The 102,596-nt window shown below is 37.4% G+C and overlaps 2 protein-coding genes and 1 non-coding gene across 4 annotated transcripts; 1 reads left to right on the forward strand and 2 right to left on the reverse strand.

Moving 5' to 3' along the window:
- Positions 1–27,380: 27,380 nt before the first annotated feature.
- Ferry3 (FERRY endosomal RAB5 effector complex subunit 3) lies at positions 27,381–62,065 on the reverse strand. 2 transcript variants are annotated; one of them, XM_013145170.3, is made up of 15 exons: positions 61,943–62,009; positions 61,588–61,674; positions 60,163–60,357; positions 58,788–58,933; positions 55,531–55,712; positions 51,743–51,842; positions 51,525–51,646; positions 46,632–46,738; positions 45,958–46,155; positions 44,791–44,919; positions 41,249–41,317; positions 34,905–35,107; positions 29,207–29,264; positions 28,616–28,683; positions 27,381–28,010 (listed from the first exon to the last, which is right to left on the reverse strand). In XM_013145170.3, exons 3-15 carry the CDS (start codon positions 60,338–60,340, stop codon positions 27,918–27,920), a joined length of 1,653 nt encoding a protein of 550 aa, XP_013000624.1. In that variant the 5' UTR covers positions 60,341–60,357; positions 61,588–61,674; positions 61,943–62,009; the 3' UTR covers positions 27,381–27,917. The 2 variants fall into 2 exon arrangements, with proteins under 2 accessions (XP_013000624.1, XP_003463316.1); XM_003463268.5 differs by lacking the exon at positions 61,588–61,674 and having other exon boundaries at positions 61,943–62,065.
- Positions 62,066–62,317: 252 nt separating this feature from the next.
- Positions 62,318–91,366, forward strand: Rad51ap1 (RAD51 associated protein 1). Its single transcript, XM_013145171.3, has 9 exons — positions 62,318–62,493; positions 65,324–65,373; positions 66,806–66,947; positions 69,216–69,325; positions 71,477–71,563; positions 72,046–72,186; positions 85,428–85,592; positions 88,329–88,475; positions 90,023–91,366. Exons 1-9 carry the CDS (start codon positions 62,477–62,479, stop codon positions 90,166–90,168), a joined length of 1,005 nt encoding a protein of 334 aa, XP_013000625.1. The 5' UTR covers positions 62,318–62,476; the 3' UTR covers positions 90,169–91,366.
- Positions 83,705–83,829, reverse strand: LOC111755056 (small nucleolar RNA SNORA61). Its single transcript, XR_002789645.1, has one exon. It is a non-coding gene; the product is annotated as a small nucleolar RNA SNORA61 (small nucleolar RNA).
- Positions 91,367–102,596: the final 11,230 nt, after the last annotated feature.

The following is a 102,596-nucleotide window of genomic DNA, read 5'->3' on the forward strand; positions in this document are numbered from 1 at the left end:
CAAAACACAGTCCATGCCTAAGAGTTGCCAAAGGCTTCACAGTGGAATGTTGAAGTCCAAAGTCTCCTCTGAGATTTAAGGCTGTGAGAAAGTTAAACACTTTCAAAATAGAATGGCACAATATAAATATTCTCATTATAAAAGGTCCAAATAGGGTATAGAAAGGAATGGGACAAAAGCAAGACCAAAATACAGCAGAGCAAACATTTAAATCTCATTGTTCCATGTGCAGTACCCAGGGCAATCTGTGGCAAGTTGTGAATTCCAAAGGGCCTGGGGATCGCAGTCCTACAGCACTGCCAGGGGTTGTAGTTTCCAAGCTTCAGTCTTGGCTGACTTACTTCACTGCTTGCAGCTTTCCTCGGGTGACCCTCGCTCTGGCTTCTCTAACCTTCTAGGGTCTCCACTGCATTTTCAGCTTCACACTCATAACTTCACACACTAGCCTTTCACAGGGCATATTGCCTGGCCTCCCAGGTCTTCTTCAGAAATCTAAGTGGAAGCCTTTCTGATCCCATTGCTCTTGCATTCTACATGCACCTAAAACTGACATCGCGTGGATAATGCCAAGGTCTGCCACAAGCTGGAGCAGTAGCCGTGCTTCCTTTTCTCTTAGCTATAAGAATTTATTACCTAGATGGCTGAGCACTATGAACTCAATCCAGAAGAATGAGGCCTATAGGCCACCACTATTCTGGAACATGATACCCTATGGCTGTCTTTCCAAGGCAAAGTCCTTCACTTTTGCAATTTTGAAGGCGGAAAGGTGAAATCCTGTTGCTTCTTGACATGCTTTCAAGCCATCTTTTTCATTATCTTGGCTTTTTAATGCTAATCTTTTCTGGACCAAGGTCTCTTTTACCCCATCTTTGCAGGCTGCAAGTTTAGCAGAGCTTCCTTTCTGGAAGCTTCCTTTCAAAATTTTAAATCATTCTGCTCTTGATTCTCAAGATATAGGTGGTTAGAGGCCCCCAGCATAGTCATATCACCTCCTTAACATTAGGAGGTGGTATAATTTGAAATTTTTTCTGCCTGATTAATTAACTCACTGCCCTTAATTTCAGTCTCTTGCAATGTCTATGGACATGGGCAAAATGTAGGCAAATTTTCTGCTGAAGAATAACACACATGGCCTTGAGTGCAACTACAGTGGAGTCCTTCCCATCTAAAACCTCCTGAGCTTGGTCTTTACTGGGTGCATTGCTTTCAACATTCTGTTCTGAGGTTCCACCAGAATCTTACATGAAGCTCAGCTTACAGCATTATAGAGCTTGTTACTCAGCTGGCATGTCCAACACTTTACAAATATCTCCAGAAAGCCAGTTACAAAGGCTTCTGAACCACATGTTTAGATAGTCATAGCAAAGACCCCACAGGTGGTACCAAAATTGATCTTACCATCTTGGTATCAAAATTGATTTTCCCTGAAAGTAAGACATAACACCAAAATAAGCCCTAGCATAATTTTTTAGGATTCTCATAATATAAGCCCTTAGTCCAAAATAAGCCCCAGTTAAGATTGTTAGCCATATGAACACATTTAGTATATGTATTGTAACACACGATGGACATATTGAATTATAAAATAATAACATCATTATATAATTAAATATAAATAATATCAACATTATTACTTAAAATAATTACAATTGTTTGTCAATACTCAAACAGGCATCTTTGGATGAGAGGTAAATGCTGATGTAAACAGACAACCTTGGGACAATATTGCCAAATGATGAATTGGAATCAGACAAAATATGTAAATAACATGTGCAGTTGGTAACAAATGAATGTATTTGTGTCTAATATGAATCATAATTTAATATGTCATGTATTATAACGGATGTATTTAGTTCAATCACATGAAATAAAGACTTTCTGAATTTTGCTGCCTGCAATTTTTTTCTTGCTTTTGTGTGGACCGTCATTCTTAACTGCCATCATTTTGTTGCCACTCCTGCCTTGGAAGCTTTCAGTTAACACTTAATTTAATGGAAATTTTATGAAGCCTAGCCAGCCTGCAAGATGTTGTGACGTAAGTGAAGAGTTCATGGGATAAAATCACTGACAGCTGTGTTACCAGTGTACTATGAGCAGGTCAAATGGACAAGAAGGGCTCATTTAATGAGAGCTGTATTGCTGGACATGAAAGATTGGGACTAATGATTCCACAGGAAATGGAGTCACAAGAAATTCAAGCCAGAATTTGGGGTCTGGAGAGTTATGACGATGTACTAGAAGAAAATGATGCGACTGTATTTGAGTAAAGGTAGAGTTTGTGTATGAATAAATGTAGATTGTTGTACATAAAAAATAAGACACCCCCTGAAAATAAATCCTATTGTATCTTTGGAGCAAAAATTAATATAAGACCCCATCTTCTTTTCAGGAAAGTATGGTAGTTTTTCACTTCGGGACAAAATACCCAACATGTACAAATTACAGGAGGGAAAGTTTACTCCCAGTTTGTGGAGGTTTCAGTACATTGTTGGCTGTCTTCAAGGCAGGACAGCATGGCAGAGAGGAATGGCAAGGAAACTGGAAGCAGTGAAACTTCTTTCTTCTTTCTCTTTTTATTCCATCCAGACTATAAGTCAGTTAGGTGGTGCCACCTGCACCCCGGGTGGGTCTGGCCTCTCCAGTAAGCCCATTATCCACACCTAAAACTATGCTACCCCCATCAGTAGACTAATCTAGTGTCACTCACCATGATCTAGTATCACACGCTCATGATCCAGTTACTCCTAAAAGTTCCACCTATGACTACATGAGACTTTGGGAGAACACCTAAATAAAAACCATGACAGTCATACATATATGCATATATTCTTCAGTGGAAAGCACTTTAGCTGGGATAAGGAAATCTTGGACAAATGTTTCAGGAAAATGAGTACATAAAATATAAAGTAAAAAATAAATAATATGAACAAGTACTTTAAATATCAACAGATATTTCTTTCTTCTTTGTGCTTTTACATGCAAGTAAAACAGTCTGGCTGACTTCTGGCTGTACAAGAAACCATGAGCCAGACTACCTGGTGAAGTTCTGCTTGGATTTCTGATCCTGAAAATCTTTTATAGATAGTCACTACTTACTTATGAGTCATTAAACTTTGGGTTAATTTGCTACACAGAAACAGATAACTAATACAGTAGCAATTTCTTTTGTGGTGGGATGCAAATTTTACTCCTCAGTTCACAGTCACAGCTGCTTACCTGAAGTATACCAAAATCCTTACTTGAGGATTTGTAAATTCACCCACAAATTATGAAACTGGGATTTTTAGCTCTTTATACTGAGACCATGGCCCCAGATACTTGAAATTGTTCTTTTCTGTCTCTTTCTCCTCTTCTTTTTCTTCTCCATCCTTCTTGATTATTCATGTATTATGAATCAAGACTTCAAATCTAGGCCCTTTTATGATTAACTCCCTCAGGACAAGAGTTAAGTAAATTACGGTCTGTCCACCAAATCCTACTGCTGCTAGCTTTTTTATAATAAACTTTTATTGAAATATGGCCATTTATTTATTTACATATTGTCTATGTCTGCTTTTCTTGTACAAATGGCAGAGTTGGTGGAGGGAGGTGTATAACAGAAACCACACAGTTCACAATACCTAGAATATGTATTATTGGGCATTTATAGAAAAATTTTGCAACCCCAGACTTAAGTTTCTAATATCTTGTATTGTGCGCTGCTCTATCCAGGGCTTCTAAACAACTTCTTGGGAGAATCATACACAAGGTCTCTCCATAGGGCAGCACTCACTTTCATGATCCAGGGAGTCTATTACCTTAAGTTCTTTTCTCACGGCCCATGATAGCTATTAGTATGTCACACTGCAGCTCACTTCACTTTCCCTTCTTCATGCTGGAGGTTCCAACCCAACATGAAATTATGAGAGGGGGACACGGTTTTCTCTTTTTTCTCTCCTCCATCCCTTCTTTCCAAAAAGATGGGTAAAGTGACAAAATATTTAAATTCATCACCTATAAACTGAAAAGTAGGGTGAAGAGATGAGAATATTCTGGTCCTGGAAGCAGACAGGCACAAGCACAGGTACACACACACACACACACACACACACACACACACATATCTGCTTACAACACAAAGCCAGGCAAGTTTGGCATGGAAATGTCATCTACTAACACATAATCACAGAGCACTTCTCAATCTTGGCCCTTCAAAGAGGAAGAGGAACATGGGTAATTCCAGCTATTACAGGTTCCTGGGCACCAAATGAAACACTGTGCTGTAAATTGTATATAATCAGTGAGGAAGACTTTTATTTCTCTGTGGTCTGAATGGGACTTTTCCTTCCTCTTGTCTAGAAGGAAGAGAACTGGTTTAGATCAGTCTGGGGGAGTTGCATTTGGCTGAGACAACCAAGACTCTCTCTCTGGATCCCAGCAGGTCCTATAATCAGGACCTATGTGGTGGGTATTCTGTGTCTCTTTTCTACCAAAATCACCTTTTCCCTTTACCACACAATTCTGCTCTCAGAGCCAAGCACATCAATTACAAGATGATGGAAATTTTCACATGGTCGGAAGTGTTGCATACAGAATGTAAGCTTTTGGGGGAGACCAATTATTTACAGGAAAATGCAGAGTTGCAGGGGTCTGAGCTCTTTAGAAGCACAGAAGGGGAGGGACCATTAGATATTGCATATTCGGCACTTCAGGGAGGGCTAAGGCAAGCTGGAGAAGCTCCCTCTAGGTTATGATTTCTTTTCTTTTTTTGTCTTTTTGAGACAGGGTCTTGCTATGCAATTTAGACTGGCCTTGAACTCACTCTGTAACCCAGACTGGTCTCAAACTCTCAAAGATCCTCCTGCCTCCGCTTCCTAAGTGCTGGGATTACAGATGTGTGCCACCACCCCCAGCTTGGTTATGCTTTTAAATATGACCCTTCTAGAACTGTTTGTCGATGTCCTACAGTTTGGTAAGAGTGGCAGCTGAAGATTGGAATGTTCCTGCCACTCCAGCTTCTACATCATTTGCTTCTTGATACATTTTCTCTTAGCCCACACTGGTGGAATACTGTGAGTATAGTGGTTGACCCCGGGAACAGTCTTCTGGGAAGGAAATGTAAATTCCATACAGAAACAACTACAAAAGCAGACAGGAGAAAACAAATTTCTAAACTGTTGAGAACAGAACAGGGAGTTCCTGAGTGGAGGAAGTGAGAAACATGGTCTGGAAATCAGAGGAGATGGAGCTGAGCCATGTGGGAGTGATGTGGGCAGGCAGAAGGCAGAGTTAGAATAGCATCTCCTCCTCCCTGGACCAGGTCAATCAGTCCTGCCTCCTGACCCAGTTCTTTCCCATTCCTTCCCTCTTGTCTTCCCTTTATTTTTCTCATTTAGCATCTAATGCTATTTTAATATTTCGTTCTGAGTTTATGTCTGTCTCCATCAGTCGACTCCTCTCACTTACACAGTTTTTGGTTAATTTGTCATTATTTTAATATATGTTTCCACTGTGCAATCTATTTACTTCTTATTCTCCTTTTACCCTCTATTCATCTATTTATGTCATTGTCAAATCATCTATTTTTCTATTGTAGTTTATCGTCATCTGTTTTATTTCCCTAGTCTAGTTTTTTTCTTCTTTTTTAAAAATCTAAATCTGAACTGTCTCCGTTTGCAGATGACATGATCCTACATACAACCCCTGAAAGATTCTACCAAAAAAAAAAATGTTACAACTAATCACTAAATTTAGTAAAGTTGCAGGACATAAAACCAGCACATAAACATTTATAATGGCTTTTCTGTAAACTAGGAATTGACGATTCAAAAACATCATAGAGAAAATAATCTCATTTATAATAATATCAAAAATTAAATACCTAGGAATAACTGTAACCAAAAAGTTGAAAAATCTGTATACTGAAAACTATAATGTATTGTTGAAAGAAAGATAGCTTGTGTTCATGAACTGGAAGAATTTCCGTGATTATTGTTCATACTAACCCAGATGACCTATAAATTCAAGGCAATTGTTATTGAAATTCCAGTGACATTCTTCACAGAGATACAAAAAAGAATCCTAAAATTTGTATGAACCTACAAATGGACACAGCCATTGGGAACAAAACAAAACTGGAGACATTGACAATGCTTGATCTAAATCTATAATAAAGCTTTAGTGATCACACTAGCATGGTACTGCCACACACACACACACACACACATACACACACACACACACACACACACACACACATCTAGACATTGGCTAGATATGGTGGTGCATGCCTGTAACCCCAGTATTCTGAAAGGTTGAGGCAGGAAAATCACAACTTTGAGCCCCAGGCTGGGAAATTTAACAAGACCCTGTCTCAAAATGAGAAATAAAAGGGCTGGGGATATAGTTCAGTGTGAGGCCTTGCATTCAATCTACAGTACTGAAAAAGAAATATAGAAAACAGAACAGACTACAGAATCTCAAATGAATCCACATGTTTGTTATTAATTGATCTTTGACAAAGAACATGAAATAAGGAAAGGTCAGTCTCTTCATGGATACCCACGAAAAGGAAAGAAATTGGGCCCTTACCACACCCCACATAAAAAATAACTCAAAATGGGTTAAAGCCTTAAATGTAATACTTGAAAACACAAAACTACTAAAGAAAACAGGGATTCTTGACATTAATCTAGGCATATATTTTTTCATTATGACCCTAACAGCAAAGGTAAGAAAAACAAAAATAGATAAATGGAATTACATCAAACTAAAAAGCTTATGCACGGGACAGGAATCAGCGAAGAGAGCTAAGAGGCACCAAATGCATAGAAGAAAATGCCGGAACCATGCATGTGACAAGGGCTTACTATCCAAAATAGATAAAGGGCTCAACTCCATAGCAAGAAAAAAAGTGATTTAAGACGGTGAAGAACCTAAATAGACATTTCTCCAAAGAAGACATGCATGTGGCAAGGAGTGCTGTACATACAAAAAATGTTTAGCCTCACTAGGGAAATAGAAATTAGAAGCACAGTGATATGCCACCTCACGCCTGTTAAAATGACCATAATAAAAAAGACAAAAGGTAAGAAGTGCCGGTGAGAATGTAGAGAAAAGAAACCCTCTGTATACTATCGTTTTTGATAATGTAAATTGTTACAGCCAATATGGAAAACATAGGAAATGCTCACAATAGAACTATCACATGGTCAACAATTCTACTTCTGGATACATATTCAAAGGAAATAAAATCACTGTGTTGAAAAAAAACTCGTATGTTCATAACAGCATTATTCACAATGGGGATAAATTAAAATATTTTAAAAGTCTTTTATCCTTAATATTCAAATTAAATGTTTATTGACAGATACAAGATTTTAAAATGTGGTATAAGCACATAGTGGGTACCATGCAACCTAGAAAGAGAAGACATTCCTGCCATTTGAGACTATGTGAATGAACGTGGAGGACATTATTCTAAGTGGAATAAGCCAGACTCAGAAAGATAAACACTGCATCATGTTGTCCACATCTGAGCTCTAAACAATGTTGAAGTCTTAGAGACAGAGAGTAAAACGCTGGTTCTTTGGGACTGGAGAAGGGAGGAGGATTAGGATGAGACTGCAGAAAGGATATGAAATTTTAGTTAAACAGATGGAGTAAGTTCAGGAGAGCTGTAGGCCAACATAGTTCAATAAAAATGTGTCACTGGGCTGGACGTGTAGCTCAGTGGTACAGCACTTAGCATATACAAGGCCCTAGGTTCAATCTCCAGCACTATAAAAAGGAATGTATCATATACCTGAGAATTGCTAATAGACATTTTGAATATTCTCCTCGCAGAAAAGATAAACATATACAGTAATATTAATTAGTTTGATTTAGCTTTTCCACTACACATGCACGTACCAAAAGGAAATGTTGTACTCTGTAAGTATGTATGTTTTGTCAATTAAAATATTTTAAAAGTGTTTTATGCTTTATTTTTCTAGTTTTTCTTCATTTCCTCTACACTTTTCCCCATCCTTGGCTACATGATAGTTCTCCTTTCTTGTAGGGTGATACTGCACCACCTTCTCACTCTTTAATAATAACAAGCAACCACTCACATAGCACTTCTGCCTCACGTGGTGTTATTAGGGCTTCACACAAGGTTATTCGTTTAATCCTCAGAGCCAGGCTGTGAGATAGATGCTTCTCAGTTTGTCCATTTGGAGAAAACTCTGAGACCAGAGGTTAGGTACATACCCGAGGACCCGGTGCTAATAAATAGTACAGTCAAACCTTATTCCAGGTAGTCAGGCCCCAGAATCCATGCTATTAAACACTGTATTATGTATGCAGACTTTCCAGAACGTAAACAATACTCCAACTTCAAATATGACATTGTGCTCATCCTGTACAACTGAAGGCTAATATGGTCTCATATTAAGGGGCTCCCCCCCAGCCAATGATGGGGCAAAGCTCCGGGAAGTATAGAGAGAGCCATTTTCCGGTCTTCTGTGTACTTGGAATTACTATGTTTGCTGTCACTGTCCTTGACCTTGGATCCTCTGGTCTACAGGATATTTTCTGCCGTACCTGCATCCAGGAGCTGTTTTTGAGGCTTAGAGATCGGAAGCCCTGAGACCTGGGTTCAAGCCTCTAACAGTTAGCATGCTGTCACTCCCAGTGCTCCTACTACTCTCAGGACAAGAAAGTTCACAGAGTTCTGGGGACTCTTCCTTCTTCCTCTGTTTTCTCCCCCTCTCCAAGATAACCCCAATTTTGAGTTTGGAACTCCTGAAACAGAAGTCAGGAAAGGAGGTGGTTCTCAGGTGACTGATTCATAGCTAGCTTCCAAGTCTTCTTAGGCCCCAGGACACAAATATCTAGTCATGTTCTCAGAGTGAAGGAGGAAAGATGCTAGGAGGAAAAGATGTAAACTGTTACCACAAAAAATTATCTCAGCATCAGTCCCATTGTCGTGGGTGGGGTAAGAAGATGACAGAAAGCTGACGGCACTGTGACCTAGCCAGGTCCAGGTCGAGGCTCTAAGCCCACCACTTTGCCTCCGTGTTTGATGCTGAGTCCCCCTTCAGTCATTCCTGCTCCTGCTGTGAGGGTATCCTGCTTGGAATATTCAAGGATATTCAGAAGGATCTTACCTGTTCTGGAATTAGATTGCAGTCCTGTTTACATAACTTAGTGACCATGTGAATAACCACTGAGTCTCCTATTATAAAATGGTGCTGTATGGTGTGTGAATTACAGCTTGGTTGTTACTGAAAAAGAAGGAATGTATTATCAGTTATCTTCCTTGGAGTTAAGTTCTGGATCTTCAAGACACATTTAGTTTGAGCTTTCATTTGGTTGCTCCAGCCTTATCTTCCGCTGCTCAGCTGCGCTCACTAGCTGACACCCTCGGTCCTCCTCCATGCCCTGGTCCCATGCCACTCTCTCTCACTGGAACCCTTCTCTCCTTTCTTCCATTCCTGTCCCATATGCAAGACCAGTTCAAGTCCGGCTAGACAAAAACTCTGGCTTTTATTGAATTTTTTCACTCTAAATCCTCTCTGCATTTGTAATATTCCCACTCTGGCATGGTTTTGGTAGGCCAATAATCTTCTAAGAGAAGGGATGTTTTGTGTTTGTAACTCAGCACCTTGCATAGTGTCTGGCACTGAGTAAAGCACTTATGAACTGAGTACATAAATTAATAAATTACATGTTTATTACTCTCCAGAGTGTTCTTAGGGGCTTTTTCTTGTTTGTTTTTTCAACTGCAGTATAACCCTGAGAAGTCGTGGTTCAGAGTTCGTGGCCTCATTCACTCATGGAGTTTTGCTTAGAACCCAATTAATAATTGTTCTAAGAAACCCTGAAATTTCACAGAAACCAAAATTATACTCCACATTTTTTTATTGGAAGGTTTGCAAGTAGCCAATCTGAGAGCGTTATTCAGTCCTCTTGCTGCTGATTGACAGCTGCCCTGTAACCCATCTTCTAAGCATTATTGGTTTTATTCTTCATAAAGCCTTAAGATCACTAAAATGCCCAAACTCCCTCACCTCCTAAGGTTTTATTAATATAGTATTTTACTAAACTAAGTACATAACTATGGAATACATAGCATGTTTAGGGTTTAAACCATAAAATAGGCATTTATAGGCATTTTTCTTTCTGAAATTTGTGGGTTTTCACAATTTGTGGGTGCTCTAGAAACATAACTGCTGTGAATTTTGGGGGTCCACTTTAGATGGTAAAGTCCTGTAGGAAGAGTCCAGGTCTTTATAAAAAATTTAGAACTATTTGAGAACAGGACACTTACTGTATTTCTCCAAAAATAAGACATAACCAGAAAAAACTCCAGTATGATTTTTCAGGATACTCATAATGCAATCCCTATCCTGAACATAAGGCCTAGTTAAGATCATCAGCCAGATGGATGCATTTAGAATGTTTGTTACACGCATGACTGATATACTGTTATAAAATATTACTGTATAATTAAATATAAATGAATAATATAATCAACATTAATACTTAAAATATATGGTGATACAAAGTATAATTAAATATTTGTAAATATCCAAGCATAGAGGTAAAAACTTATGTAAATAGATAAACTCCAAACTTATTACCAAACGACCAATCAGAGTACAGACACGATGCATAAATAATGTGCTCACCTAATAACAAATAGACGTGACTGTGTCTAATATGAATTGTCATAAATCAACATGTCTTGTGCTGTAAGTGTGCTTTAAGAAGTGTTCATTAAGGACAGGAATATTGCTGGACATGAAAGACTGGCATCAAGTTTTCTATAAGAAATAGAGTTGCAGGAAATTCAGGCAGGAATTTAGGTTTAAAGGGCTATGGCTATGCCCAGAAAAAGATGATGTAACTGTATTTGAAAAAAATGTAGATTTTTGTATATGAATAAATGAATACATGTAGGTTGTTGAATATGGAAAAATAAGACATTCTCTGAAAATATGTCCTTTGTGTCTTTGGGGGAAAAAACTAATATAAGACCCAATTTTACTTTCAGGAAAATATGGTAACTGGTCCTTCAGCTGCTTACGTATCTGATGGCTTGGCAAAGAAAGTTGCTGGTTTTACACATTATTGGTGACGAGCTGAAAAGGGAATACTCTGAATAGGCGGGAGAGTCCCCAGGATGCCTGGCTGAATGGTGGTTGCTCCACCCTTAACCACAAATGGTTCATTGTCTACCACTTTTGGCACTCACAGCAGCATTTGGAAAGAGATGTAGCAATTTCCCCCGGGGATTATTTTTAAAGTCAGTGGCTGAGAGTACTTGCCGGAAGTAGGGTCAGGCAGAGCTGAGAGCTCTGAGCTGGTGCTACCCAAGAAGAGATGCAGGAGTTGGTCCTTAATTTTGGACCACTCCTGCTTTGGGAGAAGTCAGACCAAAAAGATGGGATGATTTGTTCCTAAACATATCACAACTTCCATGGAGATATAATGACCTAATCACATAGTGTATTCCTAGCTCTCAAGTTTCAAAGTTAGGGCTGGGCCAGCCAGAGATTCACTGGTCTTCTGCTAACTCAAAGGAAAAGAGAAAAGTTTTATTGAGGGTGATATGTGTCCAGTCCTAGGAACTGCCAGGTGCTGGGGATCAAAGTGTGGATGGGATAGTTTTCTGCCTTTCAAAAGTTTGCACATAAATGAGGAGTCGGACAAGTTGACAGGAAGATCTATGCATGTGGAAGTGTAGCAGTGATAGAGACAAAGCGAGGCCAGGAAAAGAATCTTTCTGTTTGTGACTAAATTGAGAGCTCAGCACAAATTGAGGGTACGCAGACAGAAAGAGGAAGGCATTGCATAGAGCAGACTGCAATACTCCAGAGATGGAAGAAGATAAGGGTCACCGAATAACGGCCCATGACCCAAATCCAGCTAACCTCCTCTTTTTGGAATTAAAGTTTTATTTGCCTTACTCTTTTATTTCCACATGGTCTAAGGCTGCTTTCCACCATGATGGCAGAGTTGGGTGGCTGCCACGAAGAACATCTGGCCCCCAAAGCCAAGAGCGTTTACTATGATGATCTAGAGAACAGAGTTTGAGGGAGGCCAGGAGGAATCAGGAGCCTATTAAAAGCTTTTTAAATCAGTTGAAAGTGTTCAGCATCGTTTTAAAAACAATGAGGGAGCAGGAACACAGTGTGATATTTGAATTTTAGACCATTATAGTGAGATTTAAAAAGAAAAGAAAGAACTGGAGTTGGGGAGAGCAGTAGGGAGGATATCTTTGATTTCAAAGCACGAACAGGATGCAGAGAAATGAATAGATGTTTGGTGATATGCACAAATGAGGATGTAGGAGAGGCATGGCCCCAGGAGGTAAACTTTCCAGTTGGAATTTTCCTAAAATGACAACTAAGAAACATTAGTTACCGGACAGTCCTTTGATATTATTTGATTTCTTTCCTTTACTTGAGTACATTAAAGTCTTTCTTGTCTCATGATTTGTTTGTTATTCTCCAAGGTCTATTTAAAAATCAGTATTACTTCGGTGGAATGTAGGAAACTTAATACCATATAGAGTCTTCTTTATTGCAGTTGTTTTAGGCATTATATCTCTTTTGGTTGCAAAATCTCATTATCATGTTACAATGCTTGGTTTCAACCCCTAAATATACCTTGAAGAACTCCAGATGAAAGTAGGATATTATAATTACCCATTTAATTGGAAGTCTCATTTAACCTAGCTATTCCACTTCTAGACATGTTCCCAGAAGAAGTGAAAGCATCATAGCCCCGTGATATATGTGCACCCATGTTTATAGCAGCACAATTTGTAACAGCCAGGTCTTGGAAACAACCTAAGTGTCCATCAACTGAGGAATTGGTAAAAAAGTTGTGGTATTTTTATGCAAAGGAGTACTACTCAACTATAAAGAAGGATCACACTGAAAGTTGTATAGGTAAATGGATGTGACTTGAGACCTAACTTATAAGTGAAATACATCAAACTCACATGTGTAAATACCATATTGTCTCCCTAGTGTAAGAAACTGAAAGGGTAAATAAGATATCAAATCTTCAGCAAATATTGTGAAAGAGCAAGAAAACTGCTCAAAAGGGAAAAATAACTCAGGGGAAAGGAGAAAAGAAGAAAGGGAAAAGAAAAAAGATACAGATTTGTATGTATACACTTAAGATAGCTAAGATGATTGTACTACTAACTCTATTAGTTCTTGGAACAAAACAGTTAACATGCACAGGATTAGATCCATTTGGCATGTTTAGATCTGGTAACCTGAGGAACTCTTTTGAAGGTAACTATGCCAAATAACAACCTTAGTTACGTGCCTACCACTTTGTTTTGAAAGCTTATATAGTTATTTTTTTTGGGCTCTTTGTTATTGTTATTTATTTGTCCCTTTTGTTTCTTGTTTTTCTTGTATTTTATTTTGTTTTGTTTTTCCTTCTAATACAGAAAGTATAGATGCACATGTATAGGTTTATACATGCCTAGAACTTCTTCTAAAGAATTTACAAGAATTGATTTTATTAAATGGGATAGTATGAACAGCTACTTTGAAGAAAACGAGACATTAAGGTAGCCATTGCTGATATTCTATCATCTTGTTTTGAAGTCCAGTAATGTGTTTATTCTTTGTTTTGATTGGTTTTAGTCTGTTTCTTATTATTTGATTTCAATATGTATGAGAGTATGGAAAGCTATTTTAAGAGAACAAGCAACACTATGGTAGCCATTGTCTGGTTTTGAAGGCCTGTAATGCTTTCATCCTTTGTTTTGAACAGTTTTATACTATTTTGTCTTGTTTGAATTCATTGTGTGTGAAGATATGGACAACTATTTCAAAGAAAACAAGCGACTTAGTAGCTACTGTTGATTTCCCATTGTCTTGTTTTGAAATTCTGCATTGTTTTGTTCTGATCTATTTTGTTTTGTTTTATTCTCTTTAAAATAAAATTTTAAAAATTAATAATGACCTATTTACCATTTCTATGATTCTTCTTTCATTCCAAGTCTTCCTGAAAATTATGTTCTTATGGTTGAAAACTTTTAGCAATACTTTTTTTAACTATAAAAAACAAATTTTAATACCTTGTAAATTTGAACCAAGTACAAAGAGAGTCATCTAGAAGGAATACATGATTCTGTTAGATTGAGTGAGGGAGGAATTTAAGAATTTGCATGTTGCTAAGAAACCAGCAGAAAAGAAATCTGCTGAAGAAACGCGCTGCATGAATTGAAATCGCATACAGGTGACATAAATTTGAACAGCTATTTTGAATAAAGACCTGTTTAAAGAGGCAAAAAAAAAAAAAAGAATTTGCAAGTTTTGAGACTAAAAAAAGCTGGGTTCTCATCAAACTTTGACTCAACTACTGATTCACTATGAATTTGGAAAACTTATTTAATCTTTTTTCTTTTTGCTTAATGGCATTAACACCTACTTTAGCAGACTGTTAGGAGAATTAGAAGTAATTTCACTTAGGTCACTTGCCATAAAGCTCAGCAAGGAGTTGGAGCAGAGGATATAATTATTAACCAATATTTAGTGATCTAACTTAAACACATAATATGATCCTTCCCCATCTTTAGCAATACTTTCAAAGCAGAACATCTGGCCAAAAATTGTATGAGTTTTCCTTTTTTAGAGAATTTTTAATTTTACTTTTTTCCTTACGAGTATTATCTCTCACAGTATCCAGAACCCTGGTTGATAGTCTTTTTAAAAAATACCTTAAAAACATGGTTCCTTTTCTTCCTGCCTTCCATGGTGTCAGATGAAAAATCTACTGTTCTTCAAGTTGCTGAGTGCTGATAAGTAATTCATTGGTTTTCATTGTCGCCCTTAAGATGCTTTTCTTTGTTTTCAGTTTTCAACAGTTTTGTTTGATTATGATATTTACGGGTGTATATTTGTGTTTATCTTGTTAAGGATCAGGTGAACATTTTAAGTCTATAGTTTCTACTATTTACTAAATTTAAGAAGTTTCCAGCCAATATTTTTCTACAAAAAGATTTAGCTCACATTTTTTCTGTCCTTTGGAACTCCAATGATGTGAATTTAGACTCTTTGTATTTTCCCTTAGATCTTAGGGCCCAGATTATTTTACGTTTCCATATTTTTTCCTTCTATTGTTCAGTGTGAAGAAAGTATATTGGTCTACCTCCAAGTTCAGTGGCCATTGATTCTATTCTGTCATATTGATTCATTTTTTTTTTCTGAGACAAGGTCTTGCTACACAGTTCAGACTGGCCTTGAGCTCACTATGTAGCCCAGGCTGGCCTCAAACTCACAGCAGTCCTCCTGCCTCCGGCCTCCCAAATGCTGTAACTACAGATGTGCACCACCATGCCTGGCTTGTCATATCAATTCTGCTTCTGATCCTACCCAGTAAACTTATTTTGGAGATTGCATTTTTCAACTCTGAAATTTCCACTTAGGTCTTCTGTAGTTTTCCCATGAATTTCCTTTTATTCATTTTAAGTGACTTTGTACTTAAAGAATCATTTTATAATAGTTGTTTTAAAGTCTTTTTGTATAATCCCAGTATCTGTGGCATCCTAGAATTGGTATCTGGTGGTGGTCTTTTGCTTTAGATTTTTAGACTGTATACAGAATGTCTTTACATCTTTACTGTCATGTTATCAGACTCTAGGTTTTGTTCTATATAATAAAAAATACTTACTTTTTTCTCCTAGCAAGCAATCAACTTAGTTCATTTGAGGTCACACATTTAGATCAACATTAATTGGGGTTACACTTTCAAAGTTAGTTCTACTTTGAAGACTTCATATGTGAATTTGTCACATGTATGTTCCTCTCAGAGGAGACTGATTGAGTGGAATAGCCCATAGTTCAGGTCTCCAAGTCTTGGTAGGGTGTTTAGGATCAGATTCATGCTGGCACATCTTTGGGGTAAGGACTGGAGTTGCAGATGCCTCGTCCAGCTCCATTTTTCTGTAGTTGCCTGGTACTTTCTTTCTACACACGTCTTCCTTTCTTCTAGCCAGACACCTGGATCTTTAGTGCCCCCCATCATGTATATCGTACAACAGCTGGATTTTTTGTCGTGTTTGGCTTATTTTATGTTTTGTTATTGTTACTTTGTTTCCTCAGCTGGATGAAGTTGCTCCTTTCACTCTTCATCTACTACTAATTTTTCAGGTCTAAGATGAAATTATATTTTCTTCTAAACATTTCCCCTTATTTACATATAAGTTGTATTCTCCTTACTTTCTCAAAGAACACTTACAATTGATAACTACATATGTATCTATTTATTGAGAAATGTCTTTTCTACGAGGTAGGGTATGGAGTTATATCCATCAGCGTTTCTAGAGTCTGTTGTGTTCCTCATTATTAAGCAACGCTTCCAGCATGGCACACAATAGATAATGAATATTTGTCTAATGCTAAGTCTTCCTTCCTTCCTTGTGCATATGTGCCCATCCATGCCTTACCTCATCCTAAAAAAAAATTCTCATATTCAAATATATCTCTGTTCTCAGGACTGAAATTCAATCTTATATTTCTGTAATTTCATTCTCAATTTTTAAATGGTTTTTATGGAATAGAGAAGGAAAAAAGTACTAGTGATGCTTTATAGACAATTAAACAGGTTCAAAGAGATAAAATAGTATGTCCAAGCTTGCAGCTAGTTCACAATGGAGTTGATAGGTAGGGACTCAATCACAGTTTAGTTTGGTAAAATATTTTAAATTGGCATTTATTTTAACACTGATCATTTCTGCTGTTTCCTGAGAAAATGTTGCTGATGAGAAAGCTGTGTAGTCAAGGCAACTGTCATTAAATCTCTCTTGATTTAATAAAAATTTTTAGAGACCTGGTATTTTCTGTTTTAGGCATTCTGAAATTTTATCATAAAGGGTTTACTTGAAGATTTATTCTTGATTTTATGCTTAAATATCAACTTTCTTCATGAATCTGAAGATTCCTGTCATTAATTCTGGGAAACTTTCAGCCATAATGTCTCACCATCTTCTGCCTGTTTCTCTCTGTGCCCAAATAAAATGACATGCTTAGCCTCCAATACACACAGGTGAATATCAGATGGATTAAACTCTCAATCATAAAAAGAAAAATGTGAAGTCTTGTAGAAGGAAAAGCTTGAGTCTGTAGCTTTGATCCTGAGTATAAGAAAGGATATCTCAGATTTTTTTTTTTAATCGGTATCAGGGATCAAACTCACAACTGCCTGCTTGCAAGGCAGGTGCTTATCCCGCTGAGCTAAATCCCCAGTCCCAAAAGGATATCTCAGATGAGATACAAAAAGTTGAAACTGTAAGAGTCAATTATATTACATTAAAATTTAAAACCTCTGTGAAAAATAACATATAAAACAGTGTATACATAAACTGTAAAAGATATTTTTAAGAATAACTTAGAAAACTTTAATGTTTAGAATATAGGAAAAATCTGAATTATTAATATAAAATAAAACAGAAAAAATGGACAAAGGGTTGAAACAGGCCAGTAACAAGCAAGGAAATCCAAATAGCCAACCAATGCATGCTCTGCTAACTCAACACTGCCAGAGCCCAGGAATGCAAACCTAAATGCCAATGAGATATTGCTTTGTGCTTATCAGGATGACAAAATTAACATTCCTTCTAGTCTGCATGAAGACGTAAAGGAAAAGGAACCTCCACACTCTGCCAGCAGATAGCAGGTTTGTTAGTTTGGGATTAAATTTAGAAATGTGTATTAAATTGAAAGATATGCATACTCTACAATCCAGAAAATCTGTTCATAAACCTTGGAGAAATCCTGATATATGCATAAGGATGTGACTGTTACGCACAGGACAAAAATGGCACATGAATGGAGACGACCTCATTGCCGATAAATGGAATGAATCAATAAGTAAAATTGGGCTGTAGGTTTGTAATTCAGAGGATCCAAATATAATATGCTGCAACCAACATTAATAAAGTAGTTGTAAGTGGATCAACATGGTTAAATCTCAGAAGTACATATTAGAATTATTTAAAAAATAAAGTTTTTCAATGATGCATGTAGAATAAAGATTTCAGTACAGGACTGTATGCATTTTACAGCCACACTGTACACAAAGGCATTAGAGCTTTGGACAAATCCATGACACTGAGGGACAATAAAATCAAGATAGTGGTCACTGCTGAGGGGAAGGTAAGACTAATTGATAGTAGACATTCCCAGTGCTTGCTATCCTGTGTCTGCTGTCCTTTGCAAAATGGTTTATGTTGTAGTCAGGGGTTGTACACAGAGAACAATTAGGATCAAGACATGGAGTTTATAATATTATCTTTATAATGGTCTCCAGGAGTTAACACAGGAAAATGCAGGAAATCTATCCACAACACCAAAGACATAGATTATTTAGTCAAGAGCCTAAACCCCACGGCAATGTTCCACATGAGTCCAGATAAAAACCCACAGCTCAGGACAGTGCCTCCCACGAGTCCAACTGGAGGTTCAGAGCCCACAAGAAGGACTCACGCCAGTCACTTTTTTACGGATCCGTGCTGGGAAGACACAAGGGTCAGCGGTAGAAGCCAGAAAGTCTATGCCAGCAGGATGAAGGAGCTGTGCTAGTGGGATGAGGATTCTATGCTGGAGCCCAGAAGTCACACTCACAACAAAGACCAGGGCTATCCTGAAAGGCACCACAGCGGTCCTCAGCGACACGGAGGCCACGAGCTCCTCCAATGACAAACACAGTTGGGTACATGCCAGGAAGCAGCATGATGAGTTCATCCTGGAGACCAAGCAGCACATGTCTTCCCCTCTGGAGCCAGGAAGCAATGCTCGATGTGAGGACCAGAGCTTCTCCAGGAGAACCAACAATGCCACAATGCCTTAACACCTCAACCCTCAACACCTCCCTTCTCCCACACCTATTTATCCTGGCAACTTTCCTCAGGTGGAGCATCTTTGCTCAATGCCATGCTGATGTAATCCAGCTGGCGTTCACTACCGGCTCTTAATCCATAACAGTTTATGTAGCATTTCTCATCAAAGTGTGGGGTCTATTATGCCACGTTTTGTATCTCAGATGGTTTTGTGACTTGGTTTATTCCATACAGTAGAATTTGGTAGATGTGATGGGATGTGTCCAAGTACCATAAATCTTGTCAACTTGACTATCACTGTACAGACAAGTGTGGGTTTGGGCCTGGAGAATGAGACCCTGGGAAAGATGTCAACTATTCCAGCCTAAGTCAGATGACCCCCAAATAGATGTGAGTCCAGTCTAGATCATCAGAGCTGTATATTTGACCTGCAGCTGACTGAGGACTCATAAATGAGCCCAAGTGAAACTAGCACTGCTGAGAGGACCTATCGAGTCACACAGAATATATGTTTATTGTTTCAGCCACTAACTTTGGAGCGGTTTGTTACTTAGAAATAGCTGATATAAGGAGGTAAAAGAGAGCTGGGAGGAACAAAAGGAGAGTGGTTCAATCTGGATCTGTGCTGTTTTATACTTTTTTTCAAAGAGAGAGAGAGAGAGAGAGAGAGAGAGAGAGAGAGAGACAGAGAGAGAGAGAGACAGAGACAGAGAAACAGAGACAGAGACAGAGACAGAAGGCTGTAGCTGAGTGGTAGAGGTCTTGTGTAGCATGTGCAAGGCCCCGGGTTCAGTCTGCAGCACTGCAACACAAAATAAAAACCCTAAAGCAAAAGCCAATGTGGCAAAAATGTTAAGATTTACAAATCCAAGTAATAGGTACATGGGCGTTATCCCAACTTTTCTGCATATCTGAAGCATTTTAAAATAAAAAAAATTCAGATAGAAAATGTGCTACACTAACTGTGATAGACAAGGCAATGGTTTTCAAAAGAATAAAGAAAGGTATTTCCTTTTTCACCCCTCCCCACTCACCATGGTCATGCACACAAAGGACACTAAGTGGACTGGGGGTTTCTGTGTTGTAATCTCTTCTCTCATCCCAGGACATCCTCCTATTCCTCCCTAGCATTTAACATTCTTGCTCTAGTTGGTCATCTGTAAGACAGGAAACATCTCATCAGGTCACTGACAAGGGCTGTAAGATAATTAGGGAAGTATTACAGAGGCAACTCTTTCATTGTAGCTGCCATGTGGGTAGGAGCCTAAATTCCAAAGCTACTTCATTCTATTGTTATGTCTGAAATCTAGGCTCCCCTGGTACAAATGTTAGTGCTTCCTGTTCCACTCAAATGCAGAGTTAGCCACCTATCCTGTGACTTCCTCTGACATTCTAACCTGTACAGTCGTTTGTATCTGAAGTTGTTGCCACTATTGACATAGGTGGCATTCTGTGTGTCTGCCAGGAGGATTTGTGCTTGACTTACCGAGAGTGGCAAGAGCCCTTAGAGGATACACACTTAGTGCCAGTGAAGGCAGGATAAGCAGGCTGTGCCCAATGGACTCAACATCTCTTTTGGCCCAGTGCACACATATTCCTTATTTTGGCTTCCACAGCATCTGCATGCTCTTTATTCTCTGACTGTATACCGTTGGTATATGTTGGCTGTTACTTTGAGTTACCTTCTGTTCTTTTACCAACTCAATTAGGCCATGAGCTCCTTGAGGACATGGATTTTTAAGTGACTTAGCATCCCTACTAGGTAGTGAAAGGAAGGAAGCAAAGGAGAAAGGTTAGACAGGAAGGAAGAGAGGAAGGAAAGGGATACAGGAAGGAATGAAGTAAGGAGGGATAATAGCAACAAATATTTATAGAATGATGATATGCCAGGTAGTGTGTACTTTCTTATTTAATCCTTCCAACTACTCAGTGAGGTAGATACTATTATTAATTTTTTCCTAGCTTACAGATGAGAAAACATGCTTAGGAGGGTTAGGTAATATGACCAATGTAACAAACCACGGTGAACACACTGGCAAGCCAGCATTTGCACCAAGGTTTGTTGAACTCTAGGGCCTCTACTCCTGATTTCTGATTTTTCACTGCTGCTTACAGTAGACATTTTTTAAAGAAGATGAATCACAGCCGTCTTGCATGTATAAACACTAGACAGTACTGCAGCGCTCTGCGTGGGGGCTGCTGTTAACAGTGAACAACAGAAAGCACAAAACATGGTCCTACCTAGACATACTATGAACTGAGTATTTGGTTATGAGATCAGAAACTAGATGGAGGAGCATCACTTTGCTCCATGTGAACTGGGAATGCATGTACTGAGTAACTCACATTTTTTGCCCCTCTGGAAATATTCACTAATGACCCTGACAGGGTGCCAAGGGTTCTGCTTTCCATTCCACTAGATTTTACAACATGCACATGAGTTTTTCATGAAATTATTCCTTTTGTAAATGGATGTGTGCTCTGTAGAGACTTTTTTCATTTTGGAGCTTTAAATACATTTTCACAAGTAGGTGAATTCACGACTATGAAGTTTGTGGTTAATGAGCATGGAGTGTGTGTGGAATGAAGTTTAGCCAAACCTTAGATGTGGAAATAGCAGAAGCTGTTTCAGGAAGAAACAAGAAGAGATCTGAAGTGCTGTAATACTCTCAGCTGTGTATGCTTCCATAGCACACACTGGTCCTACAGGGAACCTTGAAAAGTAATCCATCCCCCCAGCCTCCAGATTTAGGTAGGGGTCCATTTTGACCATTAGATTGTCAGCAGCATAGAACAAAGAGAAGCCTGCCAGGCATTTCATTTCCAAGTTTTACACTCTTTATAATCTAGAGGCTGGTTGGGTCTTGCTTTGCATTCTGTTCTTGTGCATGGAAGAAACTCAGAACACACTTGCCATTTCTTGAACCTGAACGTGAGGGCCAGTGACCTACTTACACTGTCTTCCTCTCCTCTCACTTGGTAATATGCTCACGTGTAAATATTTCTGTCTAAAGTGGTTCCTGGATTTAGTGGTCCTTTGAGATGTCATTCAGCTAGTTAAATAATCTTTCAAAAATACATTTCACTTGGAAGATATCCAGGGGTTAAAACAAATGTCAAATTGTTTTTCTCTTTGCAAGTTTTCCTTGAATTACACAATGATAATAACATTATGACTATCTTGCTAACTAGAACTTTATCTGCACAGACATGTCTTTGATGAACAAAACTAGATTGTTCAACTAATTCAACTGTTTGTGAGGTTTTCAAAACATTTTATACAATATGGGGAAGCTGGTGGAAATGTTCCTGTTTTATTTAACGTCAGAAAAATCACTAAATAGTTCCAAAAATATGGTATTTTTGCAAATAGGTGTTGTAAAATATTTTAATTATGATAATTTTTATACTGCTTAATCCTTTTGAGCAAAGCAGTCTAATTCCACCAAAATAGTAAAACACAGTCGCAGAAAAGCAATCACTTTCATCTAAAAACTGAAAAATGGCCTTGAGGCTCCATCATGTAGGCTTTGTCTGGTCTTTTTACCCAGTTTTGTGGATTCTCCCTTTGGTCCTCTAGAACAGGAAGGTTTCGGTGAGGCCATCTGTCCTTGAATATTTTTCCTTCTTGCGAGCATAGCCAGGGTCCAGCTGAAATGACAAATGATGCTGTATCAACAAGAGCCCCACCAATTCCCAGGCAAGTGAGTCTCTTTCCACTGAAACACTTGTTCATGCATTTCTTCCATTTCAGTCACACTGTCATGCTGAGCACAGCTGGTCCTACACTTCTAGCACCATGACAAGGTGATAACCGTTCTTGGCAAAACAAGGGAAGGAAAGAGCAGTACAGAATGGCAGCTTAGATTCATCACTTCTTCCTGATTTCTAAAATATACCTTTTTTTTTCCTTTTCAAATCTATGTTATTTTGATGCACAGATTGGGGGGAGAGAGAACAAGGCTACACCAGCAAGCAGGCCATCTGGGAACTAGCACCATGTGTGGGCCGCTGATGGACTGGGAACAGCCAGACCCCATCCCCATCCCTTTCTGGTGTGCTGGCTGGCAAACAAGAAGTACCAATCCTCCTCTGCTTCCCAAAGTGACAGGCTTATCTAGAGGAACACATGCTGTGATGATGGCTATCAATTGGATGCCTATGGTGCTTTGGTGTTTCACTGACGTTGTAGATCTAGGGCCAGTGGTCTGATTATAGGTTCAGAGAATAGTGATATGCAGTGTGTCACCTAGGGGGAAATCTAAGGGTTGCAGCTATTGTTAATTCCCTACGATCTTGTTTTGAAGTCCTATATCATTTGCATTGTTTTGTTGGGTTGAGTTTTATTTCCTTTTGTTTTCCTTGATTATGTTAAATCCGATGGCAGGAGCAGCTATTTCAAAGATAGTAAGATATATTATGGTAGCAATTTTGGATTTACTATTGGCTTGTTTTGAAGTCTTTTATTTCATTCATTGTCTTGTTTTTATTGTTTCTATTCTATTCTGTTGTTTTTCACTCTATCTGAAGTTATCTGCAGCTATTTTGAAGACATAAAAAGGCATTATGGTTAACTATTCTTGATTTTGTAATGTTTTCAAGTCCTGTATCACTTACCCTGGTTTGTTTTGATTGGTTTTATTCTGTTTTATCCTCTTTAAACTAAAACTTAAAAATCTGTTATTTTAAAGAGAAAAAACCAAAATTTCAAAATACAATAATTAGGGGGTAACAATGGTATACACATTGCATACTGTTATCTAAAAATCAGTTACTCAGAGTTCAAAATATCTGCATTTAATTGTCTGAACAATACTAGCACAAACCTTTCTCTTCAATGAACTCAGAAATAAGTAGTATAACTATTTTATATATATATATACAATTTCTTTCAGCTTCTCACAGTAGTGAGACAATACAATGTTTACACATGGTGTATCTGATTTATTTCACGTAAGAATATGGTCTCAAGTTTATCTTTCCTTATGGCTGAGTAGAACTCCATTGTATAAAAGACCACATTTCTTTGTGCACTCGATGGGTATTTAGGTTGTTTCCAAGATATAGCTATTGCAGATTGTGCTACTATAAACACAGGTGCACATATATCACTGTGGTATGTTTTTAATTTCTCTGGGAAAATACCCAAATGGAGAATAGCTGAGTCAAATAGGACCTCCAATCCTAATTTTTTGAGGAATCACCACACTGATTTCCACAGTGGTTGCACCGGTCTACACTCCTACTAACAGTTGATAAGGGTTCCTTTTTTCCTATAACCCTCCAGCATTCGTTATTCGTTTATTTCTTGATAATAGCTATTCTTTCCAGGGTGAGGCGGAATCTCAGAGTTGTTTTAATTTACATCTCTTGAATGATCAGTGATGTTAAACATTTTTTCATATATTTATTTGCTGTTTGTATTTCTTCATCTGAGAAGTGTGTATTCATCTCAGGTGCCCATTTTTGGATTGGGTCTTAAATCTGGGAGGACTTTTTTGAGTTCTTTATATGTTCTCGATAATAATCCTTTGTCTGAGGAACAGATGGCAAACATTTTCTCCTATATTATGGGCTGTCTCTTCACCCTGTTAGTGTTTACTCTTGCTGTGAAAAAGCTTTTCAGTAAGATGAGATCCCAGTTGTTGATTCTTTGTGATAGTTTCTATGCAATTGGGATTTTGTTCATAAAGTCTTTGCCTACACCAATGTCTTCAAGAATTTTACGTCCTCTATCTTCTAACAGATTTAATGTTTAATGTTTAGATCTTTGATGCATTCCAAATTTAGTATAATGCATGGTAAAAGATACGGGTCAAACGTGAATCTCTGGCATGTGTAGAGACAGTTTCTCCAGCACTATTTATTAAAGAGACTGTCACAGTGAATGTGTTTGGCCCCTTTGTCAAAGATAGGGTGGCTTAGCGTGTCTGGAGTTGTGTCTGCATCTTCTAATCTGTTTCATTGATATTTGAGTCTGGTTTTTTTTTTTTTTTTTTTTTTTTTTTTTTTTTTTTTTCCAGTACCATGCTGTTTTTATCACAGTAACTTTATAATTTCAAGTCAGGGATTGTGATGCCCCATCTTGCCTTTGTTGCCCAGATTTGCCTTTGCTATTCTATGTCTCTTCTGGTTCCAGATGAATTTTAGGATTGTTTTCTACAATTCTGTGAGATAGGCCATTGGAATTTTGATTGGGATTGCATTACATCTGTATAATAGCCTTAAAAATACGGCCATTTTCACTATATTGGTTTTTCCTACCCAAAAGCACTGGATTTGTCTCTATTTTCTTCTTTTTCTTTTTTTTTTTTTTTTTTTGGCATCAGGGATCAAACTCATGACCTTGCACTTGCCAGACAGGCACTTACGCTGTTGAGCTAAATCCTCAACCTATTTTCTAATATCCTTTTCAATCTCCTTTTTCAGAGTACTGTACTTTTCAATGTAGAGGTCTTTTACATCCTTTGTTAGACTGATTCCTAGGTATTTCATTTTTTTGGGTGCTATCATGAAAGGTGCTGTTTCCCTGATTTTTCTCTCAGTGTTTGCTATTATGTACAGGAAGACTATTGATTTTTGAGTTTTGATTTGTATCTAGCCATGCTACTGAATTTGCCAAAGCATGCCTTTTTTTTGTAAAGCTTTGAGGATCTCATTATGGTGTTTTTGGGACACCCAGCTGTTTATATAAACTGAAAACTATGTTGACACATTCGTCATCAGTGTTGTGCTAAACAACACTGACATTCAGGACTCAGGAGTGAGCTTCTCTCAACTTACTGTTTGTCAATGCTCTTCGCTGCACCTTACACCCACAATGCTTCACTGCCCTTTATCTTCTTATACTGTTAAGGTGTCTTCTTTAGATCCGCCTGGCCTTGAACCTGGAATGGTTCCCAAGGCCAGTGGATTAAAGGCTTAACTGCCAGCCATATTGGAAGGTGGTGAAACCCTTAAGGGGGCAGGCTGTTGAGAGAAAATCAGATCACTGGGGATGTTGGGACGCCAGCTCCTGTCACTTTTTCCTGGGTGCCATGAGATGAATAAGCTTTCTCTGCCACACATTTCCACCACAGGATAATGCAATGCAACAGGCCTAAAGCAACAGGGTCAGGTGACCATGAAACACTAAGCCAAAATAAATTTTCCCTGTGATTATCATAGGTATTCTGTCACAGCAACAAAAAGCAAACACATTCTTCGTAACATGCCTGAAATCATACCATTGCAAGTAGTACCCTAAAACACTCAGCAGTCATCCTGCCTGGCCTAAATACAAAAACTGATTTCCTTAATTACTGAATGGTTAAAATCCTCACCATTTAAGTGGCTTATTTGTTAATCAGTTTGGTAGGGATTTTTGTTTTGTTTTGATCAGTGGTAACATCATAAGCATGCTTTTTCCAATCTTGCTGTTTCTGTATATCCAATAATACAGTACTTTGTGAAAACTGGATACTTGATAAACTTATCTTGCTTTCACAGGCCCATAGTACCTTCAACTACTCTTAAGGTAAAGCCATCAGTATGTAATTTACAAACAGTCTTGCAGTGGCAGAAGAGTCAGTCAGTGGCATTTTACCCAACTTCTGTGAACCTTTGCTCCTGCACTCTGAAACTGGGGTGTGCTCATCCAGCTCTTGATTGTATGTACCTTAGAAAAGTTGCAGAATTCCATGGAACGAATTTCAAGACTTCTTTTCTAGTGTTTTTATTAACCCCACTATACTCACTTCCACCCAGTTCTACACTGATCTGTGAATTTAAGAACTAAAACACTCTCTGACACTGATCTATCATTCCCTGTTTCTGCCTGTTTATCCTACTTTACATTAGAATTAATCTGAGAACAGTGGCACCCAGAAGATAATAAGGGCAAAATATCTACCTTACTGGTAGAACCACCAGACTCCCTGACAAAAAAACTTGGGAAGTTTTAGTGTCTAAGACGTCCTGGTAGAATGGGTGTCCTGCTTAGGGTTTTCCTTAGAGTTGGACATGTTTCTTACATTTAGGTACACTAGGAGTGCTATTGTTTCTTGTGATCATGACATAGAAGACCCTGCACTCTACTGGACAGCTGTAATATCCACACTTCTTGGATTTGATGAAATGATTGTCTTTGTAACAGTCAGTACTCATGGCAAAGATGCTATAGATGGGATAAATAAATGATGTGCCACATTGGGGAAAGATAATGGAAAAGGGTAACAGCAGAGAGAGAAATGGGGACGGAGTCATCTGTAGAGAAATACAAGGGGCAGAAGAACGGTTATGTAAGCCAAGAATGCAGGGAAGACTGAGAAATAAAAATGATCCGAATTGTGGGACTGCCACAACCATCAGCTACAGGTACAGGTTTAAAGTAACTTCACATCGGGCTCGCAAAAAAGCACACTATTTCCCAGACTGTGGAAGGTTATTAATAGACTAGGCAAGGTCATACAGGGAAGATGAGACAGAGGCAAAGAATTCAAAGCCTTTCCTGACTCTAACTTAAACAAGCTTAGAAAGAGTAGATGAAAAGCAAGGGCTTGAAGCAGAATTTGAAAGAATAAGCACATTTGTTTCATTTATTTGTTTCTACAAAAGGATTTTCATAAGAAACCCATACTTGCAAAGATTATTTCAGTGCTTTTTAATTTTGATTTGGCAAATAATCCTTTGGCAAACAAAGGAGTGGCAGATTTTATTATTTGTATGATTACAAAAGGTCCGTACCTGCTCTATGAGTCAAGTCTTTTGGAAAAGTTGACGGAAATATAGTAAACACTATCCTAGAGCAAGTGTCCACGAGGGATAAACAGGATGTTTTAGTTCACTGACATTCACTGATAGGAAAGGGAGAAAGAGAGAGACATTCAGAAAGAGCTTAAGAATAAACATTTCACTGGCTGATCACTACCATTCTGTTCCATGGATAATTTCTGGGATGTTTAACAGGCACGTATCATGATTTGAGTTGTGGCTTAGGTCGCAGATTCTCTTTCTGGATAACTTTTGCTTGACAGGACTCCAGCATAGTTGGAGTTCCTGGAGAGTTTAACGATCCTCTTCTGCCAGTGTGTCAGTCCATATGCATTTAGTGCTTGGACGTCAGAGTGAGTGTTGAAGATACTCGGAAAATCTGGGGAAGCATGTTACTAAGTTGATAAAACATTTCTTCAGAAATACTCTGTAAGAGATAGAAAAAATTGTACCTGTTAAACCATTCATTTGTTTTCAATTTTAGAAGGATTTTAAAATATAGATCTCATTCTAGATATGGGTTACAGTACATAAAATTTCCCTTTCATGACTAATTTGACTCTGTGGTTACTGGACTGGGTTATTTTCGGGCTTATTCCTCTGACTACTTATGCTTTTTATGCCAATCAATGTGATTACTAGAAAACTCTTAGCTAACATTAATGTAACTAATAATAAATACCATTAATTCTGCTAAACTCTATAGAGAATACAGAATCATTTCCAACAAATGCCCTTCTTATGAACACTTCATTAGCTATATATATATATATATATATAACATAAATGTGGAAACAAACCAAGGGAAGATGAATTATTTGTTGAGTTAAATAAAAGATCCCTTGAGTGGTAGATACTGATACTTCTCATAATTAAGTGCTTTTACAATGTTTAAATATTGCTCCCTATATAAAATACGAAGCCACTGACACTTTGTATGATATCTAGGCATTTACGGTAGCATGCCTAGCTACATCTATGAGGAATACTGTAAGAGATTCAACTGGGGTAAGATCTATTCAGGCAGCACACCTGTGGTACCAGGAATTGTACGGTCCTAGAAATTCCTCCATCCCACGAAGCCATTTCCATCATGAAACCTAAAACAGAACAACACACTTGCTGCAGGATGAGCTTTGGACTTCCAATTACCCAGTCACCTCTGATAGAAGCTGTATTTGTGTCATGGGGCCTTATGTACTGATTTTGAGGTAGCCACTTGCCTGAAGAAAAAGGCTGAGCCTAAAGGACACAAAATCTTATGATTCCTAGTTTTCCAGGCCCAAACTTTCACACAGTTTTATTAACACTCTCTTACTTATAATTTCTCAAGTCCGATAGGGTTGGTCTTCATACAACGAAGCTAAAACAAGTCATTGAATGTTAGTTGACTATGTCTCCATTTTCTATTTTCTAGTATAATAAAAAGCAAAGAGAACAATCAGAATGCCTTTCAGGAGGGCTGAAGACTTGTTTGTGACTGGATCGGATAAATTCAGTCTGTTATAAAATATCTGATTAACTGAGCACCAGATGACAGATGTATATTTATATTCTTCCTACTGGGTTATTCTGCTTTCAATATTGAGGAAGAAACATAGGTGGTGGTTGTTAAATACTCACCTTTGACACACTTGAACACGAGTTCAGCTCTTCTTAAGCACCAGGGTATAGTCATTTCCTAAAAGCAGAAACAAAACAAATCATAATTTTAACAGAATTTTGTAAAATTAAAAATATAGTCAGACCTATACTTGCCTATAGTGTTGACTATCCATGTTGTAAACATATTCAGACAATTATTTGCTAATGCAAACTGAATATCCTCTGGTTTTCAGATATACAACTTCTGACTCTTAAATTATACTTGATAAATGTAACTAAAGAAGACTATGAAACATAATTAAACCTAATAAAACATAATAAAATTGTACAACCTTTGCATCACTAATTTTAAAGACAACTATAGACTGCACAATATTTGCATAAGCAATGAAATAAAATGTTTCTATTGTATAACATGTTTAATGGGAATAAGCATTCCATCTCTACCACTTAAAAATTTCAAATGCTTTCATTTTACTACGTTCCCATCTAATCTTCAGCCAAATGGGCACACAGACATTATTCAGACCATGATAAACACTTCTCACAATTTTCCACAGTAGTATTAGTGAGTGTGCTGCTTTACATTGTTTCACTTTACTACTTCCAGCATTACCATTTCATATAGAAACTCCCCATAACTATATCATAAAGTATGATTATTATTTTATTATGATTTCCAGGTTTTTAGGTTTCAGAGTTTTGAGGACTCCAATGAGTTTTCATTTATGTGGACTGTTTTTTGTGGTATTTACTTCATCAAGTTAAAACTTAGAAAAATATTAATTTCTTTGAAAAACAAGGATTAGCCAGTCACATGGTAACGTAAGTAATTTAGCAAAAAATAACTGTTTCCAAACACGCAAAAAAATTTTTACTAAGAATAGTAACGCATTCTTTAAACATGGTAATCAACTACTTTATGGTCTGTGTCTCATAATTCTGTTACCTCAAGTCTTTGTGTAACTCTTTTTATGATTGGTTGTTTCTGCTGGTTCTCATTTCCTTATGGGCCTATCTATCTTTCACTCATGTAAAGTATTTTATTCAAGAATTACATGTAGGAATAAATACTAAAATATAACAGTAGTTAAAGTACTTTAAAATATTACTCTCAAACCTGTTTTTTGAAATACAACATTAATAACCAGAGTCAAACATTACTACAGTTTAATAAAGCATGCACAAATACACACACATTATATATATCATTATCTGATAGTAACCTGTGTTAAAAGGTATATAGTAATCCACTAATACCTTTGATTAGCCTTTTAGTTAATTCAGGGTAAGGTCAAGTCTAAGCATTACTACTTAAACAAGGACAACTAATGTAAATTATAAGCACGAGCTTTTGAAGGGCCAGCCTTGAACATATAAAATATATACTACCAAAAGCATTAAAATCAGGATAATGATATTAATAATGAAAGATTGCAGAACAAGCTAGAATGGAAGTGGTATATAGGAAAAATATAATCAAGTCCTTAGGTACAAGACTTGATTACTCCTCTAAGTAGATGGGAGAAACTAAGTACTTTGATTGTCCACTTATCCAGTGATCTTCACATTTTGTCCATTAATGCCATGGATTTTTGTATGTGAGTGGTTAACACAGCAATATCTGTGAGACAAATGAATTCACACTTGTCAGAAAGATGTGAGTTACTGACAAAGTTTCATTAATGCTATTTAGAGAATATACTGAAATACCAATTCATATCAGGAACCTAGCACAACTTTCAAGTGATAGATACTCCAAATATCAATTCAATTTTCAGATACATACTTTAATTCAATGCTGCTTTGCAACATACGAATCTGAAGGAAATGGTAGACAACTGCATGTATATGTACATGTCTGCCCTCATGGACACTCACATTTATTTTCAAATCTTTCATACACATATACAGAGACCAATCCCAAGACTAAGGTAGATGTTCATCAGTTTCTTTATTCTATCATTTTGTCTCTGATTAAAAACAGTATGTTAAAAAAAATAGTTCTGGGTATTTAGAAAAGGTAAACTAAGCTTTAGAAGTCAATAAATTACAGAAAGGATATGGCTAAGTAGCGACAAAGTGACTGTATCTTAATGATGTGTTTTCAAGAAGGTGCCATGAAAGATACCCATTAATAAAGAAACCAGCTGGGTCATATAAGATCCTTTGATTTTAGAACCGAGGCAGAAAATTGGGGCCCAGTGCTATATTTAGATGATACACAGGTGTAATGGTTGTGTGTCAACTTGAAAAGTTTAGAAGTTTAATGAAGCAACTCAGCAGGGGGGTAGGGCTCTCACTTTGTAAACATCCTCATCTGTGTAAGAGGAGGGCACAGAGACAGTGTGCTATACCCGCCATAGCGGATGGTGGCCTGCTTACAATATGAGGGAGGCAAAGAGGCTTTTTCTCCTTGTCTTTTGCTTGCTGCTTTTGCTGTCTCTGCTGCCTTGAAGTGTTGACCCTGTGCCATTCCACCCTGCTTTGGAGCCAGCTGATTATGGACTGAAATTTCCACAAACTGTGAGCTAAATAAATCTTTCTTAATTTTGGGTGTCAGGTATTTTATCTCAGCAACAAGAAAAAAGTAACCAAGACAATGGACACTGCACACAGTACAGACTTTAAAATGGAAAACTGAAATTAAAATCTCCATGATGATTACTAGTGACATGCTATGTTCTAGCTAAAATTAATGTGTGATTCTTCAAAATTATGTGAAGACTCTAGACTGTGCTAAGATTGAACTATGGCATTAGTAGGTATTTGTAAGTCTTCACTGCTATGTCTTAAATGTTAGGTATAAGAATTATTTTCTTTGTTTATGTACCAGAGGGGAAGACTGCAAAATTATTCTTTGCACCTCATGTATGAGCTTCTGAGGCATTTAAAACAGTATTAATAAGTTTCAAAGCCATTATCAGAAGGGAAGTCTAGATTTGTTTCTTATTTTTCACATTAAAAAACATGGTATTTTCAATCATTTTACAAAACAATTTGGCTGTCTTCATTAAAGCTACACATAAACCTATCCTGAGATCTAAGAATTTTATTCTTACATATATTGAAGCAGAAACATCAAAAATTATGTATGAGAATGTTCCTACTGATACTAGTCATAATAACCAAAATTTAGAAGCTATCAAAAGTCCATTAAATAGTAAAAAGGCCAAATTATTGTGGTTCAGTCACATGCTAGGATAAAACAAAGAGAATGAACAAGTCACAACTACAAATAACTACTTGGCTATATTTCACAAACAATACAAATGAAAGAAGACAGATATAGGATCATCTACAAAATGATGCTTTTGAGTCTAAATTCTGGGATACTCTTGTAGATGAAGTGATCTAAGTAACTGGAAGAGAGTATAAAGTGGGTTTTGTTTCATAATCTGGGTACTGGTGACACAGGTGTTCAGTGTGTGAAAATCTGAGCTGAATACTTATGTGTACTTTATCCTAGTATATTATATTTCAATGAAAAGCTAAAAGCAAACAATTTCATTAATAATAACTATAAAGCTAAAATAATTAAGCTTGAAGCTATTCCACAAATTAACAGTAAATATTTACAAATAAAGAACTAAGGATTCTTGACTGGCAGATGCATTTAAATGTTAAGTAAGATTGAGTTCAATACAACAATACCTTCAGATCATAAAGATCTATAGAGATAAGAAGGTGTGTCTTTCTCCTTGCTGACAGGTTATTTTGCCTTTTCTTCTTAAGCTACAAGTAATTCTACAGCTTTTTTACCTGTCATAGATAGATGTTGTACATTAACACATAGCAACTGTTAGAAACTCTGAGGAGAAAACAACACCTGCAAGTGCTCTGAGATTCTTGCACAAAGACTAAAACACACATTATCTCTACATCCTGTGTGATGTCATCTGAGTTTGTAGAATAAACTTCTTGACCTTGAGTGGATGTTAAAATACAACAAATGGGAGGATCATAGCTCAATATACTTTTGTGAATTAAAACGGACACTTCCAAAACAAACTTAATGTTCTGCAGCTGGCTGTCCCAATTTAAAACATGTAACTTTTGTGACACTGTGGGAGGACTACTAGTAGTATCAGGTGTCTGGAAGTAAATCCGAACCTGGTGACTTTTGGAAACACTGCTTTTGAGGTTGTTTTCCACCTACATACAACCATTTTTATAAACTGGTTAACCAGGAGTCCAGCTGCAGGAATGTCTGGATGTTTCCTTGAGGCAGGAATTCATCATAAATGTTATTCCTCAAGACCCTTTTATAGATGGACCAGTTGGTGACAATAACTTCACAACAGTTAAACATTTCTGACAGAATGAAAACAGTAAAGCTACAGTGGAAACAAAGAGAAAAAGATGTCTGTCCATCTCTCTTGATGCTCTTAGGTATGAGTGAGGTCATAGAAGCTAGTGGAGTAGAGAATGGGGAAAGGATGGTGCCAGAATTCTAACCCAAACAATAACGTGACTGGTGAATTCACCAGACCAGATCACAAGTAGGAAAAATTTTAAAATCAGCCCATCTCAGGTAGAACTGCTTGGGTACTGAATTGGGTACATTAGTAGTCTTGTAATATAGTAGATGTATGTTGGAACTTAGCTAAAATGTAATACATTAAATCTTTTATTCTGCCCTCTATGACATAGAATTTATATAGGGTTTACTTTGGTAAATACCTTAATAATCAAAGATCAAATTTCCTTTCTGCACTTAGCACAGTCTATACTCAGCAGTTGTCATTTTTTTTCTTTGAGACAGGTCTCACTATGGAGTCCAGGCTAGCTGGACTCCTGCCTCAGCCTCCTGAGTGCTGGGATTACAGGCATGTACCACCGTGCCCAGGAGTAGTCAATTTTGTTTTCTAAAACATGTCCTCAAAACAACCATGCCCAGAGGTGCCAGTAACCATGTCCATACTGGTAAGGGCCCCTCATCATCCAACTGACCAGAAGGACACATTTGCACCCATTTGAATTGAGGCTCCTTTGTTCTTCCAGGAGTGTTGAAGCTGAATTTTAGTCTCTGTATTATTTTTACAACTTATGCTCTCTAACCAGCTTTTATATGGCTGAGTGAAGAAAGGAAGGAAACAGTCACTAAAAGATATTTAAAATTAAAAATATCAAATAATCACAGTATATAACAAAATAATGAGTGATTAACCACATCTTAACTGTAGAAGTCAATTCTGTATTTCCATCACTAAATAATGCACACTCACAGATTGCAAACTCATTTTAATATTAGCCTAAGCTAAGTAGGAGTGTGGAGGTAAATGCTACATAAGCTGACAATGGAGAAGAAGGAAGAACTGGAGGGAGGCAGAAGATGACAAAGTCAGGTATGTCACCCAAAACTAAAACTAATTGGGCTTCTTGTGTACTTCATTATAGGATAATACTATAATTCTGTACACATGAGTAGTTAAGGATTATTCACTTTTTCATTGTCGTTGCTTTGTTTTTTAACACAGCACCTCTCTGTAGCTCAGGCTGGCCTCAAACTCCACAACAATCCCCCTGCCTCAGCTTCCTGAGTACTGAGATCACAGGTGTGTACCACCCAGCTGGCTATTCACTGTTTTATGTCACTCAATTCTATTAACCACTCAGGAGAAGCAAAGTTCATTAGTCTAAAAAAAGGGGAGAATTTAAAACATAAAGTAGATGATTAAATAACATATGCATAAAATGATCAGAATCTTCTCACCTCTGACATATCATGCACCAACAAGAGAGGGATACTGATTGTCGTGATGTCATGCGTGCAGCAGACTTTGAGAATGTTCCGGAGGCCCATGATGGCAGGGTCACGAGCAGTGATATTTCCTGATTTCACGTTGTCATCCACACAGAGATGGAAAGCAACATGGATTTCTGAGAGATTGGAATGCCGTGTTATATAGAATTCTCCTGTGAACAACAAATATCATCATGATTTTCAAATGCATAAATCACATTTGCCAGTGGGTTTAACGATAACACCAACAAGCAGTCAATGTGTTGGACTAGCAGGGGTGCATCAGGAATTTAGATGGAGCTCCGAAACACTGATTTCTGCTCCTTAATTCTTGGGAAGGAGGTAATAAAAACAACAAACAATAGAAAGTTTTCAAGAGGTCATAAATTGGCAGGAAGTAACCACCAACTAGCAGGTAAATCAAGCCAGCACAAATGGTTAAAACACCAAATTTACTATGCAAAAATATACTACTTGATTACTTGCTTTCTCTATATCCTAAATATGTTTTCCTTCATTTCGCTTTATGGGACTAATCTTGGTTCATTAGTTGCTCAGGTCAGGTCAGAAATACAGTGGGCCTTAATTTTTTCCTTTCCTTAGTGCCTATTCTGCAACCCACTACCAACTATTTTTAGTTCTATTTCTAAAACATATCTCAAATCTGAGCATCCCATACTTATTACTATTACTCTATTTCATGTTACTATTGTCCCTCACCCAGATTTTGCAATAGTCTCTTAACTTATCCCTTTGCTTCTAGTTTTGATCAACTATAAACAATTTCTTCACTGTGGGCCAAGATGATTTAAATGCAATTTAGGTTTTATCATTTCTCTATTAAAAATCATCCAACAAGCTCTCACTACATTCAGAAGAAAGCCCAGTTCTGTTTTGTGCCTCCCAGGCCTATCAGATCTGCCCTGACTGACCGAGCCTGTCTCTCCAGCATCTCCTTGTTCCACCCTCTCTTCTTTGCTCTAGCCACACAAGACTTTGTCAGCTCTTCAAACATATAGAGCTTGTTCCCAAATCAGGGATGCTGCCTGGAGGGTTTTTCTCCAAGATTCTCACATGGCTGACTTCATCAATCATGGCTCGGATCAAATGTCGCCTTCTCAGAATTCTTCCTTGGCCATCCTGTCTGACATAGGACCCTCTTCACTAACTTGCACCCTGTCTCTCTTTTACATCACTCTGCTGTATTTTACTCTTAGCACTAAAGTTCTTTTGTTTACATGAGGTGTGATTGAAAAATATCAAAATATATGGTGAATATTTACTTAAAAACGTATATAATAAAAAAACACATTGCCATGATTTCTCCTCAAAATACTTCTGTTGGATTTGAAGCAGTTATCCCTTGTCACTTTCTGAAGCAATTACAGAAGTCATTTTTGGAGTGTCTTAGGTTTGCTGCTTTAGCTGCCTACATGTATTGCATTGGCTCAAATTGTTTACCTTTTATGGTTACTTTCATTTTGGAGAAGAGCCAAAAGTTGCATGGTACCAGACCAAGTGAATACAGTGAATGAGGGGACATTATAATATTTTTATGAACCTACTTTTTACACAATGGTACTTAGCAAGACAACTCATCATTTTTTTTAAAAAAAATTGTATTTTGGTCTTTTTTTCTGAATGTCCATTTTGTATGCTTTAATTTTTTTATTATTATTTAAAGAGAAAGAAACAAAAAAATGGAGAAAAAAGAAAGGAAAAAAAAGGTAGAAATAATACAGAATTACAGAAAAATAAATAGTAAGAAATCACTAGTTGATAAGTTACATATTGTCATCTTAGAAATAGTTGTTCAGGTTACAAAATTAAAGCATATAAAGTGACATTCAAATAGTGACACTGCCAACAGTTCTGCTCAGTGATCCAACATTAGGGTCTCTCTATGTAGCTCAAGCTAGTTCTAAGCTCACTTTGTAACCCAGGCTGGTCACGAGCTTGCCACAATTCTCCTGCTTCAGTCTCCCAAGTGCTGGGACTGCAGGAGAGTGTCACCATGCCCTTATTCACCATATTTTTGATCATACTCAAGAAAAACACAAAGTATTTCTATAATTGTTTCAGAAAGTAGCATGAATAGTGGAGTAACTGTGTTTGAAGTGAGAGGAAGCATTTTGAAAGTGATTAATAGTCGTGTCTCACTGTAATACATTTTTAAAATTTAAACATTTACCATATATTTTGATCACACCACCACCTCACAGATAATCCTAAAGGGATTACACAAACATGATCTATTACTTTAGGAATTTTGTCTATTTTGTTTAATGTTCTGTTTTCAGCAAAAGGAGGCACTCAAATATTTGGTGAATGAATGAATAAATGTTTTAGACTAACTGCTGGAGGACTGTTTCTCAAACTGCAAAATCCATGCTTCTTACAATCTCTCTTTATTTGCCACTATAGCTAAGAAAAGCATCAACAGTTTTTATTTTCTGTAGTTTTTGTCAATATAAATAGATAAAGCATATAAAGAATATGCTTTTAGCTGTGAGTGTTTACATCAGAAAAATAGAGTTCAAATAACCTAAAGATACAATTCAAGAAAACAGACAAACAGAATAGTCTTCTCTGAAAGATCAGATAAATGAAACCCAAGCCTGATACAAGGAGAGAAATTATAAAGATTAGGGTAGAAATTAATGACACTGAAACTAAAAGAATAAATACAAAGTATCAGTGAATAGAAGTGCTCGTTCTTTGAAAGAATAAGCAAAACAGACAAATCCTTAGTCAAACTTAACCACTGGGAAGAAGCAGGCCCACATCAACATACATCAGAAGGAAGAGAGGCAACAATCTTGAAGAAATGGACAGTTTCCTAGACATATATGAATTACCAAAACTGAACCAGGAAGACAAAATAATCTGACCAATCCAATAATAGACAATGAAGTTGAGGTAGTAACAAACAGCATACCAATCTACAGAATGGGGAAAACATTTTTGTCAAAACTCCTCAGGAAAAGGACTAATATCTAGAAAATATCAAGAAATCAAAAACCAGATTCCCCTTCCCCAAGATAAAAGATCCACTCAGGAAATGTTCGACATCCCTTGCCATGAGAGAGATGCAAATGAAAATAACACTGAGATTCTACCTTACCACAGAAAGAAGGGCTATTATTCAGAAATCCAATAATAAAATGCTGGTGAGGCTGCTGGGAGAAAGGAACCCTTCTACATTGTTGTAAACTGGTACAACCACTATGGAAATCAGTGAAAACATTTCTCAAAAAACAAAAGATTGAAATCATTTGAGCCAACTATTCCCCTACTAGTATCTTCTTAAAAGAGGTAACGTTATCATACTACAGTGATACATGAATACTCATGTTTACAGCAGTACTGACTCCTAATAGCTTAATCTTGGGGGCAGCCTATATGTCCATCAACAGAGGGATGGATAAAGAAAGAAAATGTGCTATTAATACACAATGGAGTACTCTGCAATAAAGGATAAATTTGAGTGATTTGTAGGGAAAATGGGTACACCTTAAGATCATAATGTTAAATGAAACAAATCAGACACACAAGCTTAAATACTGTAGCTTCTGTTATATGAGAAACCCAAAATATAAATCAACAAAAGAGCCAAATAAAAAGCAGATAATAGAAAATAGGGAGATAGATCTTTTGCAAATGAGAAAGGAACTGAGAGAGGCAGGGGGAAGACAGGGAGAGAAAGGGGCAAAAAAAAGAATTGAAGTGTCATATACATGTACCAACTACCTGCTACGAATATACTCATTATGTATTACAAACATACTAAAAATATATCTTTTTACAAATGCATATGGATCACTGGAATGCCCCTTAGGAAAAGTTTATTCGTTCCCACTCTTTTACAGGAATCCTACCTTTACACGTTCTGTGAAAGCTTGCTTCGAAGGTATTATCTGGAAGTTTTAAACATGTGGTGTACTCATATTCAAAAGTACTTATATACACTGGCACTGTGCTTGACATTTCTAGTCACTCATATGTATTTGTAGCTGGATGGCTTTGAAAGGCCCTAAACAAAGGGTTTTTTGTTTTTTTAGTATCAGGATCAAACTTATGACCTTGCGCTTGCTAGGCAGGCACTTATGTCACTGAGCAAAATCCCTGCCTGACAAAGGTCTATTTTCCCCTACTCATTTTTTAAAATTTTAACATGATACAGGAGTTAGATAAACAGAAAGAGAAACTGAAGACTGAACAATGATAGAGATGCTAGAAAAAAAAAGAGAGAAAAACCTGGATAAAAAGAACATGAAAGGGCAACTGTGTGGTGAGGAACAGCTTTGCTGTATTTCTCAAGAAGGCAATGAAAGACACAGACTGCTTGTCAGGAAGATGGGACAGTATTCTTCAGGGCCCAGCAAGTGCTGTACCTTTGAAACTCCTCCCTGTAATGATGGAAGTCACAGTGTTAAGCATGGGCCATGGTCCAGCAATGAGGTAGGATGCCTTGGTGAGCCAGTCAGGTGCTCCTAATCCCCAACCTGGCACTGCTTTCTTCGACCTTAAATGACTCGTCTCTTGGTCTCACTTCACCCATTAATAAAATGGAAGCCAGTCCTGGAGCTGGCAGTAACTATTCAACTAGTATGACATAGTAGAAAAATGACTAGATTGGATGCTAAGGAAATCTGAGCTCTAGCACCTATTGGCTGAGTGATCTTAAGAAAATTGGTTCAACTTATTATTATGTTACTTTGTACATGAAATGGGAAAATAATGCCCGATTACTTCTCTTACAAGGCTGTTGTCAGAATTAGGTGAGAAAAAGTGTAAAAACTTAGACCACGAGCAAGTTGGCAAGCGAAAGGTCATGAGTCAATCCCCGGTACCAAAAAACAAGAAAGTAAATTACTATTGGCATAAAAATCTAAAAATAAAACTATTTTTCTTTACAACTTAAAAAATTTGTGATTTATATCTTTTTAAAGTCTACAAATATGTTCATTATAAAGGCATTCTTTAAACAGAACTTCAGATACTATTAGGATATATAACTGAATAATTTAATATTCCATTTCTAACTTGGACTTGTGATATTCTCCTGATTTGGCAGTACAAATGATACTAAACTATAGACTTTTTTGAAAAAAGAACAAGCAAGGAATTATAGTAGTAAAAATTAAGTTTAAAAACTACACAATGGGACATCCAGAGTAGCTATAAAATTGAACACTTATAAGAAAGCCAGAAAATATGGATAATTTAAATTATGACTCTGTGAAGAAGAGTATGATAAATCCTTCATTGAAAGTATTTTTAGGTGGAGAGAAGAACAGCTTCCTGTTCCAAAAAGTGCAGGAAACAGCATGTGGTGATTCTAACATTAGTCTCCAAGGTAAGCTCTCTCCGTGTGGGAGAACATTTGGAGGCTGATGACCTCAAACTGACTGACTGGGCACCACAAGACGAATACCAAGAATGGGTAGGATATTTGCTAAAGTAAACATAATGTGACTTAATATCAAATATCTGAGGAAGGAGAAGTGAGGAAGCTACCTTAAAGGAGCATAGAGCACTCCCAAGAGATGGCTATTTATGACACTAACGTTGACTACTTAGTTTAAAAGACAACATTCACCTTACATAAAGGGGCCCTGCTTGTTATGACCTGTCACACAAGTGGTACTAGGGGGTCATCAGAATGACTTCAATCAAAAAGGAGTTAGATGACTGAATTCCAGTTCTTAAACAACATATTCTGCAATGATAATGGAAATGAAAGAAATGGAAAGCAGGAAAATGTAAGGGAGAATGCAAACAAGATTCTATCAGATGATCCATTGTTTTATAGGTTCAGCTATTCACATTTCTATGTACTACTGCTTACATTTCAGAGTAAAAGTGATCCCTTGATTTATTTCGTATGACACTAAGAAACAACATACATGAGGATATGTGAAATAGCAAAAACCATAAATAACCATAAGTAATCATAAAACTTGCAACTTCTTCAGCAATTTTTCATGCATGAATCTAGAAGGCATGTCCACACATGAAAAATTACTCAAGAAGTTACTTATTTATATTGTAGGCTCTGTTGTTACTGTAAGATATAGTACAGTAAGATACTGTAAGATACAGATATAATTATTATTGTAGGATATGTTGCTTAAGAACTGTATAAAAATACTGACATTGGAAAAAACCGCAAAAGCATATTATACATATATACAAAATGTTGCAAAATTATATACTAGGAAACATTTCATAATGTACATCATAAGAATTTATGTTTCAAATCTATAGTTTAATGTATAAGAAAACAGTAATCTAAACAAAATTGTACTTACCAGGTAAAATGTTTAAATAGTTTCTCTCTGCAGTCTTTTCATCACTTGCTCCATTTTGGTTCCCAGAATCTATTCATAATTCACCAATAAAGAATATGATAATGTGAAAACACATCACCACTGCAATTTTCAAAACAAGCAAAAATTTACCAAAAGCCTATATATGCCAGGCATCCAGCTACATGCTTTAGATAAATGTTTTCATTTAATTCTCACAAAACTCCTATAACCAAAATCCATGGTTTTTTGTTTGTTTCTTGGTGTTGAGGATTGAACTCAGGGTTTTATGAATGCTAAGAATGTACTGTATAATTGAACTATACTCTGCCCAACATTCATTTTATATGTAAGGAAAGAAGCTTAGACAAGTTAAGTAATTTATTTTTATTTTTATCTTTTTGATTTTTTTAATTTTCATTTTTTTCTCTTTAAATTTGTTCTGATATTTAAATTTTTTTCAAATCCATTTTATTCAAACATAAAAAGAAAGAAAGAAGAAAAAGAAAAAAACCACAACAAAAATTTAAAGCATCCCAATCAGGGTAACAATAGTACATACACTGCACATTGTCATCACCAAATCATTCACCCAGAGCACAAGACATTTGCCTTCAATTGCCAAACAATACCGGTACAAATATTTCTCTTCAGCGAACTCGGAAATCAGTAGTATAACTACCTTAACTATTTTTAATATATGCATTCATACACTTATGCATGTTTTTTCTTTCAGCTTGTCACACTAATGAAACAATACGATGTTTATACACGTGTGTCTTATAAGTTAAGTAATTTAACCAAGAATGCACAGATAAGAGATGAAACCAGGTCTTGAACCACATACCCAGATTCTTAATCCCATGATCCTAACCATATTAGACTTGACAAAATGCTAGTTTTCAGCTGGGAGGGTCGGGGCACTAAGTTAACTATATATAAAATAACTTCATTAGATAACTACGGTAGCATCTGACACAGTGTAAGTTGTAGTTTACTTGTTCAGGACTACAAATAAATAGCAAGTAGCACAAGAATCACTATATTCAGCTTGTTCCTGGAATTTATTTTTTATATATTTAATTTCCAATGAGTATGTGAGACTCTGTTTCAAACAGAATTTTTTCAGATATTCAATAATTTTTTTGATGGCACAATTTTTAGAAAAATAAATGTTGATAAACTATAAATATTAGTATTGAATATACATTATGAAAGCCAAACATTTTTATATACATATGTTATAGAAGATAGAAATTTTATAAGAGTTCTGCCAAGTCACAAATGCAAAACGAACATTAGGTTTTCAAAGTAGCTCTCTTTAAGAAGCTGTCTTCTTATTCCAATTCAATTAAAAATATTTTAAATTTATTTTGCAATTACCTTTTGAATTAGAAAACAATTCCAAATAGTAAACTATAAATAAAAACTATGATTTAATGATCTAAATAAAAATAACTTTATTTTTGTCTAATGACTACTTTGATGAATTGATTTGTATCACAGTATGTTGTAAACATGTATTTTATAATTGAAGAGACAGATAAACACAAGAGATAGAAGCCTCTGTTGCTGGAATATATATGTAATATTTGTGTCTAATATACAGCCAGGTAATTGATAGGCTTTAAATAAATCTCTGATCATTGCACAGATTATAAAAAAACAACAAATGGAGATTCTAATTTTGCTCATATGGAATATAAACAAATAATTCCTATTAAGGAACTATGAAAGCAAGAGCATTTCCATTCTCATTTCCATGTTTTAATGGGTAATACTACATTTAGAAGATGGCTATTTTATTTTTTTAAATGAACACAAAAGCAGGTTTTGAACTTTCATTAAGGACTGTAGAAATATAGTAGTATAACCACAGAAAGAAAACAATAGGATATTTTAGAATAAACAGGTGCTGAGTAACAGGATGTGAATATGCAGAACAAATAATAGGCATCCACTGAAATGGATGAGTGGAAAAAGTATTTCCATAAAACTCTTCTATAACATGCAGGTTCATTTAGGAAAGTTTTCTTTTATAAACAACTTTCTTTACTGACTCATATAAAACCACAAAGTAGTTGCTTGAACAAGAACAAAATACCATGATACACATGCACTGCCCTAAGTGTATGTGGTTTAAAAGCTTCCTGTCATTTACAGCATACTTTCTATCTCACATGAATATACTTAGACTTTTTCACTTTCTCCTACACCTATCATGAACTCAATCTTTGTGCTTTTAGTAACTACTCCTAATAATACTAATATTAAAATGTTTGGATGAGATCAAGGAAGAAGATGCTAGAACAGTAAGAGGGTAATATTGAAATTTTCTGAAAGGTCTTTAGTTAAGATATAATGCTGTATGGATTTCCTAATACTCAGCCTGGCTCTGATGCATACATGCAGCAAAGCCCCAGTTGCCTTTGGAGGAAATATAATCTTGTAGAGTTGCTATAGACAGTAATTACTATCAAAATTATGAATGTGTGTGCCCTTAACCTAGGAGATTTTGAGGCATTTATTCCACATACATGTTTACTGTTCACACACACGCATCTCTTGGGTAAGGGAAGAATAGTGCACTGCATGGTATCACATATGGAATCTAAACCAGTTGCACTCACAGAAACAGGAGACTTATGGCTGACGAGGGCTGTCAGAAGAGGGAGACAAGGTGCTGGTCAAGGGGTACAAAGTTTCAGTTCTGCCAGTGGAATAATTTCTGGGTATCTAGTGTACAACCATAGGCTTTCACATGTATTCAATTTGTGAAGAGGATGTTTTTACCACAAAAAAAAGTAGTAACCATCTAAGGTGACAGATGTGATTAACTTGAGGGGGTTCTTTTACAATGTATACTGAATCATGAAACTGTATACATTAAATTCATATAATTTATAATTGTCAAATATATCTCAAAAATTTTTAAAAATTTCCCATAAATTTCAAGGTAGTTGGAAAGGATTTTACATTGCAGATAAATATAGAAAAAGCAGGAGCTTAAGGACACATAGTAATTTTTAAAAGAATGCAAAAAAAAATTAACTATGCTACTTAAATCAAAGATGGAACATATAAAAAGTATGTATTTTGTGCTTCCTTTTACTCTGTAATTTCAAGGCCTTCTTTAGTAATACTTATGGCATTTTGGAGACATACTACTGAAATTTATTTTGTTTTTCTTTTAGGTGCTGAGGATTGAATCCAGGACCTGGCATGCACTCTGCCACTGCATTATAACCCAGCCTATGCACTGAAATTTAGAAATGCTTTTCACATAGTCAGGGATGTGGCTCAAGGTAGTGCTTGCCTAGTATGTGTGAGTCCCTGGGTTAGATCCCCAACAACAACAAAAACAAAAAAGTAAAAAATTGGTTGTCTCTAAGGATCCTGAAAAAAACCATCCAAAAAGGGGAATTAAGAACAGAATTCAACCTTCTGAAGATCTTAAACTCAGCTCTTAATTTCCTTCTTTCAACTTGCACCAATGCAATCTTCACCCATATGCTACCGAGTGACTAGGGCCCAGCCATACTGACCTTGAGCTTCTTTCAACTTGCTGCCCCGCTGGGTTCTGGCGTACAGCGCCACCTGCTGAACGACTTCCAGTTGCTCTTCAATTCGGGGGAAATGGAAGTCCGTGCACTCTTGGCAAACAGTGGCAAAATCTAAGGGACCCAAAACATGGACAAACTTCTAAATGCAGACTAGTAAATACACAGAATCTATTTACAGACAATGAGATTAAGGAGAAACAGAAAAGAAAACAAGTTTGATTTCTTAGGATTTTCAATAATCACCCTTTAAGTTAGGGCACAGTAAATTTGTATTGGTCAGAAATTTTTATTTTTCAATCACTCAAAAGAGTAAACAAGGATATTTTATTTACTTATTTTATTTTCTATACTTCATTCTAACTTTACTCTGCAAATGTATTGCCAAGTAAACTAAACACGTAAGAAAAATTTATCATAAACCGTGATCTACTGTAAACTATCTGCATATAAAATATACCAAAACAAGGATATTTTAATATAATTCTAAGTCTTCACTAAATCATAGATGATTTGATCATAATGTACTCCCCAAAATGCTATACAAGAAGTTTCTTGGAGCTGAGGGTTTAGCTCAGCAGCATAAGCACCTGCCTTGCAAGTAGGCAGTCGTGAGTTCGATCCCTGGTACCGATAAAAATGAAAAAGACCAAAAAAAAGAGAAGTTTCTTACAGTTAGGAGGGGAAATTAATTCAATTTTCTTTCAAAAGGAATCATATATTTTAATACTTCTCATGTATTAAAAAATTTAGAAATAATCCTAAAAATTGAGCTCCTACTAAAAGGGAAGAAAGAACTTTACTGCATTTAAGAAGACTTAAAAGTGAAAGAACTAAAATTCACTGAGCCAGGATCTGCTCATAAACACATCTGTATTTTCATTATTTAAGTTTACCCTGAAATAAAGATCCTATAAGAACACTATATACAATGTAATTGAGTTTTAAGAAAAATTAAATTTCACGAAGTCATCTATCAATGTTACAACACACAAAAAATCTAAAATCACTATAGCTGGGCATGTTTATTGGTAGGTCTATCTGAATACTGGGGCGATTAAAGATAAGTACAGTTTTCCCATAATTTCTTTCTTTATAAAAGGTGTTACAAAGAGGAATTTAATGAAATAAGTATGTACAATGTCAACTCACCTCTCTTAATACCACTGTATGAATTAATTCGATTGTCTACTAGTAAAACCAGGCCACACAGCGATGTGGAATAAAGGGATAGTGCTGTTTGCAGCCGATGGAGTTTCACACCACTGCGATGATTTCTTTTATGCTTACAGAAGTCCAGCATATCTGCCCTGAGCAATCTCAAATTGTGCATGGTCTTCAACTGGGCTCCTGGAAGAAGAACCAACAGTTCCAGAAAGATTTGTAAATAGCTACCAAAATGCAGTATAACCAGATTCACATATCTCTGGCAATAGTCCCAGACAAATCTGTGACACAAATCATAATTTAAAATAGGCTTTACGGCTTTCCATTTTTTATCTTTTTTTTTTTTTTTTTATCGGTACCGGGGATCGAACTCATGACTGCATGCTTGCAAGGCAGGCGCTTATGCCGCTGAGCTAAGTCCCCAGCCCCATGGACTTCCATTTTAAAGAACCATTATATAATTTATTCTATTTTTAAAATAATAAAAGGTAAAGTAGTAAATGTATATCCAACCAACTATAAGGACAAAATTTGGAATGAAAAAAAATCTGTACGCACTATACATATTTTAGGTTTTTTTTTTTTTTTTTTTTTTTTATCTTACAGGGTCAGTATCAGAAGTTAGAATAAATTGTAAGTATAAAACCTGATATACTTACCTAAGTGAATAGTGAAACTTTCTTCTAACTTTCTTTGTTCCTCATAAATCCTTCCAATTGTTTCTACAGATTCTCTGAACATACTTGGCTGAACTTTAATCTCTTCACTGAAATTATTAAAATTGATACAACTTTCACTGTATATTTCTCAAAAACTTTTCTCAAAGGAAAGCAAACTTCATAATGAAATAAGAGAAAATAGAATAGCTGAAAGTAGTGCTTAACTTATTTCTAAATTCATCTTTAATCCATGATGATAAGTCAGATCACCAGCACTAACAAGTTCTAGGAGTCCCATTTCTTCTTTCATTTCCAAGTAATGCAGATTATCTTTTTCAATCATTACAATGTCAACATATTACCATTTAAAATTTCATAATGGTCTGAGAATGAGAAAATGAATTGACTTATTACTTTGTATAGTTAAAAATATATAATACATCCTGTATCAGGGCTAGCTCTAGGCAAAATTGGAAAACAGATGAAGTGATAGCAATAAAAATTAACAAGCCAAATAAAATAAATAACAAAAATATGAAGTTTATTTTAATGTATATATACTCTATTTTCTATCATTTCATGTTTTTTAACCTCCAACATTCTCTTCCCACTAAGTGATCTTCCTTTATTCTACTCCTTGTGTTTCCTAAAAAGGTCTCCAAAGTGGCGCTGTAATTGCATTCAATGTGAATTTCAGAGTATGCTGAAAATGGTTAAAGTCTGTAAGAGTCATCTACTCTATTGACTAAATTTTGGGGGATTAACCTAAAATGACTCATCTCACTGATTTCATTAGTAAATATGGGAAATTTAAATTGAAAATAAATATATATTAATATCCTCACCTTAGGATATAGAAAGCTACAAAAGAAAGTTATTCCCATTTTAAAAATGGGGAAAAGCCAGAAACTGCACAATTGTAACTTTTCTGGAGCCAACGTAGGACAACGTGGGCATGCTGCTTCTTGGGACAGACGGGACATATAAACAGTTTCATTTCTGTTACAACAACATGATTGAAATAGGTTTTATCAGTACAAGGGAGGAAAAAGAAATCTATTAAAATTTTAACAGATTTTTGAAGGCCAAGTTTGGGCTGGCCCACCAAATTAGCACAGTTCTTGTATTTGTAAACTCTACCTCATTAGCTCCTACCAAGTGCTCCCGAGATAAAACTAGGAGAGGAGACAGAAGCAGAAATGCCAAGAATGGCCCTCCAGTCCAGATATATGTGTTTTGCCCAAGACAGAAGCTAGACAAAGATGACAGACCTGGACACCAGGTGGACAAAGGAACTTTTCCCTGTGCCCCTGGGCCTTGCACCAAGTAACTCCCAGCAATATGTACTGCTAGGAGAGACAGCAAAGGCATGGAGAGAAGATCTACTCTGGCACAGACACACAGACTGCTGAAATCTGTCTGGAGAGAATCTCTGTAGAATCCCAATGGCCAACCCAGGCATAAAGTAGCACCACACTACTATTGTAGAAGTGAAATCTGTTGGGTTACTGAAGGTACTAATGGGTATAGAAACCAAATTCTGTCTTACTGTATATCTTTTTTCTTGAAATTCTGTATTACTTGTACCCTTTTACTGCTTTTTTATTTCCTTTCTTTTTTCTCTTTAAATTAAAAAAAAAAGCCAAATTCTGCTCAACTACTGATAGGATTTGCACCACCTTCACATTTATGGCCTGTTCATTTCTGTATATAATTACTATTTACTTTAGTCTCTCCTAATATTTATAATATCTAGCCTTCCGAAGAAAGGAAAAAAGCAGGAGAAAGAAGAGATGGGAAAGGCAGCCTGGAAAGGAAAAAACAACAACCAACATCGTTAAGAGATAAAGCAATTAACAGAAACAAATGTAGAGATGACTTAGATATTGAGTCTAAAAGGAAGAGACTTTCAAATAACTATGATTAGTATGTTAAAAGATCTAGTAGAGATGGCAGACAAATAGAAATACTAAAACAAAAAACCCCCATGGTATCAGATTGATGATTGCTAATCATATCACCCTGATACCAAAACCAAATGAAGATTTTGTAACAAAAACTAGAGACCAACATATGGATATATATCATATATATGAAATAATATACCATCATATACATGTAAAACCTAAGACTATCAAAGAGATTTCTAAAAGAAAACATAGAAATCTTTGTGATCATGAATTAAGCAAAGATGTCTTAGATAAGATACAACTGATTTAAAAATTGAAAAACTGGTATACTACAGAGGGTTTTTAGGGTACTGAAACTGCTATATGACACTGCTACGGTAGATACCTGTCATTATACATTTATCCAAACACACAGAATATACAACTACAAGAATGACCCCAAATGATCTTGGTTGAGCATAATGTGTTAATGTAGGTTCTCCCCACCACCCCACTGTTTTTTGAGACAAGTTTCACTATGTAGGTTCAAGATACTCACTATGCAGCCCAGAATGGCCCAGAAATGGAGATGATCTTCCTGTCAGAACTACAAGTGTGAGCCACCAAACCTGACTTACAATGTAGGTTCTCAGTTGTAAACAATGTACCACTCTGCTACATATATGTGGGCCAGGGGTAAATCTTTGTTCTTTCTTAATTTTGTGAACCAAAAACAACCTTGAAAAAAAGTCTTAATTTAAAAATTGTTAAGTTGCAACTAATTAAAACAAAAAACTTTGCTCTCTAAAATATAGTATTGAGAATGAAAATAAAAGCCAGAGCCAGATGAAAATAGTTTAAAAAGATATGTTTGATTAGACTTGTATCCATAATGCATAACAAATGCACACAACTCAATAATAAGAAACACAAAGGAGAGACACAGAAAATTAGCACATGAAAAAATGTTTAACATTATTAGCCATTAAGGAAATGCTAAGGAAAATGAAAATGAGCAATTAGTACAACCTACTGGGTTAATAGTGACACTAAGTGGTTACAAAGGTGTGGTACAGCCACAACTCATGCTCCGGTGGTGGGAACACAAAAACTGTACAACCACTCTGGAAAACTGCGTGGCAGCTTTTTATAAAATTAAAACTTACACCTACCATATGGCCTGGTATTAATATAAGAGCAACAAAACATATGTTTCTACAAAGATCTGCATATAATAGCTTTATTTGTAATTGCTCAAATCCAGAAATACCTGAAAAGTTCATCACCAAATAAATGGATAAATAAATGAGTAACAATATTACTGGATAATAAAAACAAAAGCAAACAAAAGCAAAACACTGATACTTAGAACAGTATGAATGAGTCCCAAATGTACTATGCCAAACAAAAGATGCAAGCTATTAACCATAACATACAGTTTGATTCCACTTATACGACCCTCTGGAAACATCAAAGTTATGAGGACAGAAATCAGGCAGAGACAGGGACTAGGAAGGGGTAAAGAGATGGTCTAGAAAGTGTAAAGCAAAATTCTGAGTCTTGATTATGATGATGATTTTATGACTAATTTTGTCAAAATTCATCAAAGTGAACACCTAAGTCAGATGAGTTTTATTTTGTGTAATTTATCCCGCCATGTATCTCACTTAGCCTGTAAAAAGTTTCGTGGAAAACAGGTTTCCACTCATCAAAGTAAACATCTATCAAAAAGGAAGGAAAACTAGGAAAGTCAAAGTAAAAACACTTTTCCATAGGAATACTGAGTTTTTAAAAACAGCAACAGATAGAGGCCAGTACTTCCACAATGGGATTGACCCTATCACTGGATTTCTAAAACTAAAGCAGCTGAGGCTAACTTTTGTAGCAAGAGGCTCTTGTAGGAAGAAGCTCAACTTTCCTACAGCAGTGGTTTTCAACTTTTTTTGTCTAAATATACTGTATGAACTTTAGATTTTGACTCAATATATAGTTCTATGCATAAGGTACTGTTTTTTTCTATTTGAGTCTACTTCTATTTTATTCTGCTATTTTGTCATTTTAAAAAGGCTGGTTGGGGAGTAAAGGATCTAGAATAGTTTCTACAAAACTGCAACCAAGGGTTTGAGGAAAATGTTAAACAAATAAGTTTATAATAGGTACATAAAAGGTGATTAAGGTGTCTGATAGAGAACTTAACAAAAACCTGTTCCTTCATCCCGTAAGTATTTACTTAGCACATCTTAATGTGCCAGTGTCAAGAGCTACATCCTTGGCAAGCAGATGGATATACAACTGTTGAAGAACCTAGAAATAATTCTTGCCTTCAAGGCAAAACAAGCAGGAGAAACGAACATTATATAAATAAGATGCATTTTAAAAAGCATATGGCACGTAATAGCATATTGTAAAAATAGTTATTATAGGGTTCTTAGTGCATTTTTGTTAACTATACTTTGCATTTGAAAGCAGAAATTCTCAAACATGAGGAAACAGCCAGGAAATATTATAGCCCTATCAAGTTCTAAGGCAATATATGAAATACAATGTACCACACAAGATAGGAATTATGAAAATCCTCCATATTATGTGTATCCATGCTTCTACTACACATCTCAATTTGTACATTATTATTTTATTTACAGATCAGACTTTTTAAAAAATATTAGTTCTACAATTTTTCTGCTTACAGAGTGGCTGGCATTCAACCAATTACAGTGAGCAGAAACTAAGAAAACAAAAGATAGTGTGCACCTTAGAAGATTTCTACAGCTAAAGTTCTAGGGGGAAAAAAATCATTATTTTAAACCAACCAGTCATTACCCTCTCCACCCTAAAACCATATACATATAGTGCACAATACAAAAGTTGCTAAAAGGAACATAAAATTACCTTGAATATCCAGTTGTACCTTAAACATATATACAGCAAGCCTTGAGTTTCTAGTAAACATAAACTGTTACTAAGAGTGGAATTTTAAATGAATCAGAAGAATAATGCTCAATACCTCAGGGAGCTGTTGTTTGGATTTTTTAAGTCTTGATGAAGTTTTATCACCCATTCTTGATATTCTTGTTTTTGGATGGCTGTGGATTGTTTTAATTCATTTGACCATTTATTCTCTAAGTCCTGAAAGATACAGTGGGCCAACTGCTTACTTTTTCTTTCAAAAATTAATAAGTAAAAGAAAATGTAACTACATAAAAATCACCGTATTTCACTTACTTGCTGCGATTCAAAATGCTGAGCAGCCAGTGAATTTACATCTTGGTCCGTGAGTGATTTTCCCAATTCCTGCATCACCTTTTCCATTTCAACACCTTGTCTAAAACATACACATTCATTCGTCAGACCTATTCATCAGACTTCTGATGCACTTCTGATGCACTGAGCAATTTGATTCAGTGAATAATCAGATTCACTAAACGAAGTGAAAATAAAATGTCTATTTTATAACTAGATATCCAAGAATGCTATTTTTAATAATGGAGAACACCTGAACCCTTGGAAATGGGAATGTGGAAATCACAGTAATGTCATCTAATAGCCACATCATTCATGCGGCTAACTGCAATAGTAATTTAATGGGTTTAACCAAGTCACCTTTAAGTTACCTCAGTAGTCCAGACACTTTCTCATCTGCAAATTTTCTAACAATTTTTCTGCAAGTCCACTTTACAAAGATTTTCTATTTGTCTAAATTTGTCCTATATTTGTGTAAGAATTGAAGGGAATTCAACTTCTGATAGCTACTAAATTACATGCAGAAGCTGACAATTAGGTTTTAAGAGCCACACTGCTTAGTCACAAAATTATCATTAGAGAATACATAGTGCAGACTTACCTTCTTCATTTGTTCAAATATAAAAAAAGAATGGATTTCCTTTCAGGAAAACCAACAGGTGATGTCAGAAGAATAGATAACACTTTTTTCTGGGAGAACAGTGGCAGTGACAAGGGTAGAAGATTTCTGCAGGACCAAAGAGACCCTGTTTCTTGATTATGATGATGAGAGTGTATTTGTAACATTTATTGAGCTGTAGTTTGTTGCTTTCTCTGTGCTACACTCTCTGCTCATTTTATTTATTTTGACAGGGCCTTCCTAATTTTCCCAGGCTGGCCTTTAACTAGCAATCTTCCTGTCTCTGCCTCTCAAGTTGTTGGGATTATAGGCATGCATCACTGTGTCTAGCTGTATGTATAGTTTAATAAACAAGGTCATTTAAAAACCCAAATTAAGAATTAGTTAGATATTAGAAGATTTGGTACAAATGCATAGGGGCTGGGGATTTAGCAAAGTGGCATAAACGCCTGCCTTGAAAGCATGCAGCCATGAGTTCAATCCCTGGTAACAAAAAAAAAAAAAAAAAAAAAAGCTACCCTAATACAAATGCATGCAAAAAGTTTGTCTAAAATATATTTCAAATATACCAAGAAAGAATAAAATACAGATATAAGCCAAGTTTTACTATTATTCTTGATTTAAGTAAATTGCTCTTAAAAATTGATGAATATTTAGTTACCATGATTAGGATACTATACTTATTATATATGTGATGAGTGAAAGTTGTTCATGTAATTCAGAAGCCCATCCATCTTTCCTTCCTCCTTCCCTCCCTCCTATCTTTTCATCCTTCAATCCTTCTTTCCTTATTTCCCTCTAGGGATTGTACCTAGGGTCTTGTGCACGGACATATCTGTATCTTCTGGTACTAAATATTCAGTATCATTGAATTACGACTTAGTTCTAATGCAAGTGACCTTATTAAAATTTTAATAACTACTACAGATCAGGTAAAGATTATGCTTGTAAATAAGACTTTTATTTAGAAACCAATAACTTAAGTATTTATAAATGTGAACTTAGATATAAATTCTATTACTACTTCACATTCCATGTGTTCCCTCTAGTGGATAAAAAATATCACTGCCACTTTTTTAAAGAACAGTTCAGGTCTGGTTTGCTAAAAAAATTTTCTTGTGAGGGGGAAAAAAACTCAACAAATAAAATTTTGTGCACATTTATTTCACTCTTTTATTTTATCCTAAATATGTCCAAAATGCAAGTAGTTAAAACTGTAGTTACTGATATATGGAGGACTCCCAGGCTCAAAGTATGACTGCGCTTACTACAAGCAAGGCAGGCCATATAGAGGCAGTGATTCTGGCCGAGGCTGTGTATGTGTCTTCATGATAGCAGGCAGGTGGTGTTGGGCTAGCACTGCTCTTCACCTGTGGCCACAGGAGAGCCCAGGGAGGTGGGCTGTGAGACTGTGGGGCTCAGATATGAGACAACACTTCTAGTGCTGAGGCCTGTGCGACTCCTGACAAAATTCTTTCCCAAAATTGCCACAAAGCAGGTTACTCATTAACTACAACCTGAATCTGGCTGTTCTGCCCTTTTGCAAGAATGCTTTGCTCCCTCTTTTACAAGCCTTGCCTCCCTAGCCTCTCCTCCCCATTTTTTAGCACATTCAGCTGCAATCTCCTATTTCCCTCAATGCGAACCTGATCGTTAAATACCTATGTCTGGCTGCCTTTTGTTCATGGAGAACAAAAGGCCACAAGGGGGATCCCAGATCCCCATTACAATGCCATTTTGTCTCTTGCTCTAACACCTTACAGGACAGTGGGGACTCACCATAGTGGTCCCCAATAGTGATACAATATATTTTCTATGATTAAGGTCAAGGGAAATCTTATACTTTTCAGATAAAATACTAAATATAGATTGGACCAGTATTTCAGGACTTACAATTCTGCACTCTACATAGTATCTTAAAGGCATTTAAAGAGAAAAGATCGCTATAACTGTACTGAAGTTGTGCTAAGAAAATATCTTTTAAAGACATAAAAGGGTAATAAAATGAAAAGAAAATGTGTCACTTCTGTTCATGAACTGGGTGACTTACGCACCAACATTTTTGATGAGCCTCCACAGACTCTAGTGAATCTGAATTTACTTTAAATCACACTGCTTTACTTTAAGTCATGCCTGTGTGATAAATATTGCATTACCAAGAAAGATAGCTTATTGTGTATCTAAACTAACAATTTGACAAAACTTTTTAAAATGCATGCACTGCAAGATTATTTACACATTTAGAAAGAAAAATAAAAGTCAAAGCCCTTTCCAGAAATTTGGCCAAAGAATATATCGAACCATAAAAAAAAAAAAAAAAAAATTCCTGCTGAGCAGAAAAACTATCAAGTACTAATAAAGTTAAATAATTAGTAAGTCAGTTCAGTTTCTGAAAAGGTGAAGAGTCATGTGGAATAGGAATCTTTTACTTAAAAAAAAAATTCAGAGTATCAATGGCCAGACACAGGATTTTCAGGGAGTTACAGCAAGCAGGTATCACAGTACACTGCAATTTAGGGTAATGCATCAGCTGAGTGAAAGTACTAGTAATGGGTGCACAGGGAGCCACGAGGGGAAATTATCAGCATATAGCTGTCCCTTGGATCTTTGGGGGCTGGGTTCCAGAACGATACCAGAACATTAAAGTTTCTTATATAAAATGGTGCAGTATTTACATACAACCAATGTACATCTTTATTCTTTTAAATCATCTGTAGGTTACTTATAATGCCTAATACAATGTAAACACTCTGTAAAAAAGCTGTACAGCAAGACAAAGTTTCCACCTCTGTAATATGAGAAAACTAATACTACTATTAATACTCTATAAGGGTTGGGGTGAAGACCAAAGGACACAGGGCCACCTTGCATCACGCCAGGAACACAGCAACCTTCCAGCAGAGATTATCTAGTTCTTACTAGATACATAAGATAGCATAAATTATTCAGGTTAAAAAGAAAAGTTCCATAATGCTATGAGGACTTTCACAGTTAAAATTATATACTTAGGCACACAAGAAAATTAGTTGCTAATATTGAATAATTTATTCTATTTTGTCCCCTAATTTTATAAAAACTGAAAAGTCAATCTCTAGGTCATTATACTTGACAATGTAACTCTCCATTATGATAATGCAAAAATATGAAATACCTCTCTCTTAGTTTTTTCAGCTCCACATCTCTTTCACCAATAAGTTCTGAGATACTAACGAAGTAATTATGTTCCAGATTTAGAAGAGTCTCTGAGGCAGGAGAATGGATTAGGTCATGGTACACATCTGCAAAGTCTTCATCCCAGCTAGGCTCTTCCGGCCTTGCATATTCTAATGTGGTCTATAAGATGATACAGACATTCTTACATCAGGACACAGTATCTTTATGATACAAAACCACTAGAGACGTATGAATAGTATGATCCCATTTTTGAGTGCCTTATAAGGACAGAAAAACCCTCTGCAGTACTTATACTTTGTGTATATAGCAATGCCTTGGTTCACGAATGTTTCTGTTTATAAACAATTTGGTTCACAAATCAAATTTGGCAAATTTTACTTCCATCTGCAAACTCTGGCCATTCTTCCCCACATAAACACAAATGCAGCCATCTTCCCAAAAATTGTAAAACAAATTAAGTTTGCAAACCTAATTACCACTGTATACATTATATAAGATTGGAGACAGAAAAAAATACAGAGAAATGTAAACTAAGTTGAGGTGAGAGATAGATATTAGTGTGGTAAAATGGACAGGAAATGTGCAAATTAAAAAATAAGTAAATGTATATGATTCTTTCCCACACAAAGGGATTATCAACAAAATATTAACGGTGGCTATTTCAGGACAGTGATGATTGATAGGCTGGACTTTCCAATGCATTATATGATAACAATAATATACATGTTTTAATTATTTTTTGTATGTTTTAATTATATAATCAGTAAAACTTCTATTTATTAAAAAGACTCTGAAAAGGTTTAATAAGCTTATGTATTTAGAATACTAAGGACCTATCTGCTTATCTAATAACACATTGACCTTGAAAATCCAATTCATTCATATTTACATTCAACATGTGCAATGTTCTTATTTTGACCTTTTCATATACATTTTCTTTTTAAAATATAAACTTTTAGCATATAAAATAATAGCAACAATGCAGTGATAAAGGGACGGATAAGTAATGCTAAACTAGAAAAGTAGAACCATGCTGAAGGGCTCTGCTGAATACACATAGATACAGTCAGGAAGGTGTAAGTGCCCACATCAAGAACAGTCACCTCAACTCTGCAGACAGGCACACTGTGAGGACAGACAGGCTGCAAAGTGCCTTGTCAATGATTACATGAATGGCAAAGGGAAAATAAAATGCAGATTTTGACAGATTTTTCCACTACTGATGTTTACAAATAGGTATCTAGGGAAAAAAGCTATCTAAATAAAGTCTTCCTTTTTTTTTTAACTGATGAAAGTAATAAAAACTTTCAGCATGAGATCTTACATAGAGTGAGAACTTACTTTAAATATACTACAGAAACAGTGATCTTGAATATGGCCAATCAAGAGGCAACCTCTTAGGGGCTGGGGATTTAGCTCAGCGGCATAAGCGCCTGCCTTGCAAGCAGGCAGTCGTGAGTTTAATCCCCGGTAGCGATAAAAAGGAAAAAGACAAAAAAAAAAAAAAGAGGCAACCTCTTTCTCATTAGTCAAATGCCACAGCAGGCAGGGGAAGTTTCAGGGTACTACGTTCCCCTAGAATTAGGATTTCTCTTTCCCATGTTCCTAGAGCACACTCAAAGAACTACCCTCCACTTTTGACCTGGCACTGCTTTAAGAATCATAACCTTCCCATGTGACCCAGCCCCTGGTCAAACCCACTGCAGGTTCAGGCTGAAACTGCAGGAAGGAGCTAGTGCAAGATGATGGGGCTCTCACTAGCCACATGTAACACCACAGGTCTGGTGACTACTAGCCAATCATCTAGCTATAACAACTTGCAGTGTTAATTTTAAACTTCGCGCCAAGTCAATGATCAGACAGAAGCCACTGCCCGAGAAACAAGCACTAAATGGAGGTTTCCTTGATCTAACTCACACCATTCCGTCAAGAGATCCAGTCCTGGAAGGGGTTACACATACCCCTTCTTCCTAATTCCACTTCCTTACGCATTCTTAAAGTTGCTGAAATCTAAATTCTGCTCCCATCAATCAACTGAAACTGATATTGCCAAAGACAGGATTACTTGAGGGACCTGATGATATTTTTGAGTCTTTTTTTACAAATTATACTCAGCGGCATCTTGGCATTCTGTCACAGCTTAATGGGTGGTGGTGTTTGTTCTTAGTTAATGAAATAACTAAGAACATGTGTGTTATAATTAATGGTATCTTAGGCTTATGAAATGTTGTGTTATTTAAATAAAAATGATGACACTATGTAACTCTATGATGTTAAGTGAGAGGACAAAGTAAATCAAAGCTTAAAACGAACTATTACTGGTGGTTTATAGTTGCCAATGAAATACAAACATTCACTTAAGTTAGAAGCAAATAATTTTTAGCAAAATATGCTTCCTACATGTGGGATATACTTACCCTAAAAAAATTATTCAGTTATCTGAAATTCCAAACTCACTGGTGCCCTGTAATTGTTTGTGGGTTATGTGAGGGTATCAAACCTAGAGCCTCACATGTGCTAAGCAAGTGCTCTACCACTGAGCTATATACCTAGTCCCTTCTCTTTCTCTCTGTGTTTTTGTTTTTTGAGTTCAAGCTGGCCAGAACTCTAGGCAATCTCCTATTTCAGCCTCCCAAACTCTGTAATTACAGGCATGTGCCACCATACCTTGCTTTTTTTTTTTAGGACAGCATCTTCTCTGTAGTCCAGGCTGATATCAACCTTAAGATCTTTCTGCATCAGTCTCTGGAGTTCTACAGGCTTACGGTGGACACCACCACAACTGGCAGTGTCCTGTAGTTTTAATTACTCAATCTGCGAGCTCATGCTGATTAGGTACATTTCAGCCACGTTTTGTAAAACATGTTTTGTCTTTTGTGTGTATGTGTGTGGTACTGGATTGAACCCAGGACCTTCACACTAAGGTATATCCCAGCCTTCAAAAAAAATATTTTATTTTGAAACAATGTCTTTCTAAGTTTTCTGAGGTGGGCTCAAACTTATAATCCATCTGTCTCAGCCTCCCAGAGTGTGGGGATTAGAAATGTATGCCATCATACCTGATCACATTTAGTTTATAGGCTCATGTTGATATAGGAATAAAGCACAAAAGCTGCAACATCTACTGTGCATTATTGGGATATGGAGAAAAAAATTCTATGAGCCATTTCAACATTCAGCAATTTAAAAATCCTCATCCCCATATACCTGAGACATACAATCTGACCTACTTACCTCAGCATAGGCTTTAGCCCATGTACTTGCCAGTTGATGTAAATCTACTTCACCTGATTTCACAGCTTCCAAGGCTGCTTCAGCATCTCCATCATAATCATGGAGGGATTCTTCTTCTATAAATTGGCTCAGAGATTCTTTTAAGTCTGAAAGAGCGACAAAATATACATCATTAGCAAAATCTAGACATAAAAAGGTGATATTTAACCTGGCTCTCAGGCATTCCAAATGAAGCTAAATCAATTAAAGTAAAATCATCTGAGGAGAACATTTAGCTAATTTCACAATTATTTTTCTTTAATTCATGTTATTACGTACAGATCAAAATTCTTAGCTGTGATATATCGACCTAAAGAAACACCTATAGATTTTAAGAGTCTGAAGGTTACTGTTCATCAATGAAAAACTTTAAAGTCCATAAATATGTCTTAAATTTGAAAAAGCAACTGATGATTTGAAACTGATTTAAAGAATCTGTGATTTCAGTTTTAGATACCATTCTCAGTGGAGAATGCACCAAGTGAGGACTCAGGTCACCAACAGGAGGTTCTGGTCTGGCTGCCAGTTTGTGACTTTAGACCAGTGATTCACTATCTCGGGTGTGCATCACTTCCTGGGACACCTTGCTGAAAGGACTGCCATAGCACCACTCTAGGGCTCCTGACTTGGAGGAATAGATAGGGGCAGATGCCTCATCTCTAACAAGCCACAACTGATGTGCTGAGCGCTGGTGAAGGACCATGTTTTCGTGCATTGTCACCTTTGGCAAATAACTGACCTGTTCAAGTCAGGTGTCCTTATGAATATAATGTGACAGTGCTAGGAAATTCCTGTGTTCTCTTATAGCTCCAACCTTCTGTGATCAACATTTTCTTGGTTAAAATTTTTTTCCCAGTATTTGAGTTAGAATACAGACCTTTTAGAATGGCTTAATACAAATCACTTTATGGAAACTAATTTAGGTAGATAAAGATTGTTAAAAGATTAGTACTCCTTTTGTTCCATTACTGCAAAAATTGAAAACTGGATCAGTAAAAAGGGTAACCAATTCAGCAATATAATTCTGTAATACCATAATTAGTGATACTTGAGATATCTTTATGAATCCATCTAACTTGGTTCCGAGGTTAGACATTGCAACTAATTTTTCACCACATATTTTAACTTTTATATGAAATTGCTTTATAAAAAATATAAAGGTTATAGGAAAATATTCAAGGAAACAATGTTCTGGGAAAACTTTTTTACTCAGAAGTGGTTATGTTTTATTTATTTTATGTTTCCAATGCCTTTTAGATTTTATGCTAACATAAAACTTTTAATGACAGCTCATATAAATATAAAGTGGTAGCAATTAAAAAAAATCAGTCCTCACCATTTTCTATGAAGCATGGCAAATTGTGCAGCAGCATCAAACGTCCATGCAAATGACTGGGGTTCTCTTGCACAGGAAATTTGAAGGGCACCCTCAGTTCAAAGCATTCTTTTCCTACTTTGAATGCATACACAAATTCTCTTTCTTTGTTGCAGAATCTTTCTCGATTTTTCTTCATCCTTTTTGGTGGAATTTCTACAGAACAAAAAAAGGTTAATTTATAAATCCACAAGAAACAAGATGTCTCATTATTCCTTCATCATTTTAAAAAATCAAGCCATCATTCAGATTTCATTTGTGTGACTCTAAGTCATCTCCTATGGTTTTTTTCCCTAGTGTTACTCCTGCTTCTATCTTCCTGATGTGAACAAAGTTGCCCCTTTTCAGTGAAAAGTTTCTGTTTAGTTCTGGGAGTGGTGGCTCACACCTGTAATCCCAGTACTCGGGAAGCTGGGGCAGGAGGATCCCTGCAAGTTCAAGGCCAGCTGGCACTATAAAATGAGTTCAAGGCCAGCCTGAACTGCATAGTGAAACCCTGTCTCAAAAAGACAAAGTTTCTCTTCAGAGTTCACCTAAGGGAAAGAAATGTGCTCATATGGAACTTTATACTCCTAGGAAAGGTTCTGAGTACTAGCAAAAGAATAGAGAGAAAAAAGCAAAAGGATTCTTAGGAAAGAATGCGTAAGTGCATAGGTATAGAGCTTATGAAACAGTCGGTGAAAACAAAATCAAAGAAATACAGTAGGGACCAAGTAGTCATCCTGGAAATAAGAGGCGGGCTCATAAAATCTCATAGGAGAGGGGGTTAAGAAAGTGTTAGGAGAGCTCCAATGTGAGAAAAAGGTATACAGAAAATAGAAAGTATAGGACATCCTCTGCAGGGAAAAATGGAAATTTCAAAAATGAGTCAAGAACAATTAAGGATTTATTCATCAATCTCTGAACTGAACTCCCTGTTGCTGGGCTTTCTCTCATGAAATCACTTCTCACACCATTCCAGACAATGAAGTTACAGTCATCTTTCTTTTGAAAGGAAATACACTTATTTGATCATATTGCTCATCTCTTTAAAGCCTTCCTATGTCAGCCATTGCTCTTGTGACAAAACGCAAACCCCTGAATTCAGCTGATATCCCCAGTATCTTCTGTAGGTACACTTGCACCCATCCTTATCAATAGACGTATAGACTAATTTAAATTTTTAACCATACTGGACACGAGTCAATACCAAATTTCTATTTCCACTTTTAAGCTTTAATGACTTTTCCTTTCCCCACAGCACTATTACTGGTCTTCATTTTGTTGGATAGCAACTCCCTTGTTCTTCCAGTCTCAATGTAGACAGCCTCTCAGAAAGCCAGCTCTAACTTTTTACTGGGACTCCCAACTGGATCCCCATTACAAGTTCTCATAGCCTGTACTTACCTGAATCAAGCGTGCCTCTCACGCTGTATTATTTGCTCTTATTAGAACAGTTCACTTGAAATGTAAAGGATTCTGAACTGTTGTATTCTATTCGCCAGGAAGGATGTTAGGAATATAAAGACAAGGATTAATAAGCAGTTTTTTAGTATCTGTGAAATCTGAGGTTTCTAACAACGACAACAACAAAAAGGGACAGGAGGAGGACAGGACTGAGTTCTACAGCCAACCGGGCCAGAGGCGTGAGGCTGACAGTGGCTAGGGAGGCGAAGGCAGACTGCGGGCTGATAAACCCAGTCAAGCCTTCATTAGAAGATTTCTGTTCGCAGGGATTCTTCGCTCCTGGGTACAGGCTCACCTTGCTAATTCAGCAGAGCTCGGAACACTCAGACCTGTCACAGACCGGAGCATCAAGAGAAACCAGCTGACTTGTTGACTTATTTTGCAGCCAGCTGATCCTCCGCAGCAGATTCGCTCACATATTTTAGTTTTCTTGAGCACCACGTAAAAACCTCCTCGCTCTAATTGCCTATCTGTTTCTGCCTACCTAAGTTTAATCATTTGGAAAGTTCAGTAAGGTGTATTTTTACTGTTGTTATACATTTCAGAGTCGGCGCCAAATCTGCTGCTTTGACGAAAGTGCAGTGGCAAGGCGTGAACTGAGTTTTGGACAAACTGGGTTCTGGGCCACCGGATGCGGAAAAGTGTGTCTTGCTAGGGGCGAGACTAAGCGCCCTCTTCTCAGAACGCATGCGCCTCCATAAGCTGGAGGGCAGCGATTGGAGGGCTGGCGACACCGGGGCGGGCGCGCCTTGTCTGTTTTTAGGCGGGAATTGAAACCACCGCTGGTGTAGACTAGACTTTGAGAGGCACAGAATCAGAGAAGAGAACCATGGTACGACCTGTGAGGTAAGGAATGAATGCATCCCTCAAAGAGGGGAGAAAAAGCAGGAGGACACTATAGGCAGCTCGCGCACGAGACTGGGCGCAAAGTGGAGTGGGAGGGCGGTTTTCAAGGCGTCTCTGGCGGGGCCTGTGGCTCTATTGAACCTAGTGTTTTGCTTCTACTCTTTGTCAGCTCTCTTCGTTTCTTTTACCCAGCTTCTAATAAGACCTTGCAATGCTAGCGTTTGAACACCGCTTTGCATTGTCCGCTTATTTAATATGTTTATCTCCCGATTCAGAAAGGGTAGATATTTCTGTTTTATCAATGTAAAGCTCCAAGATTTACTTGTGTCGCACAGCCTAAGTCATCTAATTCCAGATCCTAGGCTTTCAATTGTACTCTTGGAAGCCTGGACTTAATCACTGTTGAGTACGTTGCAAGCCTAGGGTGAGCTAATCAGGTAGTGAGACTATTGAATATGTTTACTTATCTACCGTACTGGGTGCTGGAGGTTACATTCTAGGAGAAGGTAAATGTAGGAAGGCTGAAAATGTATATCGTAGTTATGGTGGGAGAGAGGAAAGCCTTATCTTAAAGGGGCTAGTTAATTCAGGTAAGGGGAACAAGAGCCATTTCCTACATTTGACCGTGTTTTTTTATCAGTACCGGGGATCGAATTCACGACTGCCTGCTTGCAAGGCAGGCGCTTATGCCGCTGAGCTAAAGCCCCAGCCCCTCATCTGACTGTGTTTGAGAGGCAGGCTGAAGCTGTAGTATTAGCAAGCAGTGGAGAGAATTGCAGGGAATCAAGTCGGATAAATGGGCAGATACTAGAACAAGTAGGGCCTCCAAGGCCTTAGAAAGGGATTTGGGTTTTATTCTGGGTCCAGTGAGAAATCTGGTTTTGCTTTTATAAAGGTCACTTGCTGTTTGTAGAGACTGAATGGGAGATGGGGTGGCTACAATAGCAGAGGGAAACCACTGGGAGACTTTTATCACTGGGCTGTGCTGTGGGGTAGGTTATTAGTGCACATTGAATGGAACAAATGAGTTTGATGAGTATTTTAGAGGTTATGCTGAAAAGTGGATTTGTAGAAAAGGGAATAAAAGTAAAAATGACTATATTTTAGATCTGAGCTACTGGATTTTTGTATTAACCAAGAAAAGGACATCCAGGAACAAAAACAGATTTAGAAGATGTGAAAGGATGAGATTTCTGTTTCCAACATGTTAAGTTTGAAATCGATTTTAAAATCTCCAGATAGTGATAGTGACATAGTCCCTTTGGAACATCAGTTGTGAAAAGTATGGTCTGCAGACCTTAGGGTTTCTTGGAACCTCAGGAACTCCACAAAGCCAATAACGTTTTATTAGAATACTGACCCATTATTGGCTCTTTTCACCGTTCTGTCATCTGCACTGTAATGATGATGAAACCTCTGGTGCCCTAGTACAAATCATGGCAATGGCACCAAACTGCTAGTAGTCATTACATTCTTCACTGGCACATACTGAGTTTCAAAAAAAATCCTAATTTTACTTTAAAATGTTTGAATTAGAACTATTTATTGTAGCTTAATCCTTGAGTGTTATCTCTCTCCCCACTTCCCATTCCTCCTCCCTCTTCCTCTGTACTGAGGATTGAATGTAGGGCACTCTGCCACTGAGCTACATCCTCAACCTTTTAAAAAACTTTTTGAGTTTAAGAGTCTTTCCAAGTTTCTGTCTGAGACTCCAGCTTGCAGTTCTCCTGCCTTGGTCTCTTTCAGTCCTGAGATACTTCTCTATTTAATAGGCTACTGATTTTGATTTGCTATTTTTCTTGGTTTGGTTTTATTGAGACAGGGTCTTGCTGCGTAGTTCAGGCTGGCCTTGAATTCTCCTGCCTCATCCTCTTGAGTGCTGAGCTTGTAGGTGTGTACTACCATGCCTGGTGCTTTTTTGCTAAGAGATTTTGAATTTTACTCAGTTCTTAAATTCTTTAACTCCAGAGAACAGGAAAGTAACATAAGTGTGCTTTTTTTAGCGTCATGTACGTGGGTGTAAGAGGTACACATGAAACATTCTGAGTACTATAGTATGATTAACTTAGAGGACATGTGAGATTGACTTGGGGACTAAGCTAACATTCTTTTCACAGAACTTCACTTTTAGTTGAAAGAATGATCAACTGATAAACTAGGTGGTTCACACTTGAGCATTTGGCAAAAAACAAACAAAAATCAGAAAATGTTTTATTTAGTACTTGAGGAAAGGAGAAAATTTTTTTCACTTTGAGAGTCAAATTTTTCTGATGGCTTCTAAACTAATACAAAGATTCATTTCATGTGGCAGGAACAAAGGCACTCACTATTTTTTAAAATGTATATTGTATAAAAGCACATTATTTGGTAGTTTGGAGAAATTTTAAAGCATAGCTTTGAGCATCTGGACCAGTGACTGTACTGTCTGTAACCTTTTAGAGGTCAGTGATACAAACAGCTCTGAGGCATGTGTGTCATATGTTCACCACCACTGTTCTAAAAGTTTATAATTTAATAAGATAGAATGCAACATAGAACAACATATGTACAGCAGGAATTTATAGAACACAAGAGCAGATAAACAGTGTATCAATGGTAATTGTTAATTGTGTATATTATCCTTCATGAGTTACCTGAATTTTTGTGTCAGATATAGTTTAACTCTCAGCTAATGCCAAGTCCCTTCTGTAAAATCAAATCACGTTTAAGATTTAAATATTTTTAAGAGATTCTAACCATGTTTTCTTTGTTAAAGACTATTAATATCCTTAAGGAAAAAATGTAAGAAACTGATCTTTGTATTAATGAGAAATTTCTATGTTGGTCACAGAAATAAGAAACCAGTCAATTACTCACAGTTTGAGGATTCTGATAGTGATGGTAAGTAGACCTCTGATTTTTGCTTACAGGATTGGGAAACTTCTTTTCTTAGTATTTATGACATGTCTAGCTTCAATATTTTATACATGTTTCATATCTCACATGTGAGATAGGTCTGAAAGAATAAGAGCTTGCAGAAAAATGAGGTTTCAGCTATGCAGTATTTATTATATGGTTGTCTTTGCCATTAAAAGAACCTCGATCCAGAAGTTTCAGAAATAGAACATCAAGGGGCCAGGGATTTAGCTCAGTGACATAAACACCTGCCTGGCAAGTTCGAGGTCTTCAGGTTGATTCCCAGTACCAAAAAAGAAAAAGGAAGAAATAGAACATCAGATTACTTTGGTATACTTTGAAATAGCTTTTCCTTTTCTCTTTTTCTTTTTCTTTTCTTTTTTTTTTCCTTTCCGTGGTGCTGGTTGTGGAGCCCAGGACATCACACATCCATCAAGTGCATAAGTTAAATGCTTTAGTGATTCCTAGGTTCAAAAGAATGCTTTGCTTTGGGCTTAGCCTTAACTATTTTAGCAACTTGAGAGAAAGTAATGCAAAATACAATCTCTAGCTTTCTGTTACATTTACCAGCCTGTCATGAAGTATTTATAAATTGTCTCTTTGTGTTCTGGCTCTTGGGCAGAGTGTGAGGTGCACAGAGTTATGTTATTATATTCCTATGTAGGAAAGTACAAAAGAGAAAACATTAGTAAATGCTGAAGTATGTGATTAAGGTGACATGGGTCCAGAATGCATACATACCTATGTCAGATGTATGCTTAAAAGTCACAGTGGTGCTGTGAAAATTGCTATGAGTTTGAGGCCAACTTGAGCTACATAGCCAGACCCTGTCTCAACCCTACCATCACCCGCCCCCCCCCAAAAAAAACACAAGGCCACAGCACATTTTATTTTGAGTGTCATGAGACACTCAACAAGTTTTAAGAACTGGTAGGAGAGAAAAAACTTATAAGAAATAATAATAACTGGAAAAGGAGATCCAGAGATAAAGTTACTTTTATAGCCTTGCAGGAGGGTCCCTATAGGAATGGACAGACAAAATGGCACTGTTATTAAAAATGAAACTCTTCAGAAGGAGCCACTGTCTCTTTCCCTGTCATGCTTCTTATTTTGCTTAGCTTGATTAATGTATTAGAAATAGGTGATGTGCCATGAGGAAAAAGAAAAACTTGTTTCATTAAAAATCATTTCCTTCTGTTTCTGGCTGTGATAAAAATGGAGAATTGTTTCTTATGGCTTTATGGTTTTTCTTTTGTAAAAAGTTGAAATGATGAATGAGAATAAATAGCACCAGTAATGATTTTTAAATTGAAAATTGAAAAGTTTGCTAACTTCTAGAACATGAACATACTGTAGGAAATTTCAACTGCTAAGAAAATAGATTTATTTCTTTTATTTTTATTTCAAACATGAATAGATGATTTTATTTCTGCAACTATACCTTTAAGCAAGAAATCTAGAACAACAACAAAAGAGTTAAAACAAGACAAACCAAAACGTACCTTGAAGACTGTCCAGAAAGAAGACACGCTACTACAAGAGAAAACTCCTAAAAAAAGGTGAGAGGTAAGACACAGGCAATGTGACCTTAGCTGTGTTCATTTAAAAGAGATATTTTCAAACTTTTGGTTTGAATTAGAATTTAAGGTGAGTAATAGATTTTATTTTCTTTAGTACATGTCAGAGAACAGACATAGTATTAAACCCTTTCTGACTTGAAAAACTCACAAACAAGAAAGCAAATATTTATTTAAATATTAAAATAATAATTACAGACTCCATGTCTGTCTTCAGTCCTCAGATCCTACAAGACTATTTTGTTAAAAATTCCATTTGCAAGAATAGTTTTAAAAACTTAAAGTCTTATATTTTTTTCCCAGATTAAAGATAGTTTCTTATCTTGTGGTTTGCCCAGCAGAGAGAAGATCCTGTAGGGCATGGTCTAACCCTGGAGTCTCTAGTGCAGGAGGAAAGAGAGAGTCAGGGAAAGTCCTGAGAGAACCAAAACTTGTAGTATGGAGAGGAAATGGGTAGAATGGTAGCACAGAGCTCGGCCCATGTCATAGTCTTTAAATTTTTTGCACATTTTGTTTTTACAGTCCTTAGACTGGGACTGTATTTGCAAATCATATAATTTAAGAGACTTGAATCCAAAGTGTATGAAGAATTGTTAACAGTAAAAGGTAAACAGTAAAAAATGTGTCAAAGATTTGAATAAACATTTCTCCACAGATGCACAAATAACCAGTAAATATAAAAAGATGTGTAACATCATTAGCTGTCAGGGAAATACAAATTAAAACCATCGTGAAATAATACTTTCCACCTGCTCCATATCTATAATCAAAAAGACAATAACAAGGTCTAATGAAGGTATGGAAAAAATGCAGCTCTCATGCATTGCCAAAGAGTGCGGCTAAATTGAGAAACAGTTGAGCAGTTTCTCAGAGTGTAAAGTTATATATAAATAGGTGTATGCATAAGGGAACTAAAACATAGGTCCCCACAAAAACCTGTACGTGAATGTTCATAGTGTTATTCATAATAGCCAAAAATGGAAGCAATCCAAATGCCTATCAACTGATGAATGGATACGTTTTTTAAAACGTAGTATCTACAATGGGATATTATTTGATCACAAGAAGAAATGAATTACTGATATATGCTGCAACCTGGATGAATTTTCAAAACGTTATGCTAAGTAAAAGGAACCAGACACAAAAGGCCATGTATTTTATGATTCCATTTATTTGAAATGCCCAGAATAGACACATCCATACAAACAGAAATAATTTGACTGGTAGTTGGCTAGGAGCTGGGAGCTGGGTAAGTGGTAATGACTGTTAATGACTACGAAGTTTCTTCGGTGGGGAGGTAGTGAACATGGTATAAAAGTGGAGTGTGATGGCCCAGCAGGCATTGGGGTGCACGTCTGTAATCCTAGCACTCTGGATGCTGAGGCAGGATGGTCAGTGAATTTGGGGCCACCTTAGATTACACAGTCAGTTCAAGGCAGACCTGGATGACACAGTGAAACCTTATCTTAAAAAAAAAAAGGACTGATAATGGTTTCACAACTCTGAATTCAATAAAAACTGCTGGATTGTACATTTTTAAAAGGCAGACTTTAGGGTATATGAAATATATCTCAACAAAACTTACTTAAAAATAAATCCTTCAAGGTGAGTTTCAGTACTTCCTCTTTTACATAACCTTTTTCTTACGTGTCCTTTGGCTTTTCACTTTTTTGACAAACCTGAATAGTAGGAGATTATAATCTGACTTACATGGGATAATTACTAGTGTGTCTCCTTTCTCCACCGTCCTCATTATACTGCAGACTCTCTGAAGGTACTTTTTTAGTATTCAGCTAGTGCAGTTATCTTGTGCTCTGTAAATGTGATAAACTATTTGCTAAAATCTGGATTGGTAGGACCAGATTTTTCAAAAATTAACATAAGGGCTGTCATATCTGTAAGTATAGATGAGGTCAAGAAACACCTGTAAGTGGAACAGTGTTCAAAACAAGCCTATCTTAAGGGAGCAAGCGCTTCCTGGATGGAACTGGTAGTAGATATATTACAATTAAAGGGCGCAGTAAGGGCAGAGGCACACGCTGCTTCTGTAGCAAACCCGATATGCTGTGTAGTGTAACATGACATGTTTTAGGAGTTTCACCATACCTAGTCAGTTGATGATGATTATTGTTTTAAAACACTTCTCTGAGATGAACAACTCAAACAGTAATATAGGAAACTTCCAAGTTTTGCTGTTGACTTGAGATTGGTATTTTTAAAAATTCACTATTACTTGCTTGTGTGTTTTAGGGAGGCCTTAGATGACAAGATCTTCCAGAGGGGCTTAGAAGCTGCTCTAGCTTTATCAGTGAAGGAAACTCCCACAGCCACCAATGGCGTGCAGAAGTCTCAAGATAAAAGTAAGGTGTTTTCTATATGTTCTCATCTTTAAACCCTTTTGTAGTAATTTCTTTGAATGGCCCTTTGCAGAGGAAAGAATAAAAATGAATATTTTGAACTAATGGAACAAATTGCACAGAGTACAATTTGGTTCAGTTCTTTATTCATGCAAGTCAATCTCGAACAAATAGAGACTTGTGTGCCTAACACTCAAACTAAGCAGAGCTTAAGGACATGCAACGTGAGCTTGGATGCTCTTTCACGTCAGTGTATAGTGAATATTTAATTTCTTATTCAGATGATCTGATGACCCTAACAGTCTTTCTCCTTTTTCTCCAAATCCAAGTTAATGGAACATAACTTAATGATGGTAATTCTTATTGTTTTTGTAGGTTAAAGTTACTAATTAGGTTAGTAAGCAAATGGTTGTAAAAAATGACTTGTAGATTTCTCTGTGGTTTTCTCCTTTTTTTTTTTTTTTTTTTTTTTCCTGGCAGTCATAAGCAGATGGTAATACTGACATTCTGGAGAGACAGAAATTATTCCTAGAAAATATACTCAAATTGTTAAAATGATTCTTGGATTAAACTGCATTGTCCTACATTCTTTTATGTTAAATTGTGTTGCCCTAGATTCTGTTACTTAGGGAACTAAGTGGGATGTTTATTTTTCTAAGTCAGTATTTCCTGCTGTTTAAGAGGAAGAAATTTTCATTATCAGAAATCAAACTTCAGAAGAGAACTGCGGTATGTCCAAAATTGAAAGTGAAATTCATCTCTAAGATATTGCAGTTTGTAGCGAGAATAAGAATACTTCCTTATATTTCCTAAGAAGTATCACTTCTCATTGAATAATGCATCTTATAGCCTAAAGATTAAACTGATACCATGACCTACAAGCTAATTAAAATGGATTCATTTCGGGAGAGAAGGGCAGAAAAGGGCACATAAAAAGAATTAAGATTATCTACCAATTCCCCACAGTGAATGTAATCATATACTGCAAATATGTACTAATAAAAATAAAATTTTTTATAAAAGATCACTTTAAATTTATTGTAATGATTACAGAGAATTTAATGTCAATAAAAGAATGGATTTGTCTACAGAGAAGTGACAGTTAATATTTACTGACTTTGGGGCTGGGGATTTAGCTCAGCAGCATAAGCGCCTGCCTTGCAGGCAGTCGTGAGTTCGATCCCTGGTACCGATAAAAACGAAAAAAAAAAAAAAATTTACTGACTTTCCTCTGTGTTAGACAGCGTACTAAAGCAGTTTTCATGAGATTGGTATTTAATTTCCTGTAATAATCCTATATATGAGGAAACTACTCTTGGGTGAGTTAACTTTCCGTTGTTGTGAGAAAAATAGCTGACATACACAATTCAAAAGGAGGAAAGCTTTCTTTTGGGTCATGGTTTCAGAAATTTCAGTGTACAATTTGCTGACTGCGTTGCTGTGCACCTGAGGTGAAGCAGAGCATCATGGCTGAAAGGCTTGCAGAGGAAAATGCCTTACTTTATGGCAGCCAGGAAACAGGAAGACAGCCAGAGAAGGAAAATCTGGGGGCAAAGTACATGGAGCCACCCCCTCATCCCACCCCCAGTGACCTGCTGCTTTCAGTTAGCTCCCATCTACTGAACGCATTGAGCTATGAACTCAAAGGATTTCATTCACTGATGAAGTTAAAACCTTCCTCAAAGTCCCAGCTCTGAGCACTGCTGCAGTGCAGCCTAAGCCCACAGCACAGGAGCCCATCTAAACCGTAATGCGAGGACAGGACAGTTTGCATGGGCAGAGCCCGAAGGTGAATGTGAGTTTAGAGTCCAAGTCCCTAGCCTCTCCATAGAAGTCATCGTGATAGTTTGAGTTCAGGTCATCTGTCAGTGTCTAGATGCTATTCCATTTTATCTCTAATCTACTTTTGGCTACCAGTTGACTGAAGTACATTTGATGCCGGGTGTGACAGTTTAGGCCTATAATCCAAGCACTCTGGGAGCCTGAGACAGGAGGATCACAGGTTTGAGCCTAGCTTGGGCAATTTCATGATTTAGCAAGACCCTGTCTCAAAGTTTCAAAAATAAAAAGGACTAAGGCTGTGCTCAGTGTGAAGGCCTTGAGTTCAATCCCCAGTACTACGTTCATCTAAATTCTCTTCTTCCTTACATTTAGGCATTGCAAAACATGACAGAGGTAAACCAGAAACAATGAATAAGTCTCTGCATATATCAAATTGCAGTGTAGCTGGTAATTGTTTAGGTAAGTTTTTTATATTAATAATTTTATCCACGATACTGGTTTTTTAAATGTTTAAATTCCTGGAACCATAGCTAAACTGAGATTTTTAAGTATGTCAGGACTCTCTTCGTCACCTGGCCTTTGTTCCTTTTTGTCTTAGTCTGTTTCTTTCCGACCTCAAACCTAGTTTCTTAATCACCACCGCAGCTTCTAGTCTGCTGCAGCTGACCACTAAGACAGGGCCTTCATCTCCCACTTACGCTGTGAAAATTCTTGGGGAAAGATGCTCTGTGTCTGAGTCTTAGGCTTCTCCTTCCAAGCAGACAGTTGTCAGGGTGCCCATGTGTTGGGGCAGAACCAGCTTAGGCTGTGTAGTCCGGGACTGGAGCGGGGCGGGCGGCAGAGCTAAGCGAGGAGCAGCAGCAGATGCTGGCGAGTCTGCTATGCCTCTGGGAATATGGATTTCCACAGAAAGCTTTCACTGGGATTTGTGTCTCCTGAAGATTTGAACCAGATTACAGAGGAAGGCGATGCCCGTGATGTTCGAGGGGAAAGAAAAACACCTAGAGCTACAGCACAGCAGAGAAAGATGCTTTCGAAAGGCAGTGATGGGAACAGCACCAGTGACACTGAGCCAGACTATGGTGAGTTACGTCCTGCTTCAAAGCTACTTCTGCCAGAAGTCAGTGAAGTTCTCTTAGGCCATTGATGTGTGCAAAGCACCATGCTAATCCAGGGCATTTGGCACAACAGCTGCTAGGTGGAAGCTTTTAAGCCAAGCCTTGAAAATTGGATAGTATTAAAACGAGCTAAATAAAAAAACAGCGTTTCTGACTCATTGAAGGGTATAAACAGTGGTGTGGACTCATGTGTATTTGGCAAGGTTTGCTGGGGAAAAGACTTTAGAAGAGTCTGGAGAGGCAGGTTGGCCCCAGTGTGGCGTGTCTCAGATCCTCCAAGAAGGGTAGACTTTTCTATAGGTGGTAGAAACTCATGAAATATTTTGAGTTGGAAGTGATATGAACATACATTTTATTATGACTTGTTTTCAAACACATTCAGAAATTAGGACAAAAGGAAAACACCTCAACAGAGCACTGTAATATGTTAATTAAAAATTAAAATGCATAAATGCATAGATTCATAATAAATCAGACCCTGTGTTTTAAATTTTAACAAATATTTGAGGACGTATGATGTTTATTATATGCCAGGCTCTAGGCATACAGTCATGAACAAAACAGCTCCTGTCCTAATTGCGCTTAAATTCTAGTGAGGGAATGCACATAATAATCATGTGATATGTGAAGTACTATGATGAAAGAACTACAAAGAAGAGGAAGTCCAGTTAGAGGATGTAAGACAACTGTGGTGTTGGTGTATGTGTTGTTATTTTAAGTATAAGGGTCAGAGAAGACATTTCTCAAGGTGTTGATGTTGGGAGCTATATGTGGAAGTATGGAGAAGTGTCTTCCGTGGTGGGAGCAGCATATACGAAGGTCCTGAGGTAGGAACATTTTGTGTGAGGAGGAATAATAAGGCCATTGTGCCTGAAGCTGAGTAAATGGAAGGGGAAGCTGGTTAGAGATGAAATTAGAGAACAAACAAGATTAGGCAGGACCTGGTAGGTCTCTGGAATTATTTGGAAAGAAGTGCACATAATCTTACTTGAAATTTTAAAGGATCACTAAAGCTAGTAGGAGGTCTGTTGGTCTGCTGAAAGGCAGAAGAGTCTGAAGGAAAGCTGAAGAGTCTATGCCGGAAGGATAGAGGATTCGAGGTGGAAGCCAGAGAGTTTGTGCTGGCAGCCAGGAGATGACCTCCAGGCAGAAGGCGAGGACTGGTGCTCCTCTGAAGAGCAGAAGCAAGTCTGTCCTCATTTCCCTTTGGTACCATCCAGGCATGTGCCATTGCGGGTATAGAATTGCTGAGCTGACTTAGTTAAGCTTCTGAACTTCTCAAGTTGACACAGTGTGTCATCAAATTACATAGAGTAACACCTCAGTTTGTGAACAGAGGTGTTCAGCAAAATTTTGCTACCATTTGCCAGCTCTGCATTGTGTGACATTGAATGTAATGGGGAAATTGGATTCAGTTTGCATCCAAAATTGTAGAATGAATTGTTTATTCTGTTTTTCTAAGGTAGGCATTCACATGATGAATTTCATACCTAGAACTGCTTTCCTTATGTCTGGCAGATTCTGTTGTCATATTTCCAGTATCATTTGAGTCTAGAAATTTTAAATTGCCAAATTTCTTTTATTATCCATTGATCATTCAAGAAATATTCAATCTCTATGTGTTTGTATAGTCTGCATGGTTTTTGTTTTGTTTCTTGTTTTTTACTGTTGATGTTTAGTTATGTTTTATTGTGATCTGATAGTTGTAAGAGATTATTTAATTTCTTTTGTATTTAGTGAGACATGCTCTGTGGCTTGAAATATGGTCTATTTTGTATAAAGATCCATGGGCAACTGACTAGAATATATAATCTGCTGTAATAACAGATGAAGCACTCTGCAAATATCTGCTAAATTCATTTATTCTGCAGTGTCTTTTAACTCTTATATTTTTAAAATTTTTTTTGTCTTGTTGAGCTATTGTGACAGTGGAATATTAAAGCCCCCTGCTACAATTGTATTATAGTCATCTACCCTTGTGTATCAAGTAGTTTTTGTTTTATGAAATAATGTATGTCAGCATTCGCTGTATATATATTTATAGCCATTACCTCTTCTGGTGAATTGTTCCCATTATCAGTATGTCTTTGTTACAAATTTATCAGTTTTGGTTTGAAATCAACCTTATGAGATATTAGAATAGCTACTCCTACATGTTTCTGGGCCCTGGCTATATAAGAGTATTGTTTTCTGTAGGATAACTACTTTTAAAACAAAACAAATTCTGAGGATGATGTGGAAATATTAGTACCCTGGTACACTTTTGGTGATGAGATTGTTACAATGGTACAGTGTTGCTATGGAGAATATTGTGATAGTTCCTCACAAAATTAGAACTGTCATGTGATTCTGTTGTTGGATCCTTGTCCAAAAGAATTGAAAACATGTTCTTGAAGAGATTTGTGCCCACATGTTGTTATGGTTTAGTTCCAAAATGTTCCCTAAGAGTTTCATGCATTCAGAGATTGCATGGTAGGAACGCCAGACTTCCCTGTGGATTAATGTGTTGAAGACTTCAGAGCTCACTGTGCAGTTAGGTGGTGGGACCTGACAGAACAGGTGGTCACTGAGGGCGTGACCTGAAAGGGGATTCGTGTCTCCAGCTCCTCCCTTCGCTCTGCTGCTTAGCTGCCATGGGACGGGCAGCTTTCCTTTGTCATGCCCTTCTCCCTGCCATTTCTGCCTTGGAGCCAGCCAACCATGGACTGAAACTGAGGAATAAAATACACTTCACCTCCCTTAGGTTACATCAGATGTATTTCTGCCCACTGGAAACTAGCATACATGTTCACCAGCATCATTGTTCATACAGCAATTGAGTGGAAAGAACCCAAAACTAATATTTCAAGAGTTTCCCACCTTGGTTACTTTTCCCTTGATGAGAAAAAAAAAAGATCATTTGATTCCTTCATTGGAGAGAACAAAGAGAAAATTAAAGAGAAGTCAGGACATTTCTTAAGGGCTTTTCCAACTATTCTCTCTCTCTCTTTCTTTTGGTACCAGGGATCGAACTCATGAACTCGCACTTAGCAGACAAGCGCTTGAGCCACTGAGCTAAATCGCAAGTCTCTTCTAACTATTCTTAAAAGCCGTAATTCAGTGTTTGGCCTTTCACATTTTCCACTATGGGCTGCTAATGATTTGAGATTCCTGGAACTCCCTATTTCATATTTACTTAAATAGCTTATCAATTGACTGGTAAAGATTACTTGACCCCATCTAGATAACTTGTTAAGTAGCATTTTAGCCAGCTTCCAGCATTTATCCTCTTCAGGATTCCTTAAAATTTCTAAGTTACTGAACCTTGGATAGATAGAAACTTTTGTACTCCTAGAATTACATATTCTTTTTTTTTTTTTTTTTTGGCGGTACTGAGGATTGAACTCACGGCCACGTGCTTGCAAGGCAGGCACTTATGCCACTGAGCTAAATCCCCAGCCCAGAATTACATATTCTAAAATTTCCTCCACTGCATGACCTTCCTGAACCTAGATTCTCTCACTTTTCCAGAAATCATTACTTAAGTTTACAAAGTACAGTGGATTGGTGAAATTCCCAGGGATTACATCCTAGAACATCTATGAATTGTGAAATACTGCAATTTCAGATATGACCAGAAAAATGCCTATAATTCTTAATTTTATAGGTTGAACCCTGAATAGGCGATGTGTCCTGAAGATATATGGTTTAACTTAGTAAAATACTGTCAGTAGAGCCTTAGATGCAGGGTGTTTTAGCAGCATCTTAGGAGTTTAAGAACAAAACCGAGAACTTGAGATAGCTAGCTGCATGTGGTCCAGCAACTTGTTAGAATGTGGAAACATGGGATACAACGCAACAGCCAATCAGCAGCAAGGAGAACTGAATGACTGTCTTGAATTGGGGAATTGCAAACCTCTTGCCAAAAAAATAATTGCAGAAGATAATTGGTTTCCAAGAATGGTGAGAGTTTCCATGAACAATTATTAGTAAGGTTGTACAGAAAAATCTTATGAATGACTGGCGCTGTGAACTGTACTATTTATTTATAAATGCCTTCATGTAATCTGGCCTTTTATGATTACTTTTATATAGGACAATAACCATTATGTGTATATGGGAGTTGAAGACAAGCTATTTTAAAATTTTTATCTGTGTGGAAGGAATAATAGAATAAACAGACTGTAACATGAAGATCATAATGACATTGTTGATTTAGGCTAAGATCAATGTAAAGTCGATGAACTTCTTTAAAGTAGGGAATTCAGGTTGGTATCAACTGAGCCAACTAAAAATGGGACCATTGTACATTATATGCTTTGAGATGGGATGTAGTATGGAGTACAAAGCAGAGGTGAGCCTGAATTTAAACTCAAGCTCATAGAAAATATAAGAGTAAACTAAAAATAGAAAAAAAAAAAAAAAAAACCTAATCCAGAATGTAGGACCTTCTAGAAGACAGCTGACCTGGTGGTTACTTCAGCAGGATGAAGGCATGAGGGTAAAAGGGAGAGACTATTGTGTGTTAGAAGAGACTGACGTGGGGTGGGTAGACCGTGACGCTCAGAAACGCTTAGTATTGCTGCTTATGAAGATGGCATAGCTATGTAAGGAAACTGTGTCACATTAAAGACACATTGCCACTCGCCCCACTCAGAACACACTCCCTTGCTTCAAGCAGACTCATCATTTTTGACACCTTCCGAAGAGATATGATCAAAAATACTGCGACTGCTGCTGCTGAGTGCCATCCAACGAGAAGGCAGGCTTGTAAAAACCATGACGCTCTGCCCTCATCCCCCTTATCACCAGAGCTAGCACTGTGTGACTTCTAGCTCGGCTACAAAGTCAAAAGGACCATGAAAGAGAAAAGTTTTGTATATATTGACACATTGAGACAGCTGTAACAGCTCAAGTAGTCACAAAAGACTTTCAAGCACTGCTTCAGAAAATGGCAAGAGGTTCAGTGTTCCAAGTAAGAGGGACTATTTTGAGGAGAAATAATGGCAGTGCTTTTTTAGTAATAATTTTTTTTAAATTTAAGCATTCAGTGTATATTTTGACCACCTCTTATATATGCTAGTGTAGGAGTATAATAATTTGATGACTTGAATTCTTTGTAATGTACTACAAGAAGGGAAGGTGTCTTCTAATCCTGGAACAAAATACCCAACACCCACACTTATTCTGGCTATATGTCAGACCATGTAGCTACGTTGAGGCACACATGTATGGCAGAGGAGGGTGCTCAACCCATGGAGCAGAGAGAAGGAAGGAGCTGGGGACAGAAATGTACCCCAGTGAGCCCCCTCCAAGCAGGCTACACTTCGGGCAGCGGATTCAGATACCAAGCTCATCACTGGATAAATCCATTGGTGAGTACAGTGCCCCCACACTCCAGTCTTCTTCCACACACAGGGGATTTGGGGGGACATAAGTAGGTAAATATTATGTGGATTGGTTATCTCTGAATGGTCAAGATAAAGACAGTGGATTTTGTTTTCCTTTAATACTTTTCAGTATGATGTCAGTCTTGGAAGGAAGTGTGTACATATTGTTAAACATGTAAAAATGTATAAGAATGTAAGACTAACTTATTTACATTTAGTTTTCAGGGTTTCTTACAAGGCATGGTTTTTTTTTCTGTACTCTTCCCCCCAGAATGATCATTGCTTGACTAGTAGTTTAGGCAGTTCTGCTTTTCCAGGGTAGAGCTGCTCTTTTTTTTTTTTTGTGTGTGTGTGTGTGTGTGTGTGTGTGTGTTGTTTTGTTTGTTTTATTTAAACAGGAAAAAAACAAAACAGAAAAAGGATAGAAATAATACATAATTTAAAAAAATAAACAGTATGAACTCACTGGTTGATAAATTACATATTGTCCTCTTAGAAATAAGTGTTCAAGTTACAAAAGTAAAGCATACAAAATGGATACTACAACAGTGAGACTGCAAACAGTTCTGCTCAACAATCCAACAAAAACTTAGTAATATGGTTATCAATCCTACACACTTAAACATACATGCAGTTATATCCTTTAGAGCACTTTCTTTTCCTTTTTACAATAGCAATTACAGATTTTAAGTTTTATTACTCTTACAGTTATTTCTTTTTACACTAGAGACACAATGTGATATTTATAAATATAGTTCTTATTTATTTCACTTATGAGGATAGTTTCAAGTTGTCTCCATTTACCTATGAAGGCCTCAAGATCATCCTTTTTATAGCTAAATAATATTCCATTGTATAAAAATACCACATCTTTTTCATCCACTCTGCGGTTGATGGGCATTTTGGTTATTTCCAAGATTTAGCTATTACAAATTGTGCTGCTGTGAACATGGGTGCACATATATCACTGTGATATGACCTTTTCAGTTCTGGGAAAATACCCAGGTGGGGAATAGCTGGATTGAATGAATCCTAGTCTTCTGAGAATTCTCCATACTGTTTTCCATAGTGGTTGTACCAGTCCACACCCACCAACCCTAACCCTAACCCACCAATAGTGGAGCAGTGTTCCTTTTTTCCCCCCACAGCCTCGCCAACGTTTGTTATCAGTTGATTTCTTTTTTTTTTTTTTTTTTTTGTCTTTTTTCCTTTTTATCGGTACCGGAGATTGAACTCACGACTGCCTGCTTCCAAGGCAGAGGCTTATGCCACTGAGCTAAACCTCCAGCCCCATCAGTTGATTTCTTGATGGCAGCCATTCTTTCTGGAGTGAGATGAAATCTCAATGCTGTTTTAATTTGCATTTCTTGAATGACCAGTGATGGTGAACATTTCTTCATGTATTTATTTGCCATTTGTATATCTTCATCTGAGAACTGTGTTTATCTCAGATGCCCATTTTTGGAGAGGGTCTTTGAATTTGGGGGTTGATGTTTTTCAATTCTTTATATGTTCTGGATATAAGTCCTTTGTCTGAGAGATTGCTGGCTATAATTCTTTACTGTTCTGTGGGTTTTCTTTTCACTCTGTTGGTGATTTCTTTTGTTTCTTTTTTCTTTTTTTGTCTTTTTCTTTTTTATCCGTACCCGGGATCAAACTCAGAGTCACACACTTGCAAGGCAGGCGCTTATGCCGCTGAGCTAAATCCCCAGCCCCCGGTGATTTCTTTTGAAGTGCAGAAACTTTTCAATAATATGAGATCCCAGGTGTTGATTCTTTGAAGTGTTTCCTGTGCAGTTTGGGTTTTGTTCATGAATTCTCTGCCTACCTCTGTGTCTCCAAGACTTATATTTACTTTATCTTAGTAGATTTAGTGTTTCTGTTTTAATATTTAGGTCTTTGATCCATTTAGACTTTAGTTTCATGCATGATGATAGGCATGGATCTAGTTTCAGTCTTTGGCATGTGAAGAGCCAATTTTTCCAACACCATTTATTAAAGAGGCTATTGTTCTTCCAATGAACATGTCTAGCTCCTTTGTTAAATATCAGGTGGCTGAGTATCTTTGTAGCTGTGCTTGTATCTTCTATTCTGTACCATTGATCCTCAGGTCTGTTTCTTTGTTCAGTACCATGCTGATTTTATCATTGTAGCTTTGTAGTTTATTTTCAAGTCAGGAATTGAGATGCCTCTTGCCTTGCCTTTGTTGCTCAGAGTTGCCTTTGCTATCCTAGGTTTTATTTGTTTCCAGATGAATTTTAGGAGTGTTTTCTCTAGATCTGTGAGGTATGTTAATGGTATTTTGATTGGGTTTGCATTAAATCTGTATAACAGTTTTGGGAATATGGCCATCTTCACAATGTTGGTTTTTCCTAGCCAAGAGCAAGGAATATCCTTCCATTTTCTAATATCCTCTTCAATATCCTCTTTTTTAGCATAATTTTCGCATTACGAGTCTTTTAAATTCTTAGGTTGATTCCTAAGTATTTCATTTTTTTTAGATGCTGTTGTGAAAGATGATATTTCCATAATTTCTCTCTCAATGAGTTTTTTGTTTATATACATGATTTGTGCTATTTGTGCAATTAATCTTTGAGTGTTGACTTTGTATCCAGCTACACTGATGAATTTGTTCATTACCTCTAATCTTTTAATGGAGCTTTTTGGATCTTCTATATGAAGTATCATGTTATCTACAAATAGTGATCATTTAACTTCTTCCTTTCCTGTCTTTATCCTTTTTATTTCCCTCTCTTGTCTGATTGCCCTGCCTAGTGTTTCTAGAACTGTATTGAATAGGAGTGGTGATAGTGGACATCCTTGTCTTGTTCCTGATTTTAGTGTGAAAGCTTTCAGTTTTTGTCCATTTAGTATAATGTTGGCTGAGGGTTTGTCATAGATAGTCTTCATAAGATTGAGTTAGACACAGTGTATTCTGAGTTTCTGAAGGGTTTTTCTCATGCACGTTTGTTGGACTTTATCGAAAGCTTTTTCTGGATCTATTGAGATGGCCAGTTGGTTTTTGTTTTTGGCTCTGTTGATATGGTGTATTACATTCATTGATTTGTGTATGTTAAACCATTCCTGCATTCCTGAAATGAATCCCACTTGGTTGTGATGTATAATATTCTTGATGATTTGCTGCATTCTATTTGCCAGCATTTTATTGAGAATCTTTGCATCAGTGTTCATTAGTGAGATTGGCCTATAGTTCTCCTTTTTGGTTGGATCTTTCTCTGGTTTTGGTATCAGAGTAATACTTGCCTCCAGGAATGCTTTAGGGAGGATTGCTTCCTTTTCAATTTCATTAAATAGTTTAAGGAGTATTGGCATCAAATCTTCTCTAAATTTCTTGTACAATTCAGCCGTGAATCCATCAGGACCTGGACTATTCTTTGTTGGTAAGTTTTTAATTATATTTTCAATTTCAATGGCTGATATTGGGTTATTCAAAATTGCTATATCTTATTGGTTAAGCTTTGGTAGTTCATGTTTCTAGAAAACTGTCCATTTCCTCTGTGTTTTCCAGTCTATGTGAGTAGAGATTTTCAAAGTAGATATTCATGATCTTTTGAATTTCCATGAAATCTGTAGTAATTTCCCCCTTTTCAGTCCTTATTGCATGGATTTGGTTTTTTTCTTTCTTTTTCTTCATAAAGTTAGCTAGAGGTTTGTCAATTTTGTTTATTCTCTCAAAAAGCCAGCTTCTTGATTCATTCTTTGTATTGTTTTTTAGTTTCAATTGCATTGATTTCTGCTCTAATCTTTACAATTTTCTGTCTTCTATGAGCTTAGGGTTTAACTTGTTCTTCTTTTTCTAGAAGTTTGAGATGAAACATTAGGTTGTTTATTAATGCTCATTCTATTTTCTTGATATAACAATTTATTGCTGTAATTTCCATCTTAAGATCACTTTCATTGCATCCCACAGATTATAGTATGTTGTTTCTGCATTTTCATTGAAATGTAGATTTTATTTCTTCTTTAACTTCATCTGTAGCCCACTGGTTGTTCAGAAGGTTGTTATTTAATTTCCATGTATTTATGAAGATCTTGCAATTTCTTTTGCCATTAATTTCCAATTTCAGTGCTCTGTGGTCAGATATTATGCATGGGATAGTTTCAATACCTTTGCATTTACTTAAGAATGTTTTATGGGATAGTATATGGTCTGTTTTGGAGAATGTCCCATGTGCAGCTGAGAAGAATGTGCATTGTGATGTGGTCAGGTAGAACACTCTATAAACATCTAGTAAGTCCAATTGCTCACAGGTATGATTCAGTTATATTATTTCTTTGCTGACTTTTTGTCTGGTTGATTTGTCTCTTTGTGACAATGGGGTATTTAAGGTTCCCTGATATAATTGTGTTCTTGTGTATTTGGTTTTTCATGTCCATTAGTATTTGTCTTATGTAATTGGGTATCCTTGTATTTGTTGCATATATATTTATAATTGCTAGTTCTTCCTCTTTAATTTTTCCACTACCGAGTATGTAGTGACCTTCTTTATCTCTTTTAATTATTTTAGGTTTGAAGTTCACATTGTCTGCAAATAGAATAGTTACCCCTGCTTTTTTCTGGGTTCCTGTTGCATGGAATACTGTTTTCCATCCTTTGACTTTTCTATGAGTTTCCTTTTGGGTCACATGTGTTTCTTATATACAGCATATTGTGGGGTCATATTTCTTGATCCATTCTGTCAACCTATTTCTTTTGATAGGTGAATTGAGACCATTTACATTTATAGATATCACTGATACGTACTGGCTCAACTTTGCTGTGATATGTTCCAGTTGTTTGCTTTCTGCTTTTCCCTTTTGTTTAACTGCTTGTCCTACTTGCGGATTTCTTTCTTTTGTTGTTCTGGAGATTGTGTTCATTTTTACCTCTATGTAGTATGTCTTTCAGTACTTTTTCTAGGGTTGATTTGGTGGACATGAATTTCTTCAGTTGTTCTTTGTCGTGGAAGTATCTTGTTTCTCCATTAAATTTGAATTAAAGTTTTCTGGATACATCAGTCTGGGTTGAATGTTGTTTTCTTTCAGGGCTTGAAGTACCTTGCTCCAAGCTTGCATTGACTTGAGGGTTTGTGCTGAAGTCTGCTGTGATTCTAATGGGCTTTCATTGATAGGTGAGTTGGGTCTTTTCTCTAACAGCTTTTAGTATTCTGTTTTTATACTGCATGTCTGAGATCTTAAGTATTATATGTCTGGATGTAGATTTATGTTGGTTGTGACTGTTTGGCGTTCTATATGCCTCACTTATCTGTATATCAGATTTTTCCCCATATTTGGGAAATTTTCTGCTATTCTGTGAATATTTTAGTTATGTCATTTGCATTGACTCTTGATCTTCACTGATGCCTATTAATCTTACATTGTTTCTCTTGGCATCATATTGAAGCTGCTGAATGGTCATTTCATGTTGCTTTGTTATTTTTAAAAGTTCTATCCTTTCATGATCACTAATTGTGATCCTGTCCTCAAGGTCTGAAATCCTATCCTCAGCTTCATTTAAACAGTTTTACCAGCTGTGAATAGAATTTTTTGTTTCTTGGATGTCTCTTTGGAGTTTATTTCATGAATTCTGCTTGTTTTCTATATTGTTCATTCAAGGTTTCAGTCAGTTTCCCATGCTCCTGTACTTTTTTCTCTATTTCTTCTTTAGCTGTGCTGAGCAACTCCTTTACTAAGGTTGTTATTTTTGTTTTTAAATAGGACAGTATTTCTAATTTGATTTCCTCTATAGCCTCATGAAATTGTTTTTTTATTTTACTCGCTATTTTTCCAAAGATTTCTGGCGTGTTACTTTTGAAGTCTTCTATTTTAATGTCTCCTGTAGTTGCTCCTGATGGATTAGATGTTTGAGATTGTATTTTGCTTTTGCATTTTGCATTTTCCCCTTTCTAGTTAATATTTAGTCCTTCAGTCACACTAGGGTCAACTGTTGGTAGGGTGTATCTTGGGGTCCTATTGTAAGGTTGTTATTTGCCCAATTGTTGGGTCCCACAATGAAGAGGTGGGCCAGTCACCTGACTTCCCCGTGCAGGGCCTGTTGGGTGAGTCCTATATTCTCCCTGGGCTGACAAGCCTAGTAGTATTTTTTTTTTTTACCCTGTTTGAAACTAGCCCACCTGCAGTACACCAGACTATAAGGCTGTGAGGCCAGCTTCAGCATTCCTTTCCCTCCTTTAACGACCACCAAGACCAGTGTTTAGATCCGATGGGACTGGAGGGTAAGCCTAGTAGTATTAATGTAGGTCAACTTTTAGTTCCTGCTGTTACTTTATCTTCAGATTATTCCAGGTCACCAAATCTCCCTGTCTATAGTATTTGTGTCAGGTGAGGCCCTACTGTGTCCCTGTTGTGTGCCTGTGTGTATTGTAAGCCTTTTTGACTTTCTCCAAGTTGGAGGTGTCCTTATTGGCACACTCCTCACCCTTCCTGGTGTTTTCTGTGTGCAGGAAGGAGTCACCCACATTCTTGCCAGACCCACCAGGTCTTATAAGTAGTTGGAGGGAGCTTTATGACTGGCCCTGTTTACCCACTGTACACCTCTCTTTTAGGGGCATACTCACCACACTGACTGGAGCCTGCTGAGATCTTCTGTTTGAGTGAGGCAGTTACTGAATCTCCCTTCAAGCTAGCACAGTTAATTCGCTGTACTCTAACGTTCTGGGAGAAAGGGTGGGAGCTGAAGATTAACATAGTATTAGGTCCAGAAGACGGGGAGTATTCCTGAGGGGCCAGCAGGTGTCTTGGGTCCAAGTGTCCACTGGGCGCACGGGAAGTACAGCAGAGCAGCATAGGTGGTCCTGGGCTGAGGGGCGGGTGGGTGGCATCAGTCCAGGTGTCTACGGGGCATGCAGGAAGTGCAGCATGATGGTGTATGTGGTCCTGGGCTAAGGGTCAGGCTGATGGCATCAGTTTTGGTGTCCACAGGGCGCTATCTTACTTTGAAGTCCTGTATTGCTTTCATGGTTTTGTTCTGAGTGAGTTCATTCTGTTTCATTCTCTTTGGTCCTATTCTACTTAGTGAAGCTGTAACTTCAACTGGTTATTGAAGTTGTAGAACAAATGCCAGGAGAAGCACAGGAGCATAGTAATTGGAGCCTGGTCGGGTCTTCTGTTTGGGTGAGAGGTCACCGAGTCTCCCTTCAGCTCAGCACGGTTGATCCACTGCAGTTTAAGGTTCTAGGAGGAGGAGGTGGAGCCGAAGATCAAGTACTTGGTCTAGGAGATGGGGAGGGTTGCCAAGGATAGTGGCTGTTGGCATAGTAGTCCTCCAGGTCAGCAAGAGTCGTGTCAGAAGTGCACAGAGAAGCGGGCCAAGGTCCAAGGGTGATGTGGTGCTCTCAGTGCTCCCAGTCACCCAGGAAGTACGGGCCAACAGCTTTCATTTTATTTGATTGGTTTGTATCAGCCCATGCAGCACAGAAAAGAACTTGTGGGGAATAGAAGAATGTCTTAGATATGAAGCAAAGATTACCTATGAGAAAATTAGAATGGATAATAGTTATAGCAAACAATTATGCTTTGCTTGCTATATGTCAGGTGTTTTTTTAATGCTTTATATGTACATATAATGTAATCTGTACAACAATCCTATAAAGGAGATTGTATGGCTGTCGCCATTTCTTTGACGAAACAGATACTGTGAAGTCAGTGATCTGAAATCACACAATATATACATAGAGTGGTAAGTATCAGTTGCACTCCCACGGTTTTGACACTGCAGTATTCTTCTAGACATGTTGTTACACAAAATACACAAGTATCTGGTGCAAAAGCTCTAGATGATGCAACAGATGCCTCACAGTATGTAATCTGTTTCAGGTGAAGATTCGGAAAATGACTCTGATTTTGATGAGAGTGAAGATAGCGAGGAAGACTTCACTATGACAAAAAGTAAAGTAAAAGAAAATAAAAAGAAAGAAGTGAAGGTAAAATCCCCAGTAAAAAAGAAAGAGAAGAAATCTAAATCCAAATGTAATGCTTTGGGTAAGCTTGGTGCAAGACATTTAATTTTATAAAGGAATGTGTTTGATTTGTTTGCTGTATTTTTCTTTAACATTTTGCTAATGTTCATTTCCTGTTAAAATATAAAAGGATGCAAGGTAGAGGTGGAGCACACTAACTAGGTTAACAGTGTAGTACCTAGTGTGTCTGACCGGCCTAAAGGTTGGTCCCCAGCACCCCTGCAAAATGATGGGGAAAAAGTGAAGGCTCAGAGGTGATGTGTTTGTTGGAAACCTTGCCTCTTAGACACCAGGGTTGTCCACTCAGTTCTGGCTCCATATGCTCCCTGGACAAATTAAACAGGGATGTGTGGTTCTTAAGTTTTAGCTTTCATGCCTGACCAAGTCTTTTGAGAGTTCCTTTGCCATGCTTTCTGCTTTTTAGGTTTTCCCCCCAAAATAGATCCAATTAGAAGCCACTTTAGAATAACTTTGTGAATTTGTTGTGAAGGAAGTTATAACATTTTTTTAATTCATTATGTATTATGGATTATTGGAGTTCTTTGCTTTTGCTTCATTTTGTTTGTTTTACTGGTATACATTTTTCTGCCTTAGTTTTTAAATATATATTTGTCTGAAATTAAATTTTTCCTGACTCAGATTGTGTTTAAGTAAGAATTCCTCTCACCCTTAATAACATGGTGCTGAAGCAAAATTTAAATACTAATTGAGACATACTCTTCCCTCTGCTATATGTTGAGTTAATGAGGTTTTAGTTCGATTTTTAAAAAATTACTAACAAATATCGGTGCTTTCCACAAATTAGATTTTAAATATAGAAACTCTAAGAGATAAAATATGTATTAGTTTCCTATTGCTATTATAATAAATTAGCACAAACTTAGTGGTGCTAATTTATTCAAACATGTATTTGTGTTTTATAGTTCTAATATGCAAAAATGCCCAAATCTATCTGTCTGCAGAGCTTATTCCTTTGCCTGAGACCTTTAGAGAATCCCTTTCCCACCTTTCCTGCGTGCTGTGGCTCAGCCCAGTTCTGTCTGGCTCTCTCGCATTGTGTCGTTCTGTTTCTCACCTTTAGGTATTTATAAGAACCTGGGGATTACACTGCACCCATCCAGACAGTTCAGAAGGATCTCACCAGTCTCTTTGGGGACTCTGTAGAGTCCTTTTTGCATGTAGGAAACATACTCACGTGTTCTGGAGGTTATAACCCAGACATATCTTTGAGGGGCCGTTATTTTGCCTACTATAAGAGATAATGTGAAAAAGTCATTAACAGTATGAATATATATTTATATTTCCTTTATATATTTGTGTTTCTTCACTGAGACACACTTAAAAGTTCAGTTTCCAAGTTGAAATTTGCCATTTGAAGCCTTTTCTATATACCTTGAGGCAAGTTGCTTCGTAAGGGACCTTAATATATAATATTGGAAGTAAAATTTGTTAAGTAATAGAATTAGGAATTAGTCATACTAATGTGTGAATAGCCTTTGAGAGTCTTTCATTCAGCACACATTACTTTCCCTTGATAGAGAAATTTTGAAAACAGCACTGTCCAGTGTGGTAGCCACTAACCACGCGACTCTATTTCATTTAAGTTAAAATTAAACAAAATTTGAAAATCAGCTTCTCAGTTTTGCTAGCTATATTTCAAGTACAAAGGAACTCTGTGGCTTCCACATCAGCCAGCACAATGTAGGAAATGTCTGGTGTCACAGAAAATTCTGTTGCACAGAACTACAGCAGGATACAGATGTAACATTAGGAAGAATACATAGTGAAATTGTTCCTATTCATACTCACTTAAAAAGCAGTCCTTATCTGAAAATGAGTTTATATTCCTCATCTTAATCTACCCTCACCCTCTCCCAGACTCCTTTGCACAGTCTGCAAAGTTCTTCATCAATGACTGTGCCCTGTCTGTATCTGTTACTTTCTCCCCCAGTACTGACTTTGGAACTTCTCATTGTCTGCTCCTTCTACCTGGAAAACTTGCCTCAACTCCTGTCTTGGTTTGGCTCAACCATCTCACCTACTTTCCTATGACTTCCAAATACATGTACCAGATACGAAGTTCCCTTTACTTCTATTGTGTGGCATGCTCCTTAGCAAGCTGCATTAGACAACTCTTTTCTTTCCTGACCTTCCCCCTGGAGCCCCATGAGAGGAGCATAAATTTCTTGAGCGCAGGATCCATGAATTATATATTTTCTTTGTAACTGCAGAGCCTACTATGACACTAATGTGACCCTTGTGAAGTGGTCGTAAGTATAGAGTTTAGAGTCAAGTCTGTTTTCTAACCTAGCTTAGACACTAGCTGTCAAAGCACGGGCTAACTGCTTAATTCTCTGTTTCCTTACCTAGCAGTGGACATAGCAAAGCCTGCCTCCAAGTTGTAAAGGGTGAGAGGTAACAAATGTGAAATCACATTGCCTGGCTTGTAAATGCCCATAAAAGATGACTATCCTAGGGCTGGGGATTTAGCTCAGCGGCATAAGCGCCTGCCTTGCAAGCAGGCAGTCATGAGTTCGATCCCTGGTACCAATAAAAAGGAAAAAGACCAAAAAAAAAAAAAAATGACTATCCTTAGGCTTTTGATAAATATTTATTGTCTGATAAGAGTTTACCAAGTTTATATTGCCTTTTTAATTTTTCATAAATTATGAAACTTTGTAATTTTTACACATATATGCTATACTAGAAGTTTATCTTCTTATATAACAGACTTCTTTATGTATATTTTTCAAATAAGTGACTGTAGTAGACTCCTCTCCAGCTACAATCAAATCAGAATCTCAGTCCTCAGCAAAGAAAGTTTCTTCTTCAGAGGCCACTGGGAAGCCATTGCAGATATGTAGTCCTTCAGCTGAAAGCAGGCGACCAAAGTGGGTCCCACCAGGTATGGTATATTTATGGTCATGGGCAGGGGCTTAGCAATTTTCCTAGTGATGAAGTTTCTCCTCATTAATGTTGCATATGAGCATTCTCCTATATTATTGCACATTCTTCAAAACCAATGTTTTTAGTTGCTAGGTTATTATCATTTAAACACTATTATTATTAGGCAACCAGGTTGTATACAATTTATTCATTATAAATAAGGTTGCAACAAAAATAAACATCCTTATTTTAGAAATCTGTCTTCATTCCTATTTTAGTAGAATAAAATTTCTAACACCTCTGTTTCTTGAGGGCCCACATTCTATTTCTTTATATCTTCCTAATAAATCCTTTTTAAAAATTTTTGCTAGTATGATTACAGTGTCAAAGAGTATGAGAATTGGGGATTCCTAACATACACATTTCTGGCAGCAAATCTTTAGCCCAGGACCTGCTGGTCTCCTCGTTTTTACTGAAGCTTTGAGGCCTATCCATGGCGTACTAACTACTTAGCTACAAAGAAGGATCTCATTGAGGCTTTTATAGGTAAATGGTTGCAACTAGAGACCATACTTATAATCGAAATAAATCAGACTTGCATGTGTAAACAGCAGTTGTATCATCTCCCTAGTGTAAGAAACTGAAAGAGTAAATAAGATCCAAAAGGTATCATAAATATTGTGAAAGGACAAAAAGCTACTCAAAAGGAAAAGTAGGATGGGGGAAAGGGGAAAAAACAATTACGTAATTACGTGTGTGTATATGATAGCTAAGATAATTGTACTACTAATACTAATAGTTCATGCCTAGGAACAGCTAGTGTGTGTGTGTGTGTGTGTGTGTGTGTGTGTGTGTGTGTGTATTGTTGTTGTTGTTTGTTTTTGAGACAGGATCTCACTGTGCAGCTCACTTTGTAGCCCAGGCTACATGCAATGATCCTCCTGCCTCAGCCTCCTGAGTGCTGGGATTACAGGCATGTACCACCATACCTGGCAGTTAGTGCTTATATTGTTTGATCAATTTTGCATGTCTATATCTGGTAATCTGAGCAACTATTTTGAAAATAACAATTTGCAATGTAAACCAATGTTAATTTCCTACCATCTTTGAAATCATATCGTTTTTGTTGTTTTGTCTTTTTTTTTTTTTAATCTTGCAGGACTTTAAATTAGATTTTTATATTACTTTAGAAATTATACTTGGATACATTTCTTTATGCATGTACAAGCAATGTTATTTGCTCCACGCTTTCTTATTTCAGTTGTCATGGTTAAATTTTGGCTTATTAGCTTGGCCTCTGGATGGTAAAACGGTTTGGTTATCCCTTACTCAAAGTGTTTGGGACCAGAAAGTATTCCAGATTTCAAAGTTTTTAGAGTTTGAATTTTCATATTAACTTATATTCCTTCTGCTTTTAAGTACTTGCCATGCTTTGCTTTAGTTTATTCCTTGATAGACCCTGGAAAGCAGAGTGATGGTTAACTTTTTTCGTCTTCCTGATTGAAAAAAATTAATCATGGTTAAGAGATTTCTGACATCAGTGTTCCGTTTTCTGTTCCCTTTCAGCGGCATCCGGAAGTAGCAGGAACGACAGCAGCCCACTGGCAGGTGTGACTGTCAAGTCCCCAAGTCAGAGTCTCCGCCTTGGCTTATCCAGATTAGCACGAGTTAAACCTCTCCATCCAAGTGCCGCTAGTAGCCAAGTGTGGTAACAAAGAAATGTTGGTCAAGAGAATCAGTTTTGCAAGTGTGTTTATAGTTGACTTGTATTTATAATTTTGAAGGGAGTGGTAATATAGAGGAGTTCTATAACATGTCATAGAAATGATCTTTAAGCTAATGATCCTCTGAAAAGCTCTTCAGGACTTCGGGAGAGGTTTATTTACAAATTATGTTCTCACACCATTCCTTCTGAAGAGTATACTCTGCTTTCTTATGTATCATAAGTCACTGTCATTAGTCAGTGGCAGTTTTACGTAGAGGAAGTCCATATTGTCTGTTGGTGTGATGTTCCTCCCTAGTCCTGTCTAGTTATGACCATCATTTCTTTTAGGAGACATTTCTAAAATCTGTAAGCTACATTGTCAGTTTTATTGCATGAAAGTTTTATATTTTGTCCAAATCCTATAGTAAAAATTAGAACTGTTGTACATATTAAAATGGTTACTGTATTATAGAATGTATCTCTTATTTGGAAACAGAAGGTTATTGTATAGCAGATAAAATTTAATGACATTTTATAAATTCTTCACTGTCAAAAATCTTAAATAAAAGAAATTTTCAGAATCCTCTTTTCCTGTTTCTAGTTGTCTACAGTTTATGATAAAATAAAAACAGTACAAAGAATGTTAATCTTTTTTGTTGTAGACACAGCCAAAGGGAAACTTTTTTTTTTTAAAGTAATCATTTTATATTAATACTTTAAATACTGGCTTTGAAATATATAGTTGCTCTGTTAAATAATAGGTTTTTAGGAAACTTCAATTTCAGTTATGAATAAAAATAGTAATGAATATATTTATGGTGAGAATTTGAAACTGCTCCTGGTTACTTTTTAGTTTAAAAAAAAATCAGTTGTTAACCTTAAAAAGTGTATAATACACAACTCTTGCTTTGTGGAAACATCTGTGTTAACATGAAATTAGTAATTTTGAGTTATGATTAAATAAGCACTTAACTATTACTATTGTGTACTTTTTTTTAACCTGATAGACATTTTTATGTTATCATCTATCACCTTACCTACTCTACCCAGCCCTGTTTTTAAAACACACTTTACAGTTACATAGCATTGGATTTGTCTATATGGTATAATTCAACAGTGAACACTAGGAACCCACTCTAGCAGCTTCTGGTATCATTGACTACTTATTTGGCACCAGCTTAATAAAGTTGCTTTTGCCTTATGCATATTAATTGTGTCTATTTGAATTTACCTCTAAGTGTGTTAAAATTGGTCTGGATGATAGAGTTTATAATTTTCAATTGCCAAGCCTCAGCTGATGCTACACACCCTATTCCCTTATTAAAACATCTTTTCCTCTGGCTCACGTGATGTCTTTTGTAATTCTCTCCCCGCCTCCCTGCCTACTCTTCATTATTTTGCAGCTTCGTAAGCTTTCATGTCACCGACATTATATCTCATTCTGTGCAGTTTCATTCTTTCCCCCTACTCCCCAGCCACTTTTTAGTGTAGATGAGTTCAAACTTCAGTGGTCCCCTCTTTGACAGTGGTTACCAAACCAGGCTGTTTGGCCCCCATCTTGCTCTTGCCACAGATCTGTTGTGTAGTAGCTCAGTCTTCACGTCCCTGCCACCCTACTCCTGACATCTCCCCTCCTGGAAGGTTTCCTGTTAGTTGATGGTACAACCGTCTACACAGGGGCCTAAGGTGTAGTCCTAGGACTTGGTGTATTTTCCCTCACCCTTCACGCTCAGTAACTAAACTCTTCCATTGTCTGAATTTCTCAAAACTACTCTTCCATTTGCTCTTACTCTAAAAGTACATCCTTTACTCTAACCAGCATTCTTGCCTTGGTTTCATGACTATGCTTGCCTACACTCCACATTGCTCCTGCCACAGGAGGTCTCTAAAATAAGATCTAAGCTCAAACACCCCTTGCTTAGCTTAGGGTACCCACACACCTCAGCCCATCTAGTTCTCAAGCTACCTCTGGCCGACCCTCCCTTGCTCTTCAGTTTTGTCTCACTCCTAGTGCTGCATACTGAGGGCACCAAGGTTTGCAGGTCTCTGGAGACTAACTTGCTTTCCTTGCATGGTTTAGACTCAGATTAACTCGGCTTCGCTTGTCTTTTCTCCCTGCTCTAATCTGCACTCTGGGACAAGCTATCATTGGGTTACAGCTTTCCTTCCTAGGTGTTCCTAAAATCTGGTACAGACTGAACACTCAAATAGTGTTCATCTGATGAGTAAATTAAATCTGGAATTTTTGTTACATACCACCATGTACTTGTTTGGAAAAGAGGAATGAGAGAATTCCATGTGTCTGTCCTGCGGTTTCATTCATTTCACTGATCCATCAAAGATTGGGGTAAGGGAAGGGGGTAAGAGGAAAAATATTTAGGCTGATGTGAAAAGCTGTCTGGGACTAGACCAGAGCCTAAGCCCATTAGCTCCTCAGTCACAAAAAGGGTGGAAATCGTTTCTATAGCGACGGAAGGAGGGTGTGGCTCTTTGCTGCTGAAGGGGTTCACTAGTCCTGACCAAAGCAGTACAGAGCCGTGGGCGTCTGCTGGATGCAGCTCCTCCCACCTGCTACACGAACCAAGAAAGAGTAAGAGCTTGAGCTTGGAATCGGACTGGTTTGCAGTGGATGTAACCCCGGGGCCAACAAGGGGTCCTTTGGGAAAAAAACATGGGGGCGCCAAGCGGGAGGAGGAGGATCGAAGGCTTACGGAAAGCGAGAAGTGGAAATGTGCACACCTGGGAAGGAAAGCACTATCTTAGATCTTGTTGCCAGCACGTGAATCCCCAGGACCCTGTCGATAGAACGTGGCATTGCAGACTCCAGGGGAGTACAGGAAAGAGGGAGGGGATTGTAGGGAGCTCCTAAGAACTACCCTGAAACTGAGCTTTCGTGCCCACAACCTGGGGCACGAAAATCGCAGATCCCCTTTGCTTTCATTGCATGTGTGCCTGGTGGTCATAGCAGCTCTGCGACATGCATCTGGCATCCACGAGCATCTGGTTGCATTAAGCACGTTCCCAGCCACCTCTTAGGCTTGGAGTCTGCTCAGCCAGAAGGCAACCCCTGACACAAGACGGGGTGAGGTGTGGAGGGTCCCACCTCCACAACATTTTGCTCTCAGCACTACTGGGAAATAATTTGGGAAATACCCAGTATCAACAATGTTTTCCTTTAGAGGGCGTGGAACAACACAAACAATTTAAAAGTCTAGTTACCTTGTGGCTTTGCTATGTTTGAAATGTCCATCACACCCCTTATGGCCTCTCCAACATGTTTTAAATGATTACCAGCATTGCCAATCTTAATTGAGGCTTGACTGTTCAAGCTTCAGTGGAGACTGGCCAGAGTACAAGGCCATTTAAATGGAAAGGCTCACACTCTCGAGCCACCTAATGTAAAAGTCTCTTGACTTGCTAGAGGGATTTAATCACTTGAGAGTGGTAAACTTGTGAAATCCCAGCCTTTTCAGGAATTTCAACATGGGTGAAGCATCATTGCCCTGGGACTGGAGCCTTCTCTAACTCAGCCCTTATTCAAAGAAAAGAGATAAACCTATAGGAAATGCAGAAAGTAAAGCAGAACACCCACAATACAGGCTGACCCCATCATGCCTGGGTTGCTATCTATCATAGGAGAAGGAATTTTCTTGTGTGCCTTTTTTTTTTTTTTTTTTTTTTTTTCCTTCTCTACAGTATTAGGGATGGAGTCCAAGGCCTCACGCTTGCTAGGTAAGCACTCTACTGCTAAACTACATCCCTAGGGTGGGAAAAGGGTTTGAAGAAAACCACAGAATCTTGAAGGGGGGTGGGTGCAAGGGGAGAGAAACAAGGTTTTTTTTCTATTTCAATTTTGAAGTTGAAAACTAGTAGAAACCGGGTGGATTTGTTCTCTGCACTTCACAGAGGATAGTAAGATATTTTCCTCGGTGTCATTCTTCTGCAAATAATTGTGATGTACCAACCCTCTGTAAAGTAATAACCAAGTGTGAAGGTAGACTTCTCGGATAATAGTGTGCTGTCAGAGGAATATTCCAGCACAGACAAGTGATTGTCAGTAATTATAGATAGGATTTCTGCCAGGGATGGGAAGACGGATGGGATGGTTTCCTAAAACCTCTTCCAGCTCTTAAGTTTGTGAATCACTGGACCGTGAAAAACTTCAAGGTTATAGGCAGAAGAGCAGAGGAATTCTCCTTGGTACAAGTGAATGTCACTTAAATACATTGTCTCCTTTTGGAAGAAGTAAAAAGGAAGTCCTTACCATCCCTACACAGCCACAATTTCTGCTCCTGAGGCAGCCCCCAGTGTAAAAGATGAAGCCACCACTGACAATTGCAGTAGAAATACTAAAGTCTAATAGGTAAATCTCCGAAGATATATGTCCTTTCTGAACAGTGAAGTACTGTATGCAACGAAAATGCCCATGTAAAAAAGACTGCAGTGTAGTATTGCTGGCGGGTTGGGTTGGTGGGTCCCCGCCAGGCTTCCAACTCTTTGAAAACAAGGATTCTGCTTTGTTTATCTCTGATTTCCCAGTTGCTGACAGTTGATGTTTTGCTGTTTTTTGATGAATTGAATTATATTGTCACAAGTTCCTCTTGAGGGCAGAGAATATGCCTTATTATAATTGTCTCAGTGAATGTTTGTAGAAACAAAGAGGGAGAAGGAAGGAAGGAAGGAAGGAAGGAAGGAAGGAAGGAAGGAAGGAAGGAAGGAAAAGGAAGTGTGATCATTAGCAGCAAAGCAACCATTACTTTGTATTTACTGTCGTGTGTGTGTGTGTGTGTGTGTGTGTGTGTGTGTGTGTGTGTGTGAAAATGAATGTTCCCATGTAGCTATGAACCATGAACCTGTAGTTACAGCCCACACGGGAAACTGAGGCAGAAGGATCAATGAGTCCAGGAATCCAGACCAGCCTGGCTAACAAGCCAAGACATTGTACTTTTAAAAGAAAACAAATTAACGTTCCCATTCACCTCCTCTGTTCCCACTCCTCAGAGATAATTGTTTCTTAAGTTATTTCTTCCAGATCTTTCACTATGTACGTATAAAAATAAACATTTTTATTAAATATGTAACATAATCTCTTACTACTTTTGCTTTGTAATTTTGAGTATACATAAAATCCACTTTGGTGTGCCACATTTTTTAACTTTCCATCGTGTGGACAAGTAAATACGTATTTTTCATATTCATGTTACTCTAAAAGTTCCCACATCTTCAGTCCTCTAAATCATTCCAAAGTTGTGGCGCTGCCATCTTTGCAGAGAGGGCCTGAGGAGAGCTCACCGTGGAGTGAACTGCAGAGGCAGCAGTAACTTTGGAGTTAATCCTTGCTCAGCCCCTATTTTTTATTTTTATTTATTTATTTATTTTGGTCTTTTTGAGGCAGGGTCTCTCTATGCAGTTGAGGCTGGCCTTGAGCTCACTTTGTAACCTGTGCTGGTCTCAAACTTGCAATGATACTCCTGCCTCAGCCTCGGGAGTGCTGGGATTACAGGCATGTGCCATCACACATGGCCCTATTTCTTATATTTGTTCATTCCCTTAATTGTTGCTACAGTCAAACTGAAAAAGGACTTTTCCCCTAATGTAACAAGGATTGCACCTGTTACGAGAGCCCTCGTAAATTCCCATTCTGCTCGTATGAATTAGAGTGTAGCCAGACTCCTTGACCTTACGCAGGGTTCCACCTTGCAGTGAGTCAGTTATTCATAGAGCTGTGCACTGAATGAAGAAAGGGGCGAACATGGCTACGTTGTGAGACCCTGGAAAAGTAGCTCTAATAACTCTCCCCCTTTTCTTTTTCTACATTAAATTATGGAAGCAGCTCCCAATTCAGCCTCATTGTAGAATACCGTGTTTGTAGCAAGAGAATGATGTACTTTTGCAGTGAGCTAGAGGAAATGATCTTCTGGCTACTGTTCTCTTCACTTGCTCACCATCAACTTCCTCTCCTCCTCCTCACCCTCTTCCACCTCCTCTTCCTCCTCCTCCTCCCCCTCTTCCCTGGCTCCTGCCCTCCAGCATTCTTCCTGCCCTCATCTGACCACCAGAAGGAAGCTAGATGATTAGACTCTGGCCATGTTTTGAGCCTGTTTTGGTTTTGTCCATCCCTGAGTACCTGGGCCATTACTTACATTTTATCTCATTTTTATATAATAAACTAATATTATTCATCCTCCCTTCCACAGGACTCAAATGGATGCTAAAAAACTGAAACAGAATTTGACTTCTTTACCAGTTTTGAAGGTGAAAAAGAAAGACACTTTCACCTCTGTGAAGGTAAGGATCTTTGAATTGAGTAAAAGATTTATTCTGTATTTCCTGTACCAGGACATGTAGGAACTTTTTCCTCTGTTATTTTCCTTAAATCTTTTAAATCATGCAATTGTCGGCTGCCAGTTCGTAGACAGGCTTCTCTCTGTACTCCTATTTGTTTGCTGGCTCAGTGTGTGTGCAGCAGCTGCTGGCCACGTGAGGCTGTGGCATCCTCCACATGTAACTAGTCCAAAGAAGATGCGCTGTGAATGTGAAATATGCTACACGAAAGATGACAGAGATTTGGTGTGAAAAAATGAATATAAAATAGTTTATTAACAGCTGGATGAACTTTATATCAATTAATAGCTTGATAAAGTTGTAAGAACAATTTTGTGTTGATCCACGTGAAAATGGTATCCCGAGTTTATTTTGTTAAAAAAAATAGATGATTAAAGTTAATTTCCCCTGTTCCTTTTTACTTTTGCAATGTGCCTGCTAGAACAGTGAAGCAGATGGCTCCAGCTGCATCTCTGTTGGACCACCTGCATCAAAGGGCACAAGGTGTCCTCAGGGCTGCACACCTGGAGTCAGGGCAGTGCAGAGCACAGGACAGCACTTGGTGCTCTCTCGTGAAATAAAATGTAGATGGCTGTTTATCCATTTTGTTTCCTCTGCAAATACTAAGTGTATGTGTGTTTCAGATGTTTGTTCTAGGTGTTGGAGGCACAATGAAAAATGAAACAGACCGATACCTTCTTCTTTGTAGAAAAACGTGTTGTTTTGACTAAATGCTGAAGATGATAAACTCCCTTCTCTTAGTAGCAAAGTTTTGGAACTGAGTTAACCAGAGGTTTTCAACCTTACTATATGTTTTTAATTGCCCAAGGAAGTTTTCAAGACTACTGAAATCAAAACACTATTTTAAGTTATTTTCTACCCATGTGGGGATGGATGTCAATTTAAATGCCAGTTACGAAACCTTGTTTGCGTTAAGTCTCTGACTGCTGGCTGTGAAACTACAGCAGTCTTATGTTCCTTCATTGTGGTGATATTAGTAGGTAAGAGAGCTAAGTTCTTTGACTGGTAGGCTTTGGAAGCCCAATAATGTGCTTTTCCCACAAGGTGAAGTGGCACATACCTGTAATTCTAGCACTCTGTGAGGCTAAAGCAAGATGGTTACAAGTTTGACCCTAGCTTGGGCAACTTAATGATTTAGAGACCTTGTTTCAAAAGGGCTGGCGATGTAGCTCAGTGCTAAGGCCCAGGGTTCAATCCCCTGCACCGGAAGAATGAAAGAAAGAAAGAAAAAAAAGAAGAAAGGAGAGAAAAGATTTTTACCTTCCTTTCTCTCTCCACTAAGAAATTAAGCAAAATACCTGAACCAATAAGAATTTCATATTATGAGGCAGGTATATTACTGTCCAACCATTTCGTATTGCAAAGGAATAGACATCACAGTCAAACCTGAAGAGAGAGCAAAATGCAAAAGTGTTAGTTGCCATTCGTGTCTAGGTTTTTAGGGTGGCCCCTATTATTTATGGTAATGAATTTATCTTTTAAATGTGAATGACAGATTAAGACTAAAAGAATTTCTAATAATTGCAGTCCTAAAACTTTTAAAATATAACCCAAAGCAGCCAACTTGTATTTGAATGATACCAATAAGATTGAACTTCTTTTTATATATTTATTGGCCATTTTTGCTTTCCCTTCTTTAAAATGCCTGATCTGATTATATCATTACTGTGTAAATATTCTTCTATGACATTGTCATCTTATTGATTTGCAGATTATTTTATATACCCTGTCTGATAATACTGTAACAATTGTATACGCTGTAAATATCTTCTAGTTTGATAGTATGTCTGTTTTAATGTACTTAATTTTTTAAAGAGCTTTTGTCTTTTCTATATTAATCTTATATCCTGCAGCCTAACTATATTTTTGGTTGTTTTTTGACTTTGTGTTAACTTTAGATGAAAAGAAATAGTTTGTTAAAAGTAGGCACCTTTATAGTAATGCTATTTTTGTCTTATTTAGCAAATTATCACAACTCTGAAATCATAAAATATATATGTAAAACCTTTTAAAAATTATGTAATTTTACCTTCCATAAGTTCTAAAAATTCTTCTAGCCATTTTGTCTGTGTTTGCCTTATTCTTTCTCTTCTTCTGAAGCTGTGGTGAGGCATCTGCTAGACCCCATTCCTGCAATCACTAACCATAAGTTCTGTTCTTCATCTCTCAGGTAGTTGCTGGTTAATTTCTTCAAACTCATTTTTTTCAGCTCTGTGGTTCTCTCTTCGTCTATGTGTAATATGCCCTCAAGCCCATCACTGAGTTTTAAATTTTAATTATTTTCACATTTGCAACTTTTAATCTGCTCACTTTTAAACTATCAGTTGCATGACATATTTTACTTATATTATTTAGTCTTTTTTATTTCTTTAAGCAGCTTGGCTGTGGTCATTTAAACATTTTCATTAATAATTCCAGTATTTCAATTATTTGAATGGTGGAGATCTGATTCTGGTGACTGTAGTTTCTGCTAGTTCTCACAGTATTTCATTTCTTTGTGTCTTTTCTAACTTCCAAAAGTTAGTCTTGTTTTGAAGAAAAGGCAGCTGAACCTGAGAGAGCATGGATGGCTCGCTAAGGTCACACAGTTATTGGCAGACCAAGAATAAAGTCCAAGTCTCCAACTTCAGATTCCATGTGTTTTTCTCTATCGTATGACTCCTTAAAGACCACTGGTTGATGGATGGTCAGTAATCCCACAAGTGCTGACTTTGAGCCAAGCATGGTGCTTGGTGCTGGGATACAAAAGCAAGGAATGCACATCTTCCCAGTAGAGGAGGCATAATCATGTAAATAGAAAAGTGACAATAAGTATAGTGAGTGCTCTCGCTGCGGTAGAAATGAGGCTTTCTGGAAGCTTCAAGAAAGCTGTTCAAGTCATTGTCTACTGCCAAGGGCACTACATCCTGTTCTCCAATATGCCAGTCAGTCAAAGACTACTGCAGGGCATGGTAACAGAGCACATTCTTCACATTTTCTTCTAGGTGTGTGGTGTATCCCAGAGTTGTTCAAGGAATATCAGCTAGAGGGACAGCATCTCAAGCAGAAGGAAGAGCATAGCAAAAGCATGAAACAAATCTAAACCAGTAGCAACAAAGCCCTAAAAACCGTCTAGCCCTTCTACTTAATATAAAGTATCATAGGAACTTAGTATCTAATTTATGAAATCAATGCTTGCTTTCAGAATGTTTCTGTCTATTCTTAACTATATCCATGTACCATCAAATTAAAAGCATGAATTTATGTTTAATTTGAGGCTTTTGGAAAAGTGTTTCTGTAATCCTTTGGTGCACGGTTTCATGGCAGAACACAGTAGAGGTCAGTCAGAGCATACTGGTAAATGGCAGAATGAAGCAAAAAACTACTGTTAGTTGTGTTATCCCTGACAAATCTCTTGAATGACCTAAGCCTGTTTTCTCCTTCTGTAAAATGAGGTTATTGTGTCTCACATTTCCTAAAGTCGCCTTCAGGACCATGATTTTCTAGGATTTGCTTATGGAGTCAGAAGAGACATGTCTCCCCCAATGCCACATACTCTGGGCACTGGAAAATGACTCCAGCTCCCTGGAGTTTTAGGCTTGTGTTCTTGCCCTTCCCTGGAAGATAGCCAGAGACTCCTTCTTCCACCTCATTCACGAAAGGAGGCTGTCAGCAGGGCCCCAGGATGGATACTGCTTCTTTGTGATGAGTTCCTGGTTGTCCCATGTGGCTTGAAACATTCATTTTGCTAATGGGTCTCTGGAGTCCAGACTTGGCTGTGGCTGTAATCAGGAGGCGGCTCCTTCCCCGTCTAGGCACCTCAGACTTCCTATTACCCAGCAAAGGAACTGTACAGACAGACTCTTAGCAAGGAGAGGGAAAGATCTGCGCTAGCTCAGTGGCTTAACTGCTTGGCTCACTATTGGACTAATGCCTCTCCCTCTCTCTTCCAGCCCTTTGCGAGGCTCTGCCCAAGCTTCACTGTTTGACTTGCTGTGCTCTGTAGCAAATCCCTAAAGATTTTCTTCTCTCGTCATCACAACCCCTACCTGCATTAATGCATTTGTTTTGGGATCTTGGCTGTTCTGCCCCCTGGGAAAGGATTATAGAGCTTATGAGGAGGGAGCTCTGAGTTGATCACTCAGAAATTGAGTCTCATCTGCTGATTCAGCCACAACCAGGCACACAGGAGGTTTTTTGTTTTTGATTTTGAGGGGACAGAAGAAGAGACAAGGAAGAGCCAGCTGAGAAATAGAGTTACCTATAAGGTAAGAGTGAGCAAAAATTGTGAGATGAAAGGGTGGCTTTCTGAAAAGTTGTCCCAGAATTCTAGTCTAACTAGTCCTGAAGTGGGGCAAGTCCCACTGCCACCCAGTGTGAGGCGGTGCATATATTCCCCATGGTCCCTTGGGTAAACTGTGCAAAGTTCTCACCCAAGGACAAGGAGCATTTGCAAGTCAGAGTCTAGCCTGTGTGACATGAAAGCAGACTAGAGAAGGGGAAGCAGGATGCTCTGGCAGCGGACACTAATGTGGGACTAGGGTTCCACCCTTCTGGTGGGCTTCTTTTCTCCATGTTGACAGTGACTACATGACTGGTCGGTGTGACTCATGATGAGAATGGGCTTCTGTCTGTTTGGGATTATAAGACATTTCTGTCCTAAAATGAACCACCTGGTCTCCCAGCACCTAAAATATCATCTGTGAGCAGAGATGCACTTACTGGTGCAAACCTTTTCTAGGCATTTGCCTTGAAAATGCAGATGCCTTTGAGAGAGGGTGTGGGAAAGTGGGAGTCTCCAGTGTAAATAGCTTGTGAGAAGGATTTTTCTTTCTTTTTTTTTTTTTTGTCTTTTTCCTTTTTATCGGTACCAGGGATCGAACTCACGACTGCCTGCTTGCAAGGCAGGCACTTATGCCGCTGAGCTAAATCCCCAGCTCCAGGATTTTTCTTTCTAAAAATGAAGTGCCAGGGAGCAGGAGGGCAGTTGGTCCTGGTAGGAATGGAAACCACTATAGGGTGGTGGCCATGAGGTGACACTGGGGAGGCAGGCTGGCCTTGCAGAGATGGGCTGAGGTCAAAGCTCAGCTGTCTGTCAGGTGGGTTAGAGTTGTCTCATTTCCTGGCAAATGTTAGGGTGCCCTGGTTCTACATTCTTTTCGAGTTGTCTCATTTCCTGACAAATATTAGGGTGCCCTGGTTCTACATTCTTCTTTTCTTTTATTTCCTTCCTTCCTTTAGCAAATACATCAATGCCTACTAATATGAGAAATAATATTAGGCTTTGAAATCCTAGGATGAGAACCAGATTCTTTTTTTTTTTTTCGTTTTTATTGGTACCAGGGATCGAACTCACGACTGCCTGCTTGCAAGGCAGGCACTTATGCCGCTGAGCTAAATCCCCAGCTCCAGGATTTTTCTTTCTAAAAATGAAGTGCCAGGGAGCAGGAGGGCAGTTGGTCCTGGTAGGAATGGAAACCACTATAGGGTGGTGGCCATGAGGTGACACTGGGGAGACAGGCTGGCCTTGCAGAGATGGGCTGAGGTCAAAGCTCAGCTGTCTGTCAGGTGGGTTAGAGTTGTCTCATTTCCTGACAAATGTTAGGGTGCCCTGGTTCTACATTCTTTTCGAGTTGTCTCATTTCCTGACAAATATTAGGGTGCCCTGGTTCTACATTCTTCTTTTCTTGCTTTTATTTCCTTCCTTCCTTTAGCAAATACATCAATGCCTACTAATATGAGAAATAATATTAGGCTTTGAAATCCTAGGATGAGAACCAGATTCTTTTTTTTTTTTTCGTTTTTATTGGTACCAGGGATCGAACTCACGACTGCCTGCTTGCAAGGCAGGCGCTTATGCCGCTGAGCTAAATCCCCAGCCCCTGAGAACCAGATCTTTTTTTAATGAATTTGATAATCCAGCAGAAGAAGGATGATGTGAGACAAGCTTGTCCCACACACTTTTACAGGTACCTTGACAGGAGCTGGTACAAAGCATAGGGTTCTGTGAGGGTTACAGAGGGGATGTTCACAGATGCTTTTTGGACATAGTGGTACCTTGGCTATAGCTCACATGTGAGTAAATTTCTCAAGTCAAGGAGGGCAGCATGG

Source organism: Cavia porcellus, unplaced genomic scaffold (genome assembly GCF_034190915.1).
Source record: "Cavia porcellus strain 051 isolate PalLab524CR breed Dunkin Hartley unplaced genomic scaffold, mCavPor4.1 scaffold_27, whole genome shotgun sequence".
NCBI lineage: Eukaryota > Metazoa > Chordata > Mammalia > Rodentia > Caviidae > Cavia > Cavia porcellus.

Excerpts from the sequence above, each read along its gene's own strand:
- Ferry3 (XM_003463268.5), bottom strand. The coding sequence starts at position 60,340 with ATGAAGAAAAATCGAGAAAGATTCTGCAACAAAGAAAGAGAATTTGTG. Across the intron at positions 29,265-34,904 it reads TGGTGCATGATATGTCAGAG|GAAATGACTATACCCTGGTG; the intron begins GTGAGAAGATTC and ends TTCTGCTTTTAG. Across the intron at positions 28,011-28,615 it reads TACAATTCCTGGTACCACAG|AGTATTTCTGAAGAAATGTT; the intron begins GTGTGCTGCCTG and ends TATCTCTTACAG.
- Rad51ap1 (XM_013145171.3), top strand. Across the intron at positions 65,374-66,805 it reads TGAGGATTCTGATAGTGATG|ATGATTTTATTTCTGCAACT; the intron begins GTAAGTAGACCT and ends AAACATGAATAG. Across the intron at positions 66,948-69,215 it reads GAGAAAACTCCTAAAAAAAG|GGAGGCCTTAGATGACAAGA; the intron begins GTGAGAGGTAAG and ends TGTGTGTTTTAG.